General features: G+C 33.6%; 1 pseudogene; it reads left to right on the plus strand.

Moving 5' to 3' along the window:
* Positions 1–87,878: 87,878 nt before the first annotated feature.
* Positions 87,879–88,208, plus strand: LOC150002707 (translation machinery-associated protein 7 pseudogene; annotated as a pseudogene).
* Positions 88,209–144,179: the final 55,971 nt, after the last annotated feature.

Consider the following 144,179-nt stretch of genomic DNA (forward strand, 5'->3'; position numbering starts at 1 on the left):
TTTACCCACATGAGCCTGTTCTCAGGGTTTCAGGAGATGTTTTCAGGCACTGATAAATGATCTAGTTATTTGCATATTGAATTACAGAAATCAAATACATCTAGTTACATTTATATGGCTACCTTCAAAATGCCACACCAAAGTCATCCTAGTAAAATTCAGCAATTCTCATTTTTAGGTGCCCAGGGGCCTCTGTCTTTTCTCCTCATAATTCCTTAAATTAACACTCACAAAACCCCATAATTTTTGATAATTCACCATGGCCATAGCTAGATCTGTTTAATTGGATCCTCTATTTTTTAACTCTTCATGGATTAATCTTGCATTATACAATCTTTCAAGCTACTATTCTAAATAAATAAAGCACATCAATTAAAAATTTTGTAGATTTTCTCTAACCCATAGAATCCCTTACAGAGTTCTCCTCAAATGCACCCAGTTTCATTTTTGTTTCCCTTTTTCATGAATATTTTAAATATTACTTAAACAAAACTAGCCACAATAACAGGCACTTTTCAAACAGATCCATAATAGTTATTTTTGCCTACCATAATGAGTGCTGACTTTGCTGGTTTTATTCAATGTAAATATGTTAATATAGCCAGGATCACTAGGTAAAAATAATGCTCATTTGTAATCCTATCTGAAGGAGACCTCTGAGAGTTTCTGGACACATTCATATTACTAGTCCCACTTCTCACTGGCTTGGAAATCTTCATTCAAGTTGTTTTCCCTTGTTCAAAATAATTGTGATTTATAAGTGTTATTAAATAGAAAAATTATAAGTTTATTTGTGAGTAGATTTGTACTTAGTTTTCTTTATTACTTTAACATGATAATTCTTATATCTTATCTTTTTGAGGAACTTTTATTTTGAAGAATATCTACTTGGTTTTCAATTTTTTTAGGATAATATTTCCATTTTACATATTGCCTATTTTATTACTTACAAGTTTTAAAAAATATGCTAGTCTAGAGTGCTCCATAGAGCTGGAATGAATTGCAGCAACATTTACAAAAACATCTTTTCACAGCTGACTAACTGAGACACAGAGAGGCAAGGTCACTCAGTTAGTCTTGGCAAATCTGACTACATTCACTGACTAGGGTAGTGATCCATGTGTTTTTCATAAGATCATTACTTCAGATGATGACACATAGATACAAAATGCTATCAAATAAGTGATAGGTTGGTCGTGCGTTAAAGGTACTTTCACATTCTTTCTCATTATAGTACCAGACTTCCAGCATCTCAGCTGAAGTGTGCCAACATATTCATTTTGGGGAAAAGAATCATTACATTTTCTGACACCAAACCCAGAGAACTTATCTGGAACGTCTTAGTTTCATTTTGGTCATGTCATCTGTACTTCAGACCTACGCCAACACCTCTCCCTCAAAAAAAAAAAAAGCTAGTATATGAAGAAAAATAAAATTCTATGATCAAATCATGTTACTTTATTTTGACTTTTCAAAACAAATTAAGAACTAGCTATATATTCCCAGTCCTTATGTTTTGTTTTTACCATATGGTAAAAATTACTCATGTAGAGCAGGATTTCTCTAAATTGAGTGTACCTAAATTAAAAAAATAAATACATATTTCTAGTCTTATTTTTATAACAGTTTCTATTTTAAGAAACCTCATTTCAAAATTCATATGCTGCATTCATTTTTGTATTTTAGTATTTTGTTTTTATGATACAATATCCTCATTAGACTAAAGTATATTAGGAAATGTGCCTTCTTCAGCTTTATCTTCCCATCACTAAATAAAATATCTTCAACATTGTCAGTACATAAAAAAAAGACTTCTTGAGCTAAACTGTTCACAGCTTAAATAATCTCATATGAGCAGAGAGTTCCATATATGAGCAATCTCACTCTCATATCTGAACCTTAATTCTTTTATTCCAATTACCTGATAAATGGTGCCTATTTGAATATCATATTGCATTATCAATTTCAACATGTCTATAACTTCCCACAATATTTAGTTCTGATTCCCCAATATATTCTTTCAAGCAATTACTTAGATTATCCCAACATTATGGCTTAAAATATAGGATTATATTTTCTTTGTTTTTTTTTTTTCACTGTAATCAGGCACTTAGTTGTCCCTTCATTCTTTTAATCCCTTATTGATGAGTTTGTTTACTCTTCAGCCACAAACTATTTGAGTGCCTGCTGCATGTCAGAGTAAGCAGCACATGTAAAGGCCGTGTTACAAGATTGGGAGTGGTACTTTTAAAAAACTGACATAAGGAATGGATGACCAGAACTCAGAACAGGAGTATGGCATTTGGTATGAATGAAGGCTGAATGGTAACTCAGAGCTCAGCTCTCCAGGGAGTTGTGGGATATGTTAAGGATACTGTAGGATATATACCCTGGCTGGTTTAGCTCAGTGGATTGAGCGTCGGCCTGCGAGCTAAGTGTCGCTGGTTCGATCTTCCAGTCAGGGTACATCAGAGAAGGAAAACTCTGACTCCAAAAAACCTCCGCTGCCTTGCGGCATACCTCTTCAGGGGAAAGGCTAAGGGAGTAAACCCCGACAGACAATCCGGAGCCGGAGTCCCTAAGGCGGTTTGACGTTGTAGTCAACACCGGCAACTCCTGCGGCGCACCTGAAGCCAAGCTGTATTGACTCCGTCTTTCCCTTGGACCCTTCAGCTGCGAAGAGAGGGGGGATCTGCTGCATGGGCAACAGCAGACCCTCCATATTACCCTGCCCAGGCTCTGTAGCTTCAGCGTCATCGCATGATGTCGATTCAACACAGGAGGAGACAGATACCGTGTCACTCCCGAGTCGGACTGCACAGCCATTCTCGGCGGTGCAGATAGACTCTTAAGAAGCTACACCATTGTCTCTCGAGACGGACGGCTGCCGCCGCCGCCGACGACGACGACGACTGTAAGATATATTAATGACTTCTTGTAGTGGCAATACAAAGCCTTTACAATATTTTAGGAAGATATGTGAGTATATTAGATTTAATTTTGTAAAGATTTTACTGATTCCTTGTTGAAAGTGCATTGACCAGAGATTTTGTTGCACAACAGATAAATAGAGAAAATTAAGGATATTATCACTTGTCATCAAATGATGGTAATAAAATAGGGTGGTAGTGGTAGTGAAGTGCTATAGTAGTTATTAATTACAGAGAGGATTAAAATAAAGCAATATACCAAAAAGTATATTATTTATTCTTTGTTTTTAGATAGTTGGAATTTTTTGAAAATCCCCTTATCACAACCTTAACACTGCCATAGCTCAGCTCTTTATATACATACATCTTTGATAACTTCTCTGATTGCATTCTTAGGAAAAACTCCTATAAGAGAAATAACTGGTAAAATAATACTGGCATTTTAATAAATGGTGACGTAGACTACTTATTTTTTAGAAAATCTGTGGCAGTATAAATTTCCTTCAACTGAGTAATGAAATAGATCACAGTATTTAATGTCCATTTTGTCAACCTTTAAACTTTTTCAAGTTTATAGGTTAAAAGAATCATTTTAGTATACCTTTATAAAATATTGTGAGAGCTCTTGTCTACTTAAATTATATAATTTTATGTTAACCCAATATCTGTTTCATTTGTGACAATATTTTTCTAAAAGCTTATCTGTCTTGATTTAATACATATTATTTTTAATATATATTTTGTCTGTTTCCAACACAAATCTTACTTTTCAATGAAGTCTATCTTTATTGATTTGCTTTGTGACACATTTGACTTTCTTAACATTTTTTCCTTTTCCTCCATAATACTTATTGTCGTCTAAAATACTATACAAATATGTAATTTTTACATATAAATTTCTAAGAGTTTTCTAATATAAATTTCTTGAGTTTTAGTATTATCATATATATGTATTTAATTTATCTGTTCTTTTAAACCTGTACCAAACTGTAAGTTTCGTAAGGGAATGATAATTGTAGGATTTATTTATTCATGCATCCCAGGCATTTTGAAAAACATATAATTGTTGAATAATAAATATTTCTTGGATGAATGGTAATCTTTTTTGTTTTAGGTTTTCTGTTGTTGTTGTTGTTGTTCTACTACTCTTTCACTTTATGTAACAAAAGAATATTTCTCTCCATCTATAAATCTGGCAAATATTCAATTAGATATTTATTATCCAGGGCATATATTGTTCTTTCAATTCCATTATGGCAATATCTTCTTCTTCTTGAATATTCTTGTAAGCTTTGCTTATTTGTTTATCTACATAACCGTTAAGAATGCTTTTTTCCCTAATATTATGAAAATTCATTGAGGCTTTGATTGGAATCCATGGTATATTTCTGAATTTATTTAATTTATAAAAGTTTTGATATTAAGATTTTGCAGGAGAAAATAGCACAAAACATCTGAGTCAGACCACAATAGCATATTCAGTTTATTACAATTTTACAAGAAGGTAAATGAAAATACAAAATTTGAAAATGTACAGGCATATTGAGAACTTGTCAAAAGTAGAATCCTAGAAATAAAATGACAGTGCAACACTGTTGTCCATGGCAGCGCTCAGGATGGGCATAGATCGATGGAAGTTAAGAAATGTTTTGACCACAGTGGAGAGCCTTCACAGAACCAGGACAGAGATATTTCCACAGCCTCTTCTGAGTTTTATTTATAACTTAGTAAATTAGAGACTAATACCCAAGCCATACTGTTATAGTACACATGCATTTTTTATAAATATTGTCAATTTAGCTTTGGAAATATAGCTATAAAAATATGAAAAAATGCTTAAAGCTTATACATAGAAGTTAGGTATGTTTTTACTACATTTAATTTCTTCAAATCTTTCAGTGGTTTCTCATTGCTCTTAAAATAAAATACAAACCTATTAGCATGGCCTACAGGGTTCAGGATTGCCAAGCCTCTGCTACCTCTTCAAAATTCTTTGCTACTCCTCTGCCTTTTGATTACCACTCTTCAGACATAATGCTCACTTTCATTGTTCCTGGAATATCCTACCCATTTCAAGCCTATGACCTTAATACTTATACTTCCCTAATTCTGCATATATCTCTGCTTCTCATTCATCAATACAATCTGAAATATACCTCTTCAGAAAGGCTTCCCTGGCCATCATATCAAAAGTAATCCAATTCTCAACTCTCTAATTATTAACTCTCCATCATTTTACCCTTGGTATTTCCTTCATCTCACTGAATATATTGTTATATTTATTTATGGGAAGACTTCTTGAAGTTTGGTAAATTATTTTGACGTATCAAATGCTCTGGTAGTTTAAAGGTAGCTTGACAATTTAACCAAAAAGCTAGTAGTAGAACAAATTTCAGAAGTGTTTCTTTAATCTCTTTCTTTCAGCTGTAACATTTCATCAACAATGTGACTCACTCCCAATCCCAACTATACTTATCTCTGAATGCCTTTCTTCCTGATGGCATAAAGTTTCTCTTACTCACCAAAATAGGGAATCAGAATTGTGGGGCTGTTAAATATAATATCTCATTGGGTGCCACTGGGTCAAATTTCCTTTATTCTGAGAAAAAACCATGACCACTTTCCAGGGCTGCCTCTGAGCTAAGAGGTAGGAAATGTAGCAATGAGCAACCATTAGGAGAGAAGGGTGGTTAGGCAGCCAAAAAGAACATAACAAAACTGTTCCTACTATAGTTGACTGTGTTCTATTTTTAAACATGATGAGTAAAAGTAGAATTCAGTTTAAATAAACTACCCTTGCAACACTCTTGGGAAAGACTGAGTCTTTACTAAAGTGAAGGTAAGTGAATTAGAATATTTTCTATTATCATAGTCATTGGAGTTTTCAGCTGACTGGAACATGTGACTTTTGTAAACAACATGCTGTATATCTGTACATATACTTCATAGGTTTCATCAAAAGTGATACATTTTTAAAAAGACAACAAGCAGATAATTCCTGTTGAGGTTTTTCTTTCATAAGAAGACTTGTAAATTATGTTGCTTTCTTCTCCAATGCAGGTATTAAATTCTGAAAAGCATCTTTCTGCATTACAAGGGAGGCTGTGAACTTTTTGAGCAAATACTCCTTTCTTTTGTCTTGTTGGGGACTAAGAGTGATTTACCCAAGTGGCTATTCAATCATAAAAGTAGAAAGTGTTAGAATGAATAAAGAGCCTCACAAATCTCTTTTGGTTTTGAGTATACCAGTAAAGTATTATCATGTCACTACTAGAAAAAAAAAAATAACATCAGTATGCTCTGGTATAGGTGTTGTAGGTAAAAATTGCTCTATTGGATATTTAAGAGGAAGATAAATGTACCTACTTCCTAATTCAAAATGATTTGAGAAGGAAAAGAACTTAAACACACATTTGGAAGCTTGGAAATTGTGCAAATTTCTATTTTTATTCTAATTTATTCATTGATTAAAAGGGTGAGGTTCCTCAAATATATATATATATATATATATATATATATATATATATATATGATAAATTACTATGTAAAGTGGTAATAAAGGTGGGGTGGGTAGTGAAAAGCCTTTGGAATTATATTTAGATTCAAATCGCAGTACTGCCATTTTTTATATGAGAATCCCAGATTTGGTAATTTTCTCCCATGAATCTTTGTTGCATTAGATTTATTTGTTTATTTATTTATTTTAATTTATTTATTTATTGCTTTTCTATTGTAGTTGTCCCACATTTTCCCCCATTTCTCCCCCTCCATCCCACCCACCCCTTCTCCCACAATCAATCCCCACCCTGCTGTGCATGTCCATTGGTCATTCATACTAGTTCCTTGACTAGACCTGTCCCCTATTTACCCCCCTTTTCTCCCTCACCCTCTCCTCACTGGTAACTGTTATTCTGTTCCTTGTTTACATGCCTCTGGTTCAATTTTGCTCATTTGTTTGTGTTCTTCATTAGTTTCCTCTATTAGGTAATATCATACGGTATTTATCTTTCATTGCCTGGCTTATTTTGCTAAGCATAGTTCTCTCTAGTTCCATCCATGTTGTTGCAAATGATAGGAGTTCCTTCTTTCTTTCTGCTGCGTAGTACTCCATTGTGTAAATGTACCATGGTTTTTTGATCCACTCACCCACTGATGGACACTTAGGCTGGTTCCAGCACCTGCCTATTGTAAATAGTATTGCGATTAACATAGGAATGCATAGGTTCTTTTGAATTGCTGTTTTGGGATTCTTCAGGTGTAATCCTAGCAATGGAATTGCTAGATCAAAAGACAGTTCCATTTTTAGTTTTTTGAGGAAATTTTATACTGTTTTCTGCAGTGGCTGCACCAGTCTGCCCTCCCACCAACAGTGCACTAGGGTTCCCTTTTCTCCACATCCTCGCCAACACTTGCTGTTTGTTGATTTGCTGATGATGGCCATTCTGATTGGTGTGAAGTGTTATCTCATTGCAGTTTTAATTTCTCTGATGACTAGTGATGTTGAGCATTCTTTCATATGTTTTGGACCCTCTGTATGTCCTCTTTGGAGAAGTGTTGTTCAGATCCTTTGCTCATTTTTTAATTGGATTGTCTGTCTTCTCTGTGTTGAGTTGTATAAGGTTTTTTTTTTTTTTTTTTTTTTTTTTTGTATTTTGGAGATCAAACCCTTGTCTGAGGGCAGTATCATTGACAAATATGTTTTCCCAGCTGGTTGGTTCCCTTTTCATCATGCTGATGTTTTCTTTTGCTGAGCAGAAACTCTTCAGTTTGATGTAGTCTCATTTGTTTATTCTTTCCTTTATTTCCCTTGCCCTAGAAGATATATCACCTAAAATATTGTTACATGGGATGTCTAAAATTTTCCTCTAGGGTTTTATGGTGTCACAGCTTACATTTAAGTCTTTCATCCATCTTGAGTTTATTCTGGTGTATGGTGTAAGTTGGTGGTCTAGTTTCAGTATTTTTGCATGTCCCTGTCCAGTTCTCCCAGCATAATTTGTGGAAGAGGCTATTTTCACTCGATTTTATGTTCCCTCCCCCTTTGTCAAATATTAGTTAACCATATAAGCCTGGGTTTATTTCTGGACTCTTTATTCTGGTCCATTGATGTAAATGTGTGTTCTTATGCCAGTACAAGACTGTTTTGATTAAAGTGGCCTTGTAGTATACTTTGATATCAGGCATTGTGATTCCTCCTACTGTGTTCTTCCTCAAGGTTGCTATAGCTATTTAGGGTCATTTTTGGTTCCATATAAATTTTTGAAGTATTTGTTCTAGGTCTGTGAAATATGTCATTGGTATTTTAATAGAGATTGCATTGAATCTGTAGATTGCTTTGGGCAGTATGAACATTTTAATAATGTTGATTCTTCCCATCCATGAACATGGCATGTGCCTCCATTTATTTGTATCTTCCTTAATTTATTTCTTTAGTGTTATGTAGTTTTCCCAGTGTAGATCTTTTACCTCTTCAGTTAAGTTTATCCTTAAGTATTTTATTTTTCTTGTTGCCATAGTAAATGGGACTTTTTCTAGTTTCTATCTCTGATATTTTATTGTTGGTGTACAGAAATCCCTTTGATTTCTGAATATTGACTTTGTACTCTGCTATTTTGCTAAATTCATTTATTATGTTGAGTAGTTTCTTAGTGGAGTCTATAGGATTTTCTATGTACACTATCATGTCATCCACAAATAATGACAGTTTTACTTCGTCTTTTCCAATTTGGATGCCTTTTATTTATTTATTTTGTCTGATTGCTGTGGCTGAAACTTCCAAGACTATGTTGAATAGGAGTGGAGAGAGTGCACATTCTTGTCTTGTTCTTGAGCTTAGGGGGAATGCTTTCAGTTTTTGCCCATTGAATATGTTGTTGGCTTAAGATTTCTCATATATGGTCTTTATTATATTGAGGTGTGCTCTATTCCCACTTCTCTGAGTGTTTTCATCATAAATGGGTGTTGTAGTTTACCAGATGCTTTTTCTGCATCTATTGATATGATCATGTGATTTTTACCTTTCATTTTGTTTATGTGGTGTATTATGTTTATTGATTTGCAATTATTATACCATCTTTGCATCCCTGGGATGAATCCTGCTTGATTATGGTGCATGATCTTTTTTACTGTATTGCTGGATCCAGTTTGCTAATATTTTATTGAGGATTTTGGCATCTATGTTTATCAGCAATATTGGCCTGTAGTTTTCTTTCTTTGTTGTTTCTTGACCTGGTTTTGGAATTAGGGTAATAATGGCTTCATAGAAAGAGTTTGGCAGTCTTCCCTCTTCTTGGATTTTTTGGACTAGTTTTAGAAGGATAAGAGTTAGTTCTTCCCTCAATATTTGGTCAAATTGGCCTCTCAAGCCATGCAGTACAGGGCTTTTGTGTGCTGGGAGTTTCTTGATTACTGCTTCAATTTCACTAGATTTTTCAGTCTATTCAGACTTTCTGCTTCTTCTTGATTCAGTTTTGGAAGATTATATGTCTCCAGAAATTTGTCCATTTCATCCAGGTTGTCAAATTTCTTGTCATATACTTGTTCATACTAATGTCTTACAATCCTTTGTATTTCTGTGATATCAGTTGTGATTTCTCCTCTTTCATTTCTGATTTTGTTTTTTTGGGTCTACTCTCTTTTTTTCTTGATTAACCTGGTTAAACACTTGTCAATTTTGCTTATCTTTTCAAAGAACCAGCTTCTACTTTTGTTGATCTTTTAAATTGTTTGTTTAGCCTCTATGTCATTTATTTCTGCTCTGATCCTTATGATTTCCTCCTTCTACTCACTCTTGACTTTGTTTTATTCAGCTCTTAAAATTAGTTTTCTGATATATTTTATCTTCTTCTGTCCCTAGTGAAAAGAGAGCCATCATCCATATAATTATTTCTATGTATGTAATTTTATTTCTCCTATTTCTGTTAGGATTTTTTTGTATTCTTTCTCAACAGTTTGTGAAGGATCAAAATATTATACATATATATATATATATTTTAAGCTGCTTGATCTTATTGAACCTATAAGTAAATATTGTTCACTAAAATTTTCAGCTTTCACATTTATTTATGTACATGTTTAATTAAATTTATTGCAGTGACATTGGTTAATAAAGTTGCTTAGATTTCCAGTGTACAATTCTATAATAGATTTTCTGTATAGTGTACTGTATGTTTACCATGCAAAATTCAAATCTCATTTTATCAATATATATTTGACCCCATTTGCCCTTTACTTCCTCCTCCAACACTCCCTTTCCTCTGGTAACCACCATATTACTTTCTGTGTCTATGAGTTTTTATTTGTTTGTCTTATTTAGTCATTTGCTGATTCCAGTTTTATATTCCACATGTGAGTAAAATCATATGATTCTTGGCCTTTGCTTAGCATGATATTCTTAAAATCCATCCATATTGCAAATGATAATATTCATATCTTTTATGGCTAAGTATTATATTATTCCATAGTATGTACCTACTATATATTTATCCAGTCAACTATCTAAGGACAACTTGGATTGTTTCTATGCCCGGGCAACCGTGAATAATGCTTTAATAAATATAGGGCTATTATATCTTTGTGAATGAATGTTTTAAAGTTTTTCAGGTAGATATCCAAAAGAGGGGTTGCTGGGTATATAGTAAGTCTATCCTTAATTTTTTGAGGAAACACCAGACTTTTTCAAAGTGGCTGTACCAGTTTACTTTCCCACCTGCAGTGAATAATACTTCCTTTTTTTTTTACAACTTCTTTAACACTTGTTATTACTTGTCTTGTTGATAATAACCATTCTAATAGGTGTAAAGTGGTAGTTCTAATTTGCATGTCCCTAATAGCTAGTGAATTTGAACATCTTTTCATATATTTGCTAGCCATGTAAATGTCTTCTTGGGAGAAATGTCTACTCAGGTCCTCTGCCCTTTTTTAAAATTGGATTTTCTGTTGGTTTGTTGCTGAGTTATATAAATCCTTTATATGTAATGAATATTAAACACTTCCTGGTGGCATTGTTTGCAAATATCTTCTCCCATTTAATTGAGTACCTTTTTGTTTTATTTATTGATTGATTCATTGATTGCTGTGCAGAAGCTTTTGATGTGATATAGTCCCATTTACTTCCCTGTGTTTGAGGTCAAATTCATAAAATCCTGTCTAAGACCAAGATCCATCAGTTTAGTACCTATGTTTTATTCTATGTAATTTATTATTTCAGGTCTTATATTTAGGTTGGATAGATTTTGTGTTCATTTTTGTTTGGTGACAAATAGCAGTCTAATTTCATTCTTTTGCATGTGGTTTTAAAATTTTTCAAGCACCATTTTTTGAAGAGACTTCCTTTTCTAAATTGTAGGTTTTTGGTTCTTTTGCTGAAAATTATGATATATGCCCATGTGCATGTGGATTTATATCTGGGTTTTAGTTCTGTTCCATTCGTCCATGTGCGTGTGTTTTTGCCAATGCCATGCTGTTTTGATTATTGTCACATTGTTATTTTCTTCTCAGTTGCTTTGACTATTCAGGGTCTTTGGTAGTTCCATATAAATCTGATGTTTTTTTTGTTCTATTTCTTTAAAAAATGACATTGGGATTTCAACAGAGATTGCATTAAGTGCGTATATTGCTTTGGGTAATATGGTCTTATAACTATGTTGATTCCTCCAATCTAGTAACATGGCATAGCTTTCCATTTCTTTGTGCCCTTTTCAATCTCTTTTAATAACGTCTTAAAGTTTTCAGCGTATAGATACTTTACATTCTTCATTAAGTTTACTTCTAGGTAATTTTTGTATGATTGCAAATGGAATTATTATTTTTCTTTTTTTCTGAAATTTCATTGTTAGCATATAGGATTGCAATGGATTTTTGCACATTGATATCGTGTCCTGTAATTTTATTTAATTTGTTTACTGTTATAATAGTTTTTTTGGTGGGGTCTCTTCCTAGATAAAGAATCAGTCACCTTCAAAAAGTGACAGTTTTTCTTTTTCGTTTCCAAATTGGATAACTTTTATTACTGTCTCTTGCTGATTGCTCTGGCTAGGACTTCTAATACTATTTTGAATAACAGTGGTCAAAGTGGACATCTTTGTCTTGTTTTTGATTATAGTGGAAAGCTTTTAGTTTTTCAACGTTGAAGATAATATTATCTGGGGATTTTTCATATATGGCCTTTATTATATCAAGGTACTTTCCTTCTATACTCATTTTATTGAGAGTTTTCATAATAAATGGATGTTGTAGCTTGTCAAGTGCTTTTTCTGCATCTGTTGATATGATCATCATTTTTATTCTTTATTTTGTTTCTGTGATATATCACATTCATCAACTTGCATATGTGTCCCTGGAGTGAACCCCACCTGATTTTGATGTACTGTCTTTTTAATGTATTGTTGTATTTGATTCATGTGTATTTTGTTTAAGATTTTTACATCTGTATTCATCAAATATATTGGGCTATAGTTTTCATTTGTGTGTTGTGCTTCCCAGGTTTTGGCAGCAGGGTAATGTTGGCTTCATAATATGTGTTAGGAAGTATTGCCTCTTCTTCAGTTATTTGGAACAGTTTGGAAAGGATAGGTATGAAAACTTCTTTGAAGGTTTGGTTATTTCTTTAAATTAATTTTTTCTTTTGATATTTGACATATATTTCATTTAGTATGAAGAATATCTTTTTTTAACATTTTATTTTATTTATTTGTTTTTAGAGAGTGGTGAAAGGAGAAAGAGAGGGAGAGAAACATCAATGTGTGGTTGCCTCTCACTCACACCCCAACTGGGGACCTGGTGGTGCAACCCAGGCATGTGCCCGGACTGGGAATAGAAGCAGTGACACTTGGTTCGCAGGCCGACGCTCAATCCACTGAGCCACAGCAGTTCAGAAAGCCCTTAGTATTTTTAAATGCCTTTACTGTTCTTGTTATAGTTTAATTAAAAGACTTCTATTAATCTCTTATTTAGATTTTTATTGTATAAATTTTCAAACATATCGTCGTCGGCAGCCGTCCGTCTCAAGAGACGATGGTGTAGCTTCTTAAGAGTCTATCTGCACCGCCGAGAATGGTTGTGCAGTCCGACTCGGGAGTGACACGGTATCTGTCTCCTCCCGTGTTGAATCGACATCTTGTGATGACGCTGGAGTGTCCTCTCCAGTGAAGCTGAAGCTACAGAGCCTGGGCGGGGTGATATGGAGGGTCTGCTGTTGCCCATGCAGCAGATCCCCCCTCTCTTCGCAGCTGAAAGGTCCAAGGGAAAGACGGAGTCAATACAGCTTGGCTTCAGGTGCGCCGCAGGAGTTGCCGATGTTGACTACAACGTCAAACCGCCTTAGGGACTCCGGCTCCGGATTTTCTGTCGGGGTTTACTCCTTTAGCCTTTCCCTTGAAGAGGTATGCCGCAAGGCAGCGGAGGTTTTTTGGAGTCAGAGTTTTCCTTCTCTGATGTGCCCTGACTGGAAGATCGAACCAGCGACACTTAGCTCGCAGGCCGACGCTCAATCCACTGAGCCAAACCAGCCAGGGTTTCAAACATATACAACCTCACTAATTTATATTCAACTTTATTAATTCTTGTTCACTAATTTTGTCTTCTTGTTTAATCTGTTCTTAAGTCTATTAATTTGGGTCTTCATTCAGTTATAAAATGTTTCACTTGTACACCACAAAATTATTTCATTTAATATTGTTCTAAGATATTTTAAAGATTTTTTTCATTAGGTGTTTATAAATAACTCAAATTAATGAAATGCTAACAAAAAAATGAGCTATTTATAACTATTATTCAATACATATTGAGCAACTATTATGAATTTTTAAGCAAATTAACAATTCATAAGAGAGTTCCAAACGTAAAGATAATATTTGTAAATCTCATAATAACACAAAGAGAAATCTAAACATCAAAAAAAGTGGGACAAAGCCCAATGGCTTTACATCATCCACCATTAAACAAATTATAAAATATTAAAGGGAGATTATGCAAAGCAACCAAGATTAATTGCTGCTAATTGAAGAAAGTCATATAACCAAGAGTTGGTTTCATTTATGATACTAATTTCATTTACAAGGTTAATTACTATGTCACCTCACAGTCCCCAGTTGTTTTTCATATTGTGGCAGAGAATGTGTGAACAGATGGACCAGAAAAACATCTGGTTTAAGTAAGCAGTAAGAGTACAGTTGACATCCTTGAATGATTTTCTTCAGTTGCATAATCTCAGGAATAGAAAGTAATAAGACAGACAAGGGGGCTAATAATAAACATTATATATACTTATTAGCATACTGATTCTTGCCAGATATCAGTGTGGTTGTCATAATCAGCATCTAACAGGGCTACAGTAACATTCTTATTAATATACTCTTTTAAAGAACACATATTTAATTTAGCCAATTTTTCATTAATATCTTAGTTCCCCTACCTTGTTTCCAAACATGCGTAAGCATAAAAATCAAAATAATATCTTCTATTTTATGGGAGGTCACAGTATTTAAAACTTCTATTATCTTTCTTGATCATCAAAATAATCTTAAAATTAGATATTGCTACTTGATATCCAAATTGATAACTGACACTCAGAAATACTATATCCTAAGTTAAGGTAACAAACAGCAGAACAAGAATATAAAACCAGAATTATTAACTTTAATCTATTGTACTACAGTATCTAATAGTCATATTTCAAATTTTATTTCTTACTATGATTTTAGTAATAGTATAACCATTTGCTGTTTATAATGGTACAGATCTAAGGAGTTAATTCCAGATAAAACATTATTTCAGTTTTATTTTATCTATTAACCATATAAATCTTCCAATGGCGTGGTAATGTGCAACAATGCCATTTCTAGTTTACAAAATCTCCTCATACAATTCAAGATGAAGCTACACGTCAAATAACACAGCCTAACTAGAGAAGAAGGAGTTGTCAGAAATATAAGACTGTTGTTATTTTAAAAAATGTATTTGAATGTATTCTGTCATTTGTTTATATGCTGCATGCTCTTGCTGAAGGCCTGTCCTGTTCTGGTTGTACTCATTACAGGGAGCACAGGCTAAGCATGACACATTAGAGAAGTAGTTCAAGGGTGAGCTCTCTTGGCCTTAATTTCTCTCTGCAAGGTATAATAGTGTTGCTGTTGTCTTGTCAGGAAAGAAAACACTGAACACTCCACATGTAATTAATTATCATGTGTTGTTATCACTGAGTTCCATTTAGGCAAACTCTACCTAGCTTTTTTGTTCTACTTTACTCAGGGACACTTCATATTGCATTTCTTTTGCATCTGATGGGGCTCCAGAGACAGTTTCTGTCCTTAGAGCCAGTGCTATTTTTGTCACTCTGAACATAAGAAATGTATGGGAAAAGGTGGTTATTCAAGCTGTATTTTCCTTTTTTATTCTTAATATTATGATTTTTAGTCATAATATTCTTTTTTTTTCAGCTCATCGATATACATGGGTTTTGGAGAAAAGTATTTTGCAAGGATGTTTTCAGTATAAAGAATACTTCAGTAGACATATCACTAAAATAAGAAATGCCATTAAAAATAAATGGAGATTTATCTACACCATTGAAATCTAGTTTGTTCAAATGTAGTATTCATGTCAAGAGGAAAGCAGTAGTATATAGGCTGTTGAATATTATTTTTACCAGGTATATTGAGATATAATTCACATACCGTACCAGGCATATTGAAATATAATTCACATACTATACAATTCTCCCACTTAAAATGTACAATTCAATGGATATTTTAGTATATTCCAAGAGTTGTGCAACTGTCACTGCAATAAAGTTTAGAACAATTCCAACATTCCCAAAAGAAACGCTGTGACTCCTAGCAATCGTTCTTTTCCATGTGGATATCCACTCATCCCAGACCATTACTTGAAGAGATTTTTCCTCATTGAATTATTTTTGCACACTTGTTGACAATTAATTAACCTTAAAGACGAGGGTTCATTTCTTATTCACAATTATATTCCATAAATAATGTGTTTATGTCGGTTCCTTTTGCACTCATTCATCTCAATGTGTTTGTTTCATATATTTGTAATAGAAATAGATTAGTTTGTCTTAGTTTGCATTACATCCAGTAATCTGTTAAAACCTAAATGACTTTTAATTAGCATACACCTGTGCTGTAAAACTATATATTTTGAGTAAATGCATAGTGGTATATGTCTAACATCAAGTCAACCTCTTACCATCCTGAAACTCAGGCAACCACTGATTTGTTTGCTGGTGTTATAGTCTTGCCTTTTCAGGAAGTTCATATCAATGGTAGTATACAGGATGAAACATTTTTAGGTTGGTTTCATTCACGTAGCAATATACAGCGAAGATTAGTCCATGTTTTGGAATGGCTAGTTAGCTATTTTTTTTATTGTGAAATATATTTTATTTTAGGGATGTACCATAATTTGCTTATTAATCCACCTACATAAGAGCATTTAATTGCTTGCACTTGTTTGGTTATAATAAATAAAGCTGATATAAATATTTCAATGTTGTTTCTTCTATGCAAATGATTTTTAAATCCTTTGGAAAAGTATTTAGCATGTTCCTTGATTATGTTATAAAACTATCTTTACTTTGTATAAAATTCCCAAATTCTTTTCCAAAATGACTATACCATTTTCCATTTCTGCCAGTAATTAGTGAGAGTTCTTGTTTTATGTTGTCTCTGACAGTATGGACAAAATTTAGGGTTTAAGACATTTTAATGAGATTATGATTTGTCTCTTTTTTGTTTTATTTTACAATCCCATGATGACAAATAATTTTGATTGTACCTATTTTCATATGTCTAGTTTCCTTTTATATATCTTCTTTTGTGAGTTATCTGCTTAGATTTTTTCTATTCTTAATTATGTTGTTTCTTTTATAATTAAAATTTAAGAGCTCTTTCTATACAGACACATCTTACATATGTGTTTTAGAGAGATTTCTTTCAGTGTGTGACTTTTCATTTCCTTAATATTATATTTTGTAGAGCAAAAAAAATAATTTTAGTAAAGACTAACATCTTTATTTTTTCATGGATTATACTTTTAACCTTGTATCAAAAAGCTCTTCAACAACTTAATTTCACATAGATTTTCCTCCATATTTTCTTCCAGTTTTATTAGTTTTGCTTTTTACATTTAAGTTTATAGCTCATTTTGGGTGCAGGGTGACATCTGTGTCTAGTTTCCATTTATTCCAGTGTTCAGTCTGGAGCAAGAGCCATGGTGTGAACTTCCTTCTGCAGAAGCCACAGGATGGTGTGCACAGGCCTTTTTTATCCACTTAACTAGATGTGGGGGGAGAAGAGAAGATGGAGGATGAGGCTTGAAAACTGTCAATGTTTAAACATCAAAAATAAAGTCAGACTCTTGTACATCTTAATTCTGAAAAAGATTGAACAAAAGGGAATGGCATGCAGCCAGAAGGATCTAACGAGTATCATGCAAAGCAACTTTATTTATTTATTTATTGTACTTAATAAAATTAAGTGCAACAGAGAAAAATACAATTGGGAGTATTATCATCGTGCCTGATGCCCTCCGACTAGAGTCTTTCAGGGGCCTCAGCTATGTTTACATAACCCAAAGACTTAACCATGCCTCCAGCTGTCAGGGCATTTGGCCTATTTCTGAATATACCTGTTGCCAAACTCAGAAGCAGGCACAGAAGCAACTGATACACTTTGTTAAATCTCATGTGGACATATTAATTGAATAAAACTTGCCGATACCACAAATATGATCTTTTGTCTTGAGTCTTATAAGTGGCTAATAGTCTTATTTTAGCATCTGAGCTTCCACACTGGACCCTATATCTGATAATTACATCGCTATCTTACACTACTTTGTCTAAGTTCCTCTAGATTTCCTGCACAAATCCAACTTACTGTTTAGCTGGAATTTCACATTTGCCTTCACCCATCCTACCATGGACAGATGTTTTGCTCTAAAATCTAATAAATCTAGCAACTGAAGATACCTCCCCACCCTATCCTAACCTGCTGTATGAAGCTCTAGTCCTCAATCTATTATCTTGTGGTGAATGCATCTGTTTCTTATCTTTAAATCTATCCTATCATATTAATTCTTTTCAGAATTAATTTTTCAATCAGATTGCTAAGATAATCTCTTCCCTGTTGCACTCCACACTCTGGCATTTGTCCACACTCAGCCAGACCAATCATGCTAAACTTCGATTCCATTTGGTCATTTGTCAGTTTAAAATAATGTACTAAATCCCCATTAACTTAGTTGAGATCTAAGCCTTATAGAATAACATCATTTTTCTTTCTAAACTTCTGTCTCCACCTATCTTTAAACAATTTCTATCACATGGCCATAGTAACCTGCCTTGAGCCGCTGCAACAAAAAGAGGTCAGAAAATAGCTTTGAGGCATACAGATATTCTAGACTGGTACTCTAGAACTTAAATACTGGGAGAGTAGACTCATGGGTAGCTCTTCATTGATAATTTCAGGTTGCCAATAAGACCACTATGTACTGTCACTTAATGTATAGTAATACTGCCTGTTGTCAACCCCATTAGGTTTCTTCTCATTGTTGAAAGCTGTAGCAACATTCACATTCCTACTGGTAATAGTGGCTGTGTATCCCCTTAGGTCTAAGTTCTCTAAATAACATCTACCCTCAGGCTTCTTCATCCTTCTTTCTACATTCTGACTAGAGCTTTTATGAGAAATAATGATGCTACCAACAAGAAAAGTAGTGTCAAATACTTATTGAATATTTACTAATATTACAGATCGTGCATTTAGCAAAGCTAATTTAATTCCCACAGAGCTCATATTGGCAATCATTATCCTCTTTATACCAGATGTAGAAACTCAAAATCAGGAAAGTTACTTGTCCAAGGATATACAGCTATTTAAGAATACATCTGTTATTTAAGGCTAGTTGTACCAGACTCCATAAGCTGTGCTCTGAATGTTCAACTACTATTCTACATTGATCTCCTCTCTCTCTTTACATTTTCAGAATTGTTTTAATACCTTAACACTTTAAAATTTCATGTTTGTATCATTTTGTGAGATCAATGTGAATATGTTATTTAAGGTCCAGGTATAAACTATTTGTACCTTTTTTTCAAGGTCCATTAAAAAAAAAACAACAACCTTATATTTTACAGCAGTTTTAGATTTACCACAAAACAGAGTGAAAGATGCAGAGAATTTCTCTATGCTCCCTGTCCTACACATACACACAGACTCTCCACTATTGATATTCCCACCAGAGGGGTATATTTCTATCACCTGATGAACCCACTTAGATGTATCATGACCCAAAGTCCATAGCTTACATTAAGACTTACTTTTGGCATTATACATTCTGTAGATTGAAAATATGTATAATGATGTATATCTACTAATACAATATTATATAAAATAGTTCAGTGCCCTAAAAATCCTCTGTGTTCCACTTTTATCCTTCCCTGTCCATTCACTCCTGGCAACAATGGATCATTGTCCTGTCTCCACAAGTTTTGCCTTTTCCAGAATATCAAAGTTGGAATCATGCAGTATGTAGCCTTTTTAGATTGGCATCTTTTACTTAGTAATATGCATTTAAATTTCTTCCGCATCTTTTCATACTTGGATAGCTTTTTTTTCTTTTTAGTACTGAGTAATATTCCATTGTTTGGATATGCCACAGTATATTTATCTGTTTATTAACTGAAGGACATCTTGGTTCTTTCCAAGTTTTGGCAATTATGAATAAAGCTGCTGTAAATATCTGTGTGCAAGTTTTTTGCGTGTACATCAGCTTTTAGTGCCTTTGGATAAATACCAAGGGGCAGATTATTGAATCGTCTGATAAGAGTATATTTAGTTTTATAAGAAACTGCCAAATTGTCTTCCAAAGTACCTACACCAATTTGCCTTCCTACCAACAATGAATGACAGTTCCTGTTGCTCCACATCCTCACTAACATTTGCTGTTCACGGTGTTCTGGAGTTTAGTCATTCTAAAGGTTTGTAGTGTTATTTCATTATTGTTTTATCTTTCATTTTCCTAATGATATGTTTGTACCTTTTAAGACAATATTTCTGTTACTCCTGCAGGTTTGGTGCACCATATAATTGCTATATTGTTTTTTATTGAATTTATTGGGTGACATTTGTTAATAAAATTATATAGGTTTAGGTTTTTTCTTACTATAAAAAGTTAAAGAAAATAACCTGTGCTTTGAAGAATGACATGTTTCATTATTTAATTTTCTTATCACTAAAAGCAAAAGTCAAAGCAGACATATCCATTCATACTCAGTTATGAGTTTATGAATCTAAAATGTTATATGCTGCAAATATTTACTATGTAAATTTGATGTAGTCCATATCTCAATAGCAATGCGAGTATCTCCAATGATCTTTGGAATGGTTAGGCTTTGAGGTATGGGTCATTGTTTTCATGAAGTTCTGTGTACCAAAATCTGCTCCTCCTTTCTGTCCAGTGATTTGGTTTCTTGTCATGACACATGCTATCTTTACAATGAGACAACAGTATTTATTCTCCAATAACTGAGACAAGGGAAATATATTGATTGAAGCTATAGGTAATGGGACACACTAAAACTAAGTGTAGGTAGATGAAAGGGAGTAGAGAGAAGATGTAGGAAAATTTATTAATGGAAAGGGATGTGCAATTTCTGAAGCACGCATCTCTTGGTGGAATTTTTTACAGCATTTTTGAAAAATAAAAATACACCATGGAAGTTTGGTTTCACTACGTGTGATACCATGCAAGAGAAGAGAGGAATAGTTTTAATGAAGAATGTTTACAAAGTAATTTCCAATGTATCATATCATTATATTTCAATTAAATTAGGTAGTACTCTCAAGTTTTTCTTCAATTTTATATAACACTGGTAATAAATGTGCCATATATTAATAATCTCGATAATATTTTAGGCTTGATATCATTGCATCTAAGAGTGAACATTCCAAAAGCTATTAGTGCTGCTTTTTTTTTTTTCACCTTAAAATCAATTTCATATATCATGGATGAATAATAAGTAGATCGAGCACACTTCCAAACCTTATATAAATGTTTAATTTTTTTAAGTAATCAATGTAAGAAGCATATTCAGAGACTCTGTATTGTGCTCTCTGCTTATTGAACCTGGTTAGCTGCATGAATGCTAAAACTAAACAGCCTTGTTCATAAAGACAACTTGTAAAAGAATGAAAAATATGATGTTTTTGCTAAAAGAAGCAGCACTTGCCACTATATTGAAATTATTTTTAGCAGAACATTCTCATGTTACTTTAATTCCTAGAGATATTGTTTCTATGTGATATAAAATTATATTCTCCTATGTCTCTGGGTATGATGAGAGAGAGAGAGAGATTGAATAGAATTGAATATATGTGCATGAGGATGTGGCTGGGGAGAGATTAAGAGATTGTATGTGCAGGTGACTGGGATAAATGTCAGTTGACTTATTTTGTATGTATGAAGTTATTACTACTAGATTGTGTAATATAAATTAGTGATAATAAGTAGAAAATTGTAAAGTAGAAATGAAAATAAAACTAAAGTCCATTAGTTCAAATACATAGAATACATTAATCATTTTTTTCAAATAAACTCAAAACAAGTGTATTCATATCTGCTAGAAGGTAGTGCAGTCTTACTATTCTTATTTGAAACATTCATATTTTCATATTAAGAATAATCAGTTTTCATGTTTTAGCAAAATCCTTTGTTAACTTGATCCTCCAGATCTTTCATTATAAAATCTCAAGTGTTTTGATAAGTCACTGCTTGATATTTTGTCATGGTTTTTTTATTTCAATAAGTTATGTGACATGTGTTCCAGGTGAAAAGCATATAGTTAATGTACCAAAACAAGTTTTAGTATAATTTTATTGTATCTACCAACATTAGTGGATATAAATTCCCTTCTTCCCTCCAACTCTTTTGTTTTATAATTTCACTTTCCTCTGACCTAGCTCAAAAAAAAAAGTATTTTGTACACAGAGGGAGGGATAACATAAGTCACCAAAGTAGAATCATTTGCATTTTTATTGTTGTTTTGTGCTAATTTCTTATGTGTTTAGTAACCCTAAGGGATGTTATGAATGCTATTAATATGCAGTGAATATACAATGAACAAATTGCTGTGTGACATTGTTTAATTTTTTAGCAAAAATTCATTTTCTCTTTGTGCTGACCTTTATCCTTTGCTGGGAAATCTATAAACATTGATATGGAATTTGAGACAAAGATAAACTAGAGGGCAAACAATACCTTCTTGGCAGTCCTAAGTGCTCATGTAAAGATTTATAGTTTTCAGGATGTACTGTTGCCTATTCAATTATGATTTATTGAATTAGTTTTTACACATAGGAACCAAGGCTGGCAAAATAAAGCCTGCAGCCCTAATGGGATCTACTGCCTGTTTGTGTAAATAAAGTTTTATTGGAACACAGCCATACATTCTAATTTATGTGTTATGTAGGGATTCTTTTCTACTGCAAAAGCAGTTCAATAGTTTCTACAGAAAATATATTTGTTCCCTAAGCCTTTAATATTTGCTCTACCCTTATATATAAATGTTGGCTAACACCAATATAAGCAAATAGAAACATAGATCTGTTCTTAAATATAAATAATTCTTAATAATGTAAATCTTTAAGATATGTTAGTTATGTTCCATGTACCAGGTGCTTTTAAGCAATTTACATTAATTTACCTCATTTATTCTATTTCTTATGAGGTAGACAGTGTTAGTATCCTTGTTTTAAAGAAAGTAAAGAAATGAAGTCCTAGAAACATTGAATAGGACTAAGTGCTAAGACTTCACAATACGAAGATATGGAAATATCCATCCATAGATGAATGGATAAAGAAAGTGTGATATATAACCCCAATGGAATATTATTTATCCATGAGAAAGAAAGAAATTCTGCCATTGGCAGCAACATGAATGCTAAGTAAAATGTCAGATAGAGAAGTACAAATATTATATGATTTCACTTACATGTGGAATTCAAAAAAACTGAACTCATAGAAACAGAAAGAATGGTGGTTGTCAGAGGCTAGAGAATGAAAAATAGGGAGATGTTTGTCAAAGAGCAAACATCTCATGTTTGGAAAAATGACTATAGTTTACAATACTATATTGAAAATTTCCCAGCCCTGGCTGGTGTGGTTCAGTGGACTGAGCACCGGCCTATGAACCAAAGGGTTGTCAGTTTGATTCCCTGTCAGGGCACATGCCTGGGTAGTGCACCAGGTCCCCTGTTGGGAGTATGTGAGAGACAACCATACATTGATGTTTCTCTCCTTCTGTTTCTCCCTCACTTCCCCTCTCCCTAAAAATAAATAAACAAAATCTTCTTAAAAAAAAAGAAAGAAAATTTCTCTCAGACAAGATCTAAAATGTTCTTACCACACACACACACACACACACACAAATGTTACATCACAAATGTTACATATGTGAGGTGATGGGAGTGTTATCTAACCCTATTGTGGTAATTATTCTGCAATATATATGTATATCAAGTCATTAGATTGTACATCTAAACTTACAAAATATGTCAATTATACCTCAATAAAGCTGAAAAAAGTTTAAAGTGATGCCTTAAGTTATAAAACATAACAGACTTACTAAGAAGTACTTAACGCCATGAATGAACAACAGAAATGGAAGGCTTGTATCTAAAGTTGGTAATATACCTGAAATGCACAGAATTAATCCAAAATGCTAACTTTTGTATAACAAAGTCACAGCATAACACACTACAATGAGCTCAGGACCATGAGTCCCTAGTTGAACTATTTATTAAGTTGTTCCTGACAAAAAATAGAATTTTTTAGAATATGACTTCTCAACAATAGCAGCACATAAGTGCTATAACGGTAATTAATTATTTGTAAAACTTCCTTTGACTTTATGTGTGATAACAGTGTCTACCAATGTACATGTCTCCAGACTTTCTCTCTCCATAAGTTTCTACAAATCAGTTTTCTGTCTCCCTAATTAGTATATTAATGATATGGGCTCTAAAATTGGTTCTTAGAAGACAAGTATGCTAAATCAGTTTTGTTGCTGCTGCCGTTTCCTTTGATTTTTGTTTTCTGAAAAAATATGTCCCTTCTGTTTACAACTTCAGGAGAACTGTTTTTTATCTATACGTTTAATATAAATATAACTGTTCAAAGAGTAATAAAAATGACATCAAATATAAGGTACAGATATAAAAGGGAAAGAAGGAGGTAAAGGGAAAAGCAATTGTTGGAAGGCAAGCTAACAATTACTGAATAGAGATGCAGGTCAGTTAGGACTGAATAGAAAGCAAGGAATCTTTATGAATCTTTACAAGAGTTTCCTAAATTACTTCCAGATGCAGGGAAGATTTGAAGTCCTACATTTCATCTGGACTCTCTGTTGAATTTCAAATATTACACTTTTATCTAGATAAAGGGAGTGACATCATTGAACATCTCTGAATCACTGATTTCTCACTTGAAGAATGAGCAATATTCATATCCGTTATGTGAAAATCTGAGTTCCTAAAAATTTTGGCTAAGTAGAAGCAGAACATGGAGATTTAGTCATTCATCAATTGTACGCAATCCGTGTAGAGCAGCAGTGATGCATCTGTATGGAAGCAGTCTCTGCCCCTCTCTCTCTGTCTCCCTGCCTATGCGCGCGAGTGAGAGCGCGCGCACACACACGCACGTAACAAGCAAACATGACCGTTGTTTTATTCATTATAGACTGGGAAGGAAATCCACTAGGGAAGATTCCACAGTGTAATTAAAACTAACATATTATTTTTTTACTTTGTTTTCAGGCCTTTGGTTTCTAGGGGAAAGGACTGTTACTACCCTAATATTTTCTTATTTTTAATTTCTTCACTGACTTTAATTACCTTCTCTCAGGCCCATAATTATTACTTCTTTTTAAAAGAAAAATAAGAGAAACGAACGTGTTTGCTGAAGACCTTTACCAAGGTTTCACAGCTGGAGCTATTTCAAATATAAATATTGTTAGTAATTAAACTAAATACGAAACTCCCACTTGTACTTTCCACAAACTTTAGCCCCTATCTTTGGTCATCAACTCTAAAATTAACCCTCGTTTAATATTTTGATGCATATTATTTCTCTCACATCTTGGTTTACTATAGGGTTTTCAAAATTTCATTCAAGAATGTTCTATACCTGGGTACTTCTACACTCTCCTAATTGTTAGAGGCAATTGCACCTGCCAGGATGGTGGCTCCTTTTCTTTGTGAACAATAGCCATTTAAAACATTATGAGAATCTTTTTAATTGGTGTTTCAGGATTCTTAGGGTGTAAAGACAAATATCATATAATCTCACTTATGAGAGGAATCTAATGAACAAAATAATCTAATGAGCAAAATAGAACCAGAGACATAGAAACATGGCCAGGGGGATGGGAGATGTGGGTAATTGTGGAAAGAAGGGGAAGGGACTAGTCCAAGAACATGTATGAATGACCTGTGGACATGGGCAACGGTGATGGGATTGACTGTGGTAGTGGGGGATGGGCTGGGTAGAGGAGGGCAAAGGGGGAAAAATTTGGACAACTGTAATAAAATATCAATAAAATAAATGAGTAAATAGGCTAAAATTAAAAATAAGAAATAAATGAAAATTTAAAAATAAACATTATCTGAATCTCTATTGACAGTGCCTCCCCCTTCCCCTGGAAACCAACACATCTAAATCCACAGAGACCAGAATTGCAAGGACAGGAAGCACAAAGTGGGTCACTTGGTGTGATGTTAAGCCACATGCCATAGGTGAGATTTTGTGTCCCATGATCTTCTTTACATTTCATGGTAAAATGGATGTAAAGTTGTTAATCAGCTGCCATTAAAAGGGAAGTTATCCTTGATTATCATGAACCTAAAGTGATCACATGGACTCTAAATTGGAGGAGAAAATAGGTAGATGAAAGAGATGTGACCGTGGGAGAAGAGGCAGGGAGGATGACAAACTTAAGAGCAACTGGATGCACCATTGTTTCTTTTGAAAATGGAAGAAGAGACCAGAAGCCAAGGAATATGGATGACTTCTAGAAGTTCAGAACAGCTTTAAGATAATAGCTATCAAGGAAACAGGGACTACAATCCTACAGCTATAAGAAATTGATAACTTGCTAAATAAGCAAGGGAATGGAGTTTCCTCTAGAGCCTCCAGATAGAAACAGTCAACATCTTTTTTTTTTTTTTGTATCCTGCCCCTCCCTTCCCCCACATTCAGTCCCCACTCAGTTGCCCATGTCTGTGGGTCATTTATACATGTTCTTTGATTTTACACTTCCCCTTCTTACCCCCTTTTCTCCCTCCCCCCTCCCCCGTTGTTACTGTTAGTCTACTGCTTGTTTACATACCTCTGGTTCAATTTTGCTCATTTGTTTGTGTTGTTCATTAGTTTCCTGTAATAGGTGACAGCATAACGTATTTTTCTTTCGTTGCCTGGCTTATTTCGCTAAGCATAATTCTCTCTAGTTCCATCCATGTTGTTGCAAATGGTAGAAGTTCCTTCTTTCTTTCTGCTACATAGAACTCCATTGTGTAAATGTACCACAGTTTTTTGATCCACTCATCTACAGATGGGCATTTAGGTTGTTTCCAGCACTTGGCTATTGTAAATAGTGCTGCTATGAACATTGGAGTGCATAGGTTCTTTTGAATTGGTGTTTCAGGATTTTTCGGATATAATCCCAGTAATGGAATTGCTGGTTCAAAAGGCAGTTCCATTTTTAGTTTTTTGAGGAAATTCCAAACTGTTTTCCATAGTGGCTGCACCAGTCTGCATTCCCACCAGCAATGCACCAGGGTTCCCGTTTCTCCGCATCCTCTCCAGCACAAGTTGTTTGTTGATTTGTTGATTATGGCCATTCTGACTGGTGTGAGGTGGTATCTCATTGTGGTTTTTATTTGCATCTCTCTGATGGCTAGTGATGTTGAGCATATTTTCATATGTCTATGGGCCCTCTGTATGTCTTCTTTGGAGAAGTGTTTGTTCAGGTCCTTTGCCCATTTTTTAATTGGGTTGTCTGTCTTCTTGGTGTTGAGTCGTATGAGTTCTTTATATATTTTGGAGATCAATCCCTTGTCTGAGATGTCATTGGCGAATATATTTTCCCATATGGTTGGTTTCCTTTTCATCTTGCTGATGTTTTCTTTAGCTGAGCAGAAACTTTTTAGTTTGATGTAGTCCCATTTGTTTATTCTTTCCTTTATTTCCCTTGCCTTAGGAGATATATCAGTGAAAATGTTGCTACGTGGGATATCTGAAATTTTCCTGCCTATTTTTTCCTCTAGGACTTTTATGGTATCACGGCTTACATTTAAGTCTTTGATCCATTTTGAGTTTATTCTGGTGTATGGTGTAAGTTGGTGGTCTAGTTTCATTTTTTTGCATGTCCCTGTCCAGTTCTCCCAACACCATTTGTTGAAGAGGCTCTTTTCACTCCATTTGATGTTCTTTCCCCCTTTGTCAAATATTAGTTGACCATATGAACCTGGGTTTATTTCTGGGCTCTCTATTCTGTTCCATTGATCTATATGTCTGTTTTTATGCCAGTACCAGACTGTTTTGATTACCGTGGCCTTGTAGTATAGTTTGATATCAAGTATTGTGATTCCTCCTACTGTATTCTTCCTCAAAATTGCTGTGGCTATTCGGGCTCTTTTTTGGTTCCATATAAATTTTTGAAGTATTTGTTCTAGGTCTGTGAAATATGTTGCTGGTATTTTAATAGGGATTGCATTGAATCTATAAATTGCTTTGGGTAGTATGGACATTTTAATGATGTTGATTCTTCCCATCCATGAGCATGGTATATGCTTCCATTTATTTGTATCTTCTTTAATTTCTTTCTTCAATGTTATGTAGTTTTCTGAGTACAGGTCTTTTACCTCCTTGGTTAAGTTTATTCCTAGGTATTTTATTTTTCTTGTTGCTATGGTAAATTGAATTTTTCTTTCAGTTTCTATCTCTGAGTTTTTATTGTTGGTGTATAAAAATGCCTTTGATTTCTTAATATTGACTTTGTATCCTGCTATTTTGCCGAATTCACTTATTAGGTCGAGTAGTTTTTTTGTGGAGTCTATAGGGTTTTCTATGTACACTATCATGTCATCTGCAAATAATGACAGTTTTACTTCCTCTTTTCCAATTTGGATGCCTTTTATTTCTCTTTCTTGTCTGATTGTGGTGGCTAGAACTTCCAAGACTATGTTGAATAGGAGTGGGGAGAGCGGACATCCTTGTCTTGTTCCTGATCTCAGGGGGAATGCTCTCAGTTTTTGCCCATTGAGTATGATGTTGGCTTCAGGTTTCTCATATATGGCCTTTATTATGTTGAGGTATGCTCCCTCTATTCCCATTTTGCTGAGAGTTTTTATCATAAATGGGTGTTGTACTTTATCAAATGCTTTTTCTGCATCTATTGATATTATCATGTGGTTTTTGTCTTTCATTTTGTTTATGTGGTGTATTACGTTTATTGATTTACGAATGTTAAACCATCCTTGCATCCCTGGGATGAATCCTACTTGATCGTGGTGTATGATCTTTCTAATGTGTTGCTGGATCCGGTTTGCCAATATTTTGTTGAGGATTTTAGCATCTATGTTCATCAGCGATATTGGCCTGTAGTTTTCTTTCTTTGTTGTGTCTTGACCTGGTTTTGGAATTAGGGTTATACTGGCTTCATTGAATGAGTTTGGCAGTCTTCCCTCTTCTTGTATCTTTTGGAATAGTCTGAGAAGGATAGGAGTTAGTTCTTTCCTAAATGTTTTGTAGAATTCACTTGTGAAGCCATCCGGTGCAGGGCTTTTGTGTGCTGGGAGTTTTTTGATTACTGCTTCAATTTCACTAGCTGTTATTGGTCTATTCAGACTTTCTGCTTCTTCTTGATTCAGTTTGGGAAGACTATAGGTTTCCAGGAATCTGTCCATTTCCTCTAGGTTGTCAAATTTCTTGCCATACAGTTGTTCGTAATAATTTCTTATAATTCTTTGTATTTCTGTGGTATCAGTTGTGATTTCTCCTATTTCGTTTCTGATTTTATTTATTTGGGTCCTCTCTCTTTTTTTCTTGATGAGCCTGCTTAAAGGCTTGTCAATTTTGTTTATTTTTTCAAAGAACCAGCTCCTACTTTTGTTGATCTTTTGAATTGTTAGTTTAGACTCTATGTCATTTAATTCTGCTCTGATCTTGATGATTTCCTTCCTTCTACTTGATCTGGGCTTTGCTTGTTGTTCTTCCTCTAGATCTTGTAGCTGTAGGGTTAAATTTTTTATTAGATATTCCTCTAGCTTTTTTAGGTAGGCCTGTATTGCTATGAACTTTCCTCTTAGGACTGCTTTCGCTGTATCCCATAGGTTTTGGGTTGTTGTGTGTTCATTATCATTAGTTTCCAGAAACTTTTTGATTTCTTCCTTGATGTCATTGTTAACCCATTCATTATTTAATAGCATGTTATTCATTCTCCATGAGTTTGAATGTTTTTGAGTTTTTTCCTTGAGGTTGATTTCCAATTTTAAGCCATTGAGATCTGAGAAGATGCTTGATATAATTTCAATTTTCTTGAATTTGTTAAGGCTTGTTTTGTGTCCTACCATGTGGTCTATCTTTGAAAATGTTCCATGTGCACTTGAGAAGTATGTATATTTTGCTTCTTTGGGGTGAAAACTTCTATATATATCGACTAAGTCCATTTGATCTAGGGTGTTGTTCAGTGCCTCCATATCTTTGGTGTTTCTTTGCTTCGAAGATCTGTCCATTGTTGACAATGGGGTGTTAAAGTCCCCTACTATGAGTGTGTTGTTGTCTATATCTTTCTTGGAGTCTTTCAAAAGTTTCCTTACATATTTGGGTGCTCCAAAGTTTGGTGCATATATATTTATAAGGGTTATATCTTCTTGATGGATTTTTCCCTTAAGTATTATGAAATGCCCTTCTTTGTCTCTTTTTATGGACTTTGCTGTGAAATCTGTTTTGTCTGATATAAGTATTGCTACCCCGGCTTTTTTTTCATGTCCATTTGCTTGGAATACATTTTTCCATCCCTTTACTTTCAGTCTGTGTAGATCTTTTGTTCTAAGGTGGGTCTCTTGTAGACAGCATATATGTGGGTCATTCTTTCTAATCCATTCAGCTACCCTATGTCTTTTAATTGGAGCGTTTAATCCATTTACATTTAAGGTTATTACCGATAAGTACTTATTCTTTGTCATTTTTCCCCTTTGTACTCGTGTTCTTCTCTGTCTCTCTCTGTTTCTTTATCTTCTTAGAGCAGACCTTTTAGCATCTCTTGCATTGCTGGTTTGGTGGAGATGTATTCTTTTAGCCTTCTTTTGTCTTGGAAGCTCCTTATTTCACCCTCCATTTTGAATGAGAGCTTTGCTGGGTATAGTATTCTAGGTTGTAGGCCTTTGTTTTTCATTGCTTGGAATACTTTTTGCCATTCCCTTCTGGCTTGTAGTGTTTCTGCTGAGAAATCTGATGATAGCCTTATTGGAGTACCCTTGTATGTTATTAGTTGTTTTTCTCTTGCTGCTTTTAGGATCCTCTCTTTGTCTTTGAATGTTGGCATTTTAATTATGATGTGTCTTGAAGTGGGCCTGTTGGGGTTCATCTTCATTGGGACCCTCTGTGCTTCCTGGACTTGCGTGACTCTTTCTCTCGTCATGTTAGGAAAGTTTTCTGTCATTAGTTTTTCAAAGAGGTTTTCTATCCCTTGCTCTTCTTCTTCTCCTTCTGGAATTCCTATGATACGGATATTATTACGTTTCATGTTGTCCTGTAGCTGTCTTAGAACCTCTTCAGTCTTGTTCAGTCTTTTTTCATTTTGTTGCATTGTCTGGGAGTTTTTGTGTAGGTTGTCCTCCAGCTCGCTGATCCGATCTTCTGCTTCCTCTAGCCTGCTTTTAATTCCTTCTACTGTGTTCTTCAATTCAGAGATCGTATTTTTCATTTCCTCCTGGCTCTTATTGATAGCTTCTATGTCCTTTTTCATGCTCACGTAATTTTCTGTGAGTTCCTTGTAGTTTTTCTGGAGTTCTTTGAAGTTTCCGCTGAGCTCATTCAGCTTCTCCATAATCCATGTTTTGAATTCCATATCTGATAGTTCGCTCCCCTCTATTTCATTTAGCACTCTTTCTGGGGATTCTACCTTTCCTTTTGATGGGAGGTTGTTTCTCTGTCTCCCCATTTTTTTGACTCCTATTGTTTGTTGGTGCTTCTTGGAATGATCTGCGCTTCCTGGATCTGCCTCTGGTGGTGTCAGATCATGTACCAGTCTGGCCCTAGGCAGCCTGTTGGAGACTTCCAGGGATCTACTGTTGTTGTCTGTCTTCTTTGATTGTTAATCTATTCAATCTGTGATTAGCTGTCAGGCTTAAGGACTGTGGGTGTGGCAGCTTAATTCCTGTAGGCAGGGCTTTTGCTTCCCCTCAGGCTGACGCCACTTGGAGGGGAATGGTCTACCCGCAGTACTGGGGATGAGTCAGCACTGGGACCCAGTCAGCTGCTCCTCCAGTTCTCCCCTCAAAGCCACCGTGCCAAATTCTCCCCAAGTGTCTCCAGTCCTCTCTGCCTTCCCTCTGCTTGAGCCCAGGGTAAGTGGTGGCCAAAATATTTTCGTATGTGATCCACTTAAGAGCTCTTTTTCTCCTGCTGTTTCTCTCCGGCTAGCAAGAAAGCCTGTGGCTTTTCACTTTTCACAGCTGATACTATTTTACTTTCTACTCTGTCGCTGTAGGCTGGGAAGCCCAGCTGGGGGTTTAGACCCTGCCCTTCTCAGGGGGAATCCCCGGCTGCTGAGCTGTTTCTCAGTCCCTTCAGCAGCCACCCGTGTGAGCCCAGCCAGCCCTTCCGCGTCTCCGCACTCCCTACCGGTCACGTTGTGATGTAGCGGCCTTTTCTGTCTCTCCGTGGTTATAAGACTTCTTTCCAGCTAGTGTTCCGTTGGTTATTCCAGATGATTTCTCCAAAATTAAGTTGTAAATCCAGACTGGTCCTGGGAGGAGGTTAGTGTAGCTTCCACTTACTCCTCCGCCATCTTGGATCTCTCGAAACAGTCAACATCTTAGTTTTAGCTTGGTGAGACCCAATCCAGACTTCTAATCCATAGGCATTAAGATAAAATATTTGTATTGTTTTAAGTTTCTAGGCTTCTGGTATTTTGTCATAATAATAGTGGATTAATATACAGAGATGCTCCCACTTCCACCCCTGAATTCCTAAACTATTGTATTTGAAATTTGGGGGATACAGATCACCAGACCATGTGATGATGATTATTGAATTGAGTGGAAACCCATAGTGCGATGCTTGTTAGTGGTGCATGTTCTTCACCACCGAAACTACTCTGTTCACTCTCCCATTGTGTGGGCCCTGGGAAAGATGAAGGCTGAGGCTAGCTGATTACAAATGGCCAAACATTAAGAGTGCTTGCCTTTTAGTTCCTCCACTACTGTGAATGTTCTCAGGAAGGCATCAAAGGGTGATACAATGTTCTTCACTTACTGCCTGCAGTCATAAGTGTATATCCACATGTCTCATTCCAAGACCTCTTAGTTCCAATCTTTCTCCATCAGGGATGACCCATATACCACTGTCCATGAATATATATCATAAACTCGAATTAATTCTTCTCAATACAAAGTAAATTTTTATATCCATTGCCCAAAACTCTAGTCATTGGATTTGTTCTAACCCACTGCATTTCAATCTACTTCTCAGGGGCCTATATATATAGCAGCCACCAAGCTAAGCTACTGGTGTGCTGGTACCATCACCAGATTCAAAAAGTATGCCTATAAACTCTTATCTAATTTAATATTCTGCCCCCTCCCTTTTTCCAGCACCTTTAGAACCCAGTCCATATATACTCTCCTAACTCCCATCTGGACATGGTGGCTAGGTTCTGCAGCTTACTTAGAATATGGGCATTTCCTCCCTTAGTTGGGTTATGTTGTGACTTGACACTAGTTACTGATTGGTGGCTGGGATGAAGGTATATCCAGAGGGTAGTTATGCCAATGTTATATCATAAAAGAAAGGCCTTTGAATCACCTTCAAACTGTGGAGGCAGTGGCCATGGAGAGGGAGGAGCATGCTACTTCTGCCTCTGAGATTTCTGGGTTTTAGGGAAGTTCAACCCAGATATAACCAGTTTTAATTCTCAGGATATTTCCTTACCTAATTAAGGGCCTCATCCTGGTTATACATGGCTTTCTAGGCCTCCACAATCTTTTAAATGAAGTCCTGGGATTTACCTTTAGCTTTTCTAACTTCTAACTGAAGGGGAGAAGTGTCTGTTTCCAAGTAGATCTTGTGTTTTCACACTTTGCACTACTTTTTTTCATTAATCACTCTCCGCTTTTATATTTTTAAAATGTCTTTTATTGTCTTTGCCTTTGTTATTGCAAATTATTGAACTTAATATCCATCTAAGCCTACTGTTTTCATAATTTCCATTTTATGAGGACCTCTAAAATGCCTGGGACTTTGCAGCAGCCCGTGACAGCACGTGTCCTTCCCCTAACATCTCATCCCATTCCATTAACAGTGAAAGTATATTTTCACAAGTATTCTGTTAATGGCATGTAAAGGACTAATGCTATCCATGGGTCCCTAATTGCCAGCTGTCCAGGGGGTGATCTTTCTCCAAAGTCCCATTTTTAATCTTGCTTCCTTGGATCACTTAAAGCCTTAGGATGGATTCTTTGGGAAAACAGATCATGAAATGGAAAATGGTAAGCATGAAGTTTATGGCAGAGTACTGGAAGGCATACTTGAGGGAGTCAATGAAAACAGCATTAGGCAGAGGGAGAAGTTAAACTGCAATCCAGTGAGCAAAGATTGTTGTCAATCCCACAGGAAACTCTGAAGACAGGATGACATTCAGTTGTCCTGAATTGTGGGAAAAGTCCTGACCATTTGTGCTCCTACATCAATCAGTCCTTGAATGCAAGCTTTCCTTGGGAGGGCACACAAATCTTAGCCAGAAAATTAGTTCCCTTAATTTATATCAATGCCCAGTTTGAGGCTCAGCCATGATCCATCAGCTTCCAACACATCTAGCAGCTGGAGAATGAGAGTCTTTCCTGGTAGTGGAAAAATCTAAGCAAGAGAATATGCAGTTTATTAATATTTCTAGAAGTTTAATACAAAACAAATTTTATAGGATTCAAATTTTAAAATTGAAGGATTTATATGTTTATATCATCATTTTGATTTTATAAATATTTTTGAAGAAATTCGTTAATTTCTATCTTTGAGATATGAAAGCAAAATAAAATTACACCTTTCACGAAAGCATTAAGAATGCACAATATTTACTCCAGATGATTTTAAATGCTACTCATAATTATTAAAACAATGGGATTTAATTGAACCAAACTTGAAGCAATCAATGTATATATATGAAAAGTATGTGCTATACACACCTCAAATAAATTACTATACTATACATGGACTATTTTGTACACAGAGTAATCTAAAATTAGTAATCTAGGTAGATCAACCTTTCTCTTTTTAACAGTAAATCTTTAATTGAGGACATCTAAAATCATGGTTTTGTTGTTTTTGTTAGGTAGTTAAGTACAATCATCAATGAGCTAAGAATATCATTGTAATTATATAGTTATCTGACCTCCAAATTGAGTCATTTTCCTTTACATGAAAGATTTAGACTAAATAGACCATAACTTATTTGGTGTGGTAAATTCTCCATCACTTACATCTCTTGCATTCCAGGTTAATATTATTGGAGAAAATTGTTTGAGAGGCAGCACTTTTAGCCCCATAGCTGCTGGCATTTTGCAATCTCAAATGTAATAAGCTCGGAAACTGCAATTTATGAGTACGTACTTGTGGTGCGAGGAAAATGTGGACAGAAGGTGAGGGTCAAAAAATACAAGGTTAGAAGCAGCAAATTAGCCAGAGGAACAAGTATCTAGTGTCTCTTTCTCTTTCTATTTCTCCCCCTGACAGCTGCAACATTCTTTTAAATCAAGTATCAGCCACAGTAACTTTCTCCAGTTGTTAAAAAAAAAAAAAAATGTGTCAATATACAACACTGGTAAGAACACTTTTAGTAATAGAATTAGATCTCATCTAGTTGAGGCAAGCTTGGAGTTTTGTTTTGTTTTGTTTTTCTTTCCTTTATAATGTATATATTTCTAGCAAGATAACTTTGTCATGTTTGTTTTTAAGACCGTAAATTTGTTTCTTAGAAGCATACACTCATCTCCTTAATAAACTCACTAAGAAATGCTTAAACCGTAAATTCAAATATAGTTGAAATGAACATCAGAAATTAGATAGAATTGCAGAAATTTTATCCCATCAACCAAGAATATGCATGCTTATGAAGTTTCAAATCTATGAACCACACATAATGTAGAATACATAAATAAATGTTGACCCCGAATGTTTTCATACCACAGAACTGCTATAAATCCATGTTTTATTCTTCAAGGAATGAGATATTTCACAAAAGGGTTTTTTCCTGTAATGTTCACATCTCTGTGTTTTTATTTTTAATACTTACAAGACAAACACATGCTTGATTAAATAATACATTAAGTAGAATTTAAAGAAAATTAAGTTTCTTATGTAGTCCTGGAGTGTTATGTGTGCTGTTACCATTATAGTTTTTATTAAAAAATAAAACAATTGTATTTCCTTTTACTATAAATCCAGATGCACCAGCAATAAAAATAAACTTGTCTAAATTACTATTATCTTAATTAGTATTTTTTATTGGATTCTATGGCTCTATCTTCTCATTCTGTCCTTCACAGGGCATATAAAGTAAATAAAAACATTGTAGTAGCTTCCCATTGTTCTTGCAAGACTATCGAAGATCTTCAGCGTGTCTACGGTGTTTTGCATATTGAGTTCAGCCTTCCTCTACTCTCCCACCAAAACCTTGACAATCCTTGTCTTAGGGGTTTCATACATGTGATTCTCTCTGCCTGGAAGTGTTTCCAGCGTCCTCACTTGCTACCATTTTCCTGCTTTTCCCATCTCCCCAAACTACCACTATTCTGTCTAATGCTTTAGCTCATTTTTTCGCGTTATTTTTCTGATCAACCCTTTTTATAAATTATCTTTCATACAGCCTATTCACCTTCTCTACATCCCTTTTGAAATAGGTACCAAAATTGGTCAATATTTGTAAGATTAACCTTAGTATCCCTTTCTCTAATAAGCTTTAAGATCCAAAAAATAATCAAGTCTGTATTATTTTTATTTTTCAGTGTCAAGTAAAATACTTGGCACATTGCTTGTACTCCATATTATTTACTGAATGGAGGAAGGATAAATAATAAGATTTATAACAGTATTTCTTCAAATGTAATCCTAAGACTTGCATTTTGGTTAAATTTTCTAAGATCCAGAGTTATATCATCTGAGTTTTAATCACATATAATCACTTATGAGTTGTGATTTGATAAAATATTGGACAAGCTGCTTAATTTCTCTGCAGTTTTCTCATGGGTGAAATTAAAAAAATAATAATAGTTCTTATCTCATAAGGTTATCATTATTATGAGAATTAATTACTTAATATAGGTAAAGCTATTAGAATACCACCTGGTAGAAATTAGCCCACAAAAATTTTATTTGTTATTAATATCAGAATCATATATACCTCATATGTGAGTAATCTGTTACAGATTGTCATAGTTCTGGTAACATTTTATAATATTTATTTTTTATTTTAATTATGTTACTCTGAAACCACCCATTCATGGCATTTATAAAGAGAAGAATTTTTTAATTAAGAATTAAACTGTCATAGTGCAAAGCTGGTCCATTTGGTTTGAAGTGATGAGTAAGTTGATGATGATATTTTCTGACTATAAAATGATGAAAGTAAGGCCAAAGTGGGTCACAGAAAAATATTTAAGAGTGACATACAAAAGTTCAAACAGTTAATAAAAATATGAAAGGCTTGTTTTAGACATGGGAGTCCAAGAAATTCAAGAAATTAGGGAACCACAAAAATATAAGAATGAACAAAATTTTTGAGCAAATGGGGATGTTAAAGGGTGAATGTTGGAAACATGTTGCTGTTATTTATCTGGAAAAGTTTGTTTCCTTTGAATTTAGGCTTGTTTATTGAGTCCCAATTGAATCCCAGATACAAGAAACAAATTGAGCACTCTTTATAAATAAGCATTAAATAAAAATTAAGGCAAGTAATAGTCTATTGAGAATACATTACTATGATTCCAAAACAGATGATGAATGTTGCAATAGAAAACAAAATTCAAATCTATTTTTTCTCAAAAAATGACCTATCCAGGTTGTTGAAATAATTATCTGTGTAGATTAACTAAATGACGTGCTACAACCAAAGTTTTGTCTGATTTTAAAAGCATGCTCATCTTGTTTATTTATTGTAATTTCAGGAAAATTAAGGCAAACAAATAGTTTAAAATCCTTTCTCTTATAGTACTTCCAGAGATTATTTCAATATGATTTTTTTGTTAGGACAAAAATGTCTGAGCTGAGAACTACGCATATATTATCGAAATAATTGTATGCACGTTGCTTGCAGGTTGCCTTGCCACGAGCAGATCCTAGATGAAAGTCCATGTAAACCATAGTGGGCAGCCATTGTGTTCTCTCTAGGATATAAGACATCACAGAGGTAAATGTCAGGAAGGTTGAAATACTAAGAGAGCAGTGGAGAGCAAGAAATAAGACTTTGAAACTAGGGAATTTAGCCAAGGAAGTGAAAGAAATGAATAGTAGTTACTATAATTCAAATAATTCACCTTAATGGCCTCTTTACTCATTCAGGAATATTTTTACTGGCTTAGAAACATTTGTTCTCACTTGAATGGCCAGCACTTGGTATAAGTGGAATAACAATTGTAATGGTATATTAAGTATAATCAGTAAGTTATAAATAATGCACATAATCACCACATTTAAGCCACATCCAAATGAACTGTTTACCTATAATTAATTTATCACCATCTTCTTAATGAACTTCTACCAGAGCTGCTAAGAAGAAAATACTATTTCTCTTTGACTCCTCAAGAAGTTCCTCTTCTTTTAGGGTATGTTTTTAATTTTTGTTATTTCTGTCTGTGACTCTGGATTTCTTCCAGAAACTAAAGCCCCATCCCTATTTGTGGGAATCCTCTTATTCAGACAATAATAGCTAGTTGTTTTCATATATATTAGTGCATCTCAGAAACATCAGAATGCAGAGTGTCTGTAAATGAGCTTATATATCTCTCACTAGTTTTGATAAGGGAAATAAATCTCCAAGACTGAGTAAAATGTCTGTGATTCAATTAAACAAATGTTTATGGGATTCTAGTACATTCTTGCCTTTTACTAAGGCTATTGAGGTTTTTGAGTTCTGTCTTGGTAAAAACTTCTTTTGACTTTTCAAATCTTTCATATGTGGGCTATAAAGACATTATTTTAGCTTACACACACATAGAAAAGATGGAAAGGAAATGAGGTCTCTTATTTATGTACAATTCCTATTCGAACAATGACAGTCCTACTCTGAATCTGTTATGAATCAAATTTAGGGCAAACAATAATGGCAAAGTTATAGGGTTCTGAGTAATTTTCAAAATATACATTACAAGTTATAAGTGTAGTCTTATATGTACTTTTATGAAATTGTTGGGACTATATTTATTTCTTTGTAAACAACTAGAAGGACAGAGAAGACAGGAGAAGATACCCATTCTTAGTCCAGCACAGCAACATTTTAAAGATTTTAATGCTGATATAGCAAAGATTCTTAAGATTAGAGGGCTGGAATCTTTTTGTTACTAAAGATTATATTAAGAGGGGTTAAAGAAAACCCAGGATCCTATGTTCTGGCAGATAACTGGTTTGTAGATATTTGTCATTTAAGAATAAGAATAAACAGAGCATAACATTTATTTAAATAGTTCAGATTAAGAGGAGAAAATAACTTTAAATTTAAAAATAGAAGGAAATTTTAGAGAAAACAGAGTAAATTAAATTCAGTTTCAACAATTCAAGCATATTATCTGAAATAGATTCAGAATCAAATGTGTATAGTCTTTTTCATAAAAAAAAAAACAAAACCTCTCATGTTTTGTAGGATAAATATTTGAGTTGGCCTTAACGTAGTTTAGCTTCAAATTCTTCTCCTGTAAAATGCTAAGATTGGACTAGATGGCCTCAAAGATTAGAGGCTTTATGATCATCAGTCAGTGAGATTTTACAAAAAGGACATTTAGTAAATTATTCCAAGGGAAATAATCAAGAAGATCAAAGAGACCACATCAAAAGTAAGACTGTCCAAACTCCAGGTAAAAAGAGCTTTTAAACAGAACATCAAAACCCTGATCCTTATCATTAGCTAGAAGGAAAGCCACTGAAAACAACTTAGATTCTGAATAAACTCTTTACCTAATCATGACTCACTGTGAAAATTTCATTTTTCTATTTGTAATTGTATTTATTTGTTTAACTACTCTTGACTGAATGTTTACCTGAGGATTTTCTCTCTATTTAACATTTAAATAATGCTTATTTTTTGTGACTTGTAAATGCTCTCCAATATAAGCAGACACATAGTCAAATGAGACAACTCCTTGAGATAGGTGACCTCAGTTAGAGTGGAAATAATGAAATATTGAAAAGGGCTCATGGTAATAAATCCTGAGAATCTATTTTCTCAACATTTTTTTGATATATGAATGCATATTCAATTAAACTCTGCTTCAAAAAATAAATCTTTTGTAAAACAAGGCAACTTTAAAAATATCATTAATTTGAATAAATATTTTTTCTTCATTTAATCTTGAATAAAAAGAAGTTAGAGGTTAGGAAAAGAGTATTTGCCTTATAATTAATTGATCTTGATGGGACCATGTATGAACTATAGGGTCTTGATGAAATACTTAACCTTAATAATGTGTGTAATCTATAAAATAAACAGATTAAATTTCAAAATATTCTTAGAATTAAAGGAGAAAAAGAAAGCAAATTGCTAAGCATACTTCCTAGAATTTATAAGATAATCAATTCTGGTGAATGTAAATAATAATAACTTGAGGAAGTTTTTTGATACACAGATGCTTAATTATTACTTGGAAATATATATGCTCTAATTATTTCTTATATGTTTATAATTTTTTCACTTGCAGTAAATATTTTCCTTCAATATTAAATTTATTTCTTTCAATTCTTTAAAATTAAGACATTTACTGCCCCAAGAAACTTGACATGTGCTATTATGATTCCATTTTGAACAGTTTCATTAAAATGTAATTTAAACGATAAAATTTACCCTATAAATTGTACAATTAAATGTTTTTTTCCCATATTCTTGGAACCCTGAAACCATCACTACTATCTTACTAGAGAAGATTTTTATCATCCTTAAAAGAAATCCATACTTTTTCTCCTTAGTTTTAAGCAACCATTAATGTACTGTCTATAGTTTCAATGGTTTTGCTTAAACTGGACATTTATTATAAATGTAACCATGTAATATCTTTTGTGTCTAGATTTTTACATTTACAATAATTTTTTTCAAAGTTCACTGATGTTGCAACATGAAATGAGTATTTCCTTCTTTTTATGGCGACATCATGTTTTATTGTATAGATACACCACACATTGTTTATCCATTCATTACTTAATGGCAATGCGAGTTTTTTTTTTTTCTACCTTTGTATATTTCTCATTTAAATTCTGCCAGTTTTTGCTTTTATTCCTTGATTTCTATCTTTAGTTATTTTGTCATGTAACATTTTTATTACCTTGATTTTTCTTTTACTATATTTCAAAAATGATTTTCATAGTGATTTCTTAGGACATTGAAATTAACATCTTCCTTTTTAGTTCTGCTAATTTAAATCTGTTATTGGACCACTTTAATTATTTTTTATTTCAGTTATTGTATTTTAGCTCAATTTCCATTTGGTTCTTTCTAAATGTAATTTTTATCTCTTTATTGATATTCTCTACTTAGATATCTTTCTCATTTTTCTTTAATCCTGATTCAATGTCTTTGTCCAGTATGTCTAATGTCTGGGCTTCCTTAAAAGCAGTTTCTATTGAATATATATATCGATCTTCCAGTCAGGGCACATCAGAGAAGGAAAACTCTGACTCCAAAAAACCTCCGCTGCCTTGCGGCATACCTCTTCAGGGGAAAGGCTAAGGGAGTAAACCCCGACAGAAAATCTGGAGCCGGAGTCCCTAAGGCGGTTTGACGTTGTAGTCAACACCGGCAACTCCTGCGGCGCACCTGAAGCCAAGCTGTATTGACTCCGTCTTTCCCTTGGACCCTTCAGCTGCGAAGAGAGGGGGGGTCTGCTGCATGGGCAACAGCAGACCCTCCATATTACCCTGCCCAGGCTCTGTAGCTTCAGCTTCACTGGAGAGGACACTCCAGCGTCATCGCAAGATGTCGATTCAACACGGGAGGAGACAGATACCGTGTCACTCCCGAGTCGGACTGCACAACCATTCTCGGCGGTGCAGATAGACTCTTAAGAAGCTACACCATTGTCTCTCGAGATGGACGGCTGCCGCCGCCGCCGCCGACGATATATATATATATAGCTGTATATGGGTCATATTTTCCTGTTTCTTTGCATTTTCATATGCCTTTGTTGAAAATTGGATTTAAATAATATAACATGGCCATGAAAATCAGGCTCTCTCTTCTCTCCAGAATAATTTTTTTGTTGCTGCTTGTTGTAATTGCTGTTTGTTTTATTAGTAAATTTCCTAGTTTAATTCTTTGTTTTTCTTTCTTTGTCATATATTGCCACTGAAATCTATATTCAGTTAGCCTAGTAGTCAGCTGATTATTGGAGAGCTGTTGCATTAATCATCTTGAACTAATAAGTCTTGCCACCATTGGTGAACAATTCTTTGTGTTTTTGGGGTAGCTTCTCAGTGGTCTAGCAGACAGTCCACCTTTCTACTTTAAATTTCACTATTTGCTCCTTCAGAGCCTTGAGGTCAGTCAAAAGTAAAAGATTAGGGACCTTTCAAATCTTTTTTCAAAATGCACATAGCTGTGCATATGCATGGCCTTTTAGATTCTCTCAAATACATTAGAACTTTTCAAAGAACTTAATTTTAGATTCTCTCAAATACATTAGAACTTTTCAAAGAACTTAAACTTCCAGTTTCTTTTCTTGTAAGTATTTTGGTCAGTTTCCTATTAGCCCAATTCATATTGCCAATTCAGTCAGCTATGGTGTTAAACAATTGCTGCTGATTATTTACAACAAACACCTAAAGGATTGAGCTCTTTGTACAGGAAGAGCTCTGAGTAAAGTCAAATAAAAGCAAGACCAGAAGTGGAATTATCAGGCTGTACCCAAATGAGTTCAGATGAATCAGACATCAATAATTATCATGGAAAATGGTTTTGAAAACTATCCCAACTCTTCTGACCCTTCCAATGGCTGCTAAGATGCTGACTCTAGACAGGTTGTTGGTTTTAAGGCTATCATAGAGCTAGGGAAACGAAGATGAGAATAAACTATGTCAAAACACCATAAATGATCACTGGTATGGAGATCCAGCTTTTTTTTTTTAATAAAGAGTTCCTCATTTTTTAAAAGTCTTTGGTTAATTTCTGAAAAGATTGATTTGAACAAATTATTTACAGTATTTTCATTGTTTTTATAAAAAGGTTTTGGGGAGTTCTTTTTTCAGAGGTCTACATTACTTTTTCATTATTAAAAAAACACTATCTACATATCTTAGCTCTATTGAGCTTTACCCAGAATTGCATAAAATTGTTACATTTTTCATTACAGTATCTAATGTTAAAATCCCTCATACTTTAATAACTTTCTTGAATTTGCTATTTCATAAATAGGTGATCAATATCTACTACTACTTAGACATGAAAAATTTGAATTACTTTGCTTGTGACTGGAAATTATTTTACACTCATTAAACTCATTACATTTATCCTCCTTAGAGATTAAAGTCATGGTATACTTGCCTGACATAATAAATTTTGTTCTTTCACATATATTTATATTGGATTTTGTTCTGACTTAAACTAAGATAAATGTAGGTTCTATCAGTTTTTCAAAGTACTAAATTACAAGTTTTTATCATTTCAAGAGACTACTCAAGAACAATTAAATAGCAATTTCTGCATCTAAATATTTCAGGCATTTTTCTCTTTTCTCACTGACACTCCCATGCAGAGAGTCAATGTGGAACTACTACTAATGCCACTGTAAAATTGAAAAACAAAGCTAATTTAGACAGATACATTCATTGCATACATTCTGACTAACCTTGATGAAGTTCAAATTATTACAATTACAGAAAGGTCAATGACACATAATTCATCAATATAGGTTTAGATACTTTTTTTTGAATTCTAAGGTGGGGGAACAACACTTACATACAAATAAGAATTATATTGAAATTAGTTTATGAAAGTACTTTTTGCAGAAAAGCAAAAGAAACCAACTCTTCTAAATTTCAGCAAAAATTTTATATATATATATAAAATATATATATAAGTCCCCAAACAGAGTTATCAAGCTTAGAAAAGGGATATGGCATGCTCTACATCTCAGGGTATTTTCTGGGATTATATTATCCAGTGCCTTAGCTTTGACATCTTTCCATTACTCTGGTTTCAACTCAATTTCAAATTTCCATGTTGGATTACTTTAATACGTATTATCACCCCTGTGGTCAGAGCATCAGGGTCCTATAAACTTGCTCGTGCTGAATTTCTCCGTGTCAGTGAGATAAGGAAATGAAACTTTCTCTTCAGTACTTCTAGTCTAAAGGTAATAACTATTCTCTGATAAGCGTCACACAATTCTGTGATCTTTGTAAGGACATAGTGTGATGTGCTGTACATGCATTTTATTCAGCGTTCAATTCAGACTCTTCTAAACTGTGTCCTTATATTTCTTTGAATAAATGTACATTATTCCAGGAAACATCAGGGTCTTGTGTGCCATTTAGCATTAATTAACATTAAGTTAATTAAGTGAAGTATTAAAATGGCTAGCTTGTTGAATAAGAACACTGAATACATGTTTTATAGATAAACAAATCTTAATTGGTTTAGCTTGAACCAATTAAAAAATTATTCTAAAAATTGTGCTGATTCCAGTCTCTCTATGCCTTGAAAATACTTTTCTGCATTCCCAGCAAGGTTGAGTTTGAATAATGATTACGACCGAATTACAGCTTTCTCAAGCTAGAGAGGTAGAGTGGGTATCATAATGGGTGCTTGATGATTTAATGAGGGTCTCCAAGTATCAGAGTTCAAGTTTTTGGTCTTTTTTCCAAACTAGTGTCCCCTATTTTTGCTATTAATGTTAAAATTCAAGAACACTGTTACAGTTATTACTGTCCCATCTGCCATTATTTCCTTAATTTTTTGCAGCTTTGCTCCCATCATTTTGTGCTGTTATTGACAAATACATTACACAAATATTACATTTATTTATGTTATATGCCAAACAATACCTTTATGTTATTTTACACAATTGCTTTCACATCAGTTAAGACAAAAAAGAGAAAATACATAATAATAGTATCCATTATAATTACATAATTTACTTTTTCTTATTTTTTCTTGATTGATGTTTTATGACCTTCAAGATAATTTCCTGTAGTTTCTGCATTATTTATCTGCTACTAGCAAGGATAAGGCAAAATTTTCCCAATTGCCTGCATTTCCCAGTTGGTGTGCAGATGGTCCCAGGTGGTGTGGTATCTGGATTAGTTTTTTCCTCACTACACATGGCTTCACTTAAGTAGAATGTAAACCATTCTGCCCTTTACCACATCTTAGCCTAATAACCATTTTCTAATACCACATATCTCTGAGATAATATATATACCCACTGAAATAATTTATAGAACTTATGCCTAAATCACTTAGACTTCATAATTGAAAGCAATTACAAAATTGAGTATCAAACAAATGAAGGAGTTCATGGATGTCTCTGTAGTTCGCTGCCATTAGATGAATCAGTATTAACTGCATTTAGTTTCTGTTTGCACATAATCATTGAAGTCCCAAAAATATCTGGTTGGTATATTTAAGGTCACATGGCACCAAACCAGGTGAGTTCCACATTTCAAAGTCAAACTCTAGAATTACATGAATAATGTAGACAAGAAATGAGAATATGGAGTTACTGAGATGGTAACTTCATGGAGAGAAAGTACAATAAAACTTTTCCTTCCTTTAATGAAAGTTTAGGCAAATTCAATAGTTTTTCAGTCATTTTGATTACTAGAGAAATACAAACTCAACTTAAACCACATTTTTAACCCTACCTCATATTTAACCCTTCATACTCTGCAGATCTCTCTTGCTTCCCATGCTACTCACTCTCATCTGTTTCTAATTTTCCCAGGACTAGGGGAGGTAGACCATATGCTTTATTCTTAAGTAGAAAGTATTGTAATTTTCCCAATTGTTGTTGCCCTCTGGCTAAACACTGATGCATCATTGATACTTTTATGTGGTGGCATCTTGGGCTCAAGGGTGAGGTACTTTGATTCTTTGATTTGTTTTTTAAGGGGGCAAGGTACTTGCCTCGTTCCTGCTTCAGCTTTCATTGACGTGTGCTGTGCAAGGCCTGCCAGAGAAAGCCTAGCCATTGTTAATATAACGAGAATGGTTTATGAGACATCCATGTAACCTGGTAGCCAAGTAGAGTGGACATGTGTGAACAATGATGACTTCCTATACTAGCCAGTGGGGGTGGTAGACACCATTGAGTGAGCCTGTGTACTGTGTGGCCATCACATTCAAAATGACTGAGCAAGTAGAACAACAAATCTGCATCAAATTTTGCATTAAGCTTGAACATACCTCCATGGAAACTATTCAGATGATTCAGAAGGCCACAGCTATGGGAACTGGTGATTAGCTGCTCCATTACAACTCAGAGGTGGACTTACTTAATGGTGGGCACACTGGGCATGCACCCTGGTTCCTGACTTCTGAAGGGCCCTGCAAAACCCCAACTGTACACTTTTTTCCTAATGACAACAAGTTTGGTTTCATTACTATGCTGCATAAAATATGGTTAACATGTATTTTTATTTTCCCTGTCTCTTTCTTTTTTTTTAAGGGGCCCAATACTTTTTCTTCTGTGCCCAGGGCCTCAACCAACCTTAATCTGCCTCTGACAACAATGCACCCATTTATGCATCACATCTTATGCAGTTTTTTTGGTGAAATGTCAAATCACCCAGGTGACTCAGCGGCCTTACAGCCCAGATTTGGTGTCCTACAACTTCTGGGTTTTTCTTAAACTAAAATCACCTTTGAAAGGGAAAAAATTTCAGACCATCTACGAGATTCAGTAAAATACACTGGGACAGCTGATAGCAACTGGGAGAATTTTGTGAGGCCCCAAGATGCCTACTTTGAAGGGGAGTGAGGCATCATTGTCTTATGTACAATGTTTCATGTATCTTGTATTGTCTTCAGTAACATTTTCATATTAGGTGGCTGGAAACCTTCTGGACAGACCTCATATATGTTAACAAGCACAAGCCTGAGTTCTTTCAGCTCCTGCCCATGTAGGTGCTTCTATAAAGTTGCTGCTGCTGAGATGCATTTGGTTGGCAGATAACCCTTTTTCTTTTGATACAGCACATATTTCAAGTCTAGGTAATTTTCATAGTGTTCACTTGATCCACAAGAAAACACACATGGCATTATTGTCATGCCAACAAGCAGGAAGAAGGCAGCTTCTCTGCTCTCCTCTATCTCTCAATCCACCAGTATATCAGCTGAGTTTTTCACATTGGCAGGTGTGTATAAACTGTTCCCTAAGAGAAAGAGAGAATGAACAACTTTCCACATGGTTATTATACATTTGAATTATTTCCTTAAAGAACTGTCTGGGTATCACTTGTTCATTTACTTTTCACCTTGTGTTATAAGTGTTCTTATGCATAATAGAAATATCAAATCGTTAAGGTCATATGTGTGGTAAATACTTCCCTATTTTATAGATTATTTTTTAATTTTTTTTACCAGATTATGCTGAAAATGAAGTTTTGATTTCTAGGTAGTAAAATTTATCATTTTTATAATTCTGAATTTTGTGTTATGCCTTGAAATTCCTTTCTACAAGATTATAGTTTCATCAATTTTGGGCCCTTATATAATCCATTTGTATGTGTAGATATTTGATCCATTTGAAACTTATTTTATTCTAAGGACAATGGTGGATATCTAATTTTATTTTTTCAAGTGCCTACCTAATTTTTAAATATTATTTACTTAATAATTTGCATTTCTTCATGGATTTTAGTAATCACCTTAGTAGATATTAAATATCATTTTGTTTTTTTGGAATTTCACTTCTAAGCCATTAGTTAGATAGTAATTTTATAGATACTGTGTTCTTTAGCTTTGTAATGATTTAAATTATATCTTTAAAATCATAAATGTAAATACAGATAATATTATTTTAGTTAATTGTCTTAAATGCTCCTTATAGAATTTTAATATTCTCTCCTGTAAGTACAAAACACTTATTTTTATGTTTATTAATAGATATTTTATGCTTTTTACTATTCTTTTGATCCTGTGCTGATTTTCTCCCATTCTATTTTCTGAATAATCATTGTGTATGTGTGCATACCTCTGAGTTACTACTGCTACCTGTAAAATTACCAAAATATCTTATATTTAACTTTTTCAGTCTCTTGGGTATTCCAAAGAAAAAAATCAAATCCTCAAGAAATAAAGATAACTTTGTCTTTTGCATTTTAGTATTTCTGACTTCACTTTATGTGCTTTTTAAATTAATTGATGAATTCTCCCAGAGCTATGTAAATAATATTAGTTGCATGATGTCATTTTTCTTTTTCTCCTTCTCTTCTCTCTTCCTTTTTTAACTCTTTGATTATAATAGGAATGTATTTAATACTCTACTACTAAACAAGATAAAGGATTTTACTTATACACCCATGTGTTTGTATGTGAATGTATGTATTCATGATATATTTCAGCTTTACCTGGAAACAAATATGAATTATTTAATATTTTTAATATATTAAATATTTAAGGGCTTAATACAAATTTCTTAAAAGTAAATTGCATTTTATTTATTCTGTGTATTACTTTAATATTCAGGGATTCTATTTATTGGTATCTACTTTAGATTTTTTGTATTACTATTTATAATCATTCTTGATATTTGTTTTTGTTTTTGGTTTGTTTTTTAAAATTATAGCCTTACCAGATTGTTGTCTTAGCTTAGAAGGCAGAGTCTGGAACCAAGATTAAAGCAATGATACTTTAATTGGGAAAAACAAGTTTAGTAAGGGCAAGAACACAAAGGTAAACAGATAGAAAAGATATAAGTGAGATGATGCATTGGCTATTGTTAGATACTTGAAGACAAGCCAGGCAGAGACATGACAGGTAGCTGAGAAAGCGTATTTGGTAATGTGTATTAAGTTTGCTAGGGCCGACATAATAAACTATCACAGGCTGAGTGGTTTAAACAATAGTTCTGGAGGAAGGTGCCCATAATCAAAGTGTATGCAGATTTGACTCTTTTCTCAGCTTGCAGACTTCCTTGCTATGTCCTCAAATTGTCTTTCCCCTGTGTTTGCTAATCTCTTTGTGTGTCCAAATTCTCACTTCTCATAAAAACACCAGTAAGATTTGATTAGGGCCCACCTTTACATTTGGAGGTAATAACCTGCTTAAGGGCCCTATCTCCAAATAGAACCACATTCTGAGGTACTGGGGGTTAAGACCTTAAAAGGAATTTGGAGGGGCACAGGTCAGCCAATATAACACCACTCAAAATTCCCAGGGAGAAAATGGAGAGAGGATTTTTTGTATTAAATCCTCCCCAGTTTCCATGCACCAAAATTTACCTCATAACTATCTACCTCTCCCAAAATGTACCATTTCATAGTGTGAGGCTGGCTGGCCACAAAACCTAGGGTTCTGATGTGTATTCCAGGCCAACCAAGAACACCAGAGACACTGTAGAAGCACTGCAGTTCAGAGTCTGAGCAGGTACATATATTCATCTCTGACACATTCTACTTAATTGTGGTTATGCTGATTTTGTGAGGGGCAACTGTTAGCTCTCATTTTATTTCTCAATTAAATTGTACCAGAATTATTTGTTAAATTAATTTGAAATGGTTTACTTGAGAAATCATGTGAATGTGACATTTTGAATAAGAATATTCTTTGTCAAAATTCTCTATTTGATGTTTTATAACTTCTGAAATCAATTTAAAGAACATATACTTCTAAAATTTTTTATTACATTCATTTTCTATTACCGTATTTTTTGCTCCATAAGACACACTTTTTTTCCCCATAAAAGTGGGGGCAAATGTCTGTGCGTCTTATGGAGTGAATATTGCATCACAGACTGTGATGTGTATTACCTGACCTGTCAGTGGTGGAGACAGCTGTTAGAAGAGGAAGTGGTGGGTCCATGCAAAACCCTTGGAGATGCTTAAATGTCTCGCTTTACTGCTGAATCTCAGGGTGTCTGGTAAGTTGCCATACACCTCTGCCCATCACCCAGGACCTGAGAGAGGGCAAAGAGCCACCTGACATTCCCAGTTACAACCGCTGACCTGTCGAATCAGCTGAGGCTAATAACGGGTATGAGGCACAGTGCCAATTGCCAATTGTCTTTGACACTGGGTGGGGTCTGTGTCAAGAGAATTGCCTCCAATCACCAATCACTGTGTCTTAAGCCCTGCCAATCACTAGAGGCAGATGGGTGGGGCTTAATTAACATGTTCTCGGCTGGCTACTGGCTACGTTAGATGCTACAGCTGTCTCGTCTACCTCCATACTGTTTCCAGTGCTCACCAGATTTCTGTGGGACGAGGCCAGCAGTAACTGGGTGAGCAGCCATAAATGCTGAAGTTTGTAGTACATAAAGAGAGTTATGATGGGGTCACTATTCTAGTAGTAACACAGCACTGAGGGGATTAAGGGGTATCACTAGCCGTAACAGGCACTGGGGCTAGTCCGCCAGAACCTGTAACTAGGATAGTGATACCCTCAGTGACTGTTACAATAAGTGAACCTCTTGACTCCCTCAATGCTTGTTATTAAAGGCCCCCATAAATTCTGATGCTAGCAATGATGAGTTATTGGGGTTCCCAGAAAACTAGAAGAGTACTTGAATCTTAAAGTCTCTCCTCATTTGTTAATGACAGTGGTAATGGTTCTTAATACTGCTGTTGACTGCTGTTGACTTTACATAGTTGAAATATTATTGTTATATTTTATTAAATATTTTAGTACACCATTTGGTTCAGAATGTTTTTTTTCTTGTTTTGCTCCTCTAAACCTAGGTGCATCATAACACAGAACAACTTTTTGTATACCATATATTTAGTTTCTTGTTGTCATGTTACTATGTTATCTATTTTAGTAGTTCTATTTAGTTTTGAATAACTCATATTTTTATAATGTTAATTTAGGGATACATCTTAATAAAAAGATGATTAGAAGTACTTTGTCAGATACATGTCCCAGAAATTGTTTTTGCCTTATCAATATCTCACCTATTAATTTTTATAGTTGTATTTGATAAACAGAAAGTTTTAACTTTAATAGAGACAAATTTATAATTTTTTATGGTTAATTTTTGTTGTTTCCTCTTCAATACATCTAAACCTATTCAAAGACTGTGAGCACATTATCATACATCTTCTTCTGGAGGCTTTATAGCTTGGACTTTTTGTTTTCAATTGTATGATACATCTTGTACTAATTTTCTGAGTAAGGAGCAAATGGCTTCAAAATAATTCTTTCAAAAGACTTGCACTATTCTTGCACGCCTTCTTTAGACTGATTTTTTTTTTTTTCAAAATAAAAAATATTGACCACAAGATAAAAATTTGCATGTATTTTCTTAACCCAGGTTATTAAATTTCCTTTCTCCTTGGTTCTTGGGATAAGAAAAGCCACATGACTCTCCTTGGGATAAGAAGAGCCACATGTATCTCTCCTTTCTCTCCCATTAGGGCTTGTCACTTTCTGAAATTTAGTCCACTTAAGTTTTATATTTTCAGCTTTATAGTATTTGTTGGTTTTTGTTGTTGTTGTTGTTGTTGTTGTTGGTTTTAGTAAGGAGATACATTATTTAAAGAAATCAGTGTAAAGTTGATGGAAGTGACTACTTCCAATGGAGGAGGGGCCTATTGCAATCAGTTACCTACTCTAACCTTAAGATCTACAAACATCTCATTAAAACTATAATTTTACATGCAGCATCTCTGGTGTTTTTTAATTGCTTAAGCGATGGTCTATTGTGGACCTGCATTCTTTCTACAGATCCTAATTAGAAATGGCATTGCCACATATATTGTTTTTTCTTGCTTTATATATCTTCCTATAAACTTTGCTGTTTTGTTTTTCATACTCAGAATTTTGAAAGATTTAGACATTCTTTTTAGTTTTTCTAGTATTACCATTATAAATTTAATATAACAAATATATTTTTTATTTACTACTTTTATAAATAAAGTACTATTTCATTTATTTTCATTTTATGTATCTTCCTCAACTATTTCAAACTCCCAACTTTTATTAGGAAGATTTAGAAATAGTTGTGTTAAGAAATAATGTAGTAATTAATGTTATTATTATCTTATTACATACAAACTATTTTAAATTTTATATTATGATATTTAAATAATATCTCAAAACATTTTTAGCATTTGTTTTATATTTTAATAAAGTTAATGCTCACTGTTACATTTTTATAACATGGATTGTTGTTTCTAATATATTAATTTAAGGTCTCCCTTGGTTAGCTGGAATAGTATTTAGCTGGGCTGAGTAGAGGGAGGGAGGCAAAGCGGGGGGCAAGGAGACAATTGTAATAGTATAAACAATAAAATATAATTTTAAAAAGAATTATTTTTAGAAGAATATTTATGTCTATGGGCCATCTGTATTTCCTCCTTAGAGAAATGTCTATTCAGGTCTGTTGCCTATTTTTTAGTTGGATAGTTTACTTCCTGGTATTTAGTCATATGATTTTCAAATATATTTTGGATATTAAATCCTTGTCCGATATCATTGGCAAGTATGTCCTCTTATACAGTTGGTTCCCTTTTCATTTTGATGATGGTTTCTTTAGCTGTGCAGGTTTTCAGTTTGATGTAGTCCCTTTTTTTTTTTTATTTCTTTTATTTCCCTTGCCCTAGGAGGTACATTGACAAAAATATTGCTAGGTGGGATATTTGATATTGTACTGCCTTATGTTTCAGGATAGGACTTTTATGGTGCCACAGCTTACATTTAAGCCTTTGATCCATCTTGAGTTTATTCTGGTGTATGGTGTAAGTTGGTGATCTAGTTTCATTGTTTCTGCGTGTACCAGTCCAGTTCTCCCAGCACCATTTACCTTGCACCTGTCAGAATGACTATCATTAATAAATCAAGAAACAATAAGTGCTGGCAAGGATGTGTAGAAAAGGAAACCCTAATGCACTGTTGGTGGGAATTTAGACTAGTGCAGCCACTGTGGAAAATAGTATGGAATTTCCTCACAAAACTGAAAATGGAGTTTTTGACCCAGCAGTTCTGCTGTTAGAAATATACCCTAAGAATCTTGAATCACTGATTTAAGAGAACTCATACATCCCTTTGTTCATTGCAGTACTATATACATAATAGCTAAGTGCTGGAAGCAGCCTAAGTGCCCATCAGTGGATGAGTGGATCAAAAAACTGTGATATATTTATGCAATGGAATACTACACAGCAGAAAGAAAGAAGGAACTCCTACCTTTTGCAACAGCATGGATAAAACTGGAGAGTACAGTATTCCCTAACTTATCACGGGTATTACGTTCTAGACACCCCCGCAATAGGTGAAAATCCATGAAGTAGGAACCTTACATTTATTTTAGTATTTATATATATTTTGAGGCTTTATAAACCCTTCCCACACACTTATAAACTGTTCCAAGTCCCTTATTAACCTTTTCCACACTTTTATAAACACTACTTATGTTCTTAAACATATTCTACACTCTTAAACCTACGTAACTTTAACAACATATGTGTACAGTATCACAAAATTCCGCGATATAGCAAAAAATCCGTGATAAATAATTAAATATAATATTTTTAAAAATCCTGCAATACAGTGAAGCAGCAATAAGTGAACCGCAATATAGAAAGGGATTACTGTATTATGCTAAGTGAGATAAGCCAGTCAGTAAAAGACAAATGCCATATTATCTCACGTATAAGAGAACTCTAATAAACAAAATAAAATAACAAGCAAAATAGAACCAGAGACATGGAGACATCGAACAGACTGAAGGGGATGGGAATAATGTGGAAAGAAGGGGAAGGGACAGTCGAAGAACATATATGAATGACCCCTGAACATGGACAACTGTGTGGAGACTGTGAGAGTGGGGGGCAGGCTGAGCAGAGGAGAGCAAAGAAGGGGGGGAAATTGAGACAACTGTAATAGAATAACAATAAAAAAGCAGAAGAAATAGGTAATATATATCTGGTCCATTACATATTCAAGAATGATATAATGCAGAATCACTCCACTCTTTTTTGACATTTAATGCTATGTGGAAAAAAAAAACAAGAAAAAATGATCTCCAGCAACAACAAAAAAAATTGTCACCTTTTTTTCTGTCTTAGATAATTGTTCTTTCCCTCTGATTTCCATAGGATTATTTAGTTAATTATTTTTTCATAACTTAATTAAATACATATTTAAATTGTTCCTAAACTGTTAACGTTTTTCTTTAATTTTTGTGTATATTGGTGTAAGGGGAAGCACAGAGCTCACAATAAAATCTATCTGTGCACAATATTTTTCAAAGTGTATAGTGTTAGCTTGTGGTTCTTACTTTGAGCAGTGTTAGGAAATGCTTTATGTATTTTATTTATTTTTGTAATGTTCTTTAAGAGAGTCAAGTTTTGTTTTATTTTTTAAAATATATTGTCCTTAATCTTCTCTCAAGTGACAAATGTTGTATTTCTGTTAGTAAAAACCAAAACTAAAAAAATATATCTAAAATATGTATTTTAACTTCACTTAAAAAGGAAAAACATGGAGTTTAGTATTGTGGCTTTAGTGGTCAGTATTATTTTCAAACATTTAAAGATATTCGTGTTTAAATTTTGAAGACTGAGAAATTCTTATGGATTTATACTTTGCAGACATCATTCCACATTGCATTTTTGTTGTTAAATATCTGCATTTTTTTCCTGGGTGCTCTAATTGGGTCATGTAGGCATTTTATGTCCAAAATCCAAATAAATTAGCATAGCACACAGAGCCCTTTAACACTTTCATGCAGTCTATTTAGCCAGCACGAGCACTCCCTCCAAATAATCTATATAGAAATCAGGTTCAATTATTCAAAAAAGCACTAAGATTCTATATTCTACCCCAGTGCCTCTGTAAATGTTACTTCTACTGCCTAGATTGCTCATCTTTTATTCTCTATTAACAGAGATGCAAATGTGTCTTCAGAATCCAAACCACATGCTGTGTTCCTCATCTGAAACTTAAGGGAAATTGCCTTACCCATGTATATCCATTGTATTAATAGAAATTTCTTATGTATTTCAATTATTTGTTTGTACTCCCTGCTAAACTCTGTGCTCCTGGAAATTTAAAATAATGCCTTATTTATCTATCTTTAGTGCATAGCATGATATATGGCCTTAACAGTTTTAATATTGCTAAATGAATGGACCACAACAGCTCATTGACTGCAGAGTTAACGTTCATTAATATTGAACTACATTTCCATCCTATTCCTTATTAAGTAAATCTAGTTTGAAATTCACCAAAATCTATTTGTCATTAATGATAATTAAGTTGAGCTAGACTTGTAATTTTTGAGACCTTATTCATTTTAGTAAAAACCTCTCAATACTATATATTTGTTACAGACTCCTCACTCTCCCTTCTATATCTCCCTTTTGAGATAAAAATATCTCAAAATATAATCTAAATAGAAGTTACATGTAGAGATATTTAGATGGAGGTGGGGTTAACTGTGCATTAGTTCAATGAATACATTTTTTTCATAATTGTGATAAGGTAATAGCTTAATCCTAGACTATTTTCTGAAGTCAAGGATAGTAGCCAAATTGGCTGAACTATGTGTAAAAGATGCATTATACATGATAGAAGGCATGGGAGGTCAGAAAGTCATTATCAGTTGAGAGGGGCAAAAAAGTGCAAACATTACAAGTTGAACAGTAAATTTTCATTATAATAAAAGGCATAGAAATTTTCTTGGCAGCATTTGGTATTTTACCTTATTTATAATTCACAGTTATATATCTTATTACTCAAAGTTTTCAACCTAAATGGAACTCTAGTTGATACAAAAACAAGATAATAATGTTAATATTGGAATATTGATATTCATAATGTTTAAGTAGAGAAAACAATTATAAAGTTTTCTTGACACTGAATCAAAGAACATGATGCTGAGTCCTTCAGATTCTCAGGAGATATCTATTTCATGTCTTCACTCACTCACACAGCATACATGTACCAGCTGAGAAAAGATTATTTCAAATTAAACCAAGAAAACAACAAAAGAAACTCTTCCAGAATTGTAAATATGTATTTGTATGAACGCAGAGTAGAGATACACCTTGTTCTCCACAAAGAAATATTTATGAAAATATTGATAATAAATCTGTTAAACTCATTCTATTCTCAAATAAGTGAGAATTTTTAGTTAGAAAAAAGAAGTCAAACTTTGACCCATATAATTTTCACCTTTTCATTGTTTCACTTGGCTATTGCCAGGAATAATCAAAGTATTTGTATTACCAGATAACCATCTCCCTTAACAACTAATTCTATGATGTTAGTTTTGAAATTAAATAATATTTCAAGATAATAGAATGTTCTAATATCTTATCCGGGATCAATTTCTACTCTGGTAAATGCCATTAACTTTAATTTCTGATAAGATATTATGATTTCTTTCTTTATAATATCTAATCATTGTTCTGTGATTTATTTTAATTTCTCATAGGTAATATGCTCTTCTCTTACAACTTAAGAAATAAACCAGTGCACCTCATTCCAGTCTTTAAAAGTTCTGAGACTGTTTATAAATCCTCAATCATAAAATGGATAGAAAATAATTGTATGAGATTAATTGCCTCCTGTCTTGTTTATCACAACATCCCCAATTCCTAGAAAAAGAGCTAGCATGATAAGTATTCACCGCATATATGTAGGTCAAATAAATGATTAAATCTATTCATTCATATATTGCAGAATAAATAAATTTTATTCTAATTATAGGCACAATTTAAGCTACAGTCTCCTCATTTGTTTTCAAATATTTTGATACTCAGGAGCCTCAATATGAGTCACCTGCAAAGTCAGTGAGTGATTTAACTTGTCTATACATTACCCCCTCCAAAGAATGATAATAGCCATGTCCCTTCTAAATGTGCATAATGCGGCCTCCTCTCTGCAATACCTCGCTCCTCACAGTTGATTTGTATTCATATAAAACTCTTCGGAAGCAGTTTAGAGAAATCTGAGAACTTGAATGTAAGCCTAAGAGTCAAGCTCTAGGAGCAACTTTGTGATATTTTTTCTCACATCCTGGATGTTTTGATAATGCTGCTGCCTCTTTCAGAGTTATGTCTTACATTTCAAATGAGGAGATTGACTCCACTGTTATTACTGAACTGCAAAATGCTCTCAGCAGTTCTATAAAATCTATTGTAATCCCAAACAATTGAAACCTGCAGAGCTTTCTTCAAGTGTAAGGTTTATAATGTACTAGGCAAGGAAATGTTTACTCCAAGAAAAAGTATTTAATTTTCACACTCTATACACAGTATGTGCCTGATATGGCTAAGTAACAATCTTTATAACAAAGATTACTATGCACAGAAAGTGAAAAAAATTAGCAATATTAAAAGTTTACATATGGATTTGGTGTGAAAACTTAACATTGATGAAAATTAAATGGCTTTTTCCTTTTTTCTTAACTGCTGCTAGTCAGAGTGGCCTGAGAATGTAGATATCTTTCAAACTCTATAAATTCAGTTGAACAGAGGGCAGAAGATGTAGATTAGCATACATTCCCAGGATTTCTTATTTTAGCTTTCAGTAAGCAAATTAGACTTTTTGCTACTATTGCTTTTCCTACTGATTTCAATGATCTCCAAGCAGATCCAATAAAGCACAAAGAGCCCTGTGGAAAAATAAACACCCAAAAAAGAAAGTGCATGAATGAGCAACAAGACCTGGACAAAGAGCACAGGGGAATGTGCACCTGCCAAAGGTCTAGATACAGCTGTGAAGTTGTGTTCATGTAATAACAAGGCATTAAAAATAATAATAAATTCTCCCTAGCACAAAGGAACATGAAGTCAATGGTAGATGAGGAAAGATATTCACTCTTGAGGAGATTGGAGAGTGAAAATAAGGACAAAGGTCTCATTTTTGATGAATGAGAGGGGCCTCAAAATTATATTGTTGGAAATATTAAAGAAGTAATTAAACATCACAACAATTCTTGTCTTTGCTATTTGCTAGTTTGAGATTAGACACAGTACCAATTCTCTCCAAGATTATTTATACATAACAAGATGATATTACTGTTAATATTTTTGTATAATAATTGGATCATTTAATGTATATAAAGTTTTGAAAATTACCTGGTACTACATATCTAATGCTTAAGAAACATTTAATAATAATTGTTATTTCTTTTCCTCAGAGTCATTCATTTTCAATCAGGTGATTGCTCAAAGCTAATTGGCTCCCTGAAGCATTACAATATTCATGACATCACAATGTTAAAACATCTGTATATGTCTGTGTATCTGCATAACTATATATGACCTATAAAATTATAACTGAAAGTATTATTTTAAGTGATGCCTTTTTTATAAAGATTGAGGTTTTTCCATTTTTAAATCTGATTTACTATTTAACCCAAGTATCAGCATGAAGTAAAGAAAACTGGTGGCTTTGGAGTCTTGCAGTCCTACTTCTGAATCCATTTTGGTCATTTAGCTGTATTATCCCAGACAAATTAAACTAAAAGAAAAAATTCTTCATCTGAAAAATGGTGATAATAACAACTCCAATAGAATTGTATGACAATTAAGGTCAGGTATACAAAGAAGGAAGACAAGGACATAGAAGATTCACAACATATAAGAGAATCATCATTTTACTACAATAGTAAGGATGTGTTAAAAGGAAAAATAGTCATCTCTTGCCAAATCAACTTTTGTATTTTGATGAAACTGAGATGAAAAAAATTAAGTACTTGGAATTATAAGTAAGTCTATTTGTTTCCAATAAAATATTTAATAGTAATAATTATTATCTTTAGAATATGTTAATTTAAAAAATACTATATAACATGATATTGCAAAAAAAATGTATCCACAATTTTAATGCTAATGAAGTCTGTATTTATTAGCATATAATTCCCTTTCAACATACACAATAAACTACATAAATGTCCTTTTTTATACCCAGTGCCTGTTTTCAAACTGATGTCCATTCTGGTCTAGACATTGCTGGCAACGTGAAGCAATGGAATTGCAAACATCAAGAATCATTTCGTTTGGTATTTGGGCACATTTTCTTTCAATGGCTACTCATAAGTTATCAATGGTTTCAGGTTTTTTAGCATAAGCGTTATTCTTGAGAAATCTCCAAAGGAAAAAAGTCTAGTTGTGTGAGAACTGGTGAACCCACAAGGTAATCTACAGGACCGCTTCGTCCAATCCACCTGTTTGGCAGGTTCATATTAAGATAGGCCCTTACATAATGATGGTAATGTGGAGGTGCTCCATCTTGTTGGAAATAAAAGTCCTCATTATAAAAATCTTCATGAATACGTGGCATGGCTGATTCCTGCAATAAATTCAAGCAAGGGGCACCAGTTACAGTACCTGCAAAAAAAAAAAAAAAAAAAAAAGAAAGGGCCAATGAATCCATGCTCCGGTAAGCTGCACCACACCATCAGTCCTGTTTCTGCACTTCTACTGTATTTGCATACTTCCAGTAGCACTTTGGAATAAATTTTATTTGTTGAGAACTTAATCTGGTTTCAGCCATTATTTCTCAATGGTTAAATCTAAAACAAACAAACAAAAAAAAATCAGCTAGTTAATGACAACAAACTAACAACTATCAACAACTGAATCCAAAAAATAAAAACAAAATCCAACTAAGCAAACCAGAATAGGAACAGAATCGTCGGTATGGGGATCAAATAACTTATATGCATGACCCATGGACATGAACTAAGCAGGGTGGGATTGCTGGAGGGAAGGGGGGTACTGGGCGGAAGGGAGCAAAGGGGAAAATATTGGAACTACTGTAACAACATAAACAATAAAATATACTTTAAAAAAAACCAGCAAGTTACCAGCTATTAAAGCATAGATACATTTTTTTCTCAACAATGTTTAAAACTTGAACTCTGCCTGCCCTGCTCAGAAGAAAACAATCAGTATTCAAAACTCCCTTTTAAATCTTTTGATTTTTTGTTCACATTTTCTCTTATGACAATACTTCTGTTATTTAGTCTAGCCTGTTATGCACCTTATTGAAAATAATAGAAAGTTAGTGGCATGAACATACTGATCACATTCTTTCATATGCCACTTTATTGTAAACTTTCCAATATATACAACAGGAAGTGCAAAAAAATTGATTGATACATTCATTTAATTCTTATAAATTCTTATTAATTTTAAAAAGATTAAGATTATTAAGATTCACTACCAAGATATAAAAATTAAAACAAAATTTTAGAGATTAAAATAATATCTGTTCTAAATCCAACTGTTTTCTAGATTTGGGGGAGAAGGTGATAAGGTAGTGACTCTTTGTAGTATTCTTTTCTATTATTTGTCTTTGGGTAGAACTTTATTTTTTAGATCAAGTGCTGATAATTTTATGGAATTGCATCCTATAACACATGCTTAATACTTTATTAACTTGTGAAGGCTGCTAACTAGCATATGATCATTAGGCTATTTAAATGTGTGAGATTTTCTTATTTTTTAGAGGTGCCCCAAGATGTCTCTGTTCTTCCTTTGTTATTGTCTAATAATTACCATATACAAAGTAGTATGGGGAATAAGTTAACATAATGAAATGAAAGACATTTTCTCCTGAAAAAGAGGTAAAACAGCATAATATATGGTAAAAGATAAAACACAGCATAACTGAGCTATTGTGTGTTATGGCTATGTGAAGGATAAAAAGATTTTGAACTTAGGGAAAAAAAAGGACTACTCAAGAAAGTTATTTAGGACTCTGTCTTTATTAATAAAAGGAACTGTCATAGGTAGACTCAGGAGAACAGATTTTCTAAGTGATAGCATGATTATGAAATATATATATGCACATTATATGTATGTGTGTATGAAATATGTCTTTCATACTGTGAGTCAGTTAGCTTGATTTGGTCACAGAAAACATAGGAATAAATAGTGGGAAGTTACAATGAAAAATATAATGGTGTAGATTGAATCCAGGATGACAAAACCAAAAATAGATCAGGAAGCTAGTTTACTAATCTATATTTAGATGACAACATAAATTAGTGCCCAGCAGGAATTAATAAGAGAAGAAAATTAAAAGAAAACCTGGAAATGTAAATTTGGAAAGATCTGATACAAACAAAAATATGTGCAGTCAAATAGTATTTTTTGATAATGCCAAATATGTTATTCAGAATAACTGAGAAAAAATCTTTTTTAATTCTGTATTGATCAGCTTTCTAATAGTATCTATCACAGAAACCTCTGAATACATATACTATATATCCAACTGCTTGTATGCATGCCTGAATCCAACTTCATTCAACATATTAGCATTTCAATACATTTCAAGGGTCAGCTAATACCAAGTTTCCCTTTCCCTATATAAAAACTGTACCTTAACTTGCCTACAGCAAGATAAAGATAAGAGCACATCTTAGAATGCCTTCAAAGTTATACTGAGATAATATTGCTATTTTGATAGAAATTTATATCTATGTATTTTATTTATTTATGTATTTTATCTAGTTTTAAGTAGTTACAAGAACTTGTTTGTATTATTATACATGGCATATGTTTTTATTTTGCATATTACTATTACTAAAATATATATCTAATTAACATATGTGATTTGAATTCTGTATTAGGACTACAACTTAAACATAATATTTATATAAAGGAAGATATGGCTCATGACAAATACAATGCTATAATAGCCTTACCTTTAATTTAGAAAATTGTTTCAACTTCAATAAATACAAAAGATCTCAGTAATGATAGGAAAAATCCATTTTATGCTGTGATTTTTATCTCTTTTTCCTCATAGAGAAATTGTCTTCACTAAATATAATAAGTAAAGATTATCAAATTATTTTAATCAGTTTTTCCATCCTAGAATCTCTAAAGAATATCTTAAATTAGACTGTTCCTTGACTAGTCCCTTTGCCTTCTTTCCACCATTATTCCCCTCCCCCCTACCCTCTAGTCACTGTCATTCTGTTCCTGTGGTTCTATTTTGTTCATTAGTTTATGTTGTTCATCAGATGCCTCTTATATAGGTGAGATCATATGGTATCTGTCTTTCACTGTTTTTCTTATTTCACTTAGCATAAGTCTCCAGGTCCATCCATGCTGTCACAGAACATAGGAGTTCCTTCTTTCTTTCTGCTGTGTAGTATTCCATTGTTTAAATGTACCACAGTTTTTTGTTTTTTTTTATTCACTCATCTACTGATGAGCATTTAGGTTGTTTCCAGAAGTTGGCTATTGTATATAGTACTGCAATGAACAAAGAGGAGCATAAATTCTTTTGAACAGGTGACTCCGGATTCTTAGGGTATAATCCCAAGAGTGGAATTGCTGGGTCAAAAGTTCCATTTTTAGTTTTTTAAGGAAATTCCATACTGTTTTCCACACAGGTTGCACCAGTCTGCATTCCCACCATGGTGTACTAGGGTTCCCTTTTCTCTGTATCCTCACCAGCACTTGCTGTTTATTGACTTATTAATAAGTTTTTTTTTTCCTTCAGAGAAGGAAAACTCTGACTCCAAAAAACCTCCGCTGCCTTGCGGCATACCTCTTCAGGGGAAAGGCTAAGGGAGTAAACCCCGACAGAAAATCCGGAGCCGAAGTCCCTAAGGCGGTTTGACGTTGTAGTCAACACCGGCAACTCCTGCGGCGCACCTGAACCCAAGCTGTATCGACTCCGTCTTTCCCTTGGACCCTTCAGCTGCGAAGAGAGGGGGGGTCTGCTGCATGGGCAACAGAAGACCCTCCATATTACCCTGCCCAGGCTCTGTAGCTTCAGCGTCATCGTAAGATGTCGATTCAACACGGGAGGAGACAGATACTACCATGTCACTCCCGAGTTGGACTGCACAGCCATTCTCGGGGGTGCAGATAGACTCTTAAGAAGCTACACCATCGTCTCTCGAGACGGATGGCTGCCGACGACGACGACGAATAATGGCCATTCTGACAGGTGTGAGGTTATATGTCATTGTGGCTTTAATTTACATCTCTCTGATGGCTAGTGATGTTGAGCATCTTTTCATATGCCTATATGCACTCTGTATGTCCTCCTTGGTGAAGTGTCTATTCAGGTCCTTTGTCCATTTTTTAATGGGATGGCTTGTCTTCCTGGTGTTGAGTTGTATGAGTTCTTTATATATTTTGGAGATCAATCCCTTGTCTGAGGTATCATTTGGCAAATATGTTCTCCCACATGGTCAGTTCCCTTTTTATTTTGATAATGGTTTCTTTAGCCATGCAGAATCTTTTTATTTGATGTAGTCCCATTTGTTTATTTTTTCCTTTATTTCCCTTGTCCTAGGAGATATATTGGTAAACATATTGGTATATGGGATATCTGAAATTTTCCTGCCTATGTTTTCCTCTATGACTTTTATGATGTCATAACTTATATTTAAGTCTTTTATCTATTTTAAGTTTATTCTGGTGTATGGTATAAGTTGGTGGTATAGTTTAAAAATTTTTGCATGTACCAGTCCTGTTCCCCAACACCATTTATCAAAGAGACTATTTTTGCTCCATTGTATGCTCCTGCCTCCTTTGTCAAATACTAACTGAACATAGAAACTTGGGTTTATTTCTGGGCTCTTTATTATGTTCCATTGATCTATGTATCTATTCTTATGCCAGTACCAGATTGTTTTGATTACAGTGTCCTTGTACTATAGTTTGATATCAGGTATTGTGATTCCTCCTCCTTTGTTCTTTCTCAAGATTGCTGAGGCTATTCAGGGTCATTTTTGGCTCCATATAAATTTTTTAAATATTTGTTCTAGATCTGTGAAACATGCCACTGGTATTTTAATAGGGATTATTTTAAGTCTATAAATTGGTTTAGGTAGTATGGACATTTTAATGATATTAATTCTTCCAACATATTAATACATTTTGGATTGCCATAAAGTTTCTTTCTTACTAACTATACTCCTATTTCATTTCTTTTAATACATTAGCATTACATTTTAAATTTAATATTTATCAAACATTAATTACGTTAAATGACTACAAAGAAGTTGTAAAAAAATGGGTGTTTGTTTATGTGTGTATAATTATTGCCTCAAATGGAGAAAACAAATGGCAAATATATATTATGCCATTTTACTTCACACAGACCCAAACCCTTCCTGATATATTAAAATAAATACTATTAAGTTTGTCCTTAACTCAAATGTGTGTTTACCAAGTTTGTAATTCAAAGATCTATAGGCCATGTTAAACCTTCATGAAAATGATAACTTTTCCTATATGCAACCAGGGTATATCTTGAATAACTTTACTAAAAGGCTTCCAGAATAAATTATCTCTTTAAGAACTAAGAAATATATATTCAGTTAAGGAAACATCTTCTGAGCTGCTCACATTATGGTCAGAGAATTAGGGAGTTTACCCAAGGGAACCTCCAAAGATAATTCCCAAGGTCATCTTCTGGAAAACAGGTTGTTTTGAATTTCCCATTAATTTTAAAAGAGACTAAAAAATAAACCACAGCTATGAAATTAAAAATATTATTCTCATTTTCTTCTAAAATAAATCATCAGAATATTTGTCTCCATCAAGCAAGAGAGAAATCCTTCTTGTATGTATATAAATGTAGTCCATTATGACATCTCCTCTTTTATAAGAATAAATAAAAATGTATCTCATGTTGGCATTATTGTTTACCATTCCTGCCTCCCTCTATCATTTCTTCTCTCTCTCTCATACTCTGTGTGCACGTGTGTGTTTGGGAATATTAGAAGTTACACTTTTATCTAATCTAACAATTTGTTTTGTGTTAATTTTTTATTGATATGTGCCTATAGTTCATGTTACATAAACATGCTACATAAATAAGCTGTAAACTGAGATCATATATGCCTAAGAATGACACTGAAACCTCTGAAAATTTCTCTGTAAAGCAGAACATTATTCAGTGGTAAGGTCATATGAGGTTATTAAGTGAAAATATATTGATTGAAAATTAATTTTTAATTTTTTTTGTTATTTTTATAGAATTTCTTCTCTTTCTCTTCAGTATTAAAATTGAACAAAAAAGACACAAATTTATAGTTCTTCTACTGCCATTGGAATAGAGTTAAAACATTGACTATATAGTATAGGTAATTTGGTAATATATTCTTTTATAAGGCGTTAAACAACCAGTTAGTTGTCTTTGTCACACATATGAAAACCATTTTAACAGCTTTAACAATAATGGTAAAAAATAAGTTGTGCTATACATTGATAGTTAATTTCCTGTGATGGGTTTTATGTTTATCTAACTTCCAATGCCAATGTTTGTAACTTATGCTCAATAAGATGGAATTTTCAGTAAAGTAATTCAGGTGGATACTATTATTCATAATAAATCCATTATCTTTATGTGCCATGCTGAAAATTTTATATCCAGTCCTTATAATACATAAGCAATATTTTAGTTTTTTAAAAACTTAAATAGTGCCTACCTGGCAATCACTCTAAAGATAGTTGCCTGATATGTGAGCTATTGAATTTCCAGTAGTATAAGTTTAACTATAAAAATTCATACATTGGGATATATACATAAAATTAACGCAACATGAATGCATCAGTAGCATCCTAAACTGAGAAATTAAAAAATACACATAGATTTATAAAGCAAAAGTGATGGCCGTTGTTGGAAAATTTTATTTTGTGCATATAAATTATTCATATTTACTGTGTACATTGATTAAATTTACCAAGTAATGACCACTCTCACTTACACATGTTTGACAAAACCAGAGAGACCATGCAAAATCTGGCCAGGAAACAAAACGCTTTTCTCCTTGTCACTGCATCGTGAAACTGTGCTAATGAAACAAGGCAGACAGCCTAGAGGATATAGTCAGAGTGAGGACTAATATTTATTTAACAAGTTCCTAAATTTCAGCATTTGTAAATATACTTTTCTTAACTGCTGGGGTAAAGTACATACTGTTGTTGCTTATCAACTTCAATTTTCATTGCATAATGTAGTAGAACAGAGAGAATTTCCATTGTATCATCAAGGCTACTTATATGACCTAAGCAGGAATGAGAAGACCCCAAATATTTCTATAAATAGAATAAGCATAAGCTGTAATGAAGATATTCTGGATGGCAAATCATATCACTGTAAGACAATAGTCCAGTCCTCAAGGTCCTGTGCTTACAGTCATGCTAGGCTCTGAGCAGAGTCGGGTCACAGTTCCCTCTTCTATCTCTTGTCCCATCCTCTATCTTAACTGAGCCAAATTACTTTTAGAGCCTTAAGTTTTACTGTTATATTTATACTTCTTTCTTCTACATATGCTTTTCTCTCTGCCCGAGCCTCTCTCTTAAAATGGATTTATCTAGTTTAGTCTTCTTTTGCCTTCAGTACTCAGCAGAATCTGTGGCACATATTGGAATTTGTTGCATCTCTGATACACTTAAAAAAACATTTTGTATACACCCCTATCATGTAATTAATTATAATACATTAAAATAACTTTTTATTTATTGTTCTTAATAAGCTCCCCAAAAGGAAGAGAAGGTTGTATGTTTGTATCTTAAATACATTAGTTAATTAAGTAAATGAATAAATAAATGAATAGGTGAGTTCTATACAATATAATCTTCTAGTGTCTTATGTTTCTTGACAGCTTTGTTTAAAATGAATTCATAATCACATTGTTCCCAATATTTTAATGCCTGTTCTACAATAATTAATTTTAAAATATTTGGATGCAATAGCACTGTTTTCATCACCATGCTAATTAATTTACATAGTGTATCTAATATAGTCCTCCCAACAATTCCTTAAGGAGGCTACTGTTAATTATCCCCATGTAAGAGATGGTAAAAGTGAAACTTAGTCAAAGATTTTTTTTTAATGTTTCAAAACTCAGAGTTAGTAAGTCAAAGAGGTGAACTAAAGTCCAGCTCTCTTTGAAAACAATGTCGGTCTCTTAGCAGCTATAAAGTTAAGATATTTATTCCCCATAAAATCTCACCCAGATCTCCCAGGAAGTCTGTTGGATGCCTGGTACTTATCTCACCATCTAAAATAACCTTGTGTTGTCAGCCCTAATGGAGCTAATGGTCCTGCCAAGGCTTTTGTCTCCTAACACTCCAAAAGCTACAAAGCTTCAAGTTCCTAAGGTATCATTGCACTATATAAAGAATTCAAAGCGCAAGAGCCAGGCTTTGTTTTATGCAGAAGCAAATAATATATAACCATGTATGCGACTCTGTGTCACACTCTCTCTGGGCCTAAAAGAGCAAAGAAAAGTTCCTATGTGAAAGCAGTTTCTCCAGATTCTAATTACAGCTCCTCTTGCATGTTTCTCAGAAGGCAGATCAGTGACAAGTGTCTAAAAGAGATAACAACTTTCTCTTACCTCATCATCTCAAATACATCTCTCAGTCTGTCTCCAAAACCATTATTGAAAATTGTCTCATAGAGATTGACTTGGACAAATCAATTTACTCTGGAATCTCACCACTGCACTCGGCATATCTAGAATATACACACTTCACCAATGACGGATCAACTTCTAAACTACTGTGGGTTGCATTTTCGGTGCTCATTAAACATTTCTTGAATGAATGAATGAGTGCATTTCTTAAGCCACATTAGTAATGACACAGCATTTGTTCCAATCAGGACACCTTAACCCTCTTTCCTTATAATACTATACTTTTCCCGCTTTCCACCATCAGTGTACACAAGCATGCACACACACAAATACATATTCAGAGAGTGATTTATGGAGAGGGAAACTGACTGTATTTACATTCATTTAAATAAACTCATTTAAACAAAGGTCTAGCTACATTTTCTAACTTCTATGTCCTATTTTCCGTTGTTCATTTTGTTTAGAACATATTTCTAACTCTATTATTTTCTTCGTAAAGAATTAAGACATATTTCATAAGCCAGCTTTACTCTAAAGCAGTCTGGTTTCCCAGAGTAGAAAAAAAATCTTGAAAAAATGTCTCATGTTGAAACATATCAAAAATTTAGATTCATCACTAAAGATCAGTGATGATAACATTAATTTTTATTAGAGTTAACTCAATCATTAGAATATTAGAAGAGTATAATAGTTTCTTACAGGCAGAGTTGACTTGAGTGAGAGCTACCAAGTTATAAAACAATAAGCAGTGTATTTTTTATGATATTGATGGATAAATTATGAGGAAGTGGGGATGTTGCTGGAATATAAAAACTACTGTTTGCTGCCAAAGTGAATTTACTGGTGTGTAGTCAAATTCTCAGTATTAAGAAAAGCTATTACTAGTTATTTAAGTATGTTAGATCTTTTGATGCCTGGCTTTAGATAGATTTTTAAGGCCATTTTCTGGTTCCCACAATGACAAAACAACTGTAGAAATCCAGAGTTTGGAAGTTTTTCAGTATCACCTGTTGATCTAGTCATGTTTTCTTGATTTTAGCTTATTTTATGCTAGAAATTAAGCTTTGTTTAGCTTTTACTAGCACATATCGCTATGTAAGAATTTTAGTGTTTATACAATTATTTTTCTTGTACTTAATGTGATGATTAGTAAAAATCAACATAAGAACTGTGTGCCTGAATGATGGAGGCTAGGTGTCTTTCTCCTTCACTCCTTCCAGTCCATTTCAGAACCTACATTTTCTACTGCCTAAAAAATGCTAGCTTACCTCTGAGTCTTTTTTATTTGAGAAGGTTGACAGACCTGTACTTAAAAATAACTGTTTTGGGAATTCAGTAGAACTTCACTTTAAAATTCTCCCTTTGAATGAAAAGCACAGCTAGCTCAGGAGCTGTTGAAATGGCTCAATTCTTTACTTCCATCCATTTTGGAAACTCTCTAAGTAAAAACCTATGATAATGTGCAACCATTTTGTTAAATTTAAATATTTACTTAGCAAAATTAACTCTCACATTTTAAAAAATTATGTTAGTGGGTTGAGGGAATAGAATGTCACAGCTTAGGAATCACCTTACAATGTGGTTTTGTTAAATTACAAATGTAAAAGGAAGTTGAACCAAAATGGCACCCTCACCCTTTGCTTCTATTTTAAAAAATTGATATTCAATTCATTTTGAAATGGCACACAGAACCATATATGTATGTGTGTGTGCGTGTGTGTGTGTACATATATATATATATAGTTTAGGTACAGCAAAAGTCAAAACAGGCATAATTATAGAAAAAGTTGAGACGCTTTTTGTTAGATCATTATTAAAGATTTCAGAAGCTCTCATTTACTTCCCTTAGGAAATAAATAACACCATCTATATCCATTAACTAAGGCACAAATGTATCCTCTCAATGTGTTCTTACTGTCCTACTGCTACTATAACATACTTATATGAATTTGGTGTCTTAAAAGAATGTAAATTTATCATCTTAGTGTTCTCTAGGTTAGAATTCCCACATGGATATCACTGGGATAAAAACCAAGTTATCAGCAGGGTTGCTTTTCCTTCTGGAGACTAAGGGAAAATTGGTTTCTTTACCTTTTTTAGTTTCCCTTGCATTCCTTCTTAAAGCCAGCTGTATTGCATCTCTCTAACCAACCTTCTTTAATCATGTCTCCCACTAACTCTCTTCCACTTTCCTCTTCCACTTATAAGGATTCTTGTGATCATTCTGAGGAGACCTATGTAATTCCATTGTAATCTCTTTATGGTTGCTAATGTTAGCAACCTTAATTTCAACTCTAACCTAAATTCCCTTGTGTCGTGTAACATAATATAGTCAAAGATTCCAGGGACTGGAACATGGACATATTTGAGGGCAGGCATTATTCTGCCTGCTATATTTTTTATACCCTGTTACCTTTGTTTTACTTGGCTCAAACTAGAAGCTGATGCCTAGATCAGTCCACGTTAACCTCATTATGATGTTAACTGAGCAGCTACTCTCTTCTCTCTAAATTAGATAGAATAATTATTAACATGAAAGGGTTCTCCCTCAAATTTTTCTTCCAAAAACTTCCTGTGTTTTAGTTGTGGACAAAAAGAAAAAAATGGTATCTTTACATAAAATAAATTAATGAAAGGGAAGCTGAAAGATATGTTATGAAAAGAAGCAGGACAGTCCACATGAACTTACTTAAATTTTCTGTGATGAACATCAAGTTATCCAAAAGAAAACTTTACTGCTATTAAATATGTCTTGTTACAGGAATGTTATAATTGTTGTATAAAAAAATACCTGTATACAGAGGAAGCTTCCAAAGAGAAGTAGCATCTTCCTTCTGAATGTACTTTGTGGGAAGCTATTACAGTGAGTGACTTCTTTGTACCAATTAAGAATGTAAATATAATGTTCCTCAGAGAAGAAATAAAGCTGAAGGGTCTGGTAGTAAAAAATATATGTACAACACATTAGAAGTCCTCATTATCACATCTTGCTTTGATAAATTGTGCTTATTTAAAGGTGGGAGGGTAGTATTTAGTGATTAGGTTCTGAATTGGAAAGAATATAATAAATGTACTAAATTTAAAAATAAAATTATCAAAAACATTATATGGCCAGTTATTATTGCAAGATTGTGAGTTTACAATAAAAGAAATAATAATCCCTTCTAAGAATTCAAGGTCATGTTCAGTGATTGCTATCAGAATCACCTGAGAAACATTTTAAACACCTCATATGTTCCCCACTTGCCAACTCTGGTAAGCAGGAGATAAAAGCGTGGGATGTGAACACATTATCAGACAAAAATGTCATGGTGTGTTTGATATTACAAACAGCTGGATGATGAAAAGACAACCCACTGAATAGGAGAACATATTTGCCAATGATACATCTGATAAAAGGTTAATAGCTAAAATTTATTTAAAAAACTTATAAAGCTTAATACTCAAAAAGCAAACAAACAATCCAATTAAATAGGCAAAGAAACTGAATAGACACTTCACCAAAGAGAACATACATATGATCAATAGGCATATGAAAAGATGCTCAATACCATTAATTTTCAGAGAAATGCAAATAAAACCACACATCTGTCAGAATGGTTATAATCAATAAATCAACAAATATAAAGTGCTGGCAAGGATGTGGAGAAACAGGAACCCAGTGCACTGTAGGTGGGAATGCAGACTGGTGCAGCCACTATGGAAAACAGTATAGAGTTTCCTCAGAAAGTTAAAAATTAAACTGCCTTATGACTCAGCAATTCCACTTCTGAGAATATATCTGAAGGAACTCAAAACACTAATTCAAAAGAATATATGCACCCCTATGTTCATTGCAGCATTACTTACAATAGCCAGAATTTGGAAATAGCCCAAGGGTCCATCCATGGATGAGTGGATAAAAAAGCTGTGGTACACTTACATAATATAATACTACTCTTTTGTGAAAAGGAAGGAAATCATATTTTTTAGAATAGCATGGGTGAACCTAGATAGCATTATGCTAAATAAAGTAAACTAGTCAGAGAAAGACAGGACCATATGATTTAATTTACATATGGAATCTAATGAATGAATGAATAAATAAATAAAGAAATAAAAGGAAAAAAATAAAGAATCATAGGTCTACTTATTATACATAAGTATTTAGTATATAGTGAAAAGTTTAGAAGAGGAACCAAAAAGAGCTATCTAAATAAGACTAAGGCTGATTAGCACCAATCAGATTCCTTCTGACCCTTGGAGGATATAAATTATTCAGTAAAGGAAAGTATTCAGTATTCAGTAAAAAAGAATTCACATGTACAAAGTATTCAGTAAAGAATTCAGTAAAGAAGGAGGAAAGTATTCAGTAAAGAAGAATTCACATGCACAAAGTATTCAGTAAAGAATTCAGTAAAGAAGGAGGAAAGCATTCAGTAAAGAAGAATTCACATGCACAAAGTATTCAGTAAAGAATTCAGTAAAGAAGGAGGAAAGCATTCAGTAAAGAAGAATTCACATGCACAAAGGCATAGAAACAAAAACACAGTTGTGTGTCCTAGGAGCTCAAGTAGTCTGTGTGGCAAAGCAGAAATTGTGAGAAAGGGGTTCAGATGAGTTGAGGTAGGAATCATCGCTGAGTTTTAATACATGGAACTTATATTGGTTATTCTGTTGTGTCACTCTAAAACTCATTTTTTTAAGTCCTCACCAGAGGACATTTTTTTCATTACTTTCAGAGACAGAAAAACATCAGTATGAGAGAAACACCAATGTGAGAGTGAAGCATTGATCTGTTGTCTTTTGTAGGTGCTCAGTTTAGGGGCCATACGTGTCCCTACTAGGGATAGAACCCTCAGCCTCTCAGTTACAGGATGATGTTCCAACTGAGTCACACCAGCCAGGGCAAAGCTTATTTTTAAATTATCACATGCTATCCCTACCATCAGAAACTTAGCAGTATTCAATGGTCCTCGGTTGGACTAGGAATAAAAGTAGGAATTTGGATATGATTTTTAAATGATTTCAAGGAATCTCTCATAATAGGCATAGTTCTGTATACCAGATATACTCATAAACAGTAACTATAGTACCCATAGAAAATAATTGAGAATATACTCATTATAGTAACTCATAACAATAACTGAGGATAGGGAATTCATCAAGAAGTTTGTTAATAATGAGATTCTATTCTTTAACTGAGAATGTTAATTCTATTTCCTCTGAAAGAGTATTACCAGTTTGTGAAAATCAGTTACACATCCTGGTTCTTTCATCTATAGCTAGTACAGTTTGATTGGAAAAATATCAGAATAATTTTATTAATTAAGTGAAAGTGACAAATATTCAAAACTAATAGAAGTGCTCTGATGAGTAGAAAAAAAATACAGGATAGAAGGTCATATCACTGATTAATCTTTTCATAACTTCAATTGAGACACTGCCAATAATACCAGGATTGTTATTAATGTCAACTCAAAAACTTGTAAAGTTTAAATAGGATAACTGTATATGAAGTTATGAATATATTTTTCAATTTTCCTTGGCCTCTCACTACTATACTAGCAAAACCAAAAGATTGGCGTTATGCTTGGTGATAAATGTACAATTAATGTGGAGTAGCCCACCCTTCTAAGTCTATATATAATGTAATGGTGCTACTTAATTGACTTATTTTTCATTCACTCAAACAGCAAAATTATATCCATATAATTCAGAGGTTGACAAAACTATTCTGTCCTCTTGAGTCTTTCATGAGCAAGGGTAGGGAATATTTTATGTCAGATGAAAAGTTCTTTGAACAATAAAAATCATATGGATATTTTAGGATATGAGGGAGTGGGATAGTATAGGATATTTTAATACTTTGTGAAGGATAAAACATAGAGGGGCAAAATCAGAATCCAGAAACCAGTTAAAAGTCTGTTTTAATAATCTAGTCAACAGATGTTGCTATCATGGAACAAAATATTGTGGTAGAAATAATAAGAAATGATTTAATTTTCATTCTATATCTTGAAGTCATAGCTTATAGAACTTGCCTATGTTTAGATGCAGTGCTGGAGAGAAACACATGTACAAAGTTGACTCCAAGGTATTCAACTTGAACAACTAGAATTACAGAGTTTAGTAATTATAGAGTAATTATTAAAATGGAGAAGATTGAGAGAAAAACAGGTATGAGATTATATTTGTGTATCAAGAGTTCAATTTTTAGCATATCAAACTGAAGTGTGTTTTATACACAGAAACCATTTTGGGTATAGGATATTATGAGCTATATTACTTAGGCTGCACTTTATATCCCCATGACTATTCTATAACTATCAATTTATACTTCTTAATCCCTTCTCCTTTTTCACCCATGCCCCATATTTCACCCAGTTTCGCAACCCAACCCCCTCCAAATCCAGCAACTACCAGTTATCTCTCTGCATCTATGAGTCTGTGTCAATTTTGTTTATTTTATTATTTAGATTCTACATATCAAGAAAATAATATGGTATCTGTTTTTCTCTGATAATACTCTCTAGGTTCAAATGGTAAGATTTCATTCTTTTTTATGACGGAGTAATTCTATAGCTTATATGTACCACTGCTTTTTTACCCACTCATCTACTGATGGGCACTTGGGTTGCTTCCATATCTTGACTATTGAAAATAACTGCAATGAACATAGGAGTGCTTATATTCTTTCAAATTAGTATTTCCAGTTTCTTTGGACATGTTTCCAGAAGCAGAATTTGTAGGTCATAATGAAGATACAATTTTTAAAGTTTTTGAGGAAACTCCATTGTGTTTCCCATAGTGGCTGAACCACCCTGCATTCCCACCAACAGTGCCCTAGGGTTCTCTTTTCTCTACATCCTTGACAACAGCTTTCATGTGTGGATTTATGATGATAGTCATTCTGATGCCTCATTGTGGTTTTAATTTGCATTTCTCTGACAATTAGTAACACTGAATACCTTTTCATATCTCTGTTGGCCTTCTGAATGTCCTCTTTGGAGAAGTGTCTCTTCTGCTTGCTTTTTATGATCTGTGCAATTGGATGAGATCAACTAAAGTTAAAGGAGAAAAGAGTTCAGAAAAAAATGAGCCCCTGGGACATTTCAATATTTTGAGACCAGAAAGAGGATGAGAAAAAACAAAGGAGACTGGGAAGGATTAACCAGTAAAGGAGGGGAACTGTGGGGGCAATAGTGCTCTGCAAGGAAAAAGGGGAAAAGGCGTTTCAATAAGTTATTGATCAACTTTGTCAGCTGCTGCTGATAAATCAAGTGAGATGAAAAATGACAATGACTATTGGCTTTTTAGCAACAGTAAGTTCACTGATGGTCCAGATGACAGCACTTTCAGTATCATGTGGGATTTCAGGAAATAGAGACAACAGGGATGTTATCATCAAATGTGAACAATTATGTCGAACATTGTTTTCTAATTGGTAACAGAGAAAAGGACAAAATGGAAGGGGATGATGAACAAATAAATCTAATTTTTAAAAGTGAGAAATATGACATCATGTAACTGATTAGTTTACAGTGGAAATTGTTCATGTAGAAGAGAGATAGAAGGCTTTCTGGAGCAAGACACCTGAGTAAAAAAGAAATCATGGAATCTACTGAACATATAAAGGAAATGGTTTTGGATACAATTCTAAAAATGTCATTTATTGAAGAAGAGGCAGAGATAAAATAAACAGGTGAGTAGAGAAGCATTGTGAAAAACCATATGAAACTTTTTGTAATTGGTTTTATTTTTCAGTGACTTAGCAAGACTGGTCCTTGGTTGATGACAGGAGGCATGGAGAAGTGTTAAAGACTTGAGGCGAATGTGTGCAATAGTAACCTAGATAGTAAATAGATGAACAAAAAATATACATGCCTCCATTTTTTTTCCTTCAGTTGTAGTGATGTTTTAATGGCACTATTGAGAGAAAATTTTAACACATTGGCAATTTATGAGTCCATATGTTTCTTCTTCTTCAATTATAGTTACTTAATTTCTGCTTTAAAAAAACAATTGAGCCCTGGCTGCTGTGACTCAGTGGATTGAGTGTCAGTCAGCTTGCAAACCAAGTGTCACTGGTTCAATTCACAGTCAGGGCACGTGACTAGGTTGCACATCAGGTCTCCAGTTGGGGATGCGAATGAGAGGCAACCACACAGTGATGTTTCTCTCCCTCTCTTTCTCCTTTCCCCTCTCTCTAAAAATAAATAAATAAATAAATAAATAAACAACAACATCCAAACAGATACCTAAAAAAAAAAAAAAAAATTAAAAGCAGTTTATGCTATCTGCACTTCTGGTATTGAGACCATATTAATTGCTTTTCATTCAGAGTGAAATAAATTTTAGATACATAATTTTAAACTGAATATTTTTAAAAATCCTCACCAGAAGATATGTTTATTGACTTTAGAGAGAGCATTGGAGGGAGATGGAGAGGAATAGAGAGAGAGAGAGAAAGAGAGAGACAGAGAGAAACATCGATGTGAGAGAACCATTGATCAGTTGCCCGCCATAGATGCCCCAACTGGAGATGGAATCTGCAACCTAGAACCTAGGTATTTGCCCTGACTGGGGATTGAACTAACAAATTTTGCTCTAGAGGAAAACATTCCAACCAAGTTACCCAGCCAGGGGCTTAATATGAATCTTTAATTGTTTAATAAATTTTTCCAGAAGCTCAGCTGTGGAAATTGTTATTTGGTAAGGATATTTTGAAGGAAATATCAGCCTCTCATGTTTCTGAAGATTCTTCCAGGTTTACACCTGTACTAGATTAGACTAATGTAAAGCTATACACCTCATCCATATCACTCTGTCCCCAGCAGAGTTGTGTTAATGAGTTATAAAATAATAGCAGCTCCTTCACTTTTCTAACATAACACACAACCATTTATGGTTGGAACATCTACATTTTAAATGTTTTCTAACATTGCTGTCAAGATTATTTCATTATACTGCTCAATATTTGAAAAATGTATCTCTGAAGCTATAGTGGGAGGGATATTTTAGTACTAAGACAAAAGGTCAGTTACTAGGAAGGCAATCTAAAAATATCATACCCACGGGAACACAAGCTCTAAAGCAAAGAATGAACAGAGTTCAAGAGCTGAAAATTTAAGTCAACACAAATGTCAAACCTGGAAGATCTGTAGCAGAACTTAGTTTGACTGATAAATCAAGAGGGACATGGAGCAAAGATAAGCTGGTCAGATGAAAGTCATGAATACTTATTAGTTTCCTTCCCTTGACCTCTCAACCAGCCTGGCTTACCAATAATCATGAAAGAGGGGAGATCCAGATACAATAAAGACTTTTCAAATAAGCATTTTGAAGATGACCTGCTCCTGTTCTGATTGGCATGTTAGACTGATGTGAAAATTTAGTTCTCTGATGGGTTAGGTCTTTAATTGTTTGCAAATATTGCTATATTAGGCTTCCCTGCTATTCCAATGGTTTAAGCATGTGATCTCCTATTCATTCCTGTTTTGTCTGGAGTTTATAACGTTATATATCTATTGAGCACTTGGAAATCCATATCTAACACAAAATTAATAGGAAAGTTGAAATAAAGGACCTGCTGTTCCAGATTTCCTCCTGTTATTAACTTGGCAAAGATGTATGAAGTCCTCACTCTTCTCCATATTACCAATGTTGGAAATATAAAGCAGCAAAAGATCATTGGAATCTGAGAACAGTAAAATATTATTGTGTCTAAAATATTAAAGACAAGTTTATAGTTATAATGCATATAGTACATAAATATTATGTAAACCTAGATGTGTACATGTGTCTGCATGTCTATGTGCATGTGTGTATAGCTTCAAGCTAATGAAGCCAATCACTACAAAGGAGGCATTTGTAAAGTTCTTGTTTATTAAGAAGAGTTGATTGAAGTAGATTAACATGTTGACATTTTAAAATGCTCAAATACTTGCTTTCTTTGACTTTGTAAAGTGATGAAATACATTGTTTTACTTTATAATTAATAATCTCATATTCTTTTAAAAATATTGGATCATGTTATTTTTATGATTCAATATATTTTATTTACATAATATTTAAATAATAGTTTTACACTTATAAGTATATATTTTAGTCATTGATGTGTCATATTTTTGTTTCTGGTTCATATAAGCTTCATAGGACAGAATATGAAGATGTCTTTCTTTTCATTATCTTTGGGCATTTTATATATAGTAAAGGGATGTTGGGCACTTTATACAGTAAAGAGATTTCCCCTATGGTAAAATAACTCAAAAATGTTATTAATTCTTATCAGTTTGGGGGAGGATAATTCATTAATCAACTTACTGACTTTTCCCCTGATTTTTGTGTGTCCAAATATATTTTTGAATACATTTCTAGTATCAATACATCAGTTGTGAGATTTTTAATGTATGCTCATAAAGCTATATATTGAACATAATTATAATTTTGAAAATCTGTCTGTGGTTAATTTAAAATTAAATACTTCTAATAAAATTTGAATAAATGTGTTGAAATATAAATCATTTTATAAGACATTTATGCATAGGAAATTATATATTTATATAATATATGTGTACATGATTATTTATTTATTTAGTTATATATTTCTTATTTGAATACATCATATAACATATACCCATGTTTAAATACAACTGCAAAGCAAAATAACTTTGAAATGTGTGACAGTCATACACTCAGATCTCACTTAACAGGTTGATCCTGTCTGTAAACAAAAATCATATTCACTACTGATACAAAGTTTCCTTAACAAATATTGATCCCATGCATATCTTAAGGCAAAATAACTTTTCTGAATTGTATATTATCTCAGAATGTTTTCTGAGATGTGATTATATCATTTCTTACAACTACTTGAGCTATCTTTTGGGTAATGAATATCCCAAGGCTTAATACATTTGCTATAAATAACCTCCTGAAACATAATTACTTTAATCAAAAGAGCAATATTTTGTTAAAGTCATTTAATCATCAGAACTCTAAAACTTAAATGGCAGTACTTGGAATGTGCTTAGGAATATTCACAAATCAATCTCTAACTGAAAAGCCAACATAAATGGTTTTGTAATAAGCCCCAATTAATAACTACTAAAAATGTCTTTAAAAGCATGTTTCTAATACAAAGAATCTGTTCATTCAGAATAGAATCTTTTTAAAACTTACAACGTGCTATGTGTTCTGCCAGAATGAGTACTATATCACCAATAATCATGCAGTTAATTTTACATAAATTTTAGATTCCTCAATGGAAAATAAAAACAAGAATATTTAATTTTAGCATTTTTATGTTGATTTTATGGTATTACTCATATTGCCTAGTAACTTCCAAACTGAATTTTTAGGTGGTACCATCTAGAGCTAATGACTAGATATGGTAGTAAAAATAACAAAATAGAAGACAGAGGTGATGTTAATTCTGAGAGAAGACTATGAAATTAAAAATTTGGCATGATAATCTTTCACAGTGAAATTCCTCCATTTCTATGTCTGTGGACTTTTCAGTAGTTGTAAGTCATATCTTCTTCATTAGAAATCTATGTAATATAAAGATAAATAGAAATTTATAATATATTCATTGAAGCCTATTATTCACCAGACATATGTATTATTTTTTATTCTGTATAACTTATTTTTTTATCCATTGCATTTTTGATAAAATTTGTTATAAATGTCATTTGAAACATGTTACTTAGCCCAAATACTCACAGTGTCAACAGTGTATGTGGAAAGTGTTATTCCAGGAAAAAGAAATTCAAAAATAACTCTATAATTAATTAACTAGTTGTATCCTTCCTAAAAAATAGTTTGTTCTCAGTCTCATAAATAATCATTAAGAACTTAGCTCTAAATGTAGAATAGTCTTTGGACTATCTAACTATTTAATAGCTTATAAGTGAAATGATTCCATTAATTTTCATCACTCTTGCTACTAAAAATGGGTATGTATGGATGCAAATAAGAAAAAAAGCATAAATCAATGAAAAATTAGTGGATAACATATTAAAATAACTGAAATATTTGATTATATATCTGGTAATTACAAAAATTAGAGCCTCACCACTAAACTGACATCAAAATAAATTTTACATGTATAAAAACTTAAATGAACTAAAATAGCCATAAAACTATTAGAAAATACAAAACAAGAACTATAAGATGCTGTTATTTAGAGTTTACTCTATGCTTAATAACAATCAAATGAAATGATTTCAAAATTGTGTGACCTGTTGAATGTCATCTTGGTAGCTTAATATGAGCTTCATGTGGGCAATAGGTAAATTTTAAAGTGATGTACACTATATAAATGTCATATGCACAAGTCAGGGTTTTCTTTGTTTTTGTTTTTCTCTTTTTTTTTCTGCAGAGAGATGGTTATTAAACACTTAACTAGCTTACCACTGTTAATGTATCATGTTTACAATAACTCTAATAACTAATCTGTTAGGTGTTGTAAATAAGAAAACTTAAATACAAAACTGGACATAAATTGATATCTTACTGGGAAACTACTTTCAAAAATTAAACCTACAAATGCAAGAACAATAGGATATTGGTATATTACACTACATAAAGGAAATGACAGATTAAATTTATTATTTTTTAATGGTAAAGATCTAACACAGATCATGTGCTTAGCACTCCAATAAAAAAAATTTAAAAAATAGACAAACCAAGAAGAAATATGCAAAATCAAACTGTAGAAAACAGAGCACTCACTGAAGGTATAGGATCATACTGTTTCTCTTAAATTGGCAACAAAATATAAAAGTTAAACTTTTTTTCCAAGTTAATGGCAACAAGGAAATAGGGAAGAAAATACACACACAAACCTCATTGGTGAAGCTCAGAACAGTGTATATAGTAATTAAATATTTGTGTAAATAATAGGGGAACTAATATATAAAGTGCAGCTAAAGTAAATTTATATTTGAGTACATGAGTTTATTCTTGTATTATTTTTATTAATTATGCTATCATTTTTCCATACGAACAACTGTAAACCTACTTTTACCCTACCCTGTGTATTCATGTGGTTTAATCCACATAGAAGTACTAAAAAGTTATACAAGAAATCAACAGCAGTGATAACATCTTGAGATGTTATGGGAATCATTGAGGCTAAAGAAAATACTTTATATATCTTTGGTTGTTTTTAGTTTCATATTTACTTTGCTCTGTATTTTTTAAATATTCTGAAGAATCAAATTTGATAATAAGAACAAAATATATATATTATGGATGTAGCATAGTTATACTTGAATTTTTGCCTTTTTTTAATGTTGTTCTTTTCCAGTTGTCCCAATTTTCCTCCCATTGCTCTCCCCTGGTACCTCCACCCACTCCCACAGTCAATCCCCGCCCTGTTGTCCATGCCCATAGGTCATTCATACTAGTTCCTTGAGTAGACTCTTCCTCTTCTTTCCTCCCATCTCTCCCTCTCCTCTCCCCTCTGGTCACTGTCAGTTTGTTCCTTGTGTCCATGCCACTGGTTCTATTTTGTTCTTTGTTTGTTGTGTTCACTGGGTTCCTCTTATAAGTGAGATTATGTGGTATTTACCTTTTGCCACCTGGCTTATTTCACTTAGCATAATGTTCTCCAGTTCCATCTATGCTGTCTGAAACGTAAGAGTTCCTTGTTTCTTTCTGCTGCATAGTATCCCATCGTGTGAATGTACCACACCTTTTTGATCCACTCATCCACTGAAGAGCACTTAGGTTATTTCCAGCACTTGGCTATTGTAAATAACACTGCTATGAACACTGGGGCACATAGGTTCTTTTGAATTGGTGTTTCAGTGGACTGGATATTTGTAAACTCCTTTGGCAGAGATAGTTAGGAGACTATGTATGGTATTTTCTATATTTCACAAAGCACAATGTAGGGAAGAAAACACAACATGTAGAAAAAATGTTCTCACTTAAGATAAATGAATGCATGAGGTTTCCTTGGTTTGAAAATGTTGGAAACAGTTGTTTCAATACTGAAAAGCTCCATGGTACACAGGTAGTTTTTGTGTGTACAAAGAATTACCTGAGGTGCTTACTGAGATGCAGAACCTTGACCTCCATTCCCTGAATTATGCCTTCGATTGTGTGAAGCATAACACTGGCCATGGTCACAGGAACCCAGACTACCAGACTACATTTTCACACTTGCTTGGAGCTATGTTTTTCCTGGAAGCTAACATGTTAGGAGCGTATTTGGGCACTGTCAGGGTTGAAATGGGTATTATGATTCATTTTTGTATTGTAAATGATTCAAATTTCTCATTTTAAAATTGTACAATAATATTTCCCCTTTAAAAGTGGGGTACCAGATGCTCTGGAACTAGTGTGAGCAGTTACTTAAATGAGAAAAAAATCTCTAAAAAGTCATCAAAGGTGAAGTTTTTCTACAGTCTGTAAGGTTATGAATGTCTGTATGAGACAAAAGATATATGCAAATTATCAATACTTGTGAAAATTAACTATGAGCCTTCTGTGCTATCTCTTTAATTTAATAGATTATAGAAGAAAATGAAAGATTTCAATGCAAAATATCCATGAGCAGTAGCTATATATGCAGAAGTATAGTTTGAATTAGATCTTTGATGAAAAAATGCAATGCCATCATAAATTCAGAATGATCATGAGACCCACCTCTTCTGCTAAAAACCAAAACAAACAAACAAAAATCCAACCTGGATAAATGTACGACTCAGGATATAAACACTGCGATGCCTAGAGGCATGTTTTTCTTTCATAGCCTTATTTCATAAGGCAGTAAACAGAAAGGGTGAAAAAAACTAAGTGTCTCTGGTAAAGCCAAAGAAAGAAGCTAAGAAATCCACAACACTTGGGAGAATTCTCTGGAGTGAAACTCTGTGACTGGGGAGCCAATTATAAACTAGAAAAAAAAGGAATCATTCCTCACAGGAGCTACTGACAAAACTGCACCCAGGAACAAATATCCAAGAAATATATTGACCAAATAATTTGAAGCTTCATATCTGTGTGGTATATTTCTGAGAGACAGAGAAAAGAAAATTGAAAAATAAAAAAGAAAATTGAGAAAGGGCAATAAGAAATACAGGCCATAAATTCTGACCCATTAAACAATAAATTAGAAATGCTGTTAATATGATACAGCATACCAAAGGAGACTATCAAAGACATAGGAAGGCAGTATTTGTAGCACCATTTACAAAAAAAGAACATCAATTTTTGTATTTGCATTGCAGGGATAATCTGAGTGGGCAAAAACATGCATATAGCAATTGTCAATTGATGGCAGATCTGGTTTCTTCTGTAACTCTCTCACTACCTCCTCTTCACTACCACTGTACCATTTTGAAGTCCTGAAACAAATACACTATGTCATCTCACCTCTGTGTGTGTGTGTTTGTAAATACATATACACACACACCTCAAGAGATATTGTGGGTTTGGTTCCAGCCTGCCACAATGAAGCAAGTCATACTTTTCTTTTGATTGCCCAGTTTATATACAAGTTATTTTTACATTATACTAGTCTATGAAATGTGCAATAGCATTATGTCTCAAAAAACAATGTGCAAGCTTTATTGCCAAAAACTGTTGACCATCATGAGCCTCCAGTAAGTCATAATCTTTTTGGTATTATTAGATGTCTCAATGCAGGGTTGACTCAAACCTTCAATTTGTAAAAACACAGTGTCTGTGAACCACAAGAAACAGAAGTGTAATAAAACAAGGCATGCCTGTAAACATTCTATTTATGTGTATATATGGTTAAAACCTATGCTATTTTGTTTTATTTTGCTTTAGATTTTTAGACCTTGCTTTGTAAAATATTTGTATAGTTTTGTTTTATATTATGTAAAACACTTTTATATTTTCAAAGTTAAATCCACAAAATAGCCTGTATTCTAAGAAATCTACCTTTTCTCTCTACCCAGGAATATTCTGCTTGCAATTCAGTTGTTGGTTCCTGGCTTGGAGAGGGAGAGGTATGTGATCTTTTAATTTATGTGCTGTCCAGCACAAAAAGTCAGAAATGATGATGTAAACACTGCATCTTAAATATACTTTCCTCCAAATACTAAATTTATAACATATGCTAGCAAATTACTTTTAAGTGGTTCTTATATACCATGAAATGCACAACATTATCCCCTATTTCAATCCTCATAACACCTGATAGTATAAACATGTTTTTTTCTGAACAAGAAATCTGTGATTCAGGAATCTTAATTTTATATGATATGAACGCGTATCAGAATTAGAATTTAAATTAAGTGCCATCTGTCAAGGAAACTGAAGAGTCATCTACTCTGTGACTGGCTGTGCTAAGAAACAGGCATAATACAAAAAAAAATGTATTGACAAACAAAATCTTTGATGAGGGAAGAGAGAGCATAAGGGAATTCCTATTAGCAAATTATTGTAACAGAATTGATTCATATTTTAAGGCATAGTCAATGAGATGATGTGTTAATTGTGTATGTAGCAGTGGCCAAATTGTGGGGACTTTGAAAAGAAAACAAATCATGATGAGGCAATATACAAAAAGTGGCTTGAAAGCAGAGTAACAATAGGTCTTAAAAAATTCACCTTTGTTATTTTTTTGTCACATCATTAAGAAGAGGGAGCTCTGCTTTAAGTAAAGATGGTGCACTCTGAACAAGTAGAAAAAGTCTTTTTTTAAACTTCAAATGCAATAGTAGCAAGAAAATATTTATTAACAATATTTTGTCATATTTTCTCTTATTTAGTTATTTCTATCATTCATCTGTTTGGTCACCTTAGTCTTCTTTATCTATTACTTATCAATTCATTACTCATAACTGTCCTTTTATTTTGTCTTTTTTTTATATGTATGTTTTCTATATACATGATTTGTTTATAACAGTATAATTCTCCTTTCTGCTACTTTTCATGTTTTACTTTTTTCCATTTTGGAAGTTTTACCAGATTCTTCTTGCTCTCTTGTCTTCCTTTTTTTTCTTGTAATTTCCACTCATCAAAGTACTAATTTCTCTATTTTTCATAGTAGTGTGTGCTTATGTGTATGTACAAAATATCTCTTTTCTATTAAAAAAAGACTGTTGATTATGTATGCATTGGCCCCACACTGATTAATTTCTAATAATAACTTTTTATTTTTAGTTTCATTATATATACCAACTACTTAATAAAAATTAAAAGGTGTGGTGGGTAGTTAGGGAGTGAGTGAGGGAAATAACAGTTTAAGATTTAATATACTATCCTAAGATACTTTCTCTCAATCTATATAGTGTTCACGCAGTGTTTTCAGCAGTCTGGATTTCTCTCACTTCTGAGTGATCAGAAGAAGCGATATGGACCATAAATTGTTCATGTTATGATAGTGTCCATACACTTTCTTCTTATGTAATTGCCATGCTCCAGCACTCAGTCCATCTACCTACTCTCACAAATTGCTCTTTTAAAAAATGATGATACACTGTTGGATCTCATTTACCTTCATCTTCCTTAACTCTCCACTATTTTTAACAAATACGGAGTAAAAATGTCGCTTTCTTCTTCTGTTTATTTATATTTTATTGCTTAACTAATATGGTTACATACTTGTTCATATTTTTATGGGTTATTTATATTTCCTCTTTCCTGAAATGATCATGAGTTTCCTTAACCTTTTATTTTATTGATATCTGTACATTTATTTCCATATTTGGTATATCAATATTTTTATCATAAACTTTATGGATAGTTCCCAATTTATAATTTGCTTTTGAACTTTTGTGGTTTAATTTTATTACATGTTAGAAGTTTTTAAAATCAAGTCTGGTAATATATTAGTTTTTGTTGCCATTATACTTAGAAAATAATTTTTTTATCCTGAAATACAAAAATATCTTCCTGCATTTACTTTCACTTCTTTAAAATTTACTTTTATACAGGTAGATTTGATCTGGATGCTGTCTATGATCTGTGGCACAATGTGTCTATTATGTGCACATTCCTCATGATCATTTCAAATGTCACTGAATTTGCAAAAATTATTGCTTAGACTGGGTTTGTTTCCAAGTATAGATATGGAGTCTTCTTCCTAATTTTCATTTTCTTTTTTCTTTTTGATATAATTCACAGAAAAGAGAGAAGTATTGAGTTTTCAGTGTGTTTTGTTTATCCAGATGTCTGTAAGAGTTTTTTTCAGTTATGGACATAAAATTAAATTAGAAGAATTCTTTTCGAATTATTCTTTCAGGATTTTTAGTCTTTGGTTTCTCTTATTAAGACAAAAAACTCTATTTACTTGTATTCAAAGCACATCCAGACAATGTAGTTGATGTATAAGGTCAGGACGGTTGAGTGGAAGAAAGGAACATTCATGTCTCCCAGCATGCCTGATTTATTTTATTTTATTTTCATTACTGTGAAACAATATACTCTAGAGCATAGTGGTTTAATACAATGATTCATTATTTTCCAGTAGTCTATGTTCAGAAATCTGGGCAGACTTCTGCTAATCCTGCCAGAATTCCTCTATGGCTATATCCTCTACTAGGACCGGTGGGTTCAAGGTGGCCTCGCAAACGTTGTGCAGTTAGTGAAAGCTGTCAGTGGGACATCTTGATTCTCCTCCTAATAGCTTCTAATTTTCCAATAGGCTAGACTGAAATTTCATAACATGGGTTTCTCAAAGAAGATGAAAGTGGAAACTCAATGGTCTCTTAAGATTTAGGTTCCAGAATCTGCATGCCATTTCTGCTGTTTCTTATTGATCTAAGCAAATTACCAGTCAAGTTCAGAGTCAAGTGGCTATAACAGAGGCTCCAGAAATATCTCTGGACTCTTCCACCCTGAAAAGGCTCAGAGAAAAGGCACTAACTAGGACAAAGGAAGAGTTCCCTCACCCCATGATGCTGGTGCTCTGATCTTAGACATCCAGCCTCCAGAAATGTGAGAGATATGTTTCAGTTGTTTTTAGCTGTGATATTTTGTTATAGCAGCCTGGAGGGACTAGAGAGGGATGGATAAGCTTCATCTTTTGATGACAACAATGGCAGTGTCACAGTGCAAAGAGGCATGGACCGGTGGAGGCATGATTCATTGGAGGCCATTAATATAACATAAAGCAAAGCCAGAAATTTCCTAACAGGCTTAGTTATTACACATAATTATGACTTTTACATAGTAATCATACAGTTTTCATGGATTCAGTATTCCTCTCGTTTTGACAAAGGAGGCTGGGCTTACGGTTTTCATTTTCAGAAGTACTTCAGAGATGAAATCAGCCCATGTTGTCAATGAGAAAGGGTCTAAAGGTGATCAGTAAATCACTCCATGTCACTCCTACTCACTCCTCAGAGAAAATTAGATTAATACTGCAACCATTTACTGAATGCTTATTTAGTACCAGCTTTCCAGGTAAGCACTTAAAATAATTATTTCTTTTAAAATTCACAATATTTCTTGTGAAGTCTATATTATTATCTGCCTTTTGCAGTTGAGAAATATCGGACCTGGAAATTAGTATACTGTCTACTGCTGATGATTTCACATTTAGTAAACAGAATAACTCTGCTTCAAATTCAAGTCTTTGTTATTACAAAAGCTGTGTTGTTAAAGATTATGCTATAGTCACCAATATCTTAATAGGTTTATTGAAATCCCAAATCCTCAGTAAGATTTAACCCATAAAAAATCTCAGAACTGGTTTACATTAAAAAAATTCAGTAAAAGAAGTAATAAAATAAAATTTAAAATTGTACTAATCCAATTTAGTACTCTTACAAGGGTAGGCAGATTGATCAGGGCAATAAAAGAAAGCCTAGTAGATTCTTCCCAAAATAAGAAATCCACATATAATTAATGTAGGTTTTGGAAAAGTGGAGAATTATAAGATTATTAGATGATGTTGAATAATTTCTCTAAACACAATTTTAAATGTGTAAAAGCATAATTTTTATTTATATTTAAGAGTGTTAACATGAATTCCAAATACATTTACATATTACACAAGTAGAAAGAAATATTGAAGCATAACGTTTAAGTTTGAGTATGGAAAATACCTTTTTAAGAATAAAACCTGTGAGGTTCTTTCAACTTAAAATGAAAAATATTAATAGATTTACTCAAGTGTTTATGCTAGAAAATATATAATATCATTAGCAATCAAAGAATACAATATAAAATTTGGTTCCAACTCAGGTAGTGAATTTTGGAAAAATAGAGAATGTAGTAGAATTTCCAAGACTAGCGAAAAATTAAACAACATCAATATCAGAAAAACTTAGTGGAAAATTAAAAATTAAATGTAATTTGACAAAATATATCAATAGTCTCATTATTTTTTTTGCCTTGGAAAAAAACAAGAAGAAAGTTTTCTAAAGGAAATTATAGACATTTAGAAATTTTATGCACAGTGAGACTCATTATAATGTTATCTGTTACAAATGTTATAAAGTAAAAGGAATACATAACTTAGATGTCTCAAAAATAAGTTTAGATAAATGATTATAGCTCCAAATAAAATACTACTGTTCATTCATTAAAATTAACATTGAAAAATATTTAAAGTTATAGATAACTGCTGGTCATAAATTGTAAAAGAACTATAAACAAATGTAAGATATAAATCTTTAAAAATAAAGTTATCTTTATTTTGTAAATTAATAGATACTAATGTTAAGTAAATATGTTATTGAAAAAGAATCTAATATTTTGTCATTTATTTTATAATTTTAAGCTTTTTTTTCCTAATCTGTATTCTTTTAGTATCATATGTATGCATGGGAATGCTGAAAATATTCAGCAACCAATAAGGCACAAGGACTGACTGCTCAGATTTAGTAACACCACCCATTAGAGTGAGTACTAGTATAAACCAAACCAAGTACTTCCATACTACAATTACTGACAGTGAATCAGCTCTGTATGCATATTGTACATTTCATAATTAGATAAAAAGCAAACAGTATTATCAAGTGAAGCAGTGGAAGGGAAGATATACATGGGATTAGGATCCATGAAAGGTGGGAAGTTGTTTAATTGCTTAGAACAATGAGAACAAGTACAAGAGAGAGATAAAAAAAAATAAGATACTGAATTTCTAGTGGCAGGATGTGGGGAAGGGGGAGCAGGTGCCATATCTGGCTGAGAAGACGGCAAGAAGAAGCCCCTGAAGCAATCCAAGAAGCAGGCCAAGGAGATAGATGAGGGAAATAAAGCATTCAAACAGAAGTAAAAATAGGAGCAGAAGAAACTTGAGGAGCTAAAAGCAAAGGCTGCAGGGAAGGGCCTTCTGGCTACCGGTGGAATTAAAAAATCTGGCAAAAAGTGAACTGTTCCTTGTGCCTCGGGCAATGGTGATCCTTAATTCCATTCCTGTTTTAAAATCTGGATTCCCCATCATACCATCTCTTGCCACCTATAGCTAGAATTAACTGTTGTTTTGGAGCCTGTTGTACATTTAAGAATAAACTTGTGTAAAAAATAATAATGATGATGATAGTCATGCAGTGACTCATCTCTAGTTCTTCTGACTCTGCCATTTCAACCTTAGCTGTGATGTCAGAGTAAGCCCAGCCCAGAATCCTGTCAAAGTGTGTTCTTCAGTCTTTTTTTCCATCCAGAACTCTGTACCACCTGGAATTAAATCAACTCATTTGAAATTAAAAAAAAAAAAAAATGCTAACAAAAAAATCAAAGTACCATTTTGGAAACCCAGTACCCAAATTTCAAATGAGCTTTGGAGAAAGAAAATAGTGGAGATTAATTATAAAATAAATAACTGGCATATTTTGCCATAAAACCAAGAATTTAAAGGAATTCAACATGTATCAGAGAGAGAAAAAAATGAACAAACCATTACAAGAAAGGAATCAAACTAGCAGCACTTTCCATTGACAACAAAGGATGGAGAAAATAGTAGACCAGTGCCTTCATTCTGAGGAAGGTTTATTTTGAAGAGGAATTCTATACTGAATTAAATTGTGAGAAAATAAGGCTGTTTCACTCTTTCGATAATTGAGAAAAATAAAATCCATGGGTTCTTTATGAGAAAATAATCCAAGAACTCATTTTAGTAAATAAGAGTAGAAATCAATAAAGAAAAATGTGTGAAATATAAGAAATGGTGGGGATAAACCAGAGGTTCAGTAAAAAGAAATATCCATGAAGTATCAACTGGTCTAATTTGAATAATCAGTTAGCTCCAAAAAATATTGCCTTCAAGAAAAATGGATGTATTTCATACATTATCTTAAGAGTTTAAAAGTTGGAATATAGTAAAGAAAAACACATTCTTTCAAAAACAGAAAAAAAAATGTTAAAGAAGAGAGGAAGGGAGGGAGAGAGGAAGGAATGAAGGAAGGTAAAATAGTTCATCAGAAATTTTAGGAGGAAATAATACCTATATAATAAAGCCATGAGAAAAATATGAAGTCAACATAAATATAAGCAATTTGTGAAAAGTAAAACTAGAAGTTCAAATGGGCCTTGAAGTGGAAAAAAATGTTAATATTACACCTTTTAATATTACATCTTTTTATAAAATACATCTTTTTATAAAAAGATAAGTGTCCTGGGAAACTAAATGCCTTTATTCTGAAGAGTAGTTTTCTTATCCATAATTATATAGATGTTTATTAGTTTTCAACTTTTAGTCTTAACTTATGGGGAAAACATGGACAATTTAAGATAGTGAGTGGAATGTAGATGCAATCAGCCTTGAAAATATAAAGGTAAAAAGGTACACCTGAAAGTACTGGGAGGTACAAGAGTAGATCTTAAGGAAAATCTTCCAACATTAAAATGTTTATGTTATACTGTGGAAGCCAAAACCGATAGAAAAATGTCAATTCAAGAATATTATCTAAAATTACATATAAAAGCAGTAAAGAGTTAAAATCACTATTCAAGAAAAAATTGTCAGAAGTGTAAGTGTAAGTTGAAAATTGTGTATTAAAAATCTTTCTTCACCTTTCTGACATGGACATCAATATTGAATGTGAAAAAGTAATAATATAATAAGCTTTGTTTGTAATTAAAGGCTAAACTGCCATTAGAACTAAAATAAAAACAAATTAAAATGTATTTGTAGAAAATGTGACTGAGAATGAGGTGATGAAGAGTTGCTGCTTTTCATGTAAAACTCTTTGTGAACCCTAATGTTTATCACATACATACATTCCATCAATAAAGTTTTAAAAATAAAACTTTGATTGAAAATACTTGATAGCTTGCTTTTGATATTTGATTTGAAGCTCTTAAGTATTCAAACACTAGTTTGTCTTTTTTACATTAAGCCTAATTATTTCATTTTAAAATTAAAATCATTTACTTTACACTATTTTCTTACTTTTTATTACACAGTTAAAATTTTCAAATATTTTCATTCTGACCTGTTTTAACAACTGGCACAAGAGAAAAAACATGGAGGAATCTTAGGACAAAACAAAATTTAAAATAATATAGTTATACTAACATACTTTTGTCCCTCATATGTATTCTGCAATATAAAAACAGGATAAAGTTTACTGAACTATGAAGGAGCAGATTTGCCAACTAACATACAACAATATTGTATGCAAATTTATATATGTTAATATACAACATATACTTCTTCCTGAGAGCAAGTGATCATGCAAATAGAAACAAAGGATAGTCAGATACATCTCTTAAAATTTAATTGTAAAATGGTTTGAAACTATTTACCAATAATAATTCTCATTTTGGAAATTTATTTTTTAGGTTCAACTGTATCTTCTTATCTTCTCACTAGATTTAATAGATACCTTTCACCCCCCCTACCACATACACACTTTCTACAATAAAAGTATGACTATCAATTGTCAGTATGGAACAAATTTCCCAAGGGCATCAATAATGCACAATTGAGTCTCAGTGTAATCAAATAGATGAGCAGTTAAATTCCATGCCTTTAAAAACACAGGCACAAAATATATGCCACAGCTAAATCTCATGAAAAATTTGGCTCTTCACAGCAAATTAAATTGATAGTCACCACTTTTGGTGTACAGATAAGAGCATTGTATTCTAGAAGAGAAACATTTGGGTTATAAATTTCTCCCCAACAAGGGCCACTCTAGAGTCTGTTTACCATTCTCACATTTGAAAAAATTCTGCACTGTTTTGAAATAATTATGCCAATCGAAATAGCTTCCCATAAAGAAATACTTTGAAGAAATTGGCTGATAAGGGTAAATGGAAGAAACAATTATGTACCTGAAATAGGAAACTTGATGCAAATCACCTTTCATTATATTATTATATGAACACAGATTATTATGCCATTATCCAGACCTTCATTAGTGAACATAATATAGGAGATATTAATGCTGAATATAAGAATAACAAAGACTTGCACACATTGTATAGAACTAATTTTTTTAATTCAGTAAATAGCTACTTTAAAATATTACTTACAATAGGTGAAAAAAAAAGCATGTTTACAAATTTCAGGCCTTCTGGAAATATTGCCTGGGATTCCCTGGGGGAAATTGTGTGTAAAATATTCTTCCAAGTAATCAGGAAAATGTAAAATACATGTAAACCCTGGGTCATACTTTGGATTTTCCTAACTAATGATAAACTTAAGTAAACTATTTTCATTTGCAATTGAAATATTAAAAGTACAAGTTTCCTAGAGAAAAACTTTATAATTTAATTTAGTATACTTAGTTTCCTAAAATTGATTTGAGAGCTAGCTATTTATTTATTATACAATTATTCACTTATTTAAAACACTAAAATACCTTGTTATATATAATCTTACTGCAGATATTTTCCCTGGTCCATACTGATTTTAGATATCAACAAATAGAACAGAAGTGCCTATGTGCTGAGAATTCCCATTTTCAAAGACAACAAAAATTAAAATATACTTTTTGATAAAGGGAGAATCCTGAACCACAAAATATAGATAGGATATATTTGTCCCATGAAGGAGATGAGAACGATGTAAGAAACCAGTTAATAGTTTCTTCCTGAAGCAAGTACACTGAGGTGAAAAAATATCTTTCTATTGCACTCAGTAAGTATTGCTGATAGGTTCTATGCCATAAATGCATCAAAAAGCTGATAAAAAATCAGTGATACTCTATATGTGTGTCTATTGGCAATAAATATTAAAAATTATTGTTTGCAAAAGAAGGTAATATTATTATGTCTATTATTTCCCAAAGAAGATACTGAGGCATAGAGAAGTAATCTGACTTGGAAAAGACAAAGTAAGTGACAAAAATTGTCAGGAAGACTAACTCAAGTTCCTGTGGAGAGCCTAAACTGATTTGAACACATTCTTATGAAAGATATTAATGGCCATTTTAAACATCTAATTTTTCAACTAGAAATGCCATAAATGGTCTTAAATTAATATTCAAATTTGCCTGTCATATTACTGTTTTGACTGAATGTGTTATAGTGCATTTTGAAGTTTTAATAAAGCTCCCATTTAACAGTTAAGGGAAACTAGCAAGCACTCAATAAAAAAACCCAGCAGGAGCAGACTTTTCTTCTTATTATTTTTGAAACAGTTAAAAAGAATTAAATTTATGAAAAATATTTTACAAAGTTAATCTAAAATTATAGGCATGTGTTGATAAAATACTTTCTTTTCTATACTGGTATTCAACTGATCATTTCAAATTTTGAATGACAAATTAGATTTATTTTCCAACTTATGTCATAATTTGTTGTTGGGTTTTATTTCTTATGAACTGTGCCTCTTATTTATGTCACAGTTTCCTTCTTGGTGTTTTTATACTTTTGATTCATATTTTCTTATTATTCAAATGTATTATTTTTAGACTCTTTCATTTTAAGTTTCTAGTGACTTGAAGTGTTAAATACTCACTGGTTCTTAGGCAATAATTATTAGACAGCCAGTTTGAATTCTCAAGTCATACATAAACCATTTTTTGAGTTCAATAGACAGTCACACCTTTATATAGCTTTATGAAATATTCCTTATTACTAGTGTGAGGAAGTAAATAAATGAAATTAAAAGCCTACATCTGGCTTATGGATGGCTCATTATGCAATGCCAACATCATCTGGAAGTTCATTGCTGTAGCATCAAAGTCCCATCAGAATTGTATCCCTGAAAATAGTAAAAAAGAAAAATTTCCCAGCTTTGATCAAGATGGTGGTGTAAGTAAACATGGTATTGGTATCCTACCCAAACCACATTAAAATTACCGCTAAACTACAGAACAACCATTGTTCAGGACCACCTGAAATCTAGGTAAAATGAAGTATTGCAACTAAGGATATACAGAAGAAGCCATGTCAAGACTAGTATGAGAGAGGACCCCCCCAAAACTGGAATTATCTTCTGAAGGGCAGGTCCCTTGTAGTAGAGGCTTCCCCAGCTAGGTGAGTGTTCTAGGAACCCATTTGTATCAATGTACTATCTGGCGTTGTTGTGAGAGGCTGTGTTCAGCTTCTGTGATTTTCTTTTGAAGACTTTTTTGACATGTTTGCCCATTTCATCATGGGTGATTTACAAGTGCACCTGCCCACATCACACCGAGTGTTCAGCAGTTTTTGACCCAAAACAGCATGACCTCTGAGCCCCACCGTTTCTATTCACCTGATTTTGCCATGAGCAACATTTTTGTTTGTTTCCCCATGTGAAAAAAGTCCTCAAAGGAAAACATTTTGCTGATGTGGAAGAGATAAAACAAAACACGGCAGAATCTATAAAAGACAGACTTCTGGAAAAGATGGAGGCTTAGAGGGACATGCTCAGCCTCCCTCTACAACTAGAGAGTAATACAACTACTTCAAAACAAAGGATAACTAGAAATTCCAGAAAATAAAACTACACGGAAGCCCAACATATGAAGTTATAAACCAGCGGCGCTCATAGGGCAGGTAAGAAGAGCGAAAGGGGGCGGTGCTGTTTGCGGTCCCACCAGGGACAGTGGCAGGGAGAACAATCCCAGCGGCAGTCAAACCCCAGCGGCTCGCGACCCCAATGCTGGGAGAAGCAGCCACCACATCGCCTCGAACAGTGAGGCCCAGGGGGCGGGAGGACGGACCCCGGTCCCCTAGCAGAATAACTGTGTGAATCCATCTTGGACCCCTGCCCCCACACAAAGCGCCACAGGGCTGCAAAATAGGTTGCGGATCGCCACCGGTAGCTGGGCAGTGATGACAAAGCACCTGCGAGAAAGGTTGCGGATCGGCGCGGTCGCTGGGTTGTGACGAGTACACAGGCACCGCCCCCTATAGCCGGCTCAAGAAAACAAAACGCATCTGTCAAAATGAGGCAGACAACTATAGAAATCCCGGTGGCGCAGCTCACCAGGCAACAGATGAAGAACCTGACAGATGAACAAATAAGAAACCTGTCAGAGGCTCAGTTCAGGGCCATTGTTATCAGGTGGCTTACAGAATTAACAAAAGATCTGGAAAAAGATGAGAAAGAATTGAAAAACACCCATACTGAAAGGAACAAAACCTCATACGAGACAGATGGTGAGGAAATAAAATCCAGAGTTCAAATCAACAAACCAGAACACAAAAAAGGAACAAACAGTCAACCAGTGCAGAGAGAAAAAACGGGAAGCAAGGAAAATGATGAGAGGATCAGAAACCTCTGGGACAGCTATAAAAGGCCCAACTTAAGAATCATTGGTTTGCCAGAGGGCAAAGAAGATGAACTAGAGATTGAAAAATTAAGTGAAAATATAATAAAGCAGAACTTCCCGAACTTGGGGAAGGAAATAGACTTACAGGTCCAGGAAGCACAGAGAATTCCAAAAAAACTGGACCCAGGGAGAACCACTCCAAGAAACATTATAATCAAAATGTCAAAAGTTAAAGATAAAGAGAGAATCTTAAAAGCAGCAAGAGAGAAGAAAAGAATCATGTACAAAGGGGTCCCAATTAGACTATCAGCTGACTTCTCAACGGAGACCCTGCAGACAAGAAGGGACTGGCAAGAAATATTCAAAGTAATGAAAATCCAAAACCTACAACCACGAATACTCTATCCAGAGAAACTGTCATTCAGAATAGAAGGGCAGAGAAAGTGTTTCCAGGACAAAATAAAACTGAAAGAGTTCATTAGATCCAAACCAGTGTTATATGAGATGTTAAAGGGACTGGTTTAGGAAAAGGAGGATCAAAACTATGAACACTAAAATGAAAACTGTATCACAAGAAACAACAACACAAGATGGCAATTGAAACAAAGGCAAACTAAACAGGCAACGAGAGTGTAAAAAGAACTATAGGTATGGGGAGCATATTGGGGGGAGGTCAGCAGGGAGGGGGAAGAGGGAGAGGGAGGGAGATGATATAGGAATTAAGGAGCATGGTAGGAGGGAATGGAATAGACAGAGAGAGGTTGAGAACTATATGCACAACTAATGGACATGGTCTAAAAGGGGGGAACAAATGGAGGGAGGGGGGCCACCAGGTGGAGGGGAGAAGAAGGAAGGGAAATTGGGACAAATGTAACATTATAATCAATAAAACACATTAAAAAAAAAGAAGTTATAAAAGACATAAAAAATTGACAAGTTCTAAAACTGTTTTGAGCAGTGAAAAAAATGTCTCTATAAGTTATTGCATCAAATGAAGAGTACTTTGAAGGTGACTGAAGTTTAAACATGTAAGATTAAATACACAAATTTTTATAAATAATTTCTCCTTGGGGGACTTGTCAAATGGAAGGAGCTGGATGGATGAAAAAGGTTGATGCATTAAGAAATACACATTGGTAGTTACTGAATAGTCATGGGGATGTAAAGTAAAGCATAGGGAATATAGTTAATCCGTCATCGTCGGCAGCCGTCCGTCTCGAGAGACGATGGTGTAGCTTCTTAAGAGTCTATCTGCACCGCCGAGAATGGCTGTGCAGTCCGACTCGGGAGTGACACGGTATCTGTCTCCTCCCGTGTTGAATCGACATCTTGCGATGACGCTGGAGTGTCCTCTCCAGTGGAGCTGAAGCTACAGAGCCTGGGCGGGGTGATATGGAGGGTCTGCTGTTGCCCATGCCCGTCCGTCTCGAGAGACGATGGTGTAGCTTAGTCATGGGGATGTAAAGTAAAGCATAGGGAATATAGTTAATAATATTCTAATATCTATGTAGATTATTGGGGTGTCAATGTTGTAAGTTATATAAATGTGTAAGTACTTAGTTGTATATCTGAAAATAATATAATATTGTATGTCAACTCTAATTGAAAAGATTTTTAAAAATTTAAGAAGAAAAAAAGAAAAACCTTTCTTTAGGCAATCTTTAACAAAGTATCTTTGCTTTTACTCTTACTGGAGGATGTTATAGCCAAAAATGCTGCACTAACTTATAGGTAGTGGCCAACAATTTGGCTAGGCATTAAAGAACTTGAATAAAACAAAATTGTAAGATTGAGGATAAGAAGGTTTGTATAATAGTAAAGTTAGTTGACTTTTTGAAATATGTACAGAATATGTCGATATTTACACATAATTGGAAGGCATGCAAGGTGTACTCACTGCAGTCAAGACTAGAAATAGTGAGAACATGGTAAATCATTGTTTTGCTGTCACTGAGTGTCTTTCCCTAATATTATAATCCTTTTGCCACATACTCATATGCAAAAAGGTAATGATAGGAGGAATGGAGGTTACATGTGTGTTTAATAATTTAGGATTTCTTTCTTGAACACTGATATGGCTATCATCTCAATATGCATCTAATCTCTCAAGAACAGAGATTAACCTTAATTTGTGCTATGGTACAGTTTACCAAAGAAACTACCAAGTCACCTAGAGGCAGATTATTTACATTTGACCCCAGAATCATAGATAGTAATTCATCTTTAGTAGAAAAAACATTTATTATGAATATCATTCTATACCAGCCAGTCTCTATGAATGTGTAAGATTGTGTTCATTATTATGTCTTTCTTCTATCAAAGAAGAAAATAACTGTATCAATGTCCTCACTTCCATGAAACTTTCTACTCTTAAGACATTTCCATCATCTTTTATTTCCAGAATAATATATAGGGCTAGGATTCAAGAGGTAGATATATATGAAAGATACCATTACTGTAGATATATGAAAGATGCTATTGCTGGTCCTTAAATATGTGAGCTGTGGTTAGATGCTCATTTCTTTCTTTTTTTTTTTTTTTTTTACTTTGGAGCTTGTTATTTGCATTAACAGTGAACTAAAATGGGAAATGACATGTGTCACTTCCAGAAAGAAGTTTTAATAGTCAGGTTTTCATAGCACATTTACCTCTTATATTAGAACCAGTGGTATTTAAATGATGGTTGCTCCCTCAGAGTGACAGTGACATAACAGAGTGTCAGCCGACCTGAGATAGAACAGTAAAAAATATAACACTGCTATTGAAGCCAATGAGATATTTTGAGTTTGTACATCATCACCTAGACCATCTTGAGATATTAAAACATTATACATTGTAACAATAGTGGGCACTGACAAAAAAGATACCATACATATTGTTTTATTTTCTTTTATAACACTTGTATATAAATTTATATATAAATTATATGTTTTAATATCTATATAAATGAAACTTTCTTTTTCATATATTTGTATAATATTTATATTTAAGTAATTATATAGTTATATGCATTTATTATATTTTGGTGTATATGATGGCCAACACTATAGTGCTTGAGTGTTAAGCAGTGAATTAGAAACTGAAAGGATGGTTTCCCTTTAAATGTAGCTGTGATATTTGGAAAATGTTGTCTGTGGTAATTTCAGTCTAGAGCTCACAAAACAATGTTGCTATTGTTTGTTGGTTGCTTTTGGCTAAATTAGATAAGGTTGTTGAAAAGAGATAAATTCAGTAAAAGGTTAGTATACAATCAGGAATAAGAGGGAGTAGATTTCAGAAATTCAGGAAGTTGCACTTCTAGAAAAGAAAATGTTTCTTTTTTCAACTCTAGCTACTAAAATATAAAATAAGATCTTAAAAAAAAATTAAATTGACACTAAAGTAACAAATCAAGAATATGCAACACTCTCACAGTTAAAATTTCTGTATGTATCAATGTGTCTTAAGTTAACAGTTTAAATAAGGACATATCACTTACTAATTTTACTAAATTGGACAAAATGTTTAGGGAAAGAGATTAAAGACAGTGCCCCCAGCAAAGCCTAAGAGAACACATTTTTCTGCTATTATTTCAAAAAAGAGAGAAACAAAAAAGAAAAAGAAAAAAGAAGGGAAGAAGAAATGGAGGAAGGAAGGGAGAGAGGGAGGGAGAAAGGAAGGGAGTGAGGGAGGAAGGCGAGGAAGAGAAGAAGAGGAAAGAAAAGAAGGAAAAAGAAGAAAGAAAAAAAAAGAAAGGGAGGAAGAAAGGAGAAAGAAAGAAAGAAAGAAAGAAAGAAAGAAAGAAAGAAAGAAAGAAAGAAAGAAAGAAAGAAAGAAAGGAAGGAAGGAAGGAAGGAAGGAAGGAAGGAAGGAAGGAAGGGAAAGGGAGAGAGAAATGGAGGGAGGGGGGAAGGAAGGAAGGAAGGAAGGAAGGAAGGAAGGAAGGAAGGAAGGAAGGAAAGGGAGGGGAGAAAGGGAGAAATAGAGAAAGTAAGAAATAAAGAAAAACTCAGAAATTTATCTAAAAAAGAAATAGGCCATGATCATTTATTTGTATATGGAACTGACAGCAATGGAATATGCGAGGCCAGTTTAATTTCTAAGGGCCCAGTGCCAAAGATTCATCAACTTGGGGGAGAAAAGAAAAAAAGAAAAAACACCTTTGAAACTTAACACAAAAAAATCACTGACACTTCTTCAAGCAGGAAGGAAAATGAGGTATTCAGCCCAGCAGCAAAAGAAGGTGCAGAGAAAAGTGGAAAAAATAGGACTTCTCGCAGGACTTATCACAGGAGTGAATACACCAGATTTTCCAAAGAGGACATGTGGGGGCAAGCAACTTGTCTTTGTTCTCTGAATCCAAAGACAATCTATAATAGAAATCTGATGCACACTTTTTTGGATCAGCTCATGACAGAAAAACTACTCCAAATTGCCCTGAAATACTAGACTTGAAACCATGAACGAGTGAAAATTTTGGATTGGCTTATTTGAGGAAGTGGAAAATGTATTTTATAATTGGAAAGGAAGCATTGGGTTATCAGGAGGACAGACTGTGGTGGTTCCCAGTTGTGGTCACCACATATTTTAAGTTCATCTTTTATTTACCTGATAGCATTACACTGTCCCTGACCCCTTAGAAATTATGTGCAGGGATGTGATTTACATTGGTTACTTTCAGGCAGAAGCTTAAGATTCACATCACCATTTATCCTAGCTTTATTTTCTCTCTCTCTGTCACTGCATATGTTAATATAACAGTGTGTCTATTCTGCCAGTCTGAGTCCCAGAATGAGGTCAGTGGAAAATAGAGCCCTAAGCCCCTCCATAATAGAGATTAAAATTAGAAGCAAAATAAACATGTATTATGTCAAATCATTGATATTCGGGGCTCCACTTTTCCCCAGCAGTGCCACTTCATTTTCTTTCTGCTTTCCATCAGAGGCACCCATCGTGGTTAATTTCATAGCACATTTTTTTTAAGTCATGGAATACCCAAGTATCTGAGTAAGTGAAGAATCAATGCCACACGCAAATGGATGCAATGACTGATGCATCTTTATCTCTCTTTGGTAGAAGTGTTGGCACATCTCTATTTGCATGACAAATAGTTATCATGCTAGACAAAAGCAAATTATCATTGGTGTTATTTTACAAAAATGTAAATGTGCAGAGTAGCATGCAGAACTCTGCTTCAGTCACCACATCACCTTTTATGCTCCTGCCTCCCTTTTTCACTTATAAAGGTCATGAGGGCTCTTTAGCTTAACAGTCAAGGATGTGACTCTCAATTCAAATTTCTCCTTAGGCCCTCTCCTTCTCTACTTTTAACAACAGTATAATAACACTGAACATATAGTGAATGGTATCATAAAACTATATATACTGCCTCTTGGATTTCTGCACAGGTGTGAAGTGGCAGTTTCAAAAGCAAAAATGTAGCAATGTCGGTCATGAGTGTTCTATTCAACTTTATGTTCCATGACTTTCTTCAGTTTCTCACCCCCTAAGGACATTGCAGATATTTCAGCAACATCATGGTTACTTTTCTTTGGCTCCTCCCATATGTACAGTACTTTGTTAAATAATCCATTTTTACCAAGGCTTTCCATTTAAATTCCTAGTATCTAAAGTAATATTTGTTTTTCTCCTGGAACATTAAACAGTACAAAATATACAGCATATTTTGCCTGTGAAATCAAGAATTGCTATCCTCAGTATTGCTATTTGTGCCAACACTTATTAGAAATTTTTGCCACAATAGTATGACAAAAAAGTTTAAACAATAATTTAAAATGAACAAAACTATCATTATTGAAAGATAATATGTAGAAATTGAAACTAGAATTTTTAAATTTCTATTAGGTGGTAAAACATGGTATAAAACTATGGTTTAATAAATGAACAAATTGATGAAAATAGGTATTACAAGGTCAGATCCAAATCTATGTGTTCAGAACCAAATTCATGTTTAGTTATAATATATGAAAAAAGTGGTATTTTAATTATGTGGAAAAGTGAAGAAATTTTAAATATCATAGGAAAACTAGAAATACCATTGGAAAAAGTAAAGATAATTAAATTGTCTACTCTAACATTGCCAAAAATATAAATATTTTAAGTAAATAACTATAAAAAATATATAAAGTATTAGAAGATAATATAGGATTTCTCATTTAAATTTTTTGGATAGAGAGAGAAAGACAAATACCATATGATTTCACATAAATGTAGAATCTAAAGAACAAAATAAATAAGCAAACAAAAATATAAACAGTTTCATTAATACAGAGAACAGACTGATGGTTGCCAGAAGGCAGAGAGAGGTTGGGGACTGGGTGTACAGGTGAAGGAATTAAGTACAAAATGATAGTTATGGAATAGTCACAAAAATGTAAATTATAGTATAAGGAATATAGTCAATATTATCATAATGACTATGTATGGTGTCAGGTGGGTACTTGAGACATCAGGGGACATCTCTGTAAAGTACATGAATGTTTACCATACTGTACATCTGAAACTGATACAGAATAATATTGAATGTAAACCATAACTGAAATACATATATATAAATAAATTTTGACAAATATAAAATTAAAATTATAGAGAAGAAAAATCTTCAAAGAGTATATTTATAGCATTTAGGAAGTAAAGAGCTTTTGAAAATTTTTAAAAATACACAAAATAAAAAGCTAAAACATTAATAAACTTAACCATATTATTTTTAAAAACACAGATATGATAAAATATACTAGACACACAGTAAAAATATAAAATATAGATTGTGAGAAAACATTTGCATCTTATCTGAATTAATATTCACAAAAATATGGAGAATTATAATGAATCATTAAGGTCAATAACTTAATAGAAAATTGAGGAACATGTATGTACAGTATCTTCCATGTACTTTTGATGACAAAATAAATTAAAAGGAAACATCAGAGTTCAATGTGGTAGTATTTTTTAAATTTTAAAATATGTGCTTCCACGCAGCAATTAATTTCTAGGGCATTAACCATCAAAACTCTCTAATATACTCATGTTGACAAAAAAATATCACTTCTTTCTCATAATTTTGCATGCTAAAGTGGATGTCACTTTTCACTTGATTATATTTATGTAAACACAAATAGCAAGTATTAGATTGTGTATTACCTTGACTAGATATATGATTATTTTTATTTAAATATTTACAAGCATATATATTTGTGTGTGTATAGTATGTGTGTATATGGATGAATGATACCACGGATCTACTTTAGAGTCATAAAAGCATGGGAATTTATATATATATAAAACTTGGGTAAGGAGCTTAATTTACTTTTGTCCATCATAATTTTAAACTTTATACATTTAACATGTTTAGATTTCTTAAATCAAAAATTATCTTTTAAAATTAAGGTAACTTAAAATCACTGATTACTCCAAAACTCTGAAAAAATAAAATAAAATATGAAACATATAACTATTGTTACTACATCAAAATGTTTTCAAGAGTCTCAGATCACTGAATTATGCACAAAAGACTGGGCTTCTACACATATTTTGACAAGATTAATTCCATTTTAAAATAAGTCTTATATATTGAATGAAGGGTCCCAGGTTAAAGGGTGGTTAGGGAGGAGGGGAAGGAAAAAGAGGAAGGGAGAGAGAGATAATTTGTGTTGAATAAACTTATAAATGAGGAGTTTTACCTCTCATTGTTTAGATAATTGAAAAATTATTTTTAATGGAATTTAAACTTATATGACTTGATTTCATCAATATGATTGGATGTAGAAAAGATTTGGGAAGTTTCCTATTTAAGTGATTATAAATGGATTAATCTGTCAGACTGTTGCCGAACATAGCAGAATACAAATAAGAATGTAAATACAAGCAAGTAGTTTGTAATTTGTACTCAAGAATACTGAAAGGAAACACCTTACAATATTATTCCTAAACAAAATAGTGATACAGTATTATTGAATCTATAGACTTATTGCACGTTGACTCCATGCTCTTTCTTTTTCACATAGAACTAAATTAAAAATAATTCATCTTATTGTATTAAAAATTAATATGAACTCATAATATTATTTTGGACACTGGGATTCATCCTGAGTATAGCTGAAGTATAAAATAAGTTTAGTTTGCACTCCTCTAAAAAATACCTTGCTATATTATATCACACTTCTATCATACACTGATATAAAGGAAGTGGTTTTAGAAAAGAGAGAAGCAATCACAGGAATAAGAAGTCTTCTGATTCTAAATGGTGTGAGGCCAGTTCATAGGGTCCACACATGGTAAATGATAAGATGCATATGAATTACAGATTCAGTGCACAAAAATGTAGTTTGATCAAACAGATCTGATAAAGTACACAAAAGACATCTTTGTTTTATCTATTTTACCCGGTTGTAAAAGGGATTTATTGAGTGAAAAGCACTAGAAAAATTGTATTAAAAACTCATTTATTTTATATCTTTTTTTATTTATTTTAAGGTCCTCCTCATATACTTAAAAACCTGACAATTTTCTTATAAAAATGACAAAATCAAATAGTATCACCTATTTTATTTAAAATTACAGTTATAAATATACAATAAAATTATGTATTCTATGGATGCTATTTTTTTCCTATCAAATGTACTGAGAAGAGTAGAATACTTCCCATATATACCTCATCTCTTCTATTCACCAATGAAATAATGACAAAGCAATCACTCTTGACAATTTGTTTCCACTGAGCACCTGAACACCTGTGGTAAGACATTCAGTAACAAATCATTACTCAAAGGTTATGATTTTTTAAAATTCTAAATAAAAACACAGTTCTGTTAAAAAGACTGCTCTTTAATTGCAGGACTTTTTAAAAAAAAGTACTTTTGTAGCAGATGAGCAGATGACTGTTGTACCATCCCCCCTCCCCTGAAAATTGCTATGTTCACTGCCAAAATTATAAGTTTTAATTTTTGCACCTAAAGTATCTATGTTTAAATGGCAAAAAGAACAAATATTCAGTCTTACTAAACTTCTGTAATCAAGATTGATGAAAAATATTAGATTTTTGTATCTTTTACAGCAATTTTCCTGTCATACATCTCATATGCCTGCATTTCCAAACTTAAAAACACCTTCTTATAAATAGATGATTTTAAAAGAAAAATGACCACATAAGTATCAATTATGGCATACAAGTTGGGAGTATAATTAAAGCTAACTTACTCCACAGAAATGCTGCAAAAAATATAATTTCCTGAATCAATTGCTTTTTAGGGTATATTTTTGTAAAAAAAAGGGGGGGAAATAATAAAAATTATTAGTAGTAGTTTGTAACACTGGGAAAATGGGAAAAAAGAATGCATGTCTCTAACCAAAGGTTTTAAGGAACAGTTTACTTTTCAACTACTCTTAAATCTGCCTGTCACTTATGGAAGAATGGTGAACACTATAACTTGGTTGGGATCAATCAATAACCCACATCAGAATTAATTAATTAGTGGTTAAAAAATCCACTCCCTAGAGCTGAGCCCAGATCTACATAAACAAAATCTCCAGGGTAGAGATTTTATTTTTTAAAAGCAGGCCAGACGATTTTTATAATACACAGTAAAGCCTTTTAAAAATCTTTTAGTTTTTGAGTTTTCAATTAAATGTACAGGCTACAGACACACACAGTTCTTCAAAATTTATGAAGACTGGAAATTGACAGTGGTAATAACTAATTGAATTATTAAAAATATACTTTATATGATTTCTAACTGCCTCCAACCATTATTCCCAGCTTCTAAACATCTAGGATCTTGTGTAATGGACATCTTTAGGGGAGATGGAATCAAATAATTAAGAATTATCAAACTGCCAAAGATGATAGTTAAGAGATTGGTATAGAGACACTGGGACTCAATGAATGCACTTAAAAATTCCACCAAATGCTGTTTCACATTTCTTTTATTTTTTTAATTTTATTTTTTAGTTACAGTTTACATTGCTTCACTTTTGAATTGACTACTCACTTATGTGTTTATATTCCACAAATATCAGTCAGTTACATTGGCTTTTTATTTTGGAAACATTTACATTGGTATTTCTGTTTATTATTTTAACTTTATGTAATTAAAACTGAGTAAAAATAGCTAATGCAAATAATTGATAATGCTATACCTGGATATCACCAGTCTTTAGCATAGTGATTCATAGACTCAGTTTTTCAATGCTGACATTTAATGTACACATTAATTAAATGTGTGTGCATCTCTATGTATTATAGTTAAATAAATAAGTATTTTAAATTGCAAATAAGTATTTTAAATGGCACAATGTTATTTTAAGCCCTGCTATTTTACTCCATATATTTTGTGAATATATTTATATGGAGATATAATTCTAAAATATCTTGTCTATAAACATAGCTCACAGTAGCATTTCAAATGACAGCAAAGTAGCTCTATTGTTCTTTTTCATAGATATGCTATAATTAATTTTACCTATTCATTATAGGTGATAAATTTGTTTCTATTTTTTCTAACAAAAATGGAGTTAAATGTTCTCATCTGAGGAATGCATATACAGATTATTTTACTTCATATTATAAGATTTTTCTCTTTACAAATAGTGTAAGAATTGTATCTATGTTATTTCCAACAACATTTAAAAAAAAACTAAAGACTATGCTACATGAAAGTAAATTCTTTACAACATTAAAATACTAAATCTGATTAATTGAAATTGTATTTCAATGTATGTAGCTCTCTGAAGAATTACAGAGACAGCACTGTGTGGGCTTTGTGCATGGGAGAGTATGTGTTTGGGGGTGTTGGTGTGATGGAGCCTGGGATGGCTGGGATAAAGCTGAGGATCTGAGTAGTTGCTTAAGGATCTTAATATCTGGGGTGCTAATCTGTCTGGAAACAAACTTTGAACTTGACAACAACATCACCCTACTCAATGGGCTCCTTCTGGAAAGAAGATCCTTTCCATGGAATCTCTGTCCAGTGCTTGGCTGGATGTCTTCTTTGCAGGCTAAGGAATCACCCAGCCACCTGAAGCCAAGCTGTATTGACTCCGTCTTTCCCTTGGACCCTTCAGCTGCGAAGAGAGGGGGGGTCTGCTGCATGGGCAACAGCAGACCCTCCATATCACCCTGCCCAGGCTCTGTAGCTTCAGCTTCACTGGAGAGGACACTCCAGCGTCATTGCAAGATGTCGATTCAACACGGGAGGAGACAGATACCGTGTCACTCCCGAGTCGGACTGCAGAGCCATTCTCGGCGGTGCAGATAGACTCTTAAGAAGCTACACCATCGTCTCTCGAGACGGACAGCTGCCGACGACGATGAATTACTGAATATCTTAAATGGTGTGGTACTGTGCTGGATACTGGGGTTTGGAGAGCAGATATGCACACAGTTTTCATCCTTGCCCAGTTTTGTGAGAGATAAAAAATAAAGAATCAAACTAATACAAGTAAAGTCACAACTATGATGGATACCTTTAATGAAAGGACTATGTTATTATAAGAGTATATAAGGAGGGGATCCAGTATTTTACTTGTTGAGTGAAGTCAGGGAAAACATCCTTAAAGCAAGTGATGGTTGCTGTGGGACTTAAAGTATAGGAGTTATCACAATTCATAGAGGAGGAAATAAGAGCATTTCAGGCCAAAAGACTACCATGAGTACAAGTAATAAGAGAAGAGGAAGAAGGGCATGTTCATTAAAGAAGTCTAGAATGTCTGGAAGGCAGGGATCAAAGAGGAAGCGGGGCATCAGAAGGGGTTGAGAGACATGCCGGGTCCAGACTATGGGGCCATGGTAAAGATTTGGCCTCCATCCCAAGGACATGATGAGGATGATATAGTCCAGGGATCATTTGGGCAGAGCTGGTCTTAATCAGGCTTCATATCAGCTAGTCAAACCTTCCATTTCCTATCATCATGTTTATAGAAGAGTCATATCACCATTAAAATTAATTTGCTTAAAGATTCATGCATTTTATATATAATTTAGGGTTCGATCAAAATGAATTCCATAATTATTTTAACACTCAGTAGTAAAAAGTACAGTTAAAATAATTTGTAACAGAATTTCTGATACATTTTTCTTAATTTTAGAATTTTTGATTCATTTTTTTTTCTTCATGATGTGTGTGTACCATGTTCTCATGGAGTTCATGGATATCAATCTCTTTTATATTCTCTTTCATTTTTTTCCTTTCTGAAGTCACCTAGGTTTTATGTTCGTTTGTTTTATTTTAAACTGAACTAGCTGTTCTCTAGTCTTGTTGGACAACTATGATTTATTTAATGCCATACCTAAAAATTATTCAGACAACATATTAGTAAATGATGTAATACTTGTTTCCTCACTAGGTTAATTTCTAGGATAAGAAACATATTTTTAAAAAAGGATTCAATGAATATGAATTGCAAAGTTTTTTTTTTTCTGTTAGAAATGAAGTTATAACATGTACCACATCACAGTATTTAAAATCTAGGTAAAGGTAAAACAATAAATTTAAGTGTAATATGCATACCATTCATATAAATATGAATTAAATAATAAAAAGCAACATGGAGTTAGAAAATATAATCAAGTAATTAAATCAAATTATTTACTTGTTAGTCACTCATTTTTATTTTACTTCAATTGATGTGCAATAAATCTCAAAGTGAGAATAATATTGAATTTGACTTGGGCTTTCTTTGTTAGAAAGAAATTATTAAGCCATTTGCACTTCTTTGCCAATTTTTTTATATGTTAAAATTATTCAGCACATTTTATCGTTTATATAGCTATGCCCATGCACTATTATTGTTTTCTTTAAAGTGTTAAATGTACTCATTGGAAAACTTTGAAAAATATGAAAAAGAAGTAAAACAATATAAAGTTTCTTCAGATATCTCTCTTGGTAACAATCTTCAAGAATATATTAATAAAACACACACAAACACATATACACATTATACATACACTCACAAGAATGTATGGAAGAATGAGTGATCTTTTTATTTTTAATCCCTCAACAGTTAGTGGGAAACCTATCTTTTGGTATTTTGGTATGGATGAATGAGCATTATCTTTTCAAGTTACTGTAATACATTGTATTATTTGATCACAATACAAATAAATAGTTCTCTAATTATAATGACGATGTTACTAGGGAGAGGCTTGAGTCAGGGCCCCCCTTCCCTGAGCTTGTTACTCAGTTCTTGTCTCATTCACAAAAGAAGGATTCAAGGGAGAGACAAACATGTATAGTGGAAATGCGATAGCAAGTTTATTTATGAAACAAACACAAACATGAAAGTATAGGCAGGCAACCAGCTAGTCTGAATGCCCCATATAGAGAGCAAATACAGTTGTCATTAAGTTTGTTAGTAAATTTTTGGGGAAGTGTGTTCTATACACTGGAGCCCAGGCTACAAGTAGGTACTTAGCTAATCTAAGTACACAGACTATTGGGGTTCAGGGGTTATATACTTCAGTCAGTTTCTAGGTTTCCCCTCCTTCTTCTCCTTCTAAACCTTTGGAATAATGTACAGCTACAAAGGGTATCTTTCTCAGCTAGTAAAGACTCTGTCTTAGTGAAATTGCTACAGAGGCTCCCTTTCCCAGCACCTATTCTCAAGAACTCGACTCATGCACTATCCTTGCCTTGTGATGTTCAGAACACCTGGCAATCTTATTGGACCAAGCTCAGGACTGCTGAGTTAATTGGTGAGACATGACTTCCTTTTGTTTCCAGCCTCCTGTTTTCTTTGTTAGGTTGTAATGGCAGGGGCCCTGCTTTTATTTTCCCTCTGGCCACTCATTTCTAGCTGCTCCCTACAGTAACGACAATAATGATAGTAGCCCTCATCTATTGACTGCTTATTAAGTGCCAGGTCATTTTCTATAGACTTTTCCAGTATTCCTCTTTATATGATGTATAGTTACACTGTTTATTTCTTGTTATATTAGAGATTAATTTTCTTCTATATACACTTCAACTTATTTTAAATATAAATAATTTTATAGAAAGTAAAATGTTATTTCTGAACTCCACAGTAGCATTTCCAATTTATATATCTTCCCACATGATAAGCACTTTAGAGAATTCAAAATCCATTACCTATCTATCTTTAATGCATGTGAAATTCAATGTATTTTTGTATGGTTATTATCTATTACTTAATTTTGTCCAGAATATATTCTTTTTTTGCATTAATCTTTGGGCAAATCATTATTCTCTGTCATATTCTAAGAGTTCCCTTTTTTGTAAGGATTTGGGGAACCTGACTATATATATATTTACCATAGTCCTATAGTATTATTTAAGATATGATATGGTGCTACCAGCTCTTTGCTCAACCCCTCTGAACAGCTATTTTCTATTCTCTCAAGATGATCATTTTCAGAAAATTGACTCATTTGCATTCCTTTTGACCATTATATTACATTCAGAAGCTTGTGTGTATAATTTCTTGGTTTTTTTTTGTTTTGGATGTTATCTATTGGTTTGCTACTAGAATAGATGAAGTTGCCCCTTGTTGCCTTCCCTTTCTATTTCCCATTCCCCTGCAAGATATACCATTACACTGGCATTTGTCTCTTCTTTGAGGTTGATCTCTATACTGCATTTCATGCTTCCCTCTTTTATTTAATATTATTTTAAAACACTTTAAAATTTTTACTGCCATAGCCTCTGATACTAGTTCATGGGAGGTCATTTTTGTGAAAACCCATATGAAAAATAATTTTAATTCAACCCACACACTTAATACTTTGATTGCATCTGGAATTCTTCATTAGATAACTTTTCTTCAAAATATTCCTCTATTTACTCCTAATTGTCAGTATATCTTTTAAGAAAACTGATGACATTCTAATTTCCTACTTTTTAGTTGATGTACTTTAAATCATATTTACTTTTTCTCTGAAAATACCTTTTTTCCAGGTATGCTAAAATATCATAAAAATGTGGACTTAGTGACTCTTATTTTCATTTCCTAGAATGGCTATCAATGTTTTATTACATTCCTCCATTTTATTTATGTTGTAGTTATAAAAAATTAACAGATTTTTTAAAAAAAATTAACTTCAGTCACATTATTCTTTCTGTCTCTACAAGTTACTTTGCTGTGTAATTATATTCTTTTCCTAGATGAAATTATTCTCCATCTCTCTAAGTATATTGATTTTAATTGAATTTGTACCAATGAGTACCTAGGTGCCTGGTTAGTCTGAATATTTTTACATTGGCAATAAGACTGTTTTTAATTAAACATAAAAATGTCCTTAAGTTTACTTTGCAAATATAGAGTCACACAGTTTTGAACACTATGGCGGCAAAGTTAACTTCTCCCTGGAAGCTTCCTTCTTGGTTGGAGCTCTAAAATCCTCTATTATTTATTATTTCAAGGCTAGGAAAATAATACCAAGAAACCTTTTCCAGGAACTTTCACCAGCAGTGCCTTATAACCATGGGTGAACTCACCCTCTTTTGAGGTCTTCAAATTTTTCTCAGCTTTCTTGTCTCTCAGGAAGTAATTTCTCTTCCACTTATGAAAGTGGAAACCTGTAAGCCAGGTACCAGGCCAATTTTGGGGGGGGTGGTTTTCTAGGTATTAGAGCCTCTATTCTTATTACTTAAAAGTGGGTTGTCATGCCTGATTAAATAGTAATCTTATTCCAATGTTACACTCCTGGTGTGACACTGTTGTACACTAGCTTTGTCCAATTACATCCTGGTAAAGAGAGGACAATTTCTTATTCAACCTAACTGAATAACTACATTGGCACAAAAAGCAACAAACTCAGCAAGAGTTTTAAAATGTGTCAGTCCACAACTGTGTATAATGTATTACAATAAACAATAATATCAGAATGGAGGAGAGTAAAATATCTATTTTATAAGAGTTTGATCAATTTTCTCCCTGAAGATAAAACATAAATATATACAATGGAATGTCACTGGACCATAAGAAAGAATGAATCTTCGCATTTGAAACATCATGGATGGACTTAGAGGGTATTGTGCTAGGTGAAATAAACCAGACAGAGAAAGACAAATACCATATGATTTCACTTATATGTGGAATCTAAAGAATACAATAAACAAAATAGAAACAGACTTACAGATATAGAGAACACACTGAAGGCTGGCAGAGGAGAGGTGGTTGGGAGACCGGGTGAAAAGGTGAAGGGATTAAGAAGTACTAATTGAGGCCTTGATTGTGTTGCTCAGTGGATTGAGTGCTGGTTTTTGAACCTATAGGTTGCCAATTCAATTCCCAATCAGGGCACATTTCTGGGTTTCTGGCCAGGTCCCCCTGTTTGGAGGCATGGGAGAGGTAGTTGATCGATGATGTATCTCTCCTTTTCTTCCTCCTTTCCCATCTCTCTAAAAATAAGTTTTAGAAATATTTTTAAAAAGCAGTACTAATTCATCATTTCAAAACAGTTCCAAGAATATAAAGTAATGCATAGGAAATATAGTCAACAATATTATAATAGCTATGTGTGGTGCCAAGTGGGGGCCTGAAATATAGAGGGGGTCACTTTGTAAAGTATATGATTGTTTAACTGCTATGCTGTATATCTGAAGCTAACACAAAATAATGTTAAATGTAAACTGTAACTGAAAAATAAAATTTAAAAAATGAATAAAAGGTTAAAAAACATGTTAGGACATCAAAGGAATTGATAAATGTCCAGAGTATTCTCAAAAGGTAGCTATCTGAAATCTTTATGTTAATATTAGTCTACTTATATAATTTTAACTTAAAAAATTTGAGGACTTTCGGCCAACATGGAGACCTAGACAGACACACTGCATCTCCCTCCACAACTAAGAAGGAATACAACTACCTCAAAACTAGAGACAACCAGAAGTTCCAGAAAATCAAGCTGCATGAAAGTTCAACAAACAAAGATATAAAGAAGAAATACTCATCCAGACAGGTAGAAGGGGCAGAGAGGACATGGTGTGGCAGCAGCAACAGCAGCAGCAGCAGCAGCAGGCTGGAGAAAAGCACAGTCACACATTCTAAAAATTCAGGAGGGACACCTGGGGAGCACTCCCAGCTCCTCATCAGACCACACAGCTCACTGTTCCAGCACCAGGGAAAATCAAGCCTCATTGTTTTTGACTGTACAAACCAGTGGGGGTTGGGGCAGAGGAAGAAACTGCTGGTCTTTCATCAGAATCCACTTGTTTAAAGGGCCCCCAAAGTCCTAGAATGTCCACAGACCCACCCACTCTGGGAACGACAGCCAGGGAAACAGTTAGAGAGGCGCCGTCACATATGAAAGTGGGAGAAGTGCCTGGAAAAGGGGTGAGTGCTGAGTAAGCAGCATTGTTCCCTCCCAGACCCCTCCCCTACAAACAGTGTCATGACATGGTGAAACGGGTCACCCTCTTCTGGCAAATACCTAAGGCTCCACCCTTACAATGTAACAGGAGCAACAAATCTACCTAAGACACAGAAGCAGACAAACACAGGAGCCTGTCAAGATGAGGAGACAGAGAAGCGTTGCCCCAAAAAGGGAATGGATCAAGGTTCCAGGGGGAGAACTAAATGACGAGGAGATAGCCAACCTAACAGATCAGGAGATAGACAACCTAACAGATGAAGAATTCAACACATGGTGATAAAGATGCTCACAGGCTTGACAGATATGCTTGAGTATGGCAAGTGCATAAGGGAAGAAGTAAAGGCTATGCTAAGTGAAACGAAGGAAAATCCACACAAAACCAATGGTGAAGGGAAGGAAATTGGGGTTCAAGTCAATGATTTTGAACATAAGAAAGAAAAAAACAGCCAACCAGTACAGAATGAGGAAATAAAAATAGAAAAAAAAATGAGGAGAGGCTTGGGAACCTCTCGGACAACTTTAAACATGCCAACATCCAAACCATAAGGGTGCCAGAAGGGGAAGAGTAAGAGCAAGAAATTGAAAACATGTGAAAAATAATGAAGGAATACTTCCAAATTTGGTGAAGGAAATAGACATACAAGTCCAAGAAGCACAGAGAGTCCCAAACAAGCTAGACCCAAAAAGGACCTCAACAAGACACATCATAATTAAAATGCCAAAGGTTAAAGATAAAGAGAGAATCTTAAAAACAGCAAGAGAAAAGCAAAGAGTTATCTACAAAGGGGTGCCTATAAGATTCTCAGCTGGTTTCTTAAAAGTAACTTGGCAGGCAAGAAGAGACTAGCAAGAAGTATTCAAGGTGATAAAAAGCAAGGACTTACAACCAATATTACTCTATCCAGCAAAGCTATAATTTAGAATGGAAGGGCAGATAAAGTGCTTTCCAGACAAAGTAAAGCTAAAGGAGTTCATCATCACCAAGCCATTATTATATGAAATGTCAAAGGGGCTTACTTAAGAAAAAGATCAAAATTATGAACATTAAAATGACAACAGAGTCACAACTATCACCAACTGAATCTAAAAAATAAAAACAAAATCCAACTAAGCAAACCAGAATAGGAACAGAATCATAGGTGTGGGAATCATTTGGAGGGTTATCAGCTGGGAGGGGGAAAGGGGGAAAAAGGGGAAGTGGTACAGGGATTAAAAAGCATAATCAGTTAGTACAAAATAGACATAGGAAAGTTAAGAATAATATAGGAAAGGGTGAAGCCAAAGAACTTATATGCATGACTCAGGGACATGAACTAAGGAGGGTGGGACTGCTAGAGGGAAGAGAGGTACTGGGCAAAGGAACAAAGGGAAAAAAATTGGGACTACTGTAACAACATAATCAATAAAATATACTTAAAATTGAGTTTCTGTACTAATTTTAAAAGTTTACTTGTGTATCTTTTGTAATCTTGATGAAGAAACTTTTTTAAAATAGGAGGCTTATCAAGTTTAGTACTTATGTCGTTCTTTTTACACGGTGAAAGAACAAACGTCTATGATTCTTGAGGAATAAAAGATATTCTGATTATGCTGTATTATGTTTTTCTAAATTTAGGATACAATTTTGAGAAAATGAATATTTTAATGTCGGAATAAGTGCAATTAATTAAGGTAGTATTATAGATGCCTGAGAATAAATACTTATTTAATCAAAGTAACATCAATATATTTTAACATAATGTAGAGTATAAGAAATATACTCAATAGTATTGTAGTAAATATGTCTGGGGTCAGATGGGTACTGAACTTATTAAGGAGGTCACTTCATAAGGTATAGAAATGTCTAATTACTATGGTGTACATCTGAAAATAATATAATATTGTATGTCAACTGTAACTGAAAAACTAATTAACTAAATTAAAGAGAAGCAATTGTATAAAAACTTAAAATGCTGCTCAATAATCAATGTTTTAGTACTAAAAATTTTTTACATTCTATCTAGGTATTCAATGATTATCCATTAATGTACTCCATTTTATATTAATGCAAGGCTAAAAATTATCCAATTAGCTTAGAAATCATCTTTAAGCTGAGATACTATACAGAATAATTACTGTAGTTATTTAAAGATTGTTAGAACCAATCAATTTTGATTAGCTCACATTATATTTTTATAATATTATGTAGGAGTTATTCTACTTATTTCTTCAGTAGAACTGCATATATTTAGGGAATTCAGGTAACTGTTCTCATTAAATCTTAAAAATAAAATATATGCTTATATATTACAGTTATTTCTGACTATTAAGAGATATGATCATCTCAATATTTTTAATCAAAATTATTAAACTGTGAGTTTCCAAATATTTGACTGTATTATAGAAACTTGGGTTTAAAAAAAATTCTGCATAGTCTAAATTTTTCTTCAGGTCAAGCAAATTTAATTAGAATTTTTATTTTCTTATTTTCTGTGAATTTTGTTATTAGGTTTATAGAAGTACTTATTTAGATCTTTAAACTTTTTGAATCAGATTACTTAATTTAAAATATGATATTATGTATAGCATAATAATATAATGTATTAATATGCCCTAGAGGTACGAAAACAATTTATACTCACACCAGGGATGGTTAAGGCCTTTCTCAATTACACACAGTTGAAAAGAAACTATGTAACATGGAGAGGTTATAGCTCAAAATCCAAAATTTCAGTCACATGGCAAACATGAATTTAGGAACATAAGTGCATTCCAACCAAGACTTCCATCTTTGGCAAGATAAAATAGTCATGTTTCCTTATTTCTCCCACTAATTAGAACTAAAAACCCTGAATTTCATGTATAAAACTACATAAGCTCTGAAAAGTAGAGAGGAGAAAGCAGACTTGTTAGGGACCTCAAGATTCAAGGAATGTCACAGCCCTGCATTTTCTTTCTGTTTCATGTATCCCAGACACAGAGGTAAAGAAGCCAGCAAATGGGAATCGATGGTGGGGGCAGACAAAGAAAATGTTCCAGCAAAAAACAGTTCTTTCTACCCAAAGGAACAGGAAAAGGACAGCCTCACAATGCAGAAAACCTTCAGACGGTAACCCCTCCCATCCAGGTGAAAACGAAATTAAAACTTGTGGCCCTATCTGCAGCAATTGAGGAGCCTGGATTTTCGCCCTTTTTAGGCTATAATGAGGCACCACAATACTTCTGATGGAGTGGGTCAAAGAAGGCCAAGTAGCAAGGCCCCCACATTTTGAAGTCAGTGGAGACCCTTTCCACCCAGCAGTAGTGAGGAGCCCTTGTCCTTCCCACTGGGGTCGTGTAAAGGAGACTTAGTAGAAGCCCCAGCTTTCAGCACTACCCAGCTCTAACACAGCCACCTCCAAGTGAGAAACTGTAATGAGACGGTTCTTTCTAAGCCAAACCTCTATTATTCGGGACCCAAGGAAGAACCAGAACTCCCACCCTCTACTGAGCAGTAAAGAGAAGACTTTCACTAGATTCAAGAGAAAGTGAGTGGTGAATATAGACTTCTTCCCACATCTGGCAGTAACAAGGAGGTATTTCCCTTTACATGCTGAAATTCCATAGAGGAAGCCAATTAAAAAAGAAGTCCTTAAGTGAGATCTAGAATTTCATAACATAATATCCAAAGAGTCCAGAACTCAACAGAAATATTTCTCAGCATACTAAGAACTTCTGAAGATCTCAGAAGGAATTTAAAAAGACAACAGATGGCAGCACCAAGAGAACAGAGATGTTAGAGTGATCTGACTGAGATTTTAGAACAAAATTACACAAACATTCCAGAGAGTAATTGCAGGTACACTATAAGAAAATTTAAAAAGGAAATTATTTGCAAATGAATAAATGATATAAAGAAAAGTCAATTAACATTTTTTGAACTGCAAAAAAAAGGAGCCAAATTAAAGTGGGGGGGGGGAATGTCAATGGTTTTTATATACAGCAAATAGAGGGGGGGGTAGTGAATTATAAGATAGAACAACAGAGGTTTCCCAAACTCAATAGCGGACATAATAATTTGAAAAAAAGGTCAACATAGCTGCATGAATTTATTGGAATAAATCAAACGATCATATTAGCAGTATCGTGGAAGAATAGGCAAGAGCATGGAAATACAAAAATATTTAAAGAAATAAAAACCAAAAACTTCTCAAGTTCAGGAAAAGATGAACTTACCCCTCTTATTTAATATTGTTGGTAATAGTTCTTACCATTAAAACAGCCAAAAAAAGAAGTTAAAGACATACAGATAAGCAAGAAATAACTGCATTTGCAGAAGACATGATTGCACATGTAAAAAATAATAAGGATCATACCAAAAAAATTAGTTATTAAATGAGTTAGCATATTCATAGAATACAAAATTAATATAAGAAAATGAATAAAATTCTATTTCTACTTAACAGCAATGAACACAGAGATTCTAGAGTTAAAAATACAATACACTTTATAATCACTCAAAACAGAAGTATCCAGGTATAAATCTAACAAATCACGCATAGGACTTGTATCTTAAAAACTACCAATGCTGATAGAAAAAGCAAAAATATACATCTAAAAAAATGGAAAGACATATCATATTTAAGGATTGGAATACTCACCAAATTGACAAAATGCAGGTTTAATGCAATTCTTATCATAGTCAAAACAAGAGTTTGCACATATACGAGGTCTGTCCAGAAGGTATGCAGCCATGTAATATGAAAAATAGAGACATTTATTGAAGAAGATACAAGAAACATTGTACATAGGACAATGACACTGCAGTCCCTTCAAAGTAAGCATCTTAGGACTTCACACCATTCTCCCAATCACTATCAGCTGCTCCATCATATTTTCCTGAAATACCATCAATGGTCTGAAATCTGTTCCCTTTCTATTTTAAAAATGTATTTTATTGATTATGTTGTTACAGTAGTCCCAATTTATATTCCCTTAGCTCTCCTCTTCCCAGTACCCCTCTTCCCTCCAACAATTCCACACTCCTTAGTTCATGTCCATGGATCATCCATATAAGTTCTTTGACTTCACCCTTTCCTATATTATTCTTAACTTTCCCCTGTCTGTTTTGTACTAACCTATTATGCTTAGTCCCTGCACCATTTCCCCATTTCTCCCTCTTCTCCCTCCCAGTTGGTAACCCTCTAAATGATCCCCACACCTATGATTCTGTTTCTATTCTGGTTGTTTGCTTAGTCTGTTTTTGTTTTTATTTTTTAAATTCAGTTGGTGACAGTTGTGAGTTTGTTGTCATTTTAGTGTTAAGACTTTTGATCTTCATTTTCTAAAATAAGTCCCTTTAACATTTCATATAATAATAGCTTGGTGATTATGAACTCCTTTAGCTTTACCTTTTCTGGGAAGCACTTGGTTTGCCCTTCCATTCTAAATTATAGCTTTGCTGGGTAGAGTGGTCTTGATTGTAGGCCCGTGCTTTTCATCACATTGAATACTTCTTGCCAGTCCCTTCTTACCTGCAAAGTTTCTTTCAAGAATTCAGCTGAGAGTCTTGTAGGCACCCCTTTGTAAGTAACTCTGCTTTTCTCTTGCTGCTTTTAAGATTCTCTCTTTACCTTGAACTTTTGGCATTTCAATTATGGTGTGTCTCGGTGTGGACTTCTTTGAGTCCAGCTTGTTCAGGACTCTCTGTGCTTTCTGGACTTGTATGTCTGTTTTCTTAGCCAAATTTGGGAAGTTTTCCTTCATTATTTTTTCACATAAGCTTTCACTTTCTTGCTCTTCTTCTTCTGGCACCCCTATGATTCAGATGTTGGCATGTTTAAAGTTGTACCAGAGGTACCTAACCCTCTTCTCATTTTTTCAGTTCTTGTTTTCTCCTCCTGTGCTGGTTCATTGTTTTTTATTCCTTATATTCCAAATCATTGATTTGAACCCTAGTTTCCTTCTTTTCATGATTTGTTTTGTGTGGATTTTCCTTCATTTCATTTAGCATAGCCTTCACTTCTTCCCTTATGTGTCTGCTATATTTAAGCATATCTGTCAAGTCTGTGAACATCTTTATCACCAGCGTTTTGAACTCTTCATCTGTTAGGTTGGCTATCTTCTCATTTGTTAGGTTGCCTGTCTCCTTGTCACTTAGTTCTCCCACTGGAACCTTGATCTGTTCTCCCTTTTGAGTCATACTTCTCTGTCTCCTCATATTGATAGCCTCCTGTCATTTGTTTGCCTCTGTATCTCAGGTAAAGCTGCTGTATGTGCTATGTTGTAAGGGTGGAGCCTTAAGTGTCCATCAGTATAGGGCGATCTGTTTCACCACGTTGTGGTTCTGTATGTGGGGAAGAGGTCTGAAAGGGTACAATGCCTCTTGCTCAGTACTTGCCCCCTTTCCATGCACTTCTCCCACTTCCAATGGGACCGGTGCCTCTCTAGCTGTTGCCCTGGCTGTTGTTCCTAGAGTGGGTGGGTTTGCAGATGTTCTAGGACCATGTGGGCCCTTTAAACAAGTGGACTCTACTGAGAGATCGACAGTTTCTTCCTTTGCCCCAACCCCCACTGGTTTTCATAGTCAGAAGCAATGAGGATGGATTTTTCTTGGCGCTGGGACAGTGAGCTGTGTGGTCTTGTCTGGTGCTGGGAGTGCTCCCCAGGTGTCCCTCCCTACTTTTTAAAACATGTGACTGCTTTCCGCCAGCCTGCCACTGCTGTCGCCACCACAGGGTATCTTCTCCATCCGAGCTCCACCTCTGCTACCTGTCTGGATGAGTATTTCTTCTTTATATCTTTGTTTGTTGGACTTCCATGCAGCTCAATTTTCTGGACCTTCTGGTTGTCTCTAGTTTTGAAGTAGTTGTATTCCTTCTTAGCTGTGGAGGGAGAGATGCAGCATGTCTCTCTAGGCCTCCATTTTGGCTGGAAGCTCTAGGCCTCCATCTTGGTTGGAAGTCTCAATCTCTTCCCTTTCAAAGGTGATTTTAGTTTTGGGAAAATCCAAAAGTTGCAGGGTGCCAAAACTGGGTTTTTAGTGGGCTGAGTCATCTGGATAATTTGATGTTTTGCCAAGAAACTCTGCACCAGATGGGATTTCGGAGTAGTCATGTTGTCATGATGAAATTGCCAGTCACCAATTGCCCATAGCTGTGGCTTTCTGAATCATCCAAATAGTTTCTGTGTAGAAATGTTGAAGCTTAATGCAAAAATTGATACAGATTAATCGCTCTACTCGCTCAGTCATTTTGCATGCAATGATCACACAGTATACATGCTCATTCAATGACATCTACCACCCTTCACTGACTAGTACAGTGAAGTTGTCATTGTTTAAGTCTCCACATTCCAATCCACTCTCCTTATCTGCCAGGTTACATGGATGCCACAGAAACCATCTCATTATATTATCAATGGACTTTTTTCAGATAGACCTAATATAAACTAGTTATTCTAAAATTAGATTAAATTTCAAAGAAACTAGAATAGCCAAATTTTAGAAAATATATATAATGGAAAGATATAGTATAACCAACCCCTCACACCTTATACAAAAATTAACTCGAAGTAGATCATGGACTCAAATTTAAAATGTAACACTATAAAACTTAGGGTCAAAATCTTTGTGAACTAAGGCCAATCAAAATATTCTTAGACTTAACAAGAGCATAAAAGGAAAAATGAAATCATTATCACAAAACTTCTGTTCTGTGAAAACTATTCTGAGGCTGAAAAGACTAACGACTGGGAGAAAACATTTTCTAATGACCAAATTACATATCTGACAAAGAACTAGCAAGGATATTCATATTAATTCCAAAATGAGATACCATAATACACTTATCAGAATGGCTAAATTAAAAAAATAAAAAATAAAACAATGCTGTCCATGTGGCTCAGTTGGTTGGGGATTGTTTTGTGAAGCAAAAGGTTACCAGTTAAATTCCCAGTCAGGGCACAAGCTTGGGTTGCAATTCAATCCTGGTCACAGCGTGTAGGCAAGACAACTGATGGATGTTTCTCTCTCACATTAATGTTTCCTTCCCTCTCTTTCTCCCTCCCTCCCCTTCTCTCTAAAAATAAAAGAATAAAATCATTTTTTTAATTCTGGTGTGTGTGGGGGGAAACTGTATTATTCGTACATTGCTTTTGGGATGATAAAATGATACAGTCTCTCTAGAAAACAGTGTGGCATTAAAAAAAAAACTAAACATTCAATGACCATATGATGCAATAATTGCACTCCTATGCACTATTCCCAGAATAATAAAAATGCATGTTCATACAAAAACCTGTACATGAACTCCTACAGAATCTTTACTTTTAATATCTCCGAACTGGAAACAATACAGATGTCTTTCATCCAGTGAATGAGTGAACAGACTGTGGTACATCCATACCATGTGGTGCATCACACAACAGCCTGGATGAATTCCCCCTAAAAAATTATACAGTGTCAAAAAGGCCATTCTAAAATGGTTTTATAATCCTTGATTCCATTTCTGAACTGACAAAAACTTTGAAATTCAGAATAGACTTTTGTGGCTATTAAAGGGCAGTAGAAAGGATATTATGGTGATGAACATATTCTGTATATTACTGTATCAATGTTATTACTGTGGACATCCAAAACCGCTTAATTATATTTTCAAACAGGTAAAGTCATAACTCTGATACAAATAGAATTTACACACATGTGAAAGATTTAATTTAACTCATTATTTAATAAAAGAACCAGTAAAGTTAATAACCAGTGCAAATGAGATCATAAAAAGAAAAATATACTCATACACACAAAAATGCACAATCATGGAAGCTGAAATGTAGTAATTGATGCACAACTGGTTGACATCAAGTAATATATTAAAATATAATTTTTAGCTTTCCTAAAAATGAAAAATCAAATGTTTTTATTAATATAACTTGCATTTATATGAACAAGAGTTGGTATTTCTACAACTTAAGTTCTATCTACAAATTTGTATGAATATTCTAAACAGTCAACAATAATAAAAGGTACATCCTACTACAGAAGCATTTAATTCTGATATGCCACCCAACAATGTACAGGATTACATTAGAAGAATACTTTTAACCTTGTTTGTTATTTTTACAATCATAATATTTTCTCCTGAAACAAGAGCAGTGTGGCACAGTTGGTTGGGCTCCTACCACAAACCAAAAAATCACCAGGTGATTCCCATTCAGGGCACGTGCCTGGGTTGCAGGTTTGGTCTCAGGCTGGAATTTGTATGAGAGGCAACTGGTGGATCTTTCTCTTTCACAACAATGTTTCTCTCCCTCTCCTTCTCCCTTCCTTTGTCTCGCTCTGAATATAAATAAATAAATCTTTGACCTTCAAAAAATAAAAGTAAAATATTTGCAATTTCACTTGATTGGAATTTTATTAAATGTAGATTTATTTGCAATTAAGATCAGCCATCAAGTGTGTCTTTCTAATATTTTCTCAGTTATTTCCCTTTGTAGAGTTAGAGATTTTCCTCTAATATATATAACAAAATATGTATTTTATTCACATAAAGTTATATTTTTATGTTAGTGGAGATGTTGTATATTTCTGTTACAATTTCTACTTTTTGTTCATAAAAGGAGTTCAGTGGATTTATTAGATTTTGTAAGTAATAGTGATCTTTTCTGCTTTAACAACTTGATGTTGAACTTCAGTATAAAATTACAAAATCGGGTATTAAAAACTAAACATTATATTGTAAGAGTGGATAACAATAGATTAGGATCAAATTTTCAATAATCTTATCATATACAATTCTAAAAATATAACATCTCAAAGATTTATAGATGGAAGTAAAGATGTTTTTATACTCTAGAAAATTATGTTAGTCAAAACACAGCTTTGATAATGAAGACAAAAATAAAAATAAAGTTATTTCATGGATTTTAAAGAATAAGCAAGATTTTCACACAAGTACATATACAGACACTTATATGAGCATTTAATTATCTATTTGTGTTTCAATTCTTACATTAAATACTACACATAGATTCTTCTTAATCAATAAGCCAGTCAGAGAAAGACAAATACTGTATGATTTCACTCATATGTGCAATCTAATGAACAAACTGAACTAACAAGCAAAATAGAGACAAACTTGTAAATAGAGAGGAAGCTGACAGCTCTGGGAGGTTGATTATGGGGTGAAGGAATTGAGCAAACAGAAAAAAGGACTCATGGACATGGATGAAAGTGTGATTATCTGGGGGGCAAAAGGGGTTTAAGAAGGATAAATGAAAAAAAAATTAAAATGTTAAACTTTTTTTCTTAAATGTTACATTTTTGTTGAGTAAATTATTATGTTTATATTTTCTTTGGGACAGTGAGGGATTCCACATACGCACATGCTTTATATTGAAGCATAAAGTTTACATTTTCTTAAAAGAAGAAATTGGCTCTGTGGTTTCCAGTGTTTTCAAGATATTATTTATCTAGTGCATCAATAATAACTTTTGTGTATGTGTTTTATGGGAAAAAATAAATTATTTAATGTAGTAATCCCTGTGCCCCTCTTGTGGTGTGGTCTTAATAGATATAAAAGGCTTTGAAGTAAGAGGCATAACGTAGGCGTAACATAGGGTGCACTCTGCATAGGTTGGCCTCGCTTCACAACAAAATCCAATTAAGGGAATTAAAGTTTCAAGCAAACCATATCAAGATGATGCAGCTCCAATGATAATTTCTAGCCGTCAGTTTTGTTAGGGTCTCCTTGCTATCTGGTTATTTGCCAATTGATGCAGAAAAATGTCCAAAGAATTTTCAAAGTCACACAAGATTGTCTGTCATTTGTACATGTAGTGAAAGTAATTTTAAGCCTTTTATGGATCTTTGAAACTTTTAATTTTGTGCTTCCACTTGATATGATAATAAATCCATTAAAATGCACTAAGCTCATATTAACAATTCATGTATATTTAAGATGACGTGAATAAAAACTAACAAATGGCTCTGTTTTATAGATAAATATAATGCTTTCCATTTTTTTGGACGTTCTCTTTCAGCTATGTTTATTGGTTCTTAAAATACTTGTAGATGCAAGATACTCAGACTATAGTGTGCAGTGAATATGAACTAGTCTGGTATACACAGCCTGACATCCACTATTGTCTCAATGTCTTCTTTCTCCTCTCTCAAAATTGAAGGTAATTTAGCAGGTGGTATCTGCTTCATTGTGAGAAGAAAACAGACTTTCATTTATTTTTCTTTCCTTTCACACTAGCTTTAGGTTAAAATGTTATTTTCTCTTTAGAAAATGAATGTACTAAAGAGTTGGTTTAACTGTGTTCAATATAATCTTTTAAATTTCAATTATTCAATATAGTACTGATATTCTACATATGTAAATTTTTCATTTAAGCTGGTTTGCTTCTTATTTTTTTCTATTGAACCTAAAACTTACATTAATTTAAAATTGTAGTTATTTGCCACTCTATCATATATGACAATAAGTTGTATATAGACAGATATATATATACCAAAGAACTTTCATTTCAGAAACTGAAACTTAAGCATAGTCATCTTGAAAACATCATTTAGAACAAAGAGGAATTAATTATCTAACTCTAATTTATTTATTAATAGAAATTTACCTTTAGGATGTATTTTGTTAATCTTTTTGGTGCTTCTATTGTGCCATGTAATGGGAGACTGTTTTCTTTCCACCCTTTTAAAAATGGTTAACTAGACATTAAGGTTTTTGTTTTTTTTTTGAAACTTCTATATCCTTTTCTAACACTCTGGCAACTTATTTAATTTTTAAAAATTCATATGTGTGGTCTACTGCTAATCTCAAAAGTATATAGCATTTTATCAATTCCATGCAAATAATATATTGGAGATTTAAAAGCTGTAATAAAAAAAGAATTTAAAAGTCTAACAAAAATTTAGTACTTTTTCTGTATGAAATTAGAATAAGTTTAAAACAAGTAGACATATATCATAGACAATAAATGAACAAGATAGACATTGATGTTTACCTAGGAATAACAAAGTTCAAATGTTTTTGTATTTAATTGGATGTTTATTTTGGTAGCATGTAATTATAATCTTGTTTTTCCCTTCCTGTATTTTAATTTGATTGCTTAATTTGTCTCTGTAAGGGAAGACTTGCTTCATTTGGATATAATCAAGTCAGGAACATAGAACTATAAATATTTATAGTTTAAAAATACTTCATTTTATATTTATATACTCTATAATTCTGTTATTGAGATAAACTAAGCTGATGCATTTAAACTACTTTAAACTGTGTCTGGCACATAAGTGGCCAATAAGTCCATGATGATAATGATGATGATCTAAGTCATATATATCAAATGAACTTTCTGAAGGATTCCGCTACTTAAGTATAGAACAAGACCTAAGACAAAGTTATCTGGTTCTCAGTTCATTGATTTTTCCATGGTGGCACTCTTTTAATCCTCACAAAATCTCTTTTAAATAAATAGTATTAAAAGTCTTATTTTACAGATAAGAACACTACGGCATAGAAAATATAAATGACTTGTCGAAGTTCTTGAAACCAAACCCAGGTTCAGCTGCCTGACACAATGAAAGCCAAACTTCTAAGAGAGGTGCTGGTAAAAAGGAAAGAGGCTTATTCAAGTGCTGGCCACCCAGAAAGATGGGGACTCTTGTCCCACAACTCATCTTAACATCTCAATGCAAAGGTTTTTAATAAGGATGGAGAGGGGGAAAAAGGACAAATAAATCAGGGAGGAGCTGTGGATATGCAGGCAGTATCCTTACTAGTCCCAGTATGGATTTTCATGGTCAACATCCTTGAGTTGACCATCTGTTTTTTTTCCAGCTGAATTCAATCATATGCATGATCAACATTAGCCAGAGCCTCAAGGTCAGGCTGTTCCTTAGGTTCACACAGGAATGGAGGCCGCTGAACTGTAAAGTATAATAAAAAATACTTTTAACATTCAAGCTCTGGTTCTGACAGAAAAATCAGGTGAGAGTAATAAACTGGGTTTAACATTTACTAAGATTCATATGGGTAGCTTTATATAAGTATAGTTTATTCACTCCCTGTTACAGTCTTTTCATGGTGTATGTTAGTCTGGTTTAAGTAACTGTGTTTTCAGCTTTATACTTAGAGCTGAATTCCAAGAGTTTGAAATAACATTGTAATGAGGGCCAACTAATAAAACATCTTTGAAGCTAGAGACACAAAAGAATCATATTTTATAGCTCTGATGTCAGTAAGTGAAAATTTGGGCCACTGGAGTGACTATCTAAAAATTGACAAAATTAAGTCTTGTCAATGTGTTTCATATCTAAAGTTGCACCCATTTTCCAAAGGAGATTTATATAACCATAAATCTGAATGCATGGTTATAGCCCAAACTCCTTTTACTCTTGACCTCCTTTACAGATTATCTGGACCATTAAACTCACTAGATTGTCCAATAGAAACTCACTCATTAAAAATGTAAAATATAAAACACTTTCATTAAAATATATAATGTTATTTTATGTTTAGCTAGAAAAAGGACATTCAGGATTGGCCAAAACTTTTCCCTTGATCCATGCTTATGTAAAGATCCTTGTTAATTCATAGCACTCATTTCCATTAGAGCCATATAAAATTTCTGAATATGTCTCTACATACCATTTCTGGGAATAATATCAATGGATCAGAATTAGTACTAGACTGAGGTTCTCTTTCTATGCCTATTCTTCCTGTTTTTCCCAATGGCGAGACCTTGGTGCCAACTCCTTTGGATTGGTACTTGAAAAATTTATTAATAACATTTAGCAGTACCTTCAAAAGTTCCACTTGGCAAGGCAATCCTTATAATGTTTGTAGTCATTGGCAGCAACTCCTGGTTTTAGATATTAACTGTTATTAATGACGACTCTTCTAGGTCTTTCTCTCTGTGAGGCTGGTCTAGATCTTCAAACATCTCCCAACTCTGTCTTTATTACTAAGCATAACATAGGGAGAAAAGATAAGAACAGAAGAACTCATAACATCTTGGAGAGTTAGTCTTTGTGCCATAATTTCATGGTATGTGATGTGTTTCATTTAGCTTTGGGATGTTTGCAAGTAGTCATCAATTTTAAACTTAAATGTGTGCATGATTTACTTTATAAAACAGGGTGGATTCTATTTTATGGTCAGGCACATTTGAATTTGCTTCCTTGAGTGGATGAAAAATGGATGAAATTAAAATGAGTTCACAGAATTGCACACACTTCCCTCTATACTCAGACCAGTTTACCTCATCTACCACTTCTGGTAAAACAAAATTTGAGAGTCACTACTTTCAGACAAGCAATGGCTTTATGGAACTTTTTAGTGGATCAAGACCTTTTATGTTTTCTTAGTTTTATACTTAGGAAGACTATTATTAGTTATTTTATCTTCTATTATAATAACTGTTGCAAAAGAACTTTAGTCATTTTAAAGCTGAAGGATTTAGTGATATCATTCTTATTAGACAGCTTGTGCTACATAACAGAGGTTGGAAAGCAGAAATCACTCTTATTTGGCAAATTAAACTGAACAACTATCAGATGGTAGGATATTTAGCATAATAGTAAGAAAACATTTATTTTTTCCAAATGTCTTTTAAGAGAAGATAGTGTAATCTAGAGGTCAGACATTAAATCAGGAGCTAATAAATCAGCAAACAAACATTGATCAAGACTTCTATGTAATCTTAAATACAGTATTCCCTCACTTATTGCGGGTATTATGTTCTAGACACACCCCCCCCCCATGATAGGTGAAAATCCGCAAAGTAGGAACCTTACATTTTAGTATTTATATATATTTTAAGGTTTTATAAACCCTTCCCACACACTTATAAACAGTTCCCTGTCCCTTATTAACTTTTTCCACCCCCTTATTAACCTTTTCCACACATTTATAAACACTACTTATGTCCTTAAACATATCTTACACTCTTAAATCTATGTAACTTTAACAACATACATATATAGTACTGCAAAATCCGTGATAAATGATTAAATGTAATATTTTTTAAAATCCCGAGACACAGTGAGGCCGCGGTAAGTGAACTGCGATATAGAGAGGGACTACTGTAAAGCTAGAGAAGTGGCACTACTTTGGGGATAATTTTATTATGTTCCTGTAGAAAGCTAAAGCAGAATCTTTTGAGAATAACTGGATGCAGTTTAGCTAAGTGAAACAAGTGTGGAGTGATTGAGTGAGGATAAATTTCACTGGGGAACACCATTTTTATTGAGTTATATCTGACACTTGTTTTTTACTAACTTTTGGCATCTGAATCCAAAAGTGATGCCAGTTTCTCTATCACATCAACTTCTTAAGGTACAGGATACGCTCCCTTTGTCCCAAAAATCATACAAAATGTACATACAAAGAACAATAAAAAAAATTACCTGATTATACTGTTTATTTAGAATTATTTTATTCATATAAGGGCTATATATTGTTACTTTAAGTCTAATTGTGTACAAGTAGTAATGTTCTGCTATCAAACATACATATTAAGGTATTTTATCTTTTCAAACAACAGACTAGGAAATGCCAAAATGAGATACTTGAAACAGTCTCCTTCTGTTGGCAAAGCTTTCACAAATTGCTTCATGAGACCCAGTTTTCTGTGCAGTGGTGGGAATATAGTGTTCTTTCTATCAACAAGTGGCTCATGTAGAATGTTTGGATCACCAGGTTTGAGGTCAGATCTTAGAGGCCAATTTGGCTCCATCCAGTGCTTCTCACGAGCCCTGCTGTCCCACATACACAGAAAACAGGGATACTTGGTGTATTCATGTTGCTGACCAAGAAGGAAGCAGACCATTTTAAGGTCAACACAGGTGATCCAATTGTGCTTATGTTATTGCAACAGATCAATGACTCTCTTCATGTCTTCATATTCCTCATGAAAACAAACTGAATGGTCGATTGGGACTGCACGAATAAATTGCCATTGTGGAGGAGGACACACTTTAAGCTCCGCTTTGAGCTATCGATGAACAGTTGCCATTCAGTTGCATTCTAGATTGAAATTCCCAATTTCTCCATTGAACAATGTATGTTATGACAATACACAAAGCCACCGTCACTTCAAAAGAACTGCAGAAATGCACTTTCTCTTGATTAAAAGTAGGATACCTTTGCTCCTTTTCCAAGCAAGTTTTTCTCATGCAGTCTTGATGCTAGGTGTTCTGAAGCCTTTTTGGATAGTCCCAAATCTCATTCCAAATCATTCAACTCATGCTGATCAAATCCCTTACAAACTGAGTCATCTTCAATATCATAATCTTCATCGTTGCTGTCACTTAGTTCTTCACCATACTTGTGTTTTTTGAAAGAGGATAGTTCAATAAAAAGTGGCACTGGGATTTCAGCTGAATGAGGCACTGGGCATATAACTGAGGGTAGACTAGGATATTTTATTTTACATTTATTTTTCTTGTTATATCCTGACGTTTTCACTATACAAAAGTAACAGTCACTTGAATGATCTCTGGGCTCTTGCCAAACCATAGGTATATCAAATGACAATTTATCATGTGTTCCCTTCATTCACATTCATAAAGTCTCAACACACTGCTTGCACACCTTGTGAGGGGCCCAAGACTTATCTTGATCACAAAGTTTTACTTTAAAATATGCAAAATAGGCTTGCCTGACAAATGCACTGATGTTTGTCCTTTGACTGGGAATGGTGAAACTGCCACAGATAGAACAAAACGAATCAGGGTTGTTTAGGCACTTACGAAGAGAACTAGCAGAGGCAGACATAATCTGAAGAAAAAGAGATAAGTATGTATGTAAATTAAAAAGTAAATTTTACTAACTCCTTGTATACAGTCAGGAACTCGGATTACACTTTGGAATACCATTCATTATATAGAGCAGCACAAAACCTCTCTCCACACTGTCTCGTGTGTAACTGCATAGCCTAAATAAGTATGAACCTGTCGCTGGTCTCCAATGTCATCTTTCATTTCTCCCCATTTGAGGGAGGTTTGCTCTCAGCCAATAGGAGAGCACTAGTGCTTCTCTCGATCCAGGCTCGATCCAGCATAGAGATGTTGCATTAAGATAAGCTGTACAGAAAAATCTTAATGTGATAGAAGTAAACTAACTGAAGTTTTAAAATCAGCATGCCTATTTAAGTCTAAATCAGCTGAACAATAGAACTCAGCAATAATTATGTTAAAATTGTCGTCCTGTGTTATCTTATAAGAAATGTTTTCTTACTATTGTCTTTGAATTAGTTATGTAGAATGCCATATGGATGTGTAACCTAAAAGGTATGTAGTTCATTTTGGGGGAAGAATTATAATGTTCTACCACAAAACAAATGGATATTTAAAAATATTTTTTCTTTAAAAATTGTTCTTGGCTTAAAGATTATTTTATAATTTCACTGTTGTACATACACTTCTGTTAAGAGTCACACATGGTTTTATGATTGGTAGATTAGAACCTGTGTTGGAGTCATAAATATTTGTAGTATAGACTTTAAAACTATATTTTTTATCTAACAATTGCACCTCTTACATGTCCCACAATTGTCAAAAATAAATTCTTATGTGGAAGAGTTTTCTGAGAACAAAGCAAAGAAAATTGGGTTAGAAATACTGAACATCAACATATAGCTCTTTGCACATATCCCAATGTAAGTATTTTTTTAAATCATTCTAATCCCTAGGATAATAATTAGAAAGAAAAACACTTTAGTAATTTTAATATGCTTAGTTATCATTGGACTACTTGAAAGACCCCCTTTTAAAATTTTTCCATTTTCATTGGATAAAACCTACAGATAACATTGTATATTCTTTCTAAAAAATTTTCTGTGCATTATTTAATAAAGTATTTAAATATATTTGTTGAAACAATATCATAAAGTATGTATTCTAGTGCACTTAGTGATATATACTAGTCAATGCTTGATAGGTCATTTAAATAACTTTGTAATAAAGCATAATAAAAAGAATATTTCAAAATTAAATAGTCAGCCCTTTATAAACTAATGAATACTTTAGTAAATTTATTTTAAATTGTCTTTTTAATGTATTTGATATATAAGCAATATTTCAGGTGGTTGAGAGTAAATATTACAGATATTAAAACCTAACAGAAATTTACCAATTTTATGTAAAAGGCTGCTATCTCCATGGATTTCTTTTAAATGTTTTCACATAAATCAACTATAAACATGAAAAATTCAGGGACAGAGAAATTTACAAAATAAAAATACAAAATATTGGGTTGGCCAAAATGTCTGTATGTTTTTTCCTTAAAATAAAAGACATATTTTTCATTTTCATTAACAAATTCATTGACTTGTATATTTTGAGTGTGTAAGTTATCTCCCGCATGGTATAACATTGATTGTTCTCAATTAATGTCTCAATTTGATCACTATCAACTTCAGCTGGTCTACCTGACTCTGTGGAGCAACATCCAGCAAGAAATCTACAGCACAAAACTCTGCAAACCACTTTTGATAATGTTACATCAGTCACAGCACTTTCTCCATACACTGCACAAATCTTTTTTGTGTGTTTCAGTTGCATTTTTTACATTTCTTGAAATGATAAAACATAATGTGCCAAAAATATTGCATATTTTTTCCATATTCAATACTAAAATGGCTACACAAATATTCACCAATTTTGATAAATATTTTTAAATGCACACTGATATGACAGCTGCCACAATACAATTTAACAAAAATTGTTTCAAATGATGTTAAAGACAACTAAATGCTACTAGAGTCATCTTATGGGAAAAAAAAATGAACAAATTTTTTGGCCAACCCCAAAACAATTCTGCAAATATATTTATGGAAAAATATTTAATGGAAATCGCTAAGTTGCTTAAGTTAACATGTGTAATATTTATTACTACAATTGTGTTATTATGTTTGTATATATATTTTGTTTTCCAGGAAGATCATGGCATTGATCAAGTTAACAAGAATGTGAATATGGACTAATGTCCAGTACCACTTGCATGTCTTCATGGATCTATTACACTCACCCAGATTTCTATTAAATTTCTGATAATTATAAGGCATTTGTGAGATAGCTAGCTAGATAAAATTTTTTTTGTGTAGTGTATAGAGACCATCAGGTTGGGTAAATATTGATTAACCTAAATCCACAAACTTACCTTTCTTACACATAATCTTAAACAACAGAAACTAAATAGAAAGCATGTAGTTTAAATTATTTTATCTCTCTAAGAGAGTCCTATCCATTTCAGTTAAAGGACATTTATATGTTTGCCTTCTCTCATGAGGCAGAAAAGAAAAATTCAAGGCTAAATTTGGTTTCTTTGCTATATAATAGGTTAGGTAATATGCTGTTCAGAAAAAAAAAATCATATAAATTATTGTGTATTCTTCATACATAATTTTGTTTATGAGTGACATTTGTGTAGTCTTACAACTAGGCAAATAAAGAGTACACTGGAGAAATTAGTTTCAGATTTATAGAAAAATTTTTTCCCACTGGTGAGTCATTGTGTTTTCAAAAAAAAGATGACTCTTAATGCGAACACATATGTTTATGCTAAATAATCTGGAACACCAACTGAGGTGGCACCGTCGCCTAACCATCAGGAAGATTGATTTTGCTTCAGCGTATTTCTCCGCAACAGAAGTACCCTTCAGGTAAGCTGAAAAAGTTATTAAGCATGTAGTTTAAATGAGCAGTGATGATTCCAAGGGAGGTAGAAGAATTGTAACTTGCAACTGAAAAAGCATTTTAACTCCCAAAGAAGACAGGCAGTCATGTGTCAAAATACAGTTACCCACTTTTTTGCCTATTTTCCCTTTTTAAAATTTTTTACTTGTTTAATAACTTTTGTTAACCACACTTTTTAAAGCATATTTTACTAAACAATACTACACTATATTAATTGCTCACTGAAAAGAGTTCTTAATTATCACTCTCAGAATAATGACAAGATGTTAAAAAAATTCTTAGTGTTCTTCAAGTGAAAATGGTTTCAAACTAATATTTTAAGTTATGCAAAATATAACAATTGGCCTTTCCATTGTCTCTTTCCTGCAAGCTTAATATTTCATAGATTTCTTTCACAAAGTCTTTGGGAACACTCAATCTCTGTATTTTTTTACAGAAGTAAGTCTTTCTGGTTTGTTACCGGTCCTACTGTCTCTGGTATTTGTTTAATATCTACTTTCAGGGTCTTTCCAAATAAATCAGAAAAAAAGTACTTACCTTTTCCTTAAAATCTGCATCTTTTTCTTCTGGCAATAATTTTTACAGTTAGCTATTTTTAGTACAGCCCAGTGGAACTTTTTTATTTTTTCATTATATAATTTTTTCCACTTTATTTATTTACTTATTTATTTTTCTTTTTTCTATTACAGTTGACATGCAATATTATATTAGTTTCAGGTATACAACTGTGAGATTAGACATTTATATGTCTTATAAACTGATCACCCTGATAAATCTAGTACCCATCTGACACCATACATAGTTGTTACAGTATTATTGACTATATTCTCTATGTTGTGCTTTGCATCTGCATGACTGTTCTGTAATCACCAATTTGTACTTCTTAATCCCTTCACCATTTTTACCCAGCCCCTCAACACCCCTCCCATCTGGAAACCACCAAATTGTTCTTTTAATGAGTTGGTATCTGTTTTGTTTGTTTATTTTATTTTTTAGATTCCATATGTGAGTGAATTTGTCTTTCTTTGTCTGACTTATTTCACTCAGTACAATACCTTCTAGACCGTCATGTCTTTTTGCCTTTCTCTGATTTATTTCACTTAGCATGATACCCTATAGGGCCATCCATGTTGTTGCAGATGGCAAGATTTAATTCCTCTTTTTACGTCTGACTCACTCTGACTCACATTACACTTGTATATATGCACCACTTCTTTACCCATTCATCTATTGATGGACATAGGTTGCTTCCATATCTTAGCTATTATAACTAAGGATGCCTTGAATGAACCTTGATTGTTGTTGGCACATCAGTGGGAAGGATTGACCCTCAGGCTGATTAGCTGTGAGGACTGGCCATGACTAAGGTTGAGAAGATGTTCTGCAGGGGCTGACACTATGAAGCAGGATTCACTTTAGCAGGCCTCTGACTGCCAACTCTGCCTTTTGGATGTGTCGTTTGTGGAGATAGTTGTGGGACATTCTGCTGTGGTCTGAAACTATGTACTGGGTATGTTGATTCTGGGGCCCCTTGGGAGGTTCAGACCAAGGTCAGCCATTGACTGTGCCCTCTTGGGGTCCCCTGACATTAGCTACAAAGTGACCTCTAGGTGGTTGCCACATGTGGTGGGCTTCAAGGTGTGTGGGAGAGGGTAAACCTTGAACTGAGGCCAGCTGTATCTAGTGTCAGGTTTAGGGCTGCTTAGTAAGAGGTATGGGGCAATCTGAAGCCAGATGCTGCTGGTTTGTGGTTTGTGGGCCTTTGAGAAATTATAGGAGAGTCCACAGCATTAACCAAGAAATTCGTTTGTATCAAAAATCTCTGGAAGCAGCTTGGATGGCCTGCAAGTTGGATGTAGTGGGGTTCTCATGGAATCACTGGAAGAACTGTGAAAGCCAGGTTGATGGAGACTCAGATATGGCACATGTCTGCACCTGCAGAAGGAGGACTCAGCATAGGAATAATGGCCTTTACCAGCACTTTTGTTTGGGAAAAATCTGTCACTCTAGCCCTTGCCCTGAAACAGACAATTCAGTTTCTCCCTATATGTCCCTGCCACTTTTTTCAAGCTGCCACTGCAGCTCTGGAATTCAGAGCAAGTGAGTCATTCATCAAATGAAAGAAATGCCTGGGACTCCAGAAGCTTACTTAGCCACAGTCCCTGTGGGTTTTCACAGCTAGAATTTATGGGGACTTCTCTTCCCCATACTGGAACCCAGTGCTGAAAAGACTGGTGTAGTGCTGGGATGCTTCTCTTCTCAGGGAGACCTCCAAAGCTGAGATATCCTTCTTGATTTTTAACTACCACACATGGGTCTGGAAGCAGCCTTCTCTGTGTCTTCACCTCTCCTACGAGTCTTGATGTCATTTCTTCTTAATATCCTTAGTTATAGGACTTCTGTTCATGTATACTTCCAAAGGTTCTCAGTGATGGGTTTTTTTTATTTTGACTTTTGATGTGGTTGGGGGAGAAGGTGAATACAGCATTTAACTGCTCCCCCATCCAGACCAGAAGTTCAGCTGGAACTTTGCAAAAAGAGTAAATCTTACATGAAGAAAATAGGACAATGGAAACACCCTGGAAGTTTTAAAGCAAATTGTTCAAGAATAAAGTCTTCTTACCCTAAATATTGTGTTTATGAAGTTTTTTATTCCTCAATGTATTATAGCAATTTTTCTTTCTAAATATGATATTTGTAATCATAAGAACAAGAGCAAGAGGAAGAGTGGATGAGAGAGAGATGTAGGTAGAAAAGAAGGAAGAAAGAGAAGAACACAGTATTTCTTCTAATCTTACCTGATAAATCAGAGTCACTTCCACTCTGTTATATATTTAATAGTGGTATAAACAAAGGCTGGCCCAGAATCAGAGGGAGGAAAATTAAAATACAAAATGCTATCATCAGAAAACTAGCCAAATAATTTTTGTGTATTTATACCCTAGAATTCTATGCAGCTATTACAAATGAGAATAGACTCAAAAAATGTATTATTGGTTAGTGAAAAACAAAGGAACAGAAGAGTTTCTTTAACATACTACTAAGGTGGAAGGGAGAGCATTTTCATGTTCTTGTATTTGCCTGAAAAGTCATTGGAAGTAAGCTAATTTGGATGACCTGAAGAATGTGGGGTTACATAGACAACTGGGCAGATAGAGAATAGAGAAAGAGAAGACTTTTAAATGATATTATTTCTATATTTTGAATTTCAATTTTTTAGTTCATTACCTATTCAATAGTATTTTATATAAAATAATATGTAAAGCCAATCAACTAAGTAAAGGTTATGTTAATCAGTTATTTGTATGGAGGGCTACTCTTGTACTAAGTGCCTGAACATTTGGAAGGCAGTTATAACAGAATAATATATAAATCATCTATCATAAAGCATTAGAACAAAATACTTATACAGATGCCTATAAAAGCAAAAGATACCATATGCTAACACTTGACAAGACATGTGCTTTCATGTATTTCTTTCTCCATCATTTTAAAATACAAGCTAATGTGCTTCCTTAAAATATAGAGTATACATTATTTTTTTAGCAGGATAATTCAAAGAGTGAATCATCATAATATTTCTTTCTGGTAAATACAGTAACATAAATTTAGGACAAATGTTTTAAAATGTAAGTTTGAAAGACATTTTGTTCAGACATTAAATATTCTGGAAGGTTATACAATGCTTTCATTTGTATGTCATTTATAATTATCTCAAAAAGTCAATGTGAAGGTTATAGTTAAAAGCAATAGCTGTAGAAACTTAAATATCTATTCTTTCTTTGGAAAGGAATATTGCACTTCAGCAAACACTTTATTTTTAAACACACCTTTTACTTGTACTTAAATATATTACAGTGGATACAAATGTTAAGATGAAAAGTGTTAAAACAAGAGTAATTGAATTATACACTATATTCTTGAAATGTTAACCAGTGAAGGGACTCTACCCAATTCATCTTCTGTTCCCTGAAATGATATACATAGTGAGATATATTAATTTTCTGCAGGGTTTTTACCAAGTAACTGGATTTTTTTTTTTTAATTGGGGGAAAGACTCAGTGATGTTGAAATGAAGGAAGCTAAATGAAAACAGAATTATTGATTGGATTTGAGAAATTAATTTAGGAACTAGAAAGACTAGTGAGGAATTCTCAGTGATCAATAATATAGTTAAGGGCAATTGATATAGATACAAGGCTAGAGAAAGAGGCAACATACTAACATGTCAAGGTGATTTAATTACTGAGTCTACAGCAAAACTGTTGTTTAGCTAAGAATTCTTGTAGGTAATGAACATAAACTATACTTTTTAACCTTTTTTTCAGAAAAAAAACCTTGTGATCCCAACCTGAATACTAAGTTAAACAATTAACATGGAACAATATTTTAGGCTTCTCAAAGTTATTCATTTTATTTTTATAAAGTTTGACTGAGAAATTCTCCAATAATGCCTTCTGAGGCTATGGGGCTTAGAAATCAAAATTTTAGTCCACAACCCTGAATTTTAATGATCTCTCTACAACTGTAACAGGATAACCACTATATTCAACCTAGCAACACCCAGTTCATAATTCATAGAATATTCTCCTCACATAGTCTAAGTCCTTAAACACTCCAAATACATCCCCTTTGACATATTTATCATGCATGTATTTGTTACCTTTTTATTGGATGACAGAGACTGCTTTAGATACTAATGATAAAACAATGAAAAAGCATACACGATAATTCCTGCCTCCAGGAAAAATTTATATTCTTGTGGATATAACGTAAATTAGCTAAATAATAAAACGTACGCTAAGTCACATTGTGATTAAGTGCTATAGACAAAATGCAGAAAAGCATAACTTGGAGTATGAAGGATATTGCAATTTTATATAGGATATCAGGGAAGGTCTGTTGGAGAAAGTGATATTTGACTAAAAAGATGAAAGAAGAATGAGAGCAAGTTTCCCAGGTGTGGGAGAAGCCAAGTGCCAGGAAGTGGGAAAATGCTGCTTGTATTCCAGAAATGGAAACTTATTTATAATTTAATTTTATAAAAGACCTAGCAAGAGAGAAATAAAATTAGGTGAAAACTAAGGCATTAATTGTGTTTGAGGACTTTTTTTAGGACATAGAAGTTTGGAGAGGAATTCTGTTTGAGGAACAGATCGGTGTGACTTCAACCAAACGTCCAGTAAAAGAAGTAGAAGATGAAATCAGACCTGTTAAAAGGGGCTGGGTCTCCTGGGGCCTACAGTCCTTTTCACTGACTCATTTTATTCTGAGCTTTTGAGGAAAAACAGAGGCAGGATACTCTCCTGCTTCATAGAGTATAAACCAAAAGGGGATGAAAGTGGAAACTATTGCAATAACCCAGGCTTCAAAATAACAGTGGTTTGGGGCAGAGAGGTAACAATGGAAGTAGGGAAACTGATCAGAGGACAGCCAAGAGAACTTTCTGCAATATTGGGTGTGAAGAATTGGAGAAAGAACTGAGTCAGGGATGAGCACCTTGAAAACATGGCTGACATCCACCAGGACAGGGGAAACTTCAGATAATGGAAGTTTGGGAGGGGAGATAAGGAATTTGGTTTCAGACATATTCAGTTTAATATGTCTATTAAATATACAAATGTGGTTTTAAAGCAGGCAATTGAGATAAATGTGTGTGGAGTTTATAAAGATGGTCCAATGATAAATATAAATAAGGAAACATAAGTTTTAAAATTATATATATTTTAAATGGGTTTAGATGAGATCACCTAGAGAGCGTAAGTAGATGAAAACCCACATTCGGTGACTGAGCCATGGGACACCACAATGTGAAAAAACCCAAAATATGAGGGAAAGCCAGTGAAGTACCTGCTGAGGGCCTAAAGGGACATAAGAGTGTGGGGTCATGTCCTAAGCCTAGAATTTGTTTCTTTGGAGAGTAACTTATCTCAGGTTTTGAAGTGGAGTATTCTGATTATTTGTTCGTAAGTAAATATCACCATGGCATAAATGCTTTCTTCATTACTAACCGATCCTTGACTTTATATTGGGCTCAAAAAACAGAAGCATTTTGATTTTTTACACCTGAAAATGTGTGATTCTATTTGGAGAGCTGAAAGAAATGCTCTTCAATGAATTGTTAATTCCAAAAAGAGAAATTCTTAATTCTGGATATTTATAGGGAAGCTTTGATTTCAAATGTGGTGTCCCTATGAACTATCAGCATTTCATAGGAATTCCAATAAGTAGTGTCAAAAATGTATTCTCCAAATTTTCCTTCCTACCCAGAAGTAGCACAAAAGTGTTTTTCCAAATATGCGCACTGCATTAATAAAACATATGTGAATTTGTATTCCATATCTGAGAAACATTTATGATTAGATACACATTATGCACAGAATAAATGTTCAAAAAGTTTGTTTTGGCAAAATTGAATCTTCTATTTTTAGTTATTCTCTCACTCTCTCTCACAGGTCAGTCCACCCACACCCCCACCCTATTCATATTCAACCAAGAAGAAATTATTAACTGTATTGGGGAAACATAATAGTCAATCATTTATTAGCTGAGTTTAAAAATCCTCAAGCTTTTCAAAGTTCTTCTATCATGTAGCTTTTGAGTGGCTTGCTTATTTAATGGTTCTCTAGAAAATTATCAATGTTTGCAATATGTTTTCCTAAGAAACAGGAAATTAGGAATATAAACTCAGATACTCATTTTAATTTTCTAAGGCACATAAACCAACATCCTATCTCATAATTACATTAATGCATTTTCTCGTGGCTATAAATTATTTCTGTGTAATAGACAACAAAATAAATGTTTTTATTTTCTAAATAATTGGAAATAAGTGCATTAAGTACATGTCACATTACATCTGCATGATTAATTTTAATAATTATTTAGTGTATAATATAAAAAGACTGGACACGTCATCTCTCTCATTTTTCATGAAATAAATAAGCTAGAAAGGACTTTAAAACAGCAAGTCCTTATATTTTCACATTTTTACAAATGAAAAAGCAGAGGCCAGTGTTGGTAAGCTTAAAGCTCAGTTTGAAATAAAAGCAGACATTGTTATTGATTGTCCATTTGTTACTGATTTATTGGTGACTATTAAATTTATAATATTGTGTTATGTTGCATGCAAAAAAATTTCAAGTTTATATTTAAAATAACAATCTTGACTATATACAAGAAATACTTTTATTTAGTAAACTTTTCAATTTTAGAATAAGTTTAAATTTGGAAAAAAATGTAAAAATAGTATAGAGATCTCATATACCCTTGACCCAGTTGTCCCAATGTCAACATATTATGTTACCATGAGACATTTATTAAGTTTGGTGATTCAATAGTGTACCTTATTATAAACTAAACTCTAGTGTTTATTTGGATTTTACATTTTCCATCTGTGCTAGGATCCAGTCCAAAATACCACATTGTATTTAGTCATCATTTCTCCTTATTTTTCATGACCTTAACAGTTTTGAGGATTAATATTCAGATATTTTATATAATGTTCTCAGTTTTATTTTTCTCTGAATTTTTAAATGATTAGACTGGAGTTATGTGTTAAGGTGAATATCACAGAGGTAAAGTTGCTGCCTTATCATATCATTTCAAAAGGAATATACACAATTGACATAATTTATCCCTGATGGTATTTAAATTGATTACTTGGTTAAGATAGCTCCACACTAATGTTATTTTTGTCCCCCTATGTACATCATTACTTGGAAACTGTCATAACTTATGCTACATCTCCTGGAGAGAGGAGTACTTAAAGAATTATTTAATACTTCCTCATTTATCTATTTATGGAATAATTTATGTTATCAGTGAAAACTCATGCGTATTTGTTTTATACTTCACATTACAAGCCAAAAATACTTTATTCACTTTATTGTTCAAATTGTTCCAGCTTTGGCCATTGAGAGTTCTTTCAGTTGGCTATGTGTCTCTTTGGTGTGCCCTAAACCTTTTGCTTTCAAGTACATTTTAATTCTGGTACTATAGGATGCATGGATGTCATTTTATATTTAATTTGGTTCAGTCACAGAATCAGACATTTTGCCTAAAAACTCTCATCTCCTTTGTTGGAGAATAGGGGTCTGGGTATGCTCATTGCTCTTTGGGTTGTTGCTGCTTCTAGCCTTTACCAATGCACAGAGCTAGTAAATATCTGTATGTATACTAATTCGTGTTTATACACACACATTTCTGTATCTATGCCTCTAGATCTATATTAAGTTAAACATATTGATATTTCTAACACTAGTCCAGTGTCACATATTTTATTCTAGCTTCTCTGGATATTTCTGACTTCTAAGGTGACCATTATTCTTGCTTGTTCAGGACTGGGGGTTTTCCTGGAATGTGTGACCTTCAGCGTTAATGCCATAACAATCACAGGCACAGTGGGATGGCTGGCTGTTCAATCTAATTCCCTGCTAAATATTGAGAAACTTGGCTTCCCCATCCACAGTTATGCCTGGATAAAGTGCTTGTTCAGAATGCAAGATGAACCAATGTACTTTAATGTAACACAGCACAAAAAAAGAATTCATTGAAATAGTTTTAGATTTCACCATACAACTAACCTTTAAGAAACTACTACTTGTCAAGTTTTGGTGTAATATCAATGAATATTCAAAAATATTTAAAAAGGTTAGCAAAATACTCTTCTTTTTTCTAGCTAAATAGCTGACTGAGGCTAGATTTTCTCATATACTTGGATGAAAGAAACATATTACAACATACTGATTGCAGAAGGAAGATTACAATTTTACGTGTCAGCTGCTGAGGCAGATGAAAATCCAGCTGTCATATCTTAAAAGTATTTTTGAAAATATAAACAATGACACTTTTCTGACTGTAATTTTTGTTTGTTTTGGAAAAAAGTTGTTACTCTTCTACATATTTGTTCTCCATGTTACTATGTAATGAAACTTTAATTTAATTAAATTATAAACAAAATGTCTTTGATATTGTTTAAATTTCTAAAGTACAGATAGATATTATTCACATAATGTAAAGCTCTTGTGATCCTTAATAATTTTAAGAATGTTAAGACAAAAATATTTGAGAATAGTTACTTTAAAGATTTGAAAGAAGAATTTAAAATGCTAAAGTTCATTCTGAATACTAAAATGTCAATAAGGAGGAGTTTTTTCAAAATAGTTAATAATAAAAATAGATTTGAAACTTGTTCCCCAACTAAACAATAACAATTATAATAATAAAGATTCTCATTTAATTATCTTCATTAAGCAAGTATCCTCTCATGTGAGTTATACATTATAAAAGTCAGTAGATTATATCAAGCATAATTTAACTACCTCCAGATAAAATTCACTTCAAACCTAGGGTGGGTCAACCATTTTATGTTGAGATAAATAATGGGATTCTTGACATATATAATATATAAATATATACATGTATATGTATATTTCTTGTTGTTGCTTTTTAAAATTTCTCTCTTATGTGGCCCTCCAGAGACTGTTAAACACTTTCTGAGTCTTAGAATCTTACACAAAAAGAAATAACTTATCTGATCTGAAATCAGAAGACTATCCCTGAAGGCATTACTAAATTTTATCATAATTAAGAATTAACAAACCATTACAATTGTTGAGCTATGCTTTGAGTAGCATATTCCAGTGACAAAATGTGCCCTCACATTTGAAATACATTCTCAAGTGTTCTGTTATGTTGGACAAATAAACCATAAATACATCCTGAAATACTCTCATTTTTGTACCAAGTTATATTAATTCCTTCTTTCAATCAGGGTTTATTGATACTGACAAAATTCTACCTGTAGGGATGAGCCTATGGTGCCATGTCTAAAGGATCAGTCTGTCTCTGAGGACTAAGTCAATGTAAGGCTGACAAGGGGATCAGTGCACACCCTAGCAACCCAGTCAAGTTACATTTTGGATGAAGCTTATCAACTCTCAGAACTGCTCACAGGCAATTGTTTTAGATCAGTTGTTAAATATGGAATAGTTGGAAGAAATCAAGAAGTTAGCAAGTACCGTGTATATTCTAAGGGTCTTTTTTGTATTAAACTGAGGATTTTCAAATTTCCTTTGAAAGTATTTGCAATGACTTTTTAAGGCTATATCAATACACATAATTTTGCTTCATTAAGATTATTAAAAAGTGAAAACTTAAAAAAGAAAATAAATATCTATTGGTAGGAAATAGTTGTATACATTGTAGAAGTTCAATACAATGGAATTTTACAACCTTTCTTCTAAAATGAAGTAGATTTCTATCAACTGACTGTGTTTTAAAATGTGAAAAAGGAAGATGTTTAAAATTGTTGTTCCCTGCTTTGCACAAAACCAACATGATTTTAATGTTTATTTTAACTTTATTATTGCTTCCCTTTTCTTTGAGTTGATTTTGTAATTGTTTTCTTGAATTCACATTTGAAGATTTAATTGACTTATCAATCTTTAATTATTTTTAATATAATAATTTAAATTTATGAACTTTCCCCTGGTTATTACTTTAAAAGGATGTTAGTTGTGATACATAATATTCTTTATTACTTTAACAAATTATTTAGTATTGATGTTTTTCAAATTTCACTTTAATTAAAGAACTGCTTAGTAGTATTTTTAATGTCCTGGAAAAAATAATTTTGATCTTTTAATTTTATTATTACATCATGATGAAATAATAGGGTTTGTACTGCTTCTAATTTATCAAATATATTAAATTTTGTGTAACTAAATTAATAGTACTGTAATACAATTAAAATGATTATAATATACATTTATACTCCACATAAGTTTGAAATATATGTCCTATATCTATGGGTAGAAGTTTACAGTATCCTTTAAATCTGTTTTCTTGATTGTTGTATACAAGCGCTTTTTTTTTTTTCCTCCAAAATTTAGCCTGTCTGGGTCTGGGGGTGGTATTTTAATGTTTCCTGTTATTAGTAGGTTTTGTCCATTTCTTCTTGCTTTATAAATATTTCCACTTTGCTTTATCGTCCAGATATATTCACAGTTTAGCTTAATTGTGAATTATGGTATTGGACATTTAACTATATTTTTGTGTTATTTAACCTGTTTAGAGCTCGAATTGTATTTAGCGTGATGCTTGCTTCCTTATTCTTTTGCATTTTCCTGATAAAACGTTGTCCATAGTTTTATTTAATTTTTGTACGACTATATTTTAAGGTATACTTTTCATATACAAAATGAGGTTGAGTTTATATATTTTAAGGCACATTATACACACCTAATCATATTCACTTTTTCTTGCTCTGTTTTTAATAATGTCCCCTTCATGCCTTTCTTTTTGAAGCTTGCCGTAGGCACTTCTAATATACATTGTATTGGGTCTATTTATCCACCCTGGCTGGTTTGGCTCAGTGGATTGAGCGTTGGCCTGCGAGCTAAGTGTCGCTGGTTCGATCTTCCAGTCAGGGCACATCAGAGAAGGAAAACTCTGATTCCAAAAAACCTCCGCTGCCTTGCGGCATACCTCTTCAGGGGAAAGGCTAAGGGAGTAAACCCCGACAGAAAATCCGGAGCCGAAGTCCCTAAGGCGGTTCGACGTTGTAGTCAACACCGGCAACTCCTGCGGCGCACCTGAAGCCAAGCTGTATTGACTCCATCTTTCCCTTGGATCCTTCAGCTGCGAAGAGAGGGGGGGTCTGCTGCATGGGCAACAGCAGACCCTCCATATCACCCTGCCCAGGCTCTGTAGCTTCAGCTTCACTGGAGAGGACACTCCAGCGTCATCGCAAGATGTCGATTCAACACGGGAGGAGACAGATACCGTGTCACTCCCGAGTCGGACTGCACAGCCATTCTCGGCGGTGCAGATAGACTCTTAAGAAGCTACACCATCGTCTCTCGAGATGGACGGCTGCCGACGGGTCTATTTATCCTCTTTTTCTCTTTTAATGTTTAGTTTTGTTTCCTCTCTTTCTCATGACCTTATTCCTCATATTTCATGATTTCTGACATATTTACTTAGGAGTCCCGGCTGCTGTGACTGAATTGGCCTTTGAGTGGGTGTGCAGAAATGTGATCCATGAGCTGTGCCTGTGTTACTGTGTATGTGGAGCCTGCTGCTGTGAGAGTGGGCTGTTCCTCGCAACTCCTCCCCAGGGAAATTCCACTGCCCTCCTTCCTCATATCTATTCTTTTCAAAACCCAGTCTCCTTTGGTTCTAATGTTTTTTTTATTAGTATCAAGTGAGAGTACAGAATGAGTTAGACCAATTTACCAGCGTCTTTTGTAAAATACTCATCCAAACCTGTTTCTGTTATCCCTCTGGCTTTTCTGTGTTAGTGTCCTATAATGAGGATGGAGAATCAATGATCAATACAGGGATGTATGAGGCAGAAAAGAGGTAGAAAAGGACCACACTGGCTGTGGAATCATGGAAACTAAGAACTTTGTCCCAAGCAACATGAAAGTGGTGACGGTTTTTACAAGCATGTAAGAGGGCACCACAGATGGAGCAGTGTTTGAACACAGTTCCAGTGGTAGAAAAATAGTAGCATTGCAGATCATAATGAATCGAGAAACTGGTGGGATTTGTGTGCCAGAAAGTTGGAAAACTTGCATATTCAGTAGGTGGTGGTTTTCTTCGCCTTAAGATTGCCAGTCACAGTGGGCACGTGTGACTCAACAAGAAAAAAGAGCTGAAAAGATGAAAGAAAGCAAACAGATCAATAAATAAGGAAAT

The sequence above is a fragment of the Furipterus horrens genome, unplaced genomic scaffold (genome assembly GCF_987537825.1).
Source record: "Furipterus horrens unplaced genomic scaffold, mFurHor1.1.pri manual_scaffold_8, whole genome shotgun sequence".
Classification (NCBI taxonomy): domain Eukaryota; kingdom Metazoa; phylum Chordata; class Mammalia; order Chiroptera; family Furipteridae; genus Furipterus; species Furipterus horrens.